Source organism: Corvus moneduloides, chromosome 9 (genome assembly GCF_009650955.1).
Source record: "Corvus moneduloides isolate bCorMon1 chromosome 9, bCorMon1.pri, whole genome shotgun sequence".
NCBI classification, from domain to species: Eukaryota; Metazoa; Chordata; class Aves; order Passeriformes; family Corvidae; genus Corvus; species Corvus moneduloides.
In genome coordinates this window covers 26,950,206-27,060,108 of record NC_045484.1, presented here as the reverse complement: position 1 = coordinate 27,060,108, position 109,903 = coordinate 26,950,206, and the positions used below count along the sequence as shown (strand labels likewise).

General features: G+C 40.9%; 5 protein-coding genes and 1 long non-coding RNA gene across 8 annotated transcripts; 2 read left to right on the top strand and 4 right to left on the bottom strand.

Annotated features, from left to right (window-relative positions):
* Positions 1-5,443: 5,443 nt before the first annotated feature.
* SCP2 (sterol carrier protein 2) lies at positions 5,444-24,485 on the bottom strand. 2 transcript variants are annotated; one of them, XM_032118694.1, is made up of 16 exons: positions 24,356-24,485; positions 22,107-22,161; positions 21,466-21,537; positions 20,844-20,975; positions 20,061-20,125; positions 18,918-19,044; positions 18,179-18,242; positions 17,816-17,902; positions 17,055-17,205; positions 16,137-16,284; positions 14,349-14,456; positions 12,362-12,515; positions 9,773-9,863; positions 9,050-9,179; positions 7,556-7,635; positions 5,444-6,337 (listed from the first exon to the last, which is right to left on the bottom strand). In XM_032118694.1, exons 1-16 carry the CDS (start codon positions 24,395-24,397, stop codon positions 6,242-6,244), a joined length of 1,602 nt encoding a protein of 533 aa, XP_031974585.1. In that variant the 5' UTR covers positions 24,398-24,485; the 3' UTR covers positions 5,444-6,241. The 2 variants fall into 2 exon arrangements, with proteins under 2 accessions (XP_031974585.1, XP_031974584.1); XM_032118693.1 differs by having other exon boundaries at positions 9,773-9,866; positions 24,356-24,484.
* Positions 24,486-25,621: 1,136 nt separating this feature from the next.
* ECHDC2 (enoyl-CoA hydratase domain containing 2) lies at positions 25,622-32,338 on the top strand. The gene is made up of 10 exons (XM_032118695.1): positions 25,622-25,710; positions 27,099-27,166; positions 27,781-27,868; positions 28,182-28,268; positions 29,421-29,513; positions 30,092-30,148; positions 30,536-30,723; positions 31,168-31,218; positions 31,567-31,614; positions 32,077-32,338. The coding sequence occupies exons 2-10, from the start codon at positions 27,116-27,118 to the stop codon at positions 32,152-32,154; spliced, it is 741 nt and encodes a 246-aa protein (XP_031974586.1). The 5' UTR covers positions 25,622-25,710; positions 27,099-27,115; the 3' UTR covers positions 32,155-32,338.
* A 1,169-nt stretch (positions 32,339-33,507) lies between these two features.
* On the bottom strand, positions 33,508-53,552 carry LOC116448391 (protein zyg-11 homolog B). 2 transcript variants are annotated; one of them, XM_032118692.1, is made up of 14 exons: positions 53,446-53,552; positions 47,613-47,778; positions 44,487-45,241; positions 42,349-42,489; positions 40,939-41,115; positions 40,708-40,772; positions 40,030-40,129; positions 39,899-39,949; positions 39,213-39,374; positions 39,058-39,105; positions 38,239-38,436; positions 38,093-38,145; positions 37,753-37,850; positions 33,508-35,518 (listed from the first exon to the last, which is right to left on the bottom strand). In XM_032118692.1, the coding sequence occupies exons 1-14, from the start codon at positions 53,446-53,448 to the stop codon at positions 35,328-35,330; spliced, it is 2,208 nt and encodes a 735-aa protein (XP_031974583.1). In that variant the 5' UTR covers positions 53,449-53,552; the 3' UTR covers positions 33,508-35,327. The 2 variants fall into 2 exon arrangements, with proteins under 2 accessions (XP_031974583.1, XP_031974582.1); XM_032118691.1 differs by lacking the exon at positions 53,446-53,552 and adding an exon at positions 52,598-52,639.
* A 2,875-nt stretch (positions 53,553-56,427) lies between these two features.
* On the top strand, positions 56,428-58,277 carry LOC116448394 (cytochrome c oxidase assembly factor 7). The gene is made up of 3 exons (XM_032118696.1): positions 56,428-56,617; positions 56,695-56,835; positions 57,679-58,277. The coding sequence occupies exons 1-3, from the start codon at positions 56,512-56,514 to the stop codon at positions 58,125-58,127; spliced, it is 696 nt and encodes a 231-aa protein (XP_031974587.1). The 5' UTR covers positions 56,428-56,511; the 3' UTR covers positions 58,128-58,277.
* A 9,683-nt stretch (positions 58,278-67,960) lies between these two features.
* On the bottom strand, positions 67,961-78,831 carry LOC116448325. The gene is made up of 3 exons (XR_004241888.1): positions 78,116-78,831; positions 70,072-70,206; positions 67,961-68,035 (listed from the first exon to the last, which is right to left on the bottom strand). It is a non-coding gene; the product is annotated as an uncharacterized LOC116448325 (long non-coding RNA).
* An 11,133-nt stretch (positions 78,832-89,964) lies between these two features.
* Positions 89,965-109,081, bottom strand: SHISAL2A (shisa like 2A). Its single transcript, XM_032118580.1, is given in 4 exon segments — positions 89,965-90,402; positions 90,404-90,473; positions 100,848-100,987; positions 108,809-109,081. Coding segments are annotated over 4 exon segments (420 nt in total). The 5' UTR covers positions 108,991-109,081; the 3' UTR covers positions 89,965-90,374.
* Between the last annotated feature and the right edge of the window lie 822 nt (positions 109,082-109,903).

The following is a 109,903-nucleotide window of genomic DNA, read 5'->3' as shown; positions in this document are numbered from 1 at the left end:
GGCATTATAAAAAGCAGGGCATTGAGCCTCCTTTAGTGGGGAAACAGAGGCACACAAGAGTCAGACATCAGATATCCCATGTGCAAAGGGATACACACCCTTACACTACGCTACAAATTACTTGTACAGGCTTTTTTTTCTTCCTCCAAGCTTTCACTTCTTCCACATCTTATCTCCTACATCAACATATCCCAGACTCCCCATCTCCCTTCTCCAAGCCCAGTGCTGCATTTCCATCATCCTCACAAATTCCCAGGAAAACCAGAGCTGGAGTCAAATCTATGTAAAGGTGTTCTGACACACCAGTAAGCCAAAGGCTATGCCCTGCCATGGTACATGGACTCAGCAGCCACTGTTTCTGTTCAGTGCAGCTTTCTGGAACTTTCAGAGCAAAGAATTTCCATTGCAAGACTCACAGCACAGAATTAGCTGCGGGAAACATTTCCAGTCAAACTTGAGTCTTCGTACTCTTGCATGTCCCCTGCTGCTGGGCCTGAGTGGTGGCTGTAGCCTGCATGAAGAAACATTTCCAGGTTTAAAAACTGAAGCTGAAGACTCTGTTTAAACTTTGGTATGATTATTTCTTCAGCCCACAGAGATGGCAGAGAACCAGGTCCTTGGGCAAACAGCTGCTGGGGCAGCTGTGACAGACAATGTGTCACAGCATTGCTTTGCCATGGGCCTGGCACACAGCACCCTGTGCAGGACACAACCTTCTGTGCTGCCCAGCAGTAAAAAGACCCGGTGGAGGTCCAGGACAGCCTTGGCTACCTTGAGCTCTTAGATTTCAAAGAAACTGTTGCAGACCCCAGCATGAGGCCATGTCCAGGGCCAAGCTGCACTATGCAGTATATTCCATGTGAAACCTGCTCAGCTCTGCAACTACTGACACTATCCTAAACAGGCTAAATCTAGTTGTGATATTATAAGCTCAAATAACAGACATGCCAGTCAAACAGCAACATGGCAGAGAACAAAAGGTATAAGCAGATCTACTGAAGCATGAGCTCCAAGAACAGTGGTTCTCCAGGCACCAGCTCACTTGTGATCTGCATGAAGTGAGGCATGAGGCATTCTGAAGGTTTTAGTTGTATCTTAAAAAGTAACAAAACGTTCTTTACTCTCACCTTTATTTATCTGATTCAGACTCTACAGAAATACTGGCATTCCTGAAGTGCTCACTGCTATGTGCTGGTATTGTGCCTTTATATGAAAGGAGATAAAAAAAAATCATTAAAATTCTTCTAAGTAACTTGCAGTCATTTTGCTTCAAAACATGAATAATCAAAACACAAGGAATAATAGGGGGTTTTGTCTCCAAAGCAGGAAGGGAAGTATTTTTCAAACCTAAGAATTCACAGCAGTGCCTGGCCATGAGCCTATTGGCATCTGTGTCTTGATCCGAATGAACTCCGAGATGTCTGTTCTCCCAGAGGACATGTACTGTTTAGAAAAAAAAAATTAAAATCCATGACTGCTTTTAATCTACCTGAAATATGGGATACAGACACAGCATATTTTGTACTTGTTTTATACTATCCATGTTCCTTTTAGCCTGCTGCAGCATTATTAGGAAGTTTCTGTTCCTGTATCACAGCATATAACTAACATTTCCCAGAAAACCCACCCAGGGCCATACAAAGCCGTCTGCTTTCAAGTTAGCAATGAATTCTTCTTACAGATACAGGGTACAGAACAGCTCCTACTGTCACTCCAACAAATTACACTGCTGTTTATTTAAGTAATAAAGGCATTTGTTCCAAACAGTTGGGGCTTTTTCCAGCATTTGTTCTCCACATGTGGTTTGCTTCCTCAAGTGTTGATTTTTCATAGTTAAGAGACTTTTCCCTGCCTTTTATCCGCCAGGCTAATTGCATTCTTACCCGTTTCTGCTTAACGAGAGCTGACATGCAGTGCTCTTGGTGCTCTGCAGAACAGGAAGCGATGGATTTCCTGTTCCAAGGAGGTAAGAGTTGAATCTGACCTCAGACGAATTGGACATATGGGAAATGGACAAAACCAGCCTTGACTATCTGTAGTTTTTTCTGTCCTGAGAGGGAAGATGTAGTCAAGGCCCTTTATCCCATCCTCCTGCATCCTGAAATGATCTTTTGCCCCAAAAAAACAGCTCTTTAACCCAGCTGCCACGAACTGTGCTCAGCTGTTCACAGCCTCCTCACTGTGCTGCTTTCCAGAGAGATTCCACACTGCCCTGTACCAGGACTTGCTGTAGACAGGCAAAGCCTCCATGATGCCACCTGCCAGACTGTGGAACATATATGCATTTTCAAAAGTAAGTGTATAGTTCTGCACTGAACCTATTTCTGATTAGGCAAAGCAGCAGAGCTGAAAACACAAAACTCAAGTAAAAGTTTAAAAATAAAAGCTGTCCTCCAAAACCAAAGCATTCACTCTTAACTCCTGCAAGCCACATCTGCTGAGTCAGGTATCAGCTCTGCTCTGGCTCCAACTGACAAATCATTTGCTTCTCTTGCTATTTTCATTGTAGTGAAAATTCCAATATGCAAGAATTGCATGTATTTTGCAAAAGAAAATAAAGGTAAGAGAAACCTGCCAACACCTTTGGCTGTCACATTTATTAGAGCTGGGAAAAGAACCCCAAACCAAGAGCTGGCAAGGGGTACTCACTAGAGTCCAAGAAGCAAGAACAACCCTCCCAAGTATTTTAATGTCTAAAGCTGAGATTTCCCCTCATGTGAGCCGGGAGTCTGAGAACACCAAACCCTCTGCCTAGCAGATTACAATTTATTTTTTTTCCTTTACACAAGGCCATTGAAACCAAAATTAAAGCACTGCTATGTTCAGTGACTGGACACCTTTTTGTACCTCTGTCTTCCTTTCTAATTCTGCCCCCAAGGAATCCAGTTAGCACAACGCAATTGCAGTAACACATAAACTTCATTGAAAACACTGATCTAGAGCTACAGGGGGTTTTAGCTGGAGAAGAGGAACTTAATGTTGCTTGGTCAACAGAGCATTAGGGAGTGAGAAAGAAAACTTTTGTAGCAAGATTTCTAAAATGGTACAAATGTAGGTAATGCTTTGAGTTATGCAAAAAATGAGTAACAGAACTTAATATTGTCAAAAACTGCTTTGTACCACAGAACTTTTCCTCATGAGAGTAAATTAATTCTATCCACTGTAACATTTATTTATTCAAAGTTGTCATATTCTAAGACTGCAGAATGTTCATGGAGGATTTGGGATTTCTAGAAAAGACACCCCCCCCCAACCTCACTCCCAGAAATATCAGAGGAAGTGTTATATGTAAAAATTACTCAGCAAGTTATAACATAAAGAAGGTGCTGAAAGTGAAGAAGCAATACAAGACAGATGTCTAAATAAGACATTAGCAGGTAGGTGGGCCAAATACACGACTTCGTCTTTTATTCCATCTCCTTAAATCCTGCAGGAGAAATACAAGCCTGACCGGTTCGCCTAGCTGCAGGCTGCGCCAGCCTCTGCACTACTCCCTCTACCTACTGCCGATGGGAATTGAAGGTTTAATCTGGGATTTCTATGTTATAACGACATTGTCTGTGCAGATGCTCAAGCCTGAAAGCCCCGGGCCTGTGCAAACCCAGATTTCTCTGAGGGTCAGGGCCTCAGCCTTGGATATTATTTCTCTTGGTAGCAAACAAACTCCAAAGTTATTTTTGCACTTTTTTCCCACTTCATATTCCTGTGCAGCTTTTCCCCCTTAAAAAACTTAATCTCACTCTGCAGTTGAGCACATCTTACTTGAACTATTATTGGGATGGACTACTAATTATATGGACTACTACATACTAATATCTATGTTATCTTGTTTACACTTCAAAATTCATTTGCTGCTTTAATTAAGCAGAGGCCAAAAGCATGTTTTATCTGTACTCAAAATTCTTGAAAAAGGCATGTTCTTAGCTTGCATAACAGACATCTACTCAAGAGTTCTTCTGGTAGTATCAGTAATTCAAGAGGAGGAACAAATTGTTTTCTGTACAGAATTACTGCTGCAATCCTGTAATTCCCCTTTGTTTTAACCCACAAGCCAAATGGCAAGAACTTAGGAAAAAGCAGTGGATACAATAGCAAGTGTTATTTTACAGAGAGTTAAACACTGCTTTCATTTGAAAGATATGACTCCTATCTATTCCAGTCCTTTAGATACGTCAATAAACAATAGACAGGAGGAAACCTGATTCTAATGACCAGATTTTACTTTAAAAAGTTTACAGTGGAGCATTGCCATATTTGTCCTAATTAACAGAAAACTAATGCCTTGGAAAAGATGGTGAACAGTGAGGTCACAAATGTTGATTCATCCAGATATTAAAGAGAAGGTCTGAACACTGAGTGCCTGGGCAGTAAAACACAGCTGAAATTCAGTACAAATGAACTGCTGCATATGGAACAGTAATTTAAAATATTTCAATTTCACAGTGCAGAAATAAGCACTGAGTTTGTATGAAAGAAATGAGCCCCCAGCTTTAAGAGATCTAAGAAAACATCATCTCAAAAGTAGGAGTGGTCAGAAAAGCAAGTGAGGAAAGAAAAATATAGGCAGAAAATGCTCTTGTATCTTGAAAACTTTTTAACAGGACAACAGGAAGGCAGCATACAGGAAGGATACCTGGATGGACAGAAGGTTACAAGGGTCTCTCCCCATGTGACACAGTTAAACAGTGAAGTCTGAAGGTGACAGGGCAAGACTATAAACACCAGGAGTGCTCTGAAGCTGTTCACTGTTCTTCAAGTAAAAAACAAAGCCCCCCCCCAGAAAGTCCCCAAAAAGAAAAAAAGCCGTCAAAAACCAGAGAGGTATAAAACTGGAATGTATAGGATAGAAAGGAGTAAGTTTAATTCTTTATGGGGTGTAGGTACAGAAACTCATGATCCATGCTAAAAAAGCTGTCCAAGGATTCCAAAAGGGACTGGATAAACTCATGAAAGACAATCCAGACATAACCACTTCTGGCTCAAATTGGTGAGCTGGGAAAAAAAATTACAACCAGTGGCAGTTAGGAAAGAAGTCTGAGGAAACAAATGATTGGGCCATCTTCATATTCCTTCCAAGATATGAACAGTGAGAAAATCCAGTGGGACAGAAAGATTTTTGGTCTGATGGAGTAGAGCCATTCTTACTGCTCAGCAATCTGTCGCCATTTACAATAGGAAGCAGAATGATTGGCTTGAATTTGCTCATTTTTGTTATTATTTTAGTTAAACCAGAGAAGTGAAAGTTTCAGTGTAAGTTCCTCAGCCATAGCCCACGTATGTGAGGATGTGAGATGTATCTGCTGGACTGAGATGAAGTTTATGGACCATCTACTAACAATGCCTGAGGAGGAAAAAGTGGATGTCTGCAGGTGTCCTGAATAAAACACTCCATTCGGTACATTAACATGAAATCCATGTTTATAATTTGACCAAGAGACACACAGAAGAACAGGAAAAGTATATTTAATTTTCTATTAAACTTCCAACCAGAATACATTTTCCCAAAACAGAACTTAAAGCTTTTACATTACTGACAAGAACGTCATCATGATCAACACCAGATTTTACCAGGAGAAAACAGGTAACATTTTGGTTGTACTCCCTCTCTGCTCTCCTGGGAAACCTCATCTGTTTTCAAGCTGAAGTATTATCAAATCCTGTGAACCTCACAGCAACATTCTAGTTCCTGCTTACTTCTGGGTATTTTATTTATTTTTTAATTCCAGAGTAGTAATAAGAAAAGTATCTTATAGCAAATTTCTAAAACCTATTCTAAAAAAATGTTGTTAGAGATCCCCTTTACAAGACCATTTTAATGTAAGCAGCAGCAAATTTTAGAGTGGAAGTCTGAAAGTATTCGTATGACCTGCTATTACAGCCTTTAAAAAATGCTACTCATTTCATTGATATGCCAAAACTATTTATAACTTTTCTCTCTTCCTTCCCAATTAACCTCAACAACAGTAAGCAGCCTAATTCAGCTCTAATTTTTACAAAATTGTCCATAGTGATTAGAACAAAAACTGTCACAAAGCCCCACCATGTATCATTTGTGTTAGTGCCTCAAGCTTAGCCATAGAGAAACTGATGGAAATTGTTAAGAGAATTAAGGTCTCTAACCACAGAATTTAGGTGAGAGAGGTCCAATCAAACCCAGCCTGTGCCATATTATTGATAATGTCTAGTTTCATTCTACTTTTTTGTCAAGAATATCAAGTACTGACTATTTACTCTACTGAGCTCAAAGTTTAGCTTTGCCTGGCTGAAGCTGTAGATTCTGAAGTTTCATTGCCATGCCCATGTTCCCAGAAATCTTCAATTTGCCTTGAAAGAATGCCTGAAAAGAAAGAAAGATTCTGTGAAATGCAATACAACATGTACTCCCAAATGCACCCTTCCAGATAGTTATGGGTTATTATGGATGAGCAGTTTGGTCATTCCAACAGTTCTGGCACACACCTCACATCCAGCACCAAATGCATTGTCCTACTGTAGAACAGTAAACCAAGGAAGTTGTATTTTTATTAATTTGTGATACCAGAGAGAATAAACTTGCTTGTTTATTGCTTGTTGTTCTGGAGCAGGCAGAACACCCCATGCTTTGGTGGCAACTGTTCATAGCAGACAAACTGATTATTTCAACTGCAAATAATAAAGCCACGGTGACAGTAGGTGCCACAACTGATTTCTTAGCTCAAATCCTCCTCAGCCTTAACTGGCTTTGTTCCTGATCAATTCAATTTTACATATCTTGTTTGTGAAGCAGACATGCAGAAAATTTGGATTTTTTCCTCCAGACCTTGTAAGAAGATGAACTGCATGCAGCAAAATATCCAAACTGTAGATGTAAAGCTGGCGTTGCTTCTGAATTTTCTACATGTATATTACAACATTTCTATAATGTGTTTTATCTTCAAATTTCTCCTAGACACATTTCAGTTTGCAAAATTTACCCCATGATTACTAGACTAAAATCTTGAAACAGTTACCCAGAGCATTCCAAATTTAGAAGCACAACACAGCAACTTGAAATTAACTTAAACGTCTGGTTTACTTGTACACTGTGACTGCTCTTGGCACACAGAGGAATAAAAAAAAAAAAGAAACCAATGAACCAAAAAACCCCCAAACCCCCCACCCAACAACAATAAATAATCACAGGCATTCAGTGCATGCTCACCTCAATTTCTACTTTTCAGCATCAAGATGACTCCTTACACTAATGTCAGCTATGAGGGTAAAGCCCTCAAAAGAGAGGACCACATTCCTTCTTTCTTATGGCATGTTGCAAAAACTGGACTGCCCCTCTTCTCTGCAAACCAAGCACTATTATATCTCCATCTGGGATATCACACAGGATACAGCCCTGCAGGATGTCTGAGATATGTCCCTGTCCTTCTTGATGAATCTCATTTTGGCTGATTTGTTCAGAGAACACCAAGAATTTTTCAGATCAGCCATCGCAGTTGGATGAAAACATTCAAATTATTTCAATTTAAACACATTCAAAACAAACCAGTCAGTCCCCTGATCATGTCATCTTTGCCCTACTTACTGTCTGAGGGTTCATTTTGCCAGTCATGAGTGCCAACAAATCAGTGTCAGCCATTGTGATTGTACAATCTGCCTTCTTATCTGCAAGACAGGAGTTGAATGAAGATTCAAACTGAGACCTGAAACAGTTATAGGAGCTACAACTACATGGAGCATCCCTTCATCCCACAGGTCAGCCAACGGTACCTGAAGTATGTACAAGTAAGAGACATTATAAAAATATCAGCAAGAGGCCACCCAAAGCCAATAGGCAGCTGGGCCACCTTGTAGCACAGACCACCCCAACACTGAAGAAAGATGGACCTTCCTGAAAAGTTAAGCAAATTAATTCCTTGAAAATAAATAATAATCTACTTGTAACCAGATAGAATGTTCATTGAAACACTGATAATCATCTTTGAGTTTTATCAAGCTTGTATTTACGAAGATCAGCTTGGAATAGATGAGTTTTCCCCTGTGACACTCTCTGAAGATATTCATTACTGACACTTCAGGCATTTCCTGCCCTCTCCTTCCATGGGAACAACATGTGCATTCTAAAAGCACTCATTTGAATTAATCCAAATACAAAAGTTTATAGGATCTTCTTACTAGAAATAAGCTGGAAAATTACTTTAATAAGCTCTGATATAAATACTGATGTGTGTACCAAAGGGCTAAAACCTGCACACATCTTTTCCTACACTCATCATTAAATTGAAATATTTGATAAATTGTTGTCCATGCAACAGAAGACTGTGGTTTTCTTTTTGTAATAACTTAGAACAATGAATTTCTGAACCAAATCCCCTGTCATGTTTTTAATTAAAAGGTCTGTGATGCAGGTTCATGGATATATGAGATTCTGAGGACTGACTCTTGTCTTTGGTTTTTTTTGGTTTTTTTTCATTACTAGGGTATGCGACTTCTGATTTGAGACAAGACATTTTCATGGCAAGGGTACAAATCCTGTGTTTTCAATATTTCTATGGGGTTCCCCAACACCACCCAGCCTGTATCTTATTTCTGCCTTTTTAAAAATGGAAGTTTATGCCAGCTGGTACAGCACTGAAACCAGTCAAGTTCTGTTGCTTAACTAGCTGCAGAGGAGAATTAACTTGACAAGGCAGACCAGTTTACTGCTTACCAGTGTCTCCAACAAAGCAACTGAAGAAACAGCTGCAAGTTACATTTCTGGCCAAAATTTTAAGAGGTGAGAACAAAAAAAGCCCAGAGGTTTAATTTTATTTTTTTTCCTTTCTGATTCCTGTGAAATCATGACAGATCTGCCTGTAGCCTCTAAAATACACAATTTTCTCTAGACAGATTCAGAGTAGATGATGTTTAGTTCTTGGTCTGAAACACCATGGATTAAAAGTGTCAATAATAAGAAAAGTTTAAAATTAAGATGCTCGACATCATTTTTGCTCAAGGTCACTACAGCTTAAACAGAATACGAGTCTATATTCATTAGTTTTATGTGTGTTCTGCAATGACATAATAAAAGAGCACTGACCTGAATTAACTGCCACAGAGCCTTTACCATTTTTCACATCTACTACCCAAGTTGCTTCTTTCCCACCAGGACCATCTTTTATTTTGAAGGCGAAGATTCCACCAATTTTCTTGACAAATTGCTCTCCTTCCTGTAATGACCATGGAATGAAAAAGTTAGTAATTTATTTCAACATAATTTTCTGATAGTATGGATTTAACAGAAGTAATTAAAAAACCTTCACCATTCCTACTAATATAAAAATATCTATTCCCCATTAGGCATCATTTAAACAGGCATCAAAAAATCTAAACAAACAAAAAACTCAAATTAAGATTGACTATCTATACTGAAATCTATTAAACTAAGAAAAAATACCACTGTCCTAATAGCCTTGTCCTGATACAAGTTTGACAAAATGGGATTTCTTCTTCTAATCACACTTTCAAAGCAAGCACCTAACACCAGACACAAGGTTTCCTTGGTTAGTTAGCAAGCTCCTTACATACAACCTAAACTTGCCTCCACTGAAATATCCTTATGCAGGTAGGAACTGTGTGGAAAAAAAGTAATTTAAAGTCATGTCACAGTGTAGAAAGTTTTCTGTCAAAATCCAAATCTACAACATTTGTTTCAATGAGCAGTGCTGAAGAAGTGATGGATGCCAATACATTCCCATCAGGTTTCACACACATTCTGTTATGAATTAAAATCCTGTTGTAGGTAAAAGAAGTAGTCAGGTACCTCTTGGAGCCTCTTTTCAATCTCTTTGAAGACCAGATGTGACTTAAATCCATCAACAGCTGCACTGACAGGCACAGCCACAATATGGCCGCTACTGAAATGAAAAACCCATTAATTTAAACACTTTAAATCACATTTTCAAATTATCAAATTTCAAATTATCAAAATATTTCAACATCTTCAAATTATCGTGAATAGGCCTAACACCAGCAAGAAACATTTTAGCAGTATAAAGCAACTCTGGTATCAGAGTGAAGTTTGGTCTCTTGACAGCTTGAATTACAATTGCTCCAGGTATCTGTGTATTCTGAGTGTATGAACTGAAGATTAATTTTATAATGAAAGTAAATCATTAATCTTATTCCTGATACTCTGGAGCAATCACCCTGCATGGCCTGATAGCAGCATGGAGACCAATTCTTCTTTTCTGCAGGGGCACACAGAGCTGAAGTACAGATAAATGCTCAAAGAAATGGCAATTCAAGCAGCAGGAGGAATAAGTTTACAGCTATTACCGTCTCTTGGCAGCAGAGTCCAACACTGTGGTCAGTGACAGAATTGCTCAAGAAGTGTTGCTGGAACTTACTGGGGTGGTATTGACACTGCTGTACAGATGTGTGACAGGGTAGCAAAAGTGGGCACTGTCTTGTCTGAAGGAGACAGATTCATCTTGCTAATAAACCAAGGCTGTACCAACAGGATGCAAAACCGTAAGGTTAAGAAAAAGCCACCAAACAAAAAGCAGAACTGTTTCAAAAACTAATGCAAAATGGATCAAGACCTGCTGCCTTGATGCACATTTTACCAGCTATTCCTGAAGCCACAGGCTTGATCTGGAACCAGTGATTAATTGTATGTACCTTGCTGTAGGAAACTGGTGTGAAGGACCTTCACAAACATGGAGTGTCACCACCTTTCCCTTAATTACACAATGCACATCATAATTCGGTTATGTAAGGGGTGTCTGAGCACATCAGCCACACTGTTCCATTCCCAAGTCTGACATACATTAGTGCAACTCTGTGCATCAGGGATCTCCCACACAGAGCCTCTGGGAGAACTAAAAGGTTTTAAGCTTCTCTAGTGTAAGATGAAATGAGTATTGCTAAGATTTCTCTGGGTTGAGTTGTACTTAAGAAAATATTTTAAAAATTCTAAGCACCAGTGAAGGTGAAATGAACCACAGTAAATTAGACTTAAGTTTCTTCAGGAGAAATATTATCTGTACATGAAAATCTCCCTGACAGGAAGGACTACTTCAGCAGCACCTCAAGGCTGATGATACAAAAATAGCATCAGTTTTTCTGTTCCACAAGGTGACAGTATTTTTAAAGACAAAGCTCAAAGCAATGCAAAAAGGTGTACACCCTGTAACAGTCTTTTCCACTCAGATTTAAAACTGTACCAACACCCACTGACAAGTTTTGTGAGCATGTTTGAAGAGAATCCATGAGAAGACATATTTTTCCTCTATCTTTTCTCGCACATAGTACAACTTCTTAGGGATTACAAAAGAGACAGAATTACCAGCCCTGACACTACAAAAAGTCACCACTGCAGCCCTTCAAAGTTTAGTGGCTTCTCTTACCACCTCTTCCACAGATTATATTGCCACCTCACAGGAATTGCATGGGTTCAGCTGACACAGATGTTAGAAATAGCTGAGCTGGGAGGGAGGGATATGTTTTTTCTGAAAGGCCAGTGTATGATAAATTCTGCTATTCACAGGTTTTCAGAGAAAAAAAAAAGTACTAGCACCGAGCTTTAAAAGCCATAATGCCCACAATAAGTAGGTCAATCTTTCTAAGGAAAGCTGAAAGTGAAAACCTAAAGGGAACTGTATTGTAAAAGTCTCTCCTGAAATACTAGTATAATACAAATGCTAAGTGTTTTCTCTCAATTCCTGTCCATTCCAGCAAAGAACTACAGCAGATGCAGCGACCTTCACAGCAGAGCTGACTCTGAAACAGGCTACAATTGCAAGTGCAAACTCTGTAGCCAGGACTGGGCAAGTAACACACCTGAATTTTAAGGAATTGCAGTATCACATGAAACAGGGCTGAAAGCAACCCTTCGTAGAGCTAAATTACTAACAATTTTAGCAGTGAAAGAAGTCGTTTCTCTGTTCCCATCGATGTCTTGCTGGTTTTGGCAAATCCCTAGTTTCAATTAATTAATTTTAATGCGGCCTGTTTTGTTCTTGGAATGGTTTTTGTTCGGTGGCTTTTTTCCTCTGAACATTACTCTTCCTTACAATCACATGAGCCATTTTTACAAGCCAGTTTGAGCTTTCCAATAACTCTCAGTGCACAATGTAACTCACAGCGTGTGAGTTACAACCTCGGTACAGACCTGTAGGTACCCAAGAGTTACAAGTGCCGGGTGTTTTAGTTTACAGCTCAATCTCTTCCTTGCGCAATAACCCTACAATAACTAAGTTTTGAGGACCCAAGGAGCAGGACAGCCAGGCTCAGCCAGCAGCGCTGTGTGCTGCGCGCAGCCCAGAGGAGCGCTCCGGAAGGCCTGGCGGCGCAGCCCGCGGACCCCCCCGTGCCGGAGCGCCGCCGGTGTGTCCCAGCCGCGGCTCACCTGCGCTCCCGCGGGAAGCCCATCCTGAGGAGCGTCACGACCACGGCGCCGCCGATGCCCAGGTTGTGCTGCAGCGCGACCTTCGCCCCCGGCACCTGCCGCCGCCCGGCCAGCCCGCGCAGCTGCCAGCAGAGCTCCGCGCACTGCGCCAGCCCTGAAACATCGAGCGCAGAGCGCGCCGTCAGCCGGGACACGCCGAGAGAGCACGGGAATGGGAGCTGAGAAATTTCTAGGGATCGGAGCTGCCAGGAATGCACTGTATTTCCTTGGGAAACCTAAAGGAAGGGAAACTCCTTTTCTTCGCAACCCTGACACTCCCTGATTATGTTTACCCTCGGTCTCCCCCCACTATGCCATCGCTTTTTCTGCAGTCAGGCTCCAGTCCCACCGCACACACAGAATCACAAAGTTAATTAAGTTGGAAAAGAGCTCCAAGATCATCGAGTCCAACCTATGACCAAGCACCAAGCTTGTCAACTACACCGTAGCACTGAGTGCCGTGGCCAGTCTTTCCTTCAGCACCGCACCATCTCCCCGGGCAGCCCACCCCGTATTTAATCAGCCTTTCTGTGTAGAAATTCCTCTTGATGTCCAGCCTAAACCTCCCCTAGCATGGCTTGAGGCTATGTCCTCTCATCCTGTCTCTAGGTGTCTGGGTTCCAACCCTTCTTCAGGAAGTTGTAGAGAGTGAGAAGGTCCCCCCCGAGCCTCCTTTCCTCCAGGCTGAGCCCCCCAGCTGCCTCAGCCACTCCTCACAGGATTTGTGCTCCAGACCTTTCCCCAGCTGCATTGCCCTTCTCTGGACATCCCTCACACATTTCTCGTTTCCCCCATTCCCTTCCTCTCCCTTCCCCTGGACAACTGCACAGGTCTTCGGAGAAGGCAGACAAGGAACCTGCATTTCATGCACCAAATTCTACACGTTGTCAGCTGAAACATTACAAAGAGGAGGAGTTAAGGAGTTTTAAAATTCCAGTCATAGATGAGCATGAACAGGTTTCATTCATATTCCCTCAGCCTCAAGGAGAGAGAGTGTGTACTGTGGTACAGCCTGGCCTGGAATGGTTTGCATATTTAAGAGGATTTATATGACCCTTGTTTAGCATATAACTGGCCTCAAGACTGTTTCCAAGGGAAATGAAGCTGACAGGCTGGAGAGCTGTAATTTTTTGCATTTTACTAACTCTTCCTCCATCCCATGGCAATGGAGAAGCAAGAATGCCAGTAACTACCTCTGCTTATATCACTGTGTAACTGACAAAAATTAACACAAACCTGGCAGTGCAATACTCCATCCTCTTACAGATACCCACAGTCTCATTTATCTGGAACCCTTTTTTCCCCAAAGTTTCCTAACACTTCCCCCTGCCCCTAACTGCATATTATAACTCACTGTTACAACTGTTTAGATTGAGATTTGGTATTTCACAAGGTTTCATCTTCTCCCGTTTTCTGACAACTTCTCATTTCCAAACGAGGAAGGTGAATTATCTTCACAAATCCAAACACATTTTATGCAAGAGCCAACTCATTTAGAAACAAACACAGCAGGTTAAAGGAAAAAAACCCAAAAAATCAAACAAAACAAGGGAAAACCTATGTTGCTTGGAAATGGTGACCAAGTGAGCTTCTGTTATAAACATCACATAAATATTTTGACATCCAAGACTTAAAAAATTGGCTTCTACTACAGCTAACAATGGTACAGGCTATTCAGAGGCAGTAAAAATCTCCAAAACCAGAATTTTAAAGGATGACATCATATTAGAATAGTTATTCAAATACTATTCAGAAGTTGTACTATTGAGCAATTTTTTAGAAAAGGTTAAGCTGTGCCAACCTGCCCCAACACTTGGATTATTTGGAAATAAAACTGGGAAGAAGCTTTGAGGCCCTCACATTTCAAGCCTGAGTGGGAAGCACCTGCATGCTCAAGAGCTGTATCTCCTATCTAATGGGTGTGAGTAAATGAAATGGTTTTGCATACCTGTGGCACCAAGAGGATGTCCCTTGGAAATCAAGCCACCACTGGGATTAATAACCCATTTTCCTCCATAAGTATTGTCTCCTCTGTCGATCAGGTCACATGCTCTTCCTATAAAACAGTATTTATGTAAGAAAAATGTTCTTTTTTTATTTGTGATTTTTCAACTCTGCAGTAACTTACCAGGGATGCTGTGTGTCAGTCAAACCCTAGGATTTTTTATTTATTAGTGATTTTTCAACTCTGCAGTAACTTACCAAAGATGCTGTGTGTCAGTCAAACCCTAGGAAATGTTACAGCTCATATTTTGCAAAGAGCAGACTGAAATTAGCCAAACTACATTAATGAGACTGGCTTATACCACTGGAGAAAGCATAACATGGAAGAGAAGCACTTGGTACAAAATTGTTTTTTAATTTGCAGTTCAATTGTTCTGTTGGTATATACAGCATTATGATATAATCAGTATAATGAAGCTATTTATATTTTGTTCATGAAACTACAGTGATAACTATGGTTTTTGTTAATTGTAATTTGTGACCCCCAGGACTTGAAGGTTGAACACCAAGTTGAACACAAGCCCTTGCCACAAAGGCAACTAATGGTAACTTGGGCTGTACATTAAGATAGTAAATAACACCACTCAGACTAAGGCTTAGAACTATTTAGCTTTCCAGACTACAGGCAGTTCTCCCTTTTAACCAGGTTCTGACTCATTTATTCTTGTACCAGCTTCTTCAGCCTACATTATGAACACTGAAGTCTAAAAGAGATCTGTCATGGTTCCATGGTGCCGTTAAATGAGAATACCAGTTAGTCTTGCACACCTAAACCCACAGTGGTTTATGTCATTTCATTAATCTTTATGCCTAATTAGTCTATCATTCCAAGATAAGTTTCATATACTATTAAGGCCAGACTGCCTAAGGATTGTGAGAACTGCACTATGAAATTACCAAGCACAAGACTAATTATTTAAATAGACAAGTAGCACCAGGATTATTCTGCATCAATTAAAGGAACAAAGCTAAAGAGCTTCATGTACCTGTTTAAATATGTCAAACATTTACCAGTTTTGCTGCAGATACCATAAAAACACAGCAAAAATGACAGTAGAAAGCAAACATTCAAAGGCAAATATCTGAAGACCTACAAACACGTAGGTAGTCTTCCTGGAGTTCCATCAATGTGTCTGTTTCAGTAAGAAAGCTCAGACTTAATACACCACCTAGTGCCAGAACATGGTATTTTCTCACATTAGTTAAAAACAAATCAGAGAAAAATTATATCAGATGATAAGCTATGCAAAGCAAGAATATATTTAGATTTTAAATATATCATGAAGTGAAAGAGCAGTTCAATGCATTATTTATTTGAAATCAATCAAAAAACTCTTCAGCAGAAAATTTCAATGGTTTGAGTTACATACACAGAGCTAAACTCCACTGCCATTTAACCTGTTGTAAATCCTGCAAATTCAATGACATTAAACTAATGTGGACAGATTGAGCATTGTTATACAGTTGTCTTTAGATGCACACTGACAATGTGCCAACAACTCTGAGGCAAAGATGTTTCAAAGATCAGTGACTTGCTAAGGCCCTCCACAGGCAATTCTTGTCCCATTTTTATCTCCTTAGAAGGAAATATATAAATGGAAGGAAATCCTGGGGTAGGTAAGAGTATAGGCCTAAAAAGGGGGAGTAATACTGAGATCACAGGAGTCCTTAATTTGGGTATTTTTAGTGCTTTCCATTTTAATATAATGATGGTTTCCATTGCTGCTATTACCTTCTGGACACAATCCCAGAGCTTCATAGGTGATGAGCTCATTGACTGAGAAGCAGTCATGAAGTTCGATCACATCAACATCTGTAGGTTTCAGACCTGCTTTTTCAAAACATTTTTGTGCAGCTCTTTTAGTCATATCATAGCCAACCTGAAAAAAAGAAATTCTACATTAAAATATCATTACAGAAATATAGCTCACAGTTTTATTTCTACACTTCATTTCAAATGTGTTTCTATAGATCCTGTCAGTGAAATTAACCTGTAGGAGATGGTATTCTGATTTATTTTAATGCATCACGTACCCGAGTTTGATATTCCTACAATAAAAATTATCTAGAAAGAAATAATACATTCTAAGGCTTATTGTTGGCAGGCAAAAGCTTTCTGGGAAATATCCTCTATTTCTTCAACCTTGCTCACAAGCCAAATTGTTCCTTTGCATGACTCAGACAACAGCCTTGAAACAAATCCTCAAAATGTCTTGTTACCTTTTTCTATGATCCACCTGATTGTTTTAAGTTTCATTACTATTATAAACAGAAAAATGAAAGACATTTTCTCTTGCTGTTCAAACTGTTTAAAAAATAGCCTGTAAATAATTTCTTGAAAACAAGATTTCTCATAGTCTGTTTATAATTTACTTACTGTCATTCCACAATCATACTCTTTGCTTATTCCATATCTGTCCAAATTAAATCAGTTTTATATTCACTACAAAGCATAATACATTTGTTCACTGACATGAAAATGTCTGCAGTATCATAAGGACTTACAGGTACTAAAAACAAACAAACAGACAAAACCTCCAAACCAAAAACAAACAAAAAACCCTCACAAAACACAACCTAAAATCATAAACAACAAAACTAAGAAAAACCACCCCAATGAGTACCAGGGAATACAGAATTGCAAACCTACCACCTTCATACAACTGTTATCTTCAAATGTGCTTGGATAATCAGTAACCATCACCTGGGCTACAATTTCCACAGCTTTTGGCTGCAACTTATGCCTTTTCACAAACTCCTCATTAGCCAAAATTGCAGCTGCAGCACCATTTGATGTTGGACTGATTGGAAGAAAAATAATGATGTTATTGTTCTAAATTAGTAATGTCAATCTTCATTAGATTGTTGATCTTCCATAGATTTATCTTCAAATACAAACCGAAAAAACAACGAAAAAAACCCACTTTCTTTGGCTGATACCACTGAAACTATAAGTTCCATCAGTGCTTACTGGACACTTTCAGTAATATTTATACCAGACATTTGAAAATCATGACATTGAAATAGAAATGTATCATTAAGGTTTTTCAATTTAGGAAAAATCAAAGCTTCTGCTTGGCTATAAACATATATAAACACATATACACCCTCCAAAAGCACATAGGAAAGGTTGAAGAGAAGAATTAACACTGAGCAACGGATGCACATTAGTAAAAGACACAGAATGACATAAGAACCCCAAGGCAAAAAACTTATTTCAGCTCACTGTATTACACTGAGAGCAATTATCTAGTGCTTGGGCATGACAGTTTCCACATTTGTTTTATTTATAAAAGGTTTTACTTAAAGCAACCTGTAAATTATAATTTACATACAAACAAACTTTTAGATGTCCTACCATATTGGTCTTAACATCAAGATCTATTTCACAATGCAAAGTCCTCTCCTTACCAGCACTGTAAGACAGTCAAGAAATCAAAAATTTTGCGAGAATGCAGAACTTCATCTAATGTGTACTCCTTTTGGAACTGGGAATACCTAAGGAAAACACAGAGATGCCATCTCAGATTGGGCAGTAGACATACTAACATCACACTGTTAGGCAGCTAGAGAGCTCTTTTTACAAAGTGTAAGACACTGGATAGAGATTTTATTTTTATATATTTATAGAATAATTTATTTATTTTCTCATTCCATAATAAAGAACATATGCTGAAAACATTCTGAACATATTCTAAAAATATTACTTTGTTGTGCATGAATTTTTTTTAACAACCAGGGATGTTCACTATAGAGGCAGGGTACATGACTCACGGGTTGTTGGTTGAATGGCTGTGGTTCTTCCACGCAATTCTCGCAAAGTATTCTGGATTTGTCCCTGATAAGGAGAAAGAAAGCTGTGTTGAAATACCTTGTTTACTCACACAGTGCTGACATAACAGTTTAAATATTGTGTCATAAGAATCTGACCTTTACAAGCATCTTTACAAAAGACACACACTGTTACAAAGGCTTTCCTTAGAACTCAATTGAAGTTTCATAATTAGATAAAGACTACTAAACATGGCTGAGTTTTAGCTGACAGAAGAGCCCAGTTGCACATTTAACACTTAAATAAAAACACAGAAAACCAAGTGCATTTTATTTGATGTATTATTATATTACTGAAACGTAAATACTCATTTTCCTATCAGTGCAAAACAGCTGCAGTGAAATACTAGAGTTTAAGTCTAAAATTTTTTCATATAATAGTCTAAAAGTTAGTGCAAATAAAAGATGCACACCAGGCCAGGCTGTTACCTTGGAGCCAATTCCCTTGCCTGGTGAGGGGTAGCAAACAGTAGCTGCCAAGTACTAGATATTAAATCAAATCACATACCCAACAGCTTTTGCCAAACAGTTCAGCCCCAAGCCCATCTACCTATCCTAAGGCACAGGGATAAAATGCAGGAAGTTATGCAACCTTAATGCTACCATTTTTTAAAAACAAAATCCCATTATTTTTAAATCACTTCATTAACAGAAAACAATGAAAAAAAAACATTTAACAGACCATATTTCTCCATATGTTCTTTGCCAGCGTTTGCAAACATCTGAGGTGCCACGGGAGCACTTGCTAGGCCGTATTTATTTATCATAATTTCCAAATGTTTGTCTATAGGATTAGTTCTGTCTGCAAACTGAAAACAGAAATACAAAGCAAGTGATCATTTCCTCTTCTTGCCAACATCACCACACAAGTGTCACAGATTTCAATCAGAGGTTTTTCCAATATTTTAACAATTCCCTGGGCAGTATGTTGCACTTCAGTGACATGTTTAGAAGTATTCCTACTTTTCCAGCTATAACAAGAGAATAAAGAAGCAGAAAATGCTTAACATTATACCTACCACACTGATTCATGGCAAGGATCACTGCTACATGATTTCTATCAGTCACTATTTTCAGCAGGGGACTTTTGGTATTTTTCACCTCACTTAAAATCCTACCGTTAATACAGTTTCAAATTACAAAATTAATACTGTATTAGTATTTTCAATTAAGCTTAGATGAAATACCATAATGCATGTGAAAAGATAACTCTTGCTCATTTTTATCACTTGCTAAATTTAACATTCTTCACCCAAACCTCTTGAATATATTATCAAATTTGGCAGTTCTGTAGTTAAATGACATACGGGCTCTAATATTGCTTGCCTTAAGGCAAAATACAAACAAACCCCCACACACTTCTCCAGTAAAAACAAATAAGAGTCAATAAACCCTTAGTTTCTGGGAGAGTGTGTTAACAGGTCACTTGAGTAAGCATCAGGCCAGAAGACCCAGATTCTTTCTTTGACTTGCTGCGTTGGTTGAGAAAAATGCTTCAACTACTCAAAGCTCCAATATTTTATCTGATACTTTCCTTTTTCCCCTTTTTTAACCCAGCCTTTAACATAATCTAGGCAAAATACAAAAAACATGACACACAAATTTTGCATGGAATGTTTTAGAATTGACTTTTGTAGTATGTCATAGCTGCCATCAGAATCACAAAACTCATTAAAAGATTCTGTGGATCAAAAGAATGGTTTTCTTTGTCATCATCTACAGTACCACAATACAGCAACTGGTATTATTAAGAATACATCTCAGAGAATGAGGAAGTGTCTCTCATCTACAAACACAAAACATACCAAGTGTTTCAGACACTTACACCTGAAGCAAGAGATCCTTTTGCCATCCTCTCAAAGCCGAGTGCCAGAACACAGTCTGCCAAACCTTAAAATAAAATTTGTGGCTATTTAAAGCACAATGTGATTATAAATGACTCTATGTACTAGCAACTTTCCAATACAAGATATGTACACAAGCACCTACCAGCTGCTCTTCCTTCCTTCTTCATTGTTGAAAGAGAGTCAAATTAAGATGGACAAGATATTGATACAAACATATTGATACTTAAGAATGATAGATCACTACAGGGTTGAGGTTTATTTTTAACTGTCTGACAGTAACTATCACAGACAACCAAGCATTTATGTCTCAGCTACAAATACTAGAACAATCATACACAGTGTTACTATAGTTCTCATAACAGAAACATCAGCATCTGAGTGCAAGAAAGTATCCTAGTCCACCAAGGAACTGCAAAAACAGAGGAAATACTCATCTGCCAGTTCAAAGCATAGTCTGTCAAGTCTGCTCTCTCCCCTCCTTTCCAAAAATGTATCAGTTAAACACTTGTATTAACTTCAAGTTTAAAAGAAAAGAAAAAAGCTTTCTAGCAGATTCTTCTATTCATCCTGCAGAATCTAGTGCCTGCAGTACTATAATGCAACTTGTTCTGCACTCCTCCAAACAATTATTCCAAACACTTAACTGGCAGTACTGACTAGGTTCATACAGCTTATGATACAGGAAAAGACATGTACATCCATATACACCATCCTGCTGTACCCCAGAAAATCTCTTAGGTGCACAGAGCAAAACAGCTCACCTCCTTCTACAAGCTGTCTGGCCATGAACAAAGCAGTGGATCCAGTAGCACAGTTGTTGTTAACATTAATGATGGGAATGCCAGTTAGACCCAGACCATGGTAGATTGCCCTCTGCCCACAGGTTGAGTCACCTTCAGATAAAAACACAACATTAAAATAAGGTACAAACTCACAAAAAGAAATCCTGCCATGTGTGTGCAGTGCTACCAATTAAACTGTAAACTTGAACTTCTGAACTGTCACCTTGAGTATGGCTCTCAGGCATCCAGAGTAAAGAACCTCAGAAACAAGATGAAACTCCTCAGATTTTAAAACCAGAAGTTGGTCCTGTCTCTGTTTCACAGGCTGTGAACCAAAGGGACATAACTGGACTGGACAGAGGGGTCTTAGAGGTGTGGCTTGGAAGCTGCTCTAGGTATCATAGCAGACTGACCCTACTTCAATTGCCACAATACAGTCATTAATAGAGAACCAGAAGGAAAGTAAATGGAAAACTCTCTTTGGAATGAAAATAGATTTCCCTTTAATAGAAAACTTATTGATGGCATTTCTCATGCTTTATCCACACAGATGTCTGCAACTGTCACAGAAGTCACATCCCAATCAAACAACATTACTCACCATAAACATAACCCACACACGCCTGCTTCACTGCTGAATAAGGAATCCCAGCATCAGCTAAAGCTGCCTGGCCTAAAAAAATGGTTTAAAAGTTGGAAAAAAAGTTTAAAATTGAAGGGGGGAAAAAAAGAGCAGCTCTCACAACCATAACATGCAAACCTTTAGTAGTATGTATGATTCCTGCATTCACAAATGAGTTGTAGAAATTCCTTATTATATGGTGCAAATGGTAACATACTCTTGTACCTCATAAGGACAATTTCATACTCATATGGACAATTTCACAGTATTTTGAGTTCTGAACAAGCTTCTTTATCAGAAAATTTCATTCAGTCAATTCTGTATTCATGTACCAAGGTTCTTCATCCCAGTGAGAGTATGCTTTGAATAATATAGGTAAGTATTAAATTATTTAAGTGCACAATCCAATTTTAAGCCATCCTGCTGACTTCAGGCTGGAAAGGCTGACCTGGACAGGTCAGTTATGGATTTTGTGACAGTAGTCTGAGTTTTAAATCTGCTTTTTATATGTATTGATTTACTGAACAGTAGTTTTTCCTTCATATTTGTAATAAAAATACTGGCTGTAACACCTAAAATAAGGATCAGCAATCAAACAAAATGCTTTATTACTAAATTACCTGCTTCCGTAGCCATGTCAGGATAATCAGGGCTCTTCTCACTAGGCTTTGAAAACTGGCATGAGAAAAGGAAGAAGAACAAGCCAAGAATAAATCACAGTGAGATTTAATTTATCTTTTCCTCAAATTGGTATATTTAAAAGCTTTCTATTTAATTTAGAAATCAGTTTTTAATAATGAAAATGATGTAATTTAATTAACCCAAAAGTGCATGCACAAAATCTTTACAATTCCCAAGTGCTGCTGCCAGACCCTGCGATGGCTAAAAAGAGAAGATTGTGTAACTTTATGGAGCTGAGGGCCATTTTTGGTCAGGGTTAAAGAAGATCCATGACTATGGAGATGGACAATAATCCTGTCCAAAGCCTGTGGGTGGAACAGAGACTAACTGTCATCTTCACTGATTCATCATAAAACATGACATAATATTCACTGAGGCTTTGATAAGTACTTCCTTGCCACTTTCTTTTGTTATACTTCTATTTATAACAAGAAATTGTTTGTTCTTTGTACAGAATTTATCATACCTTACTCCTCACAATTGGAGTAGAGGTGGCATTTCTATTTTCTTTGCAGTGTGACTCATTAGAGACCACCAGAAGTACATGTGGTTTGCATTTTACATCACTAACAGAAAGGGTCACTGCTAAAAGAAGTCCTCAAGCTAACTACTTATAATCCCACAAATTATTTGACGTCCCCTGTGAGTATATAAAAGTTAACTTGCTGCCTCCTTCTGCTTATCCCTCTGACTACAGTCATTTGCACAACTTAGCTGTACTTTCTGCAGTGCCTCCTTTTGTTAATTTAGACAGAGAACCTACACAGCAAAGGTCATAAGAAAAAAAACAGTTGGTGAGTTGATCATTGAAGTCTGTAAGAGTGATTGATACTGCTTTGGCTAACAGAGAGAAGAAGAGAATACTGACAATTCCACAAGTTATGCTCAACTGGTAACTGAGATGATCCACTTCTGAAAATGAGGAGCACTGTGGACCTGACAATTACACACACAGGAAACGTGGACTGTTGTTTTGAGAAGATTTAACAAATTTTAGCAGCCATTACATCATTAATATTAATCAAATAGAAGCAATACAGTCCTAAAAGATTTCACAGTAAAATACTTAAGATGCAATATGGTGTCTGAGAGGTTTTACTTGTCCCTTACATGAGGACATCACAAGTGAGCTTAATAACTTCTACAACTACATTCTGTGATCCAGTCCAATAAACACAATTAACAGAATTGTCTTTAACCTTTTAATTCCTCCCCTATCACATCACATGCTGGAGAAATACCCATGCAGCAACAAGACAAAAAGTTATTATTTAAAAGGTGGCCAGGGGGACGAGTTTCTGACTACTCTGGCAAATATCAAAGTTGTCTTTAGATTCATCTACCAAGACAAAAATGGGTCCTTTAGCTTATGTTCCTCTTTGAAAATCATAAAATCGTTTACGTTTGAAAAGACCTTTAAGATCAAGTCCAACTGCTACCCCAGCACTGCCAAATCCAGCATTAAATCACGCCCCTACGGGAACATCTTCGTGTCTTTTAAGTTCCCTCGGGGATGGTGATTCCACCACTGCCCTGGGCTGCCTGTTCGTGGGTTTGACAACTCTTTCGGTGAAGGAATTTTACTTAATTCAAATTCTAACTTTAAACATGCCTTGTGGAAACTTGAAGCCAATTCCTCTTGTCCCATCACTCGCTACCTGGGAGAAAAGCCCCACTCCCACCTGGCTACAGCCTGCTCCCGGGGAGCTGTGGAGGAGCTGAGCGGGGCGAACTGTGCGCTCACAACCCGAAGGCCAGGAACAGAAACGCCCAGGAGAGACCCTGCAGGGCCCCTGCCCTCCCTGAGCCCCGGGACGGGCGCTGGGCCAGCGGCTGCGGGGACACAGGGACACTGTGCCCGCTGCAGGGCTGGCGTATCGACCGGCTCTGTGGAGAACCACGTTCACCTTGGCCGGGGTCCGCCTCCCTCACACACCGAGTGAGGCTGAACTTTGCGCGGAGCCGCTCGCTGCCGCCCGGGCCGGAACCACACGGCTCTGCCAGTGCCCTCCTGAGGTGCCAGCGCGTCCCGTGAGGGGCTTCAGCCGCACCGGGGAGGGCGCAGGCGGCTCCCGCAGCACCTCCCCATCAGCGCCGACAGGGGACAGCCGGGGAGCGCCGCCGAGGCCGGGCCCGCGCGGGCCGCGTCCCCCCGCGCACACACGGGTGCCAGGGAGGGCAGCGGTACCTTGGTCATGCCGACGCCCACCACGAACACCCGGCTCTGCATGATGGCGATGAAAGCGGAACAGCCTCTCCTCTTGCTGCTGCCGCCGCGTTCCGCGAGCCCTCAGCGATGCCGGGGGCGGGGCCAGATTGGCGGGGCCGGAGCGAGCGGCCGGGGAGAGGCACAATCGCCCCGCCCCTTAAAGGCGCAGCGCCCCCCGTGCGACGCCGGCTGGGTTGTGCCTGTCCGTAGCACAGCCATGGCCAGTCCTACAAACATCCCTGCTTATCCCTCTGAATTCCCTCAGCCTGAGGATTATCAGACGTTTTTCCAAAGCGGAGGTGCAATGAACCTACTGTTTTCTCTTCGGGTCTAGAGAAGGGCAGCGAAGACGGGGAAGGGTCTGGAGCACAAGCCCTGTGAGGAGCTGCTGAGGGAGGTGGAGGGGCTCAGGCTGGAGAAAAGGACGCTCAGGGGGGACCTTCCCGCTCTCCACAACTCCCTGACAGGAGGGTGCAGCCGGGGGGGGTCGGGCTCTGCTCCCATGAAACAAGGGACAGGATGAGAGAAATGGCCTAAAGTCGCACCAGAGGAGATTTAGGTTGGACATTACGAAGAATATCTTCACCGAAAGGGTGATTAGATATTGGAATGGGCTACTCAGGGAGGTGGTGGAGTCACCGTCCCTGGAGGTGTTTAAATAAAGACTAGATGTGGCACTCAGTGCCATGGTCTAGGGGACAAGGTGGTGACCAGTCATAGGCTGGAGCTGATGATCTCAGAGGTCTTTTCCAACCTAATTGATCCTGTGATTCTGTAATTCTTTTCCTACAGAGACGTCTTCAGGACGGACACTCGACGAGATAATTCTCTTTTCCTGAAATGCTTCTTGTTACCTACAGATGGGTTTACAGTAAAAGCTGAACATCTGACCCTTCATCAACTCACGCTTCCAGGTGTCCATCCCCTTCCCTCACTCTGCCATCCTTGAGGATCTCCACGGCTCGAGCACAATGGAAATCACCTCCTGCCTTTCACAGATACCCCGGCGGCAGCCGGTGTCAACTTCAGCCAAGCTTCTGGCGGTGCTGTTTGTGACAGCGACCTTATTTCCCACCGCACGGCTCCGCACTTGTTAGCAACCCTGCCCCTGCAGGGGGGTGTGTGAGCGCTGCTGACTTCCCCCGTCGGCGGCCGTTCCCCCTCGGAGGCGGAGCCCGGCCCAGCCCGTCCCGGGCGGAGGGGGCCCGTTCGAGCAGCGGCCATGCTGCGGCTGTGGCGGGCGGTGCCCGCGGCGCTGAGCGGGGCGCGGGGCCGGGCGGGCGCGGCCGGGGCGCGGCGGAGCGCGGAGGTGCTGCTGAGCGCGGCCGGCGGCGGTGAGTGCCGGGACTCGGAGTGCGGCTCTGGTTCTGCCAGGTCCTCCTGGAAACAGCTCCGCGCCCGGCCTGGCGTGAGCGGGGCCGTGTGTTCCCAGCACGGCGCTGCCCGAGCCGGGGTGACAGCCCTGCAGAGCCCGGGGCGCTCACTGTTGTTTTGCTTTCAGTTGTGCCTTGATACTTATTTTCAAGAACGCTGCTGCCGAATGAATCTCTAGATACTTTTTTTAAAAAGTTATGTGTGCAGAAGAGCTCAACGCAAGAAGTTCCGGTTTGCATACTTTAGATTTTTCTAACAGCAATAACGTACAGTGATAAAGGTAGGACAGGACCTGGGCATGCCTGTGCACATTTATACATGAGAGCCACGAAGCAGTTTCAGGTTTGGTTCAGATGGCCAATGGATTTACTTTTTGTGTAACCCTTGCAAGAGTTTATAATCAGTTCTTGGTATTTTGCTGGTTACAAAGACATTAAGTAGTTACCAGCTGTGAATTCCTTTGTTGGTGCTCGCTGTCACTTGTGTCTCCGTTTCAATGTGACGTCTCTGGTTCAGCAGCTGGCCACTGACATAGGCACAGGGATAGACAAGAGACCTCCCAGCAGGGCACAAAGACCAAGCAAAGCCGGTGCCAGATACAGCTGTGCACCTATAGCCCAGCAACAGCATCTTCCAATGTTCACGCCTGGGAAGTGAGCAGAAGTCCAGCCAAGGAAATGGGAGATGTTTTTTCTCCCCAAAGCATACAGAAGGCATTAGATAATAATTTACAAATCACATGTGCAAAGGAGAAGCCGGTAGATGTTGTGGGTTTATTTTTCTGCTTGGACTTGGGAACTTGGAGTGGAGTCCTTTCTGCTGATGAGCTTATAATATTGAAATTAAATGGAGCTGCAATTTCAAAATGGTTCTGGAACATGAACTGAGGGTGGCTTGTCTGTGCTGTTCTCATGCAAACAGCAATCCCAAGAGGATGGTTTCCTTCATTAAGGAACGTACTTGAACACAGTAAAAAAACTAAATTAAGTAACATTCAAAAGAGAAACCTAAGATGGATCGTTTGGGTTTTGGTTTGTTGTTTGGGGTTTTTTCCCCACTTCTGCAGTGATTCTAAGTTACATGTTCTTGGATGTCCTACTCATTTTTTAAAAGACTGCTTACTCATAGTCTTCTACAGTGCTACTGTATTTTACAGTTGTTCTGCATAACTGGGTTTTGTAGACATGGTGTGCCACCTCTGCTTTTAAAATTACTGATTGTTTTAGAATATAACTTATATGCATTTTCAGGAAGGAGAAGATGCAGCATATGCAGATATTATTCCCAGTTAAATTACTGTGTCAGAGAACTAAATGAAGTATAACTGAAATTGTCTCCTATTACTAAGGTATTGCTGAAATCTTAATGAACCGACCCCACGCAAGAAATTCACTGGGAAAAGTATTTGTAAATGAAGTGAGTATGGGCCTTGCCTGTGAGTGTGTTTGGAACCATGATCAATAACTAACTGCAATGAGAATAGTTGTGGGAAATCTAAAAAAAAATCTTATCTCATGATGAAGGGCAGTGGGAGATGGCATTGGGGCAAGGCAGGTGAACCTGGAGAAAAACAGGATATAATAGCTACTGCAGTAACCTCAGATGTGGACAGAGATATTTGGGTTATTTAAGTTAGCTAATTTAAGTTAATTTATTGAAGTTAACTCAGATGCAAGTTAATGTCCTTACAACAAAAGCATACTCGTTGTCACACCATAGCAGGTGATCTGTTGAAGGATGACACATCCTGGAGAAAGTTTGGCTCATGGCTGGACAGGAAGGGAAGTTTTAGGTACAGCAAAAGTCCATCTCTGAGTGGAAGGAAAAAAGCGATGGGGAAATGTGTCATTCTGAGTTTGTCATGGAAAAACCTGCAGGTTCCACTTACATGATTTCCATGAATTTCCTGGAACCTTCAGGGAAAAAAACCCCCACTTCTATCATAGATTTGGAGCTTGCTATGATTTAGGTGTATATACACATCCATATGCCTAAAGCTGTTCTTCTCATCTGCACTCCCTCCCTCGTAGCTGTTCAGTGCCCTGGAACAGCTGCGCTTCGATGAGGAGGTGCGTGTGGTGGTGTTCAAGAGCGAGGTGAAAGGAGTGTTCTGTGCAGGTGAGTAGCAAAGACACTGCAAACTATTCTCAAAAAATGTGGTGGCTCTTAAGGCTGTGTGCTGATCAGATCATGCAGAAAAGCAGTTGGAAATGAGTGCTAAGAAAAATTAAAATAAATCTGTCAAAAGGGCACAGAGGAGCACCCCCATCAGTGCTGCAAGCCCAAATGTCCACACTCCAACTTCCACAGACGTTACTTAACTGGAGTGCTGTATTTCAAGACTTTTTAAATGGCTTGTTCTCTGAGAGGAACAGGAGGGAACAGTTCAGATGTCTTTTCCTGGATTCTGACTTTTTTCTCCTTTATTTAGGAGCAGACTTAAAGGAACGTGCAAAGATGGATGATGCAGAAGTTGGAGAGTTTGTTAGAAGACTGAGAAATCTCATGGATGAAATAGGTAAAGGATTATCTCAGTTGGAAAATTTATCCTAAACCACCTGTAGTGAAACATTTAGAAACACTCTAGGAGGGGATGACTAGCAGATATTCCACCTAGGAGTAGCTTTCCAAATGGCTTCAGCTTATGCCTAAAACAAATATCCAATTAGAATTAAATACCAACTCCAAGGGCAAGATGCATTTCAAATCCACAACAAAGCACGTACACACCTATGTAATAAATACCTGCTCTGAGAAAGCATTTGTTTATTCCACATTTCTGTGGAATCCTTGGCAGGCAGTGCTGTGTTGGTTGTCCCACCTCCAGTACATGCTCAGAAACACTCATAATACGGCAGGGACCTAATAACATGGATTTGAATCTATGAATGGATTTGCTAAATGGATCTGTGAAATGTCAGGGGGGTTTGTATCTACAGCACCCCCCACCTCCCATTTCTTTTTCTTTGCAAAAGGAATATGGACTTCTGCAATTAATTTTCTTCCCCTACTAATGAGTTATTCTGCTCTCACTAGAGAGAAATACCAAAGTGAAATCTGTCTAAAATACCAATCAGAATTGGAATTTCAAAAAAATAAAATTTTTTTTTGAAAAATCACAGGAGCAGTCAGAGGGGTGGTTACAGCAGAGAACTAGCTCAGGTCTGAAGTTTGCACCCAGCTGCTTGAGTATCTAAGAAAAGTATCAAGAGCTAATCTCCAGATACATCAAGTTCCTCACTATGAGGTAACATAGTTCAACAGTGTTTACTGTTCCTGTTTTCAGGAGCCTTGGATAACAAAAGCACCACAAAAACTCATCCTTGTGACAGGGCCTAGGGATGGTGTCTCTTCCTTGGCTGTTTAACTGCAACAGGTGAATATTCATGTCATAAATTTGCAAGGAGAGAATTCATCCTGTTTTGCATTGCAGTTACTTTGTGTTTGCAAGCTTCTTTGCATGGAAGAAGCATGTTCTGCATTCTTACAAAGAAGGGAGAAGTGCAAGAAGATCATTTTTACTGTTTCAAGACCAAAAGTTTGTGGCAGAAGAAAACGAGTTCTTGAGCAATTTTGAACTAAAAGCTTTAGAATTTCAGGTTTTAAATTCCAGAACCGTGTGAAACAGAACTTCTGGAACACAACTGTGCAATCTGTGCTCTCTCTGTAGCTGCCCTGCCTGTGCCCACGATTGCTGCAATTGATGGCTACGCCTTGGGTGGTGGATTAGAGCTGGCCCTGGCCTGTGACCTTCGAGTAGCAGGTTTGTGTTGCTCAGTGTAGCAATCTCCTGGTAATTGACCGTTTTTTAAAGAGAACTTACATAACAGTGGTTTGTTAATGGAATCCAGAAGCTTGAGAGGAACTTAAACAGTAGGCATTTGTCCAGAAATGGTGACATTCAGTTACTATTTGGAAAGTAGTTCCTATGCTTAAAAAGCAAAGGCTGTTTTTAGATAAGGTTAGGATTCCTTTAGAAAACTATTTAGAATTAAACAGTTACTGTAACTTAGTACTGTATCAGCACTTTGGCTAGATCTAACCTTCTTAACTTAAATCGTTTTGGGCTGGAAGACTTCCTTCTTCTGTTTCCACACTTCCATCCATTACATTTTATCTAGTAGGGACCAAAGGTTCATTTTTCTAGCTAAAATTGCTACATTGGGGTCAACTTGAAATGGACATTGATTAAGTACTGTAGTATTCAGACTTTCTGGCTATCTGGAGAAATGGAGTTACAGTTCAGCATTGGCAGTTTTATTGATCAGTTCAGTATGGAAAACTGAAAAAGTTGTTATACAAATCAAAATGTAGCAAACCCTACATTTATTTTTTTAATAGCTTCATCAGCTAAAATGGGCCTTATTGAGACCACACGAGGACTTCTGCCTGGAGCAGGTAACCTTCTTTACATCTTAACCTTCATTAAGCCTTCATAAATATTCATTAAATCTCACCTTCTCAGCTGTATTGTAAATATTTTTCCATTAGAGCACTTGAAGTGTTCTGAATGTAAATTAGAAGCAGCATCTTACAGTCACACAAGAGATTTATGAATCAGGAGTTCTGTTTCAGACTTGCTCTGAATTTAGTCCCTTTACACCTTTTTTATCAAAATACTGAAGCCTTTCAGAAGCCTCCAAAAGTGTTGATATATTCAGCCAGTAGTTATTAAAGAAACATATGATCCCCTTGCTTTTTAAGCCCCCTGGTTTTGTAAGGAGACAAAATATTACAGGGGCATTTGTCAGAAATAGAAGATGATGTTTTCCCTGTTGTCCTAAGGTGGAACCCAGCGCCTGCCCAGATGTGTTGGAATAGGTCTTGCAAAGGAACTCATTTTCACTGGTAGACAGATTGATGGAGAACAGGCCTTCTCCATGGGGTTGGTAAATCACTCAGTGCCACAGAACAGCGAGGGAGATGCAGCTTACCAGAGAGCTTTAACTTTGGCTAAAGAAATCCTGCCCCAGGTAAGTGCATTGTTCATGGGACCAATGTGTAGACGGTGTTTGTGCTTCCCTTAAGACAGAGCAAACAAACACCTGAAATTCCTTTCTCTGAAACACTGAAGTCTTGGTTCCTGGTCTTTAAGTCTCTTAAGTCTGTCCCTTATCGTGAATGCAGTTTCTGTAGGAACAAGCATTAACATCCAGTTCCTTAACCCACAGGACAGTTTCACCCCCCAGCTGCAGCCACGCAGACCCGCAGGACACGCTGAAACCTCACACTGTGTACATCTGTGAACTGCAGACAACACCAAATTGATTTTTTAAAATAGTTATTACCTTACTGCAAATTTCTGCAGACTAAAGTGTCATTTGGAGCTATGATAATAATACAATTCATCTATTATGAATTCATGTGAATTTTAATTATTTAAAATATTTGTTATCGGTTTTTTTTTTTTAATAAAGGCACCATTTGCTGTGAAAATGGGAAAACTGGCAATAAACAAAGGAATGGAGGTAATAATTCTTTTTTTTTAAATACTGAAGTGACTGAAAAGATGAGCAGCTCTTAAAAATTACTACAGTAAAAATGTTTAGAACAGATGAGTTATAAAAATCTTTCTATATATTTAGCATTTAAAACCATTTCAGAGATTTAAAAATTTTTCTTTAAAGATAAAATTAATATGGCAGGATTTTTTTTTTCTACAGATGCTAACACTGTAGTTCTAATGTTGGAGTGAAGATCACTTACTATGACTGACTGATTGACAGTGACTGAGTGCTCTCATTGATTTGAGAGCTATAAAGTAGCTTTGAGGGCTGTACTCCAGACAAATCTCACACCTTTCCTCTCCTTCCCAGGTTGACATTGCATCAGGGATGGCTATTGAGGGGATGTGTTATGCCCAGGTAAGTTGCCTACAGAATTAATTCCTGAAAGGAACAACTGTATGTTAGTTATAGAATGAGCTTTATAAGTGGTGTCAGTTCAATAAATTCAAAACAATTCCTTCTGTAGTTCTTTGCAGCAAATTTTGAGATCATGCACCTTCCTCAGCTAATGGAACAATACAGTGTATTACAGTATTACATATAATGGGTCTGTCAGTGCATTTTAAGATGGTGAAGTATGAAGATTATGGAAAACTGTTTTCCTATATAGTTTTATGGTCTTTGTCTTAGATGCTTTGCTTGTGAGTTACAGTACAACCTCTTTTTTCCTAATTGCAAAACATGGAACTTTGTATATCACTGAAAGAAAAGCAATCTTTGTCTTAGACTATTACTGCTAAATTACTCAGGACTTAAAAACACATGAGACTTGTAAATGGAAAACATACCTCTTTCTTTTCTTTTTTTTTTCTAATGCAGAATATTCCCACCAAAGATCGTCAGGAAGGGATGGCTGCCTTCAGAGAGAAGCGACCACCTCGGTTCACTGGCAAATAACACCTCCTTCTTCCCCTTGAAGCTTTGGAGATAAAGCAGGACTGAAGAGGATCCACTGATTCTTAGGATTATTTTTGACTCCATTCTGTGCACTTAACTCCTTGCCTTGGACTGCATTTCTAACTACTCCCCTGGATCACTTTTCCGTACAAACCTCCAAATAAAGATTTAACTTTGTACCTGATCTTTAAAGCATGTTCATCTGAAGTCAGTGGTTATGGCTCTCACACAGATGTCAAGTAAGGAATATGGAGAAGCTTTGGCTCAGCATAAGCAAATTTAAAAGGGCAGAAAACATACATCTAAACAGGAAAAACAAACACTGGAGAGAAATTCAATTTATAAAGATGTGTCAGTGCTCTTCCAACTGCTTTGACAGAACAAGCAGTACTAGCACAGAGCAGTGGCCCTTCAGCCCAGCTCTGCTGTGGGTAGTGCAGCACTGACTCACTGCAGCCACCTGAACTCACCTCCCTTTGGAACCAGTGCTTGAGAAAACACAGCACCTGTATGTGCACAGATACACAAGGCCATCACATCAGTCTATGCCAGACACCCTGGGCACATCATCCCTCTGTCACCTGTTTTCCTCTGCTGCCTGACTGGAAGTTGAGGTTATTTTCTCCCTCTGCTTTGAGTTTCTCCAGCACTAAAACATGCCACACACTTTAGCTCTGCAGCATCTTATTTCCCTAGACTGGGGCTTTCAAGCAAAAGTGAATTAGTCAGCAAATGTGGCTTTAGGAAATGCTTTATAGGTTATCAAAGTAAGACTCACAAAATGTGGCTTACCACATTGGAACTTCATGCTATGATATTATCAAAGCAAACCACAGTTTCACTTGTGCCAAAAGTGTGTGGGAACCTTACCAAATTATACACATACAAATTTTCTGTGTAAAGATCTGCAAAGGTAATGGAGAGTCAGGATCTTCAGCCTTTGCAAAAGATGGCAAATGCCACAGGTGGAACACAAAGTTTAAAAGTTGCTTCCAGAATTATTCTACCCTGGCAGAAACTCCTGAAGCTGCACAGGAATATGAAGAGACCTTTCTATAAGTGGCATGTACAAATAGGTGTAGTGGATTCATACCTTGTAGGCATGCAGAGTTTTCAGCTTTAAAGAATTCTGCTCACTAATTGCCTGAAGCATGGGGGAGCAAAAGAAAATGGGTATTTAGCACCTCTGTGCTTGCTGTTGCAGAACTTCGTGAAGTGACATGTCTCCCAGACACCTGGCCTGATGCCAGTATCATCACTGCATTTTGTGCTGCACAGAGGAGTAGATTATGGGGGGTTTTTTTAAGTTAAGTTGCTTCAGCAAGTTCTCCTGTTATTAGGAAAAGACAGCACTGTAAGGAGAGTTGTCATCTTTATTTTAAAATCTTGTAGCAATTGATTTATATTATTCTATTGACACCAATTTTGACAAGTTTTGTCTTCCATTTCATGTAATGGAAATTCCATAGAAGTCCCATAGCAGACATCTCAGAAGGGTGGTGGGTAAAAGCCTGTAGGGTGTTTTTAATTTTTAAACCACCTTCATAATTCAAAGCTACAGCCAGCTGAATTTCTGTTGGAATTGAGAAAACAGTATATAATCAGATTCACAGATGAAAATGATGCCAGCCAAATTATACTCTTATACAAAAAACAATTACACAACACTGATTAAATTACTGGATCAGTACCTTTTTGAAGTTGCTGAAATACATAATAATTAGGTTATTGAAGATTAGAGGTGGTGTTTTTATGTGAAGATGGGAGTTGGGAGGGAAAGGACTTAAAAATAGTAAAATATGGTCATCATGAAGAAGCCATCTCTGCTAGTAAGGTACCAAACATAAGTTTTCTTTTTAAATTCAATTATTCAATATTTACAGAAGTCTCTGAATATCAACCAGTTGCCCTGGAAATAGGGAGACTAAGCAGATAAACAAAAACAACACCTGAAATTAAATTCAATTTGAATGGACATGCAGTTTGCTTCCATCACTTGCATTGTATCAGGCATCTGTACACTGTGCAATATGTTTCATTCAACACATGGTTTGAAACCCAAAGGTAACCAAGAAAGAAAAAGTTGATACAATTAGCATCTTTATGTAAAATTTCACACTCCACAAAACAATGCAATTGACACAGGGCTTACATAGAACATTGGGTGATATTTTGTACTCACTGTGACGGCTTGGAAATATAATTCACTGCACAATACTGACAGAATATTTACAGAAAATGAGAGCAATCATTAGTTTCTTATAAATAAGGTGACCAAATATCCCAGCCTTCTATGAGTACATGCAACCCCCTCCATGATGAAGTCATGTCAGTTATTTTGCTCTAATGAGCTTTCTCCTATCCCCATCAGTATTCTAAAAACAAAAGAAAGATATCACACACAACCAAAAGTAGCCACACAACAACAAAACCCCATTCTTGGTTTAAAATGTAAATTTTCAAACATCCTTTTAGTACTGTCACATTATAGTTCTGTTTCTACTGCTTTACTTCAGTGGGTTTCCCCTTTCCCTGAATGTGATGCTGGTCCCCACCTTGACAGGAGCAGGGAGGACTCTGGAGAAATGTAAAAGGCATCGTTCCAGCAGTAAGGAAAACAAAAGAACATGGCTTGCAGGCAAAAGGAAAAGGAAGCTGAAGACCCCATTTGGGTCTAGAAGGGCTAAGAGACAATGGACATTTTGGTCGCCTTAGTTACAAGTCTCTGTCACCTGCATGCATGGACTTTTGTTTTAATCTGTAAGTGTTGATCTCACAACCACACACAGTTCTATTCAAACACCAAACTGGTGAACAGTGTTATGAACAGCAGTCACAGGGATGGAATAACCTTTTCGCCCAGAAGCCACAAAACAAGATACTCCTTGAAGTCTTTTTTTCAGCTGTGCATATCAATCTGTACAAGTTCCATCTCCTGGTAGCCAGCACTAGCCCTACAGGCATGACCAGCTCAAGCTGTGACCCTTTACAAGTTGTGTACGAGGTTGCCAGTAAAGGTGACGTTCAGCAAGGTTACCACACATGGTTTGGGTACCACAGTTACCAGCAAATCACTTTAATGGTGACCAATATATTATAAGTTACTCCAACTACACACATATCAGAGAGGATTATTACAGAGACAATACTTTACACTCCTCTACCTGCAGCTTTCAGTTTGGTTTGGTTTGTTGCTGTTTCCTACATGGTGGTGGTCTCCCATGGCGCATAATGTGTTTTTCTAAACTATCCAGGATGGCAATTGCAATCCTTTGGACATGGGGATCAGTGTGGACATTTTCCTTGATGTTGTACAAATGCTGCAAACCACCTTCTTCAATTAACATGCTGCAGTATCTGGCGGCTGTATAAAAAGGGAGTTAAAAACAGAATTATCTAGGGTAAAGGTAGCAGATACTGTAAACACTGATTCAAATTCACTTTTGTCTCCAGGCAGTATTTAAGACATTCCCTAAAGTGTCCACAGAAGTGCATCAATACTTCAACAAGTGACAACACAACAGAGTTATTTGGGCAGGATTCCAACTGTAATCAGGTCTCCCACCACGTCTGTGTCAGCTGACTGGAAAGTGCTCTGTAATATGTATTCTCTCTTCCCCCCACCTCCTCTGTGCACATTTAAAGTGCACATAAACCAGAAGAAATGGGAATCAAATGCACTATAGAGTCTGTGAGTATCCATGTAAATATCAGCACCTTTCCCAAAAACCTTGGTACAGAACAGTTACCAAAAAACGGTATGAGATACACTACATCACTTGCCCAGGCTTGGAGAGTGAATACAAACTAGTTCCTTCCAATAGCTTGCCAAATATATTGATGGTGGCCTCTAATTAGTTATAAGCTGCTATGAATGCCTTTCCAGGGATTTTTCCACTTACATTCTGGAATTCAATAAGTTGAAATCACATCTCCATCAGCTGCAGCATTATTAAGAGCAGGGAACAGCTATAAAAAGAGCTGTATGGTGAATGTAATGTGCAAGCTCCAGCAGTTGTTATGGAAAGGTCAGGATGACTGTAATGCAACCCACAGGGTGTTACCTCAGATGGGCCCAATTTCACCACTCATCTCAGTGATGCAACACCAGACTTGTTTAAATGCTGACACTGGGCATTTCACTGGGGATCACATTTACTGCAGTGCTACTTATATTTTAGTTAGGTTACCTCATTGAGTGACTATGACATAGACAACCAGAAGAAGGAGAAAAAATACACAAAAAATTTAAAACCAATTACTTCTAGACTATTTGACACTGTCATCTATAGGAGTGGATCAAAATAAAAAGCATCTCCTCTCCAGGATTACTAAAAGCTTTCTTGGTGCCAAGCACCAAAAGTTGAAGATTTTCCTTCCAAATACTTCATATTTCAGAATTAAACACATTTTCTCTCAGAGTAGGTTATTACATTTGCTACCAAACATTTGGTTTCTTTGCAACTTTGTCCAGAAGCCTCTGGCATCAATTACCATCAGAACTAAACTTCAGGAATTCTGCCTTGGCCTCAGATCAGGAGTAGGCCAATACAAACTGCAGTAGCATGTTAAAAGCTCAGAGGTGAGGGCAGACAAAATACCAAAAATAAATAGAACAAATAGGACAACACTAAGTTAACAGGACCGAGACACAAAGAGACATTAAAATCTGTTATCCAGAGTCTGACCAGTAAAACAACTTTGTCAGAACAGTCTGACTTCAATGTGAAAACCTTCACAGATTTCTGGACAGCACCCTGGGAACAGTGGCTCATTATATTTATGAGCTCTATGAAGAGCAGCAAAACAGTGTTGTGTGTGCATTTATATATTATGTCATGTTATTGGTTGGTCCTGAATAGATGCCTTATCCCTGCAGAAACAGTGATTTATGGGACAGAGATAAACAAGCCTAGATATGCTGCCATCAAGGAGATTGAAAACTGGCACAGAAAACACTTTCAATACTTCAGAAGAAATCTGCTTTATCTAGACATACGCATGCCAAAAATTTCTGTCAAAGAAATAAAAAAAAAAGTACTAAAAGCCAGGAAGGTTAGTCCCCTCCTACATTTAGTTATGGTTGGGGGATTTATTTCCTTTTCCAACACCTGTGCATTACTACTTCTCATTTTGCAGATAGGAAAGACAGGTTAAGAAAGTGACTTCTGTGTCACAGCAAGTTAGTGCAAAAAAGCAATTAGAGATGAGGACTAACTATAGCTTCTGTTCTACTAGTAAGACACTGCTACCTGCTATGGTCATTGTTCTTAATTTAAAGGGAATTTGTTGCCTATCATTAGTATCTGCATATTTTATTTGAATAAAAACACATGTGCAAGCAAAAAATGTACTTAAATCTTCACAAATCCACATTTTGGAATTAATACTATGCATCTAACAGTAAAATTGCAGTAAATAGAAGAGATGTAAAGAACTTTTACTACTCTCTTTCTGCCACATTTAGCCAAGCCCCAAATGTAGTTTCTCAGATGATTAGGAGTGAATACCCCAGAAATTCTTATTTTTCCCACTCCATGCTAGTGACTAACATACAAAACAAGAGAATTTTAAGGGTAATATTCTCTTAATACATACGATTTTTGCTGCAGACGTGCTGCATGGCCCACACTGCCCATAACTGGACACCAGGTGTCATGAAACAGCCAAGCAGCGGAAAAAACGGATTGAAAGACCTATTAAAAAAAAAGGAGAGAAACAGTTACTTGCTTTACTACTAAATATTATTACTTCAGAGGTCACATGTCTGTTCATTCAGCCATATGTTAACTGCAGGGGACATTGATAAACATTAAGAGGCTGGTCTGCTGCATCTAAAACTCGTTTAAGAGAATTGCTAGCAAAAATCAGATATTATAGATACGTGGTATGCTTTTTTTTTTGTTTTCCAAACTCTTGATTACAAGACAATACTTACCTGTAAGCCACCATCTCACATTCTGGGGTTGGCCAATTCAAAATGGCAGTATGCTGTAAAATACAGAACCAAGAACATTGATTGTTAAATACAAACATTGAAAAAAATATAAAAGACTATGATAAAATTCACCATCATTTCTGTACCAGCTGTTCAAGGAGAGATGTCCTCTGGCTGCGACTTAATGTCCAGGCCTGCTCTCCTCGAGATATCAGATGAGCAATAATCCCTGCTGCAAAGTAGCTGACTTCCACCTCCACACTGTGCAACAATTTACTGATGTGGTCTATGAAGTCCTTCCACATCAATTCAGAATGGAGCTCTTTAACTTCAGCTATGTTATTCTGGAATGGGGAAAATAATCATAAAGAAAGAGAAAACGTCAACAGAAAGATCACTGCGTGAGGGAGACAAACAAAAACTTGAACTATATTGTGTGAGTAGACACATATAAACACTCAGATGAGACCTCCATACATCCAGCTGACCACCACATGCCGAAATACTACTTTTGCTTTAGGAAACCTTTCCAGTCTAATGCAGGAATTTGCTTCAAAACAAAGAGGTTTTCTTGTAAGTGATTTTATGCCATTAACAGGTAGATTACACTAAATCAAAGGTTGTTTTTAACATTGTCAAGCACAATTTCAAAAAATTTCAGCAGTGCAAAATTCTGCATTCCACTGACTTTTAACCTACTTTTTGCATTTGGACTCATGTGAAGCCACACTCTCCTTTCTTAAAAGCTCTTTTTATTTACTGTAACCATCAACTTCAATATAACTCTTGAAGAAACATAGAAGAGTCCAAAAACAAATTCTGAATAATATACACTACAAGGATTAAAGAAGAACGTAAAAAATATTAGGGAATTTTTCAGATTAACATAGAGTAAAAAAAAACCCTTTCAAATTTAAATTTTAAAAGTACATATTTCAGACTTTTTTTTTCTTTTTTCATCTCACCAGAAGTCCAAGAACTTTCTGTTGGATGGATGATTCAGATGGAAAAGACTGTGGATAAAAGAAACGAACACCAGGTAAACGTTTATGATTATTATTGACACAGCTTTAATTATAAACTTGTGTTGATAATCCACCACCAAGCTCCCCCTCCTCACCTCTAAGACTCTCATGAAAAGTTCTAGCCCTTGATTTTCTATAAAGTGCCGACACGTCGTTGGAGATTCATCAGTGAGGTTCCAAAGTGCACTCAGTGTGAACTTGAGGGTGGTATCTACAAGATTCTGATTTGTTTTCTGTTTAACTATTTGTAGAAGTTGCTAGGGGGAAAAATATCAAAATATCAATGTATGTATTAGCTCCTCTGCTTCTTTCTGCACTAACTGGGCAATGCATAGCTGTCATTTATATGCAGAGTAAAGATCTATATGTTTAGAGTCAAACTATACAAAATTTAACAGCTATTAAACTTTTTACCTCCCCTCTGAACTGGCTGCCTGCTAAAGGAATTCCTTTGTTTTCACAGTAATTACATGTGTAGGGCTATTACAGATGGCACAAAGCCATCCACAGAACTCTGAACCTTTACAGCAGTATTTACTTCAAATATTCTCCTTCTGAGCATCTTTTACCTTCAACAACGAATTTCAAATCAAGATATGTCTTGCTATTTTACTTTGCGTTAATTGTGTAAATTTTTTCCACTCTTGCTTACATTCTAAACAATTTTCACATGGATACATGTTAATATGTTCTTAGAATTTTATCTCTTTCTGTTTACTTTGTATCTTCAGGAATACTGCCAGTATGAACAGCTGGGATGGCAGGAAAGTATCTGACTTACCCTAACAATGAAGAGTTCTGCACCAAGTTGAGCTGTTTGCTCTGTTGAAAGCTGGAAACAAACAAAACCAAATCAACAATTTTTTAGACTTGAGAAATGTTATCCTGTCATCCCAAAGCTTAACTCCATACCTTTGCAGCAAGAATGGAAATTATGGCTACAGCCATCCTTTGCATGTTTTGATCTTCATGATTACACAGCCACTGCATAACAAGTTTGGCTGCTTCAAACCTGGAGGTTAAAAATAAAATTAATTTTCATAAGTCTCGTAAGTCTTAGTAAAGGAAAGATGTACACAGACAACAGAAGTATGCTTCACACCATCAAAAGTAGAAAGATAGTGAAATTGGAGGTATTGTAGGAGCCTCTATCAGCTTTAAGATGTTGACTTAGAGTCTCTGACTTCTAATTATGTATCAGAGTGCACAGGAATTGCTTCCAAGAAAGGAAGAAAAATTTGGCACAATCTTCTGAAACATCAGATCATCACACTTCAAAGTATTTGGACAAAACATTTGAGTAGAAAAATGTCTGCAAAAAGCAACCCCAGAGAAATCCTGATTTCTGTTACATGCAATTGGTGACAGACCCGTCCAGGTGAAGTAAAAAAACCCTGTATAGCAAAGGATTTTTTCAGACCTATACTCAATGGTATATATTTGGGTCAACAGGCCTAAAACAATATAGGCCAGATAAATTCAGCACACTGGAATGATTTAAACTGAGCAAAACTGGGACCAGAAACAAAGCTTCTGAAGAAAAATATTCTGCAATGCTACAACTCATTTTAACTGACATCTAAAACTTGCCTGTTAAATGGGACATCCTGAAGGATTCTGTCACTGCATAGTGAAAGAAGGCAATTCTTTTGCAGCTGTGAGAAATGAAAAAGAATTGCTTCATCAGAAACACACATTTCAGAACACTTTCTTGCTATGAATCATTAAACATTTTTCCATGAGGTCTGGCACGTGGAGAAACCTTTTGTTAAGACCCACAAGACAGAATCCCAGAGAAAGCAGAGAAGTTTTGCCTTGTACCTGCTGATGATTTGGGAAGTGCTCCATGGCCTTGAGGAGCAGGTGAGTGACGTCTGCCAGGAGCCGCACGGGCATTCCGGCCGCCAGGTCCTGCTTGGTCAGGTTGAAGACGCAGGCGCTCGCTGCCAGCTGCACGGGCAGGTTCAGCGGGTGGTTCCTCATGCCAACCACCACCAGCTGCAACACAGCAGTTTGGCCCACGTTAGCTGCTCACACATTTGCACACAGACCTCAAGAACAATCTGCCTCCTGCTTGAGGCCACAACAATGACTCACAGCACCCAATTCCTGCCTCCCTTGTACTTGAGTGAGAAATCCATCTGGCGTAATTTTAATTCTCAAGGAATAACACTTCCTTCTGCTCAGTGATATAAAGCTGGCAGTTTCTACTGCTCCAAGTCCTTTTGCACAGCTTGTAGCAACCTCTCAAAGAAGAGGCTGCACAGATTGCAAGAAATTCCTAGAAAGACCCAGTCTGGGATGCAATCACCAAACCCTTTCAGAGGTGAATGAAGCAGGACAGAGTGTCTGCACTGCAATGACAGCGATGTAGTGGCTTGTTGTTTGGTGATGAGCCATTTCAAATCACATCCAGAGCTGCTAGGTCAGGATAGATCTTTTGCAGCTTCCTCCTGAATCACGTTTTTGTCTATGTATGTTGATTGTGATCTCACCTACTAATCACCTAATAATAATATTTTTCTTGTTGATTATTGACTGACAAAGTCTTTTTGATATTGATGCCAGCAAATTTAAGGCCACTTGTTCAAGATCAAAGAGGATAAGAAAAAGAAAAACCATGTGTCCTACTGGTGCCTCTTTTTAGGATCACGACAAAACAAACCATCACTGGTGTTCTAGACATGGAAAACCAATGCCTAGAATGGATTTCTAAGGAAGTTTCTAGGCTCCAGGTTACAGCCCCATACAGAACACTAACAATATCCATTCACTTGTTACCACACTGGAGGGTGATAGTAGAGACAACTGTCACTGAATTCTTTCCTTATTATTACTGTTTTGTGAGCATCAGCAGAAGGCACTGCTGTGTCTGGTGAATAGGACTGGACAGACCTTTGATCTGAACCCAAACAGATATGATCTAATGACAGAATTCAGCATCTGAAGAATATTTCATATCATTTTCAACGTTATGTGAAAAAATTAATTTACATGCTACTAAATTTAGATAATTTCCATTAGTACAGAACAATTTTGCCTAACATAAAACACTACAGGGCATCTTCTACATCACTCTTGTTTAAACAGTTCTTTATTTTTATTTAACATTACAATTTGAATCTTACAAAACACAACCAAAAACTTAAAAGCTTATAAACTAATTTATATCAGGGTTTTGGGAATGAGATCAGGAACAGCACAGGAGAATCATCAAAACTATTATTTTACCTTTAAAATTTCAGGCTTAGTTTTTTCCATTACATGTGTCAGGCTGAATAAATGGAAGAGTGCTTCTCTCACAAAGAAGGCCCGTTCACTGTAACGCTTCAGTGCTTCCGAAATCTGAGTTTCATTTGCTTCTCCTGACACCTGTGAACACAGAAATAATCTTTAGTTCAAGATGTCATCATTTTACTTTCCAAGTTTCATTCTCAAAAAATGCAAAGCTGCAGTTTCAAAGGCAGTGATTTGGCCAAGTCCTTTAGTAAGTAAATGATTGCCAGCCTGCTCTATTTTCCATTTATTATTTTCTCTGTTTATAACTGTAAGTTGTATAACCAAAGATGGTTTGTTCCTCAGTCCTACTATTTAATCAATCATTGCTGCAATCACTGTTTCTTAAAATTCTTAGGGCAGCATGCACAATTTGCTCTACTTAACATGGCACATACAAAAAAAGCAAAATGTTCATAGATTAAAGTGTCACATTCTGTGCATTCAGTATTGTATACAGGCATATTTCTTTGAAACTTGTGATATCAGGAATCTATTACAGCCTGAGCAAACTGATACCATCTTGGATTTTGTTTCATACTCTCCACTGATTAGAACAGGGCAACCCTGTTTACTGACATGTTGTGCAGCCAATTATACCCTACATGAAAAATTTCCACTTGGCTTAATGTTCTCAGCTATAATATCTGCCTAGTGTTCATAATCAAATTTCACAGGGCTGCTGTAAAGACAGTAATATTTTACCTCTGCTGTTTCCAAGAGTTCTGTGTCTTGTTTACTCTTAAACAGTATTTAGACTAAGCAGTTGAATATTTCAGTAGAGTTACTAATGAATTTAGGCCACCAAAAAAAAAAAAAAGAAATAATGCAAACTGCATTTTGCTAACCACACTGCCACAAGTCTATTGTGACTTTCACATTACTAGAACCTTCTTCCTTCCTGCCTTTTCATGGCACAGACAATTCGATGAAGCACGCATTCTGAACAGCAGGGATTACATTGTATTATTTTATACCAAACATGAGGTATAACCTCCTGATGCTGTACTTCATCACACCAAACGGGAACTTGCTTTCTCCAACTATGCATTTCAACATTCAGACACTTTGCTATCAGCTGTGACAACTAAGTACTCAAGAGACCTGGCTCTTAACAACTGTCAAATATTTCAGGGGAAAAAAAATACCAAATTGTGTAGCTGTGTTACTCCGCTTGCGTATAACAAGAGCATTTTGAATTTTAAAACTGAAGTGGAAAACTCAACTTGCACAGGAGACACACTAAACTATGGACACATTAGGCTCTCTTCCTCATTCCTTCTGCAGTTTCCAACATCTTCAAGGCACAGCAGGAAAGAAAACTCAGTGTCAAAGATGATATACCACTGACATGTCTAAAACGTATTTTTTTAAATTAATTCTAACCCACTCATTCTCCAATAACTGCATTTGGATTCTACAGAACAGGGAATGATGTCTTGTTGCCTGCCTCAAAAAGATAAATAAATGCACTTCAGAAAACATCATCTCATCGTAAGGGGCTAAGTAATTGAGGGTTTGTTGAAGAAGAGGAAGTCTTTCCTAAGTTATTGCTTCTTAGGTGTTGTATTCATCACCAGAAGACCTTTCAAGATGGGTAGAAATATCGTAAGAGGAAATAGCACTGGTGATGGAGCGTAACAGCAGCTGAGTTATTCAGCTTTATTGTATCTACCGTGTTAATCACGACCTGCTCAAAGCTCATGCAAATTCTACCTCCACCCCTTACACAAAGCTGACTTATGCCAGATACTGTCTGGAATCCAGAGAATATTATCCCAGTAAGTGAATTCAGACCAGACAAAGTTCAGCTCCCTTAGATATGCTAAATCAGGATCTAAGGTTCATTGAAAAGGCACAGAAAACAGATGCTTCTTACGAGTATATGTATATATACAGTATTACGTAACTTTAGCAGTTTGCATCAAAATTAAGTAGGAATTTCACCTAAATCCAGTAATTAAAATTAACAGTTTAAAAAAAATGAACCTACAGCCTCCTTCCAAAACACAGACACACAGTTGTTACAAATGATTAGTTCTATTTTCCCTACACATTGTATTTTTTCAGTGAAATTAATTCCCCCACTTAACCTTCAGGTTTCCTTCTCCTGTTAGGAACTCTGAGTAGCCGGCGTCAGTAGCTAGCAGTCCTACAAACTGCATTGTGGGCCGCTGCAGAATGAATGCTTGTACAGCTTTATCTGTGACATGTTTTCTTCCAGAAATGTCCAAAGACACAAGGTTAGGCAAGATATCTTTCTGTTCCAGTAAACGAAGAGCTATGTCCGATGTGAATTGTTTGTCATCCGAAATATCAAGATGATTCAGGTATTTTAGTTCTCTTATAACATCCAGAATCTGCGTTGTGGTCATTTTCAAGCATTTCAGGTGGTGCATGGTCAAAGACTTGAGCCGGTCTTTGCAGGTGAGGAGTGCTGTTATGTCAGTGACGGAGGTGTTGGATATATCCAGACTTTCCAACCTGGGAAGTGAAGCAACATCTGCCAAGTCCTCATTGTAGAACAGCACGTTGGTGATGCTCAACGCGCGGAGCCCGGACAGCTGACTGAAACACCTCTCGTAGGGGTCTTCCAGAGAAAGAGTCAGTGAGTTCAGCACCAGGCACTGCAGATTCTGCTGGATCCACTTATTGCTGCCCAGTCCACTGATAATGTCTGTGATTGTTATATCTGCATTTACCCCTGTAGCATCAAGCTCCACCAGCTTGTGATGGCAGAAGGCTTTCCTGAAAGCCACGGCTGAGATTTTGGCTTTGCGGATACAGGCTCGTTTCAAGCGCATCTGGTTGCCTCGGAAGATGCCCACGGTTCCATCATTCAGAAGCCCTGTTGGAAAACAGCATCAGTGCTTGGTTCCAGTGTTACACAACACCACTTCAACATTAAGAACCCAAAGGGTACCAAGTGTTAGCAGAGAAGATTAATTACAAAGTAGTTTGCCTTGGATCATTATGAAACCGATTCCAAAATCTTACATTAGAGATTCCACTTTGAAGACTATGACGCCATGTTTGGAAAATTCCAGGTTTAAGAATAGGACAGATAAATTAAGAAGCAGTAAATGCAAGTTACCTGTTTAGTTCAGAAAATGGTACACACTAAATAAATTATGGGTATGATTCAAAAACAACCAGACTGCTGCCCTCATTTGCTGTATTTTTCTCATTGAACTGGTTAGAAGTGTGCTAAAAACAGAATTTCAAAATTTCTCAGTGTGATTCTCCTTTGGCCACAGTTCCATTAACCTCAAGAATGCACCACCTATCAATGACCTATTCTCATCTTGCTTTAACTAAACAATCTAGCATTTGATTGAATTCATAAGTAGGATCAATACTAAATTAAGCTAATTAAGTCCTATATGAAGAAGGTAGGAGTGTTGCTCAGAAACAAGCTGAATGTGAGAAAGAAACCTAAGAAGTGATTCAAAGAATAGAAAGAGGAGGGCAAGGAAAGGGTGGGAAGGAGAAGAAGACAGCAGTGAAAAAAAGAAAAAGCAACAATCTTGTTTAGTATCTTTTTACTCTGTAGAAAGAAAGCCTAAGTAGCCTTTTCTTGCAAAACACTGGCAACATCCTAACTGAAACAATACATTGAGTTCCCTCCATGGAATTATCAAAAATGCATTGAATATACCAATATGAAATCTTAGTGTCTTATCAATAGAAGGATTACAAAAAGCCATGAGAAGGGTACAGTTGCACAAGCATCCACACAAAAGGAGTAGGAAGAACATGCCCTAATTTTGCTCTATAGGGTTATAAATGTCAACACTCCTGGCTTTTAATCTTGTATCTTCACGCATATTTAACAAAGAAAATTAAATAAAAATTCAATATATTTGAATAATAACATCATTGCCACTACAGTTTGGATTTAATTCATGGACTAGTAATTGCCTCTGTGACAAAGGCAAATTAATATTAAGATTTGCAGACCTTTCTAAGGAGCAAATGGTTCAGGCATTTCTGACCAAATAGTCAGGGGACTACTCTCCTCTTTTGTGGGGAAAGCAAAAATATGGCATGAAACAACTGGTATGCAGCAGAAAAAGTAAAAGCAATAAATACAATTATAGTTTAGTTAAAGTATCACTAAATTACTTCTTAATTTTTGCTTATCTCTTCATTTAAGGACCAAAGCTCTCTCCCTGGCCTACTTTAGCCACACCATGTTTTCCTGCCACGCACTTTTTTCCATCCTGCACCCTGTGTGTTTGTGACATTTTGGTGTCTGGAAGTGTCTTCACCATTGCCAGCACTGGTAGTAAGTTTCTGGTAATTCGGTTTCCTTGAATCTGATTTCTTGGGACTACTCTAAATAATTCCTTATCAGAAAGTAGTGTATACTAAAGAGTAATTTTTTTTTGAGCTTATCTTTTTTTAGGACCATTCCTTTGTTATTTCTGACCAGAACAACTTGAGAAAACCAGAACACCAGTACTTGCCCAGGAGGACCCAAATAAAATCTGCATGTATAGGACAGGGTATTTGGTCTGTTTACAGTAATTTTTCTAGTGTCATGTCTCATTTTTTAACAGAAGTCTCCAAGATTTCAAGGAACGGGTCTCTTACCTCTTCTCTAGCATACTCTGTACATTCATTTTTTCATGGTAAGACGTTTTATTATACAAATTTTATCATGCTTAAAGCAAGCAAACAAGAGGGCAGCCCTCTCCTCAGAGATGTGCTGACAGAGAACCAGTAAGCCAGTACACAAAATATAAGAATACCATAAGGTGTTTATACTGCTCTAAAACTGAGTGCTTTCAAACAAATAATTCCATTTCAATAAAAGTGTTAAAAGAGATGAGAAACTTTTAATGAATCACAAGGTTATTTTCTAGCTTAATTACAAGGGCACACAGTAAAAAACATTCAATTAAATGCTCTTCAAGAGATATTGTTGCTAGTAGAATCAATTTTTTTGTTGTTGAAGTGATTGAAAGAAGATTAAAGAATGTTAAATTAAAGGAACATTAAAATCATAAACCAAGACAAAGAGATTTCTATTTAGATTTTTGTGGCAATGCAAAGCTCAGCTGAAGCTGTGAAAAGCAAAAAGAACAAAAATTTTCTGTTAAGAGATTACAGAACAGTTTTAACAGCTGCAGCAGCATATTCTACTAGAAAATATAGCAGAACTGCACATTCTGGTGAAATATTTTCACCAATGACCCACAAATGATTGTTTTTACCATGAAATGCCATTGTCTGCAGCAGTCGATCAGCCACTTCTTGAGGGAACATTCCTGGCTCCTGCAAGCAAAACGTTCCATCTTGCCTTTCTGTGCAGAACTTCTCTAGGTTGGCAGTCAGGAAATTCAAACAGATATCAAGTAAAGAATACGGAGAAGCTTCCTCCTGTCATATGCAAAACACAATGAAACAAAGGAGATTTAGTCAAGTCATTCTTTCTATGAACCTTCCATTACTCTATAATGTCTTTTTTGTTAGTCTGGCAAATATTACAAGAGGAGATGTCTCCCTCAGAGGCACACAAAGTCAGGTCACACAATGAACAACTGGCCAAACTGATGGGAGCCTCCTTCCCCTGTCACCCCAGAACCACATCTAGTCACGTCTGCTGTGCTTGAGCCCTACTTGTGTTCCCAGAGGAAGAAAAGCAATTGCTGAAAAATAATTTTAATTTATGTCTACTGGGAATTAATCAATCAAAACAGACTGAAAGACAACTTAAAAATCAAATTTTACTTCTGGATTTAAAATATTTCTTTTAATCTTTCATTTAAGTTAACCCATATTAGAAATTTACTACCAACCTAGGTAAGAAATGCAGATACTGCGGCTAAATTGCAGATATGGGAGCAATTTCTGATACTGAAAGGGGCAGCTAGAGCTTCAGATCAAAAAAGGAAACCCAAAAAGAACTGGTTTAATTCCAAATTTTGTGCAGCAATAAACTAACATCTATTACAGTAATCCTCTTCCTCCTTCCAGGCGCTGTGCACCTGGGAATCATTTATAGCAGAAGTCTGGGTACAAAGGACAAGGCAGAATATAAACTTGATCTCTTCCCTCAGAGTTTGAGATTGTATACTGATACATGAAAATCCCAAAGGGTTTTTTTATTCCACGTCTAATAATAACCTACTGTTTTCAGCCACACAGATTAATCAACATAAAGAATGACTCTCAGCAGTGTGAATCATCCTCAGCACCACACAAAAGAAGGCCGAGTGACTGGTACATACTCCTCCAGACAATATTGAAAATAACAGCATCAACTGTTGTCAGATCTCATCTGTAGGAAAAATAGTAGCTTCCCTTTTATACTGAAAGTTCTGGATCATTTCACCTTTCTTTCCCAGCTCATTTAACTTCTGTTGCTTCGCTTGCCTAATATGCTGATCACAGGAGTACTGAAATATGTAAAAGGTTATACAGAAGAAGTATAAATAAGTTTACAGAGATACGTCTTCTAAAATACGGTGCACATATTTGAGGACTGGGAGGTACCACATTAGGGCAAAGATGGAATGGAGCCTATCTTTAATGAATCATGTACTGACAACAATTAGAGACTGCAGTTTAATAGCTCCTGAAGACTTAAGTACAGGCTTGGGAAAGAAATACTCCAAATTATTCAAATACAAGCTCTTTCTGCAGCTTTTGACATGCAACTTTCATTCCTTTAACTCAGTTTTGCTAAGTGCTTAAGTTTCATTATTTGTTTAAGCTTTATTATTACATTGTATTGATGCAAAAACAGGAGTTACTTTGTGACGCAACTTGCTCCCATACCAGAAACTTCAATTTTGGCTGCCTCCAATCTTAAGCTGATAAGAAAAGGAAGGACAGAATTTGGAATTGTGAATGTCTTTTGTTTCTTTGTAGTGTGCAACGATGCCTGATTATTTTAAAATAGTACATTTTTAATACGAAATGGGAATTTTATTTTTTTTAAACTTGATATCAATACATATACCCAGGGCTTATATGACAGCTGATGAGTCAAACAAAAATCAGAATCCTTATTCAAAGGTGTACGAAAATCATTCCCACTGAAGCAAAGACATCCACATTTCCCATGAGATCTTGTGTTTCTAATTTGATGCTCAAAGATGACAAAACCAATACTGGCTCTCTTCATTCCTCCTGGAACTGTTCCTTCCTTTCTGCCAGAAAGGCTGAAACACTTTTATGTATCAGTGAGCAAACTTCAATGAGAATTTTTAGCCCTGCAGATAGGCCACTGGCATATGACTCAGAAAACTATTTTTTCAACCAGTACCTCTGAGTGGCCAATCTGTCCTTTGGAAATGCCGGTTTAATTTTTATATAATCCCTTTGGAAGTTCATACAAGGTATCTCCATACAATCAAGGAACAAAAACCACAAGCAGGGATCAATTACACTTGCAAACAACACAGTTCCATTTTTATTAACTCCACTCATTCCAGTCATAGGAGACATTTGTAATATTTCTTCAACTTGCTGCCAAAAAACTGAGAAAACACCTCAAACAAAGGCTCCTGAGATAACCTGGGCAGACAAGCAAAATGTTTTTATCTGTATCTAATAAAGTCCAGTGACAAGCATCCTAAAAACAATTTCCTAGACTGTCTGCTACTGAAATAGAACAGCTCAAACGCAGTCTGGAAGCCTTTTATGTGAGCTGGAGGCATTCCTTTTCTCGCTTTTCTTTACTTAAAGACAATATTGCCCAGTTAAAGTTGTATTTAAGCTCTTAGAAGGTCAGAATTTAAGTGGTTCCTTTCTCTAGCTCTGCTTTTGAATGTCGGGTTGAAGACAAACCTGGCATTTGTTTTCAGATCACTTTCTGTCTAATGAGATACTACACGTGTGTCAACCATTGCACAGTGTTTAAATTTTAATTTTTTTTTTTTATTTAATAAACATCACTCAGCAGTTTTTGAGTGGAACTTTCATTATGGTAGTTTACTTTTTCATAGTCATCTTAATTATCTGATACTTCAATTAACCTCATAGTTTCTTTCATTCCATCAAATTAACTGAGTAGCCAGGAAACAAATACAAAAATTAATTCCCCAAAATACAGAATTATGCATTACAGGATGCAAGCTGGGGTGCCTTCATTAACTAAAACATATATTATGAGAATAATGTGACACATCTAAAACCTAGCTAGTTTATGGAATAGCATAAAAAGTAGAATAATTGCATTTAGATGGGCTTTTAAAGGCTTATTTAAATTAATTATTTTTTGAAAAAAACCTTTTTAAGCGCTCAGTATAATCAAGGCAAACCAAAAGTGTGCAGGGGAGTGGGGTAAACTGCCTGGCTACCAGCCTCTAACAGTAATCCAATACAGAGGTGAACTGAAATGCAAAACCTGCTTCAACTTGATGTTCCCAGTTCAGCTCGAGCTCACGCCAGGGCAGCTGGAAAGGTTCTCCCAAAGAACGCTATCCTCCACACTTTCTTTTGAGAACTCCATCAATCAGCTTTAAATACCACTAGAATATATTTAACACATATTTTAAAGTGCAGTCAAAAGGCAAAAAGAGCTTAAGGCAACATATTAAAGCACCGGGAATAAGTTAGAGATTCTTAAACCCAACATTACAAGCCTAGATTAACTAGCTGAGTGTGAGTATCAAAACAAAATCCTGTTCCTCTGGGGAAGCATCACCAGGCAAGCACCTGCTTATATAACAATACCTAAAAAGAAATAAGAAACAGTTGTTTCAGTTGTGACAGTTGCTGTTTTCTGTCAGTAATTACAATCTAGCTTTCCAAAAAAAAAAAAAAAATAAACAAACCTCCTAAATTCCACTGCCTTTTTCATTACAGGGGTTGTGATCCTACCAACTCCAGCCTGACAGATTCAGTTCCTACAGGCTCTGGCTCTCAGGCTCATTAAACACCAAATCTTTTTTTTTTTTTCCCCCATCAGTAGTGTTTTGTTTTGGTTGGTTCTTTTCACCCTCAGTAAGCCAGTATGTAACACTGGAAAACAGATACCAATTTTATCTCTAACAGAACCATGTCTATGATGTGCTCCCCAACTTTTACACCCAATTGCAAACTCAGTATGACAAACCCCAAACATGCAAAGTCTCTGTAAGCCAGACCCACCTGCTTTTCCCTCTCTGAATTCTCAAAGGAGGAGATGGGTACAGGGTTAGGGACTTTTCAATTTGTGGCAGTCATTTCTCTCAAAACATTAGCAGAAAAATAAGAGGTAATTTAGAGCCTCAGTCTCTGGTTTGGATGTACCATGTTTCCCAGCTGTTTTCCACCTCTCCACAGCCCCAAAACTTTACTAACTTTCTTAAAATGAACATTCTTAAAACAATTAAGAAATAGCAACTCAAGCAACAGCCATCAAAATTCTTCTGAGTGCTAATAACGGAAAGGCAGTGAAAAATAAACTGTTTCATGATTTATGCTACTAAGAAAGCTTTATGGTTATCCTATTTAAATTAAGTTAAATGGAATTAAACTGAAGTAGGTGATTTACTAGCCAGACTCAAGGAAGGATTATGCTCAAAACTCCAATTTAATATTAACTATTCTGGCACAAGAAGTGGGAACATACTGATTAAAGCTGCTACAGATACGAAGTCAGCAGCGATCACAAGAGGTCTAAAATTAAATAGTATCACATGAAAATGACATAGTAAGGCCACTTATTTCAAGATTAATATTAAGAACTTCAGATACGAGTTCATCAATTAGGAATGATAGAGAGTGGAATGAGAGTGGTGTGCTGAACCACAAGAAAACAAGGTGAAGCAGTGAAAGAAGATGCCAGGAGAAGCATAAAAAAAAAAAGTAAGGAACGATTATGTCACTTTCAAGACACTTGGGAGATCTCACAGGGGTACTTATGTTAAGAGATACCTTCATCATTTCAGTTTAAACATAACAGCTACTAGAATGCTCTGGGGAGGAAAAGCACGTTGGGAATAGGACATAAACCCAGCTTTTCTTAGCTAGAAGATCAAAAGGTGAGAGATACAAATGCTACCTATAAATAAATACAGCACAGCGAATATAAACTACAGACGGAAAAAAGCCGTTAAGGAGAAGTACACTGCGAGCATAGCAAAAAGGTACATAGAAATGCCATGGACTGGAAGTTTTGCCATAAATTTAGACACCAGTACACAGTTAAACAATGAAATTCTACCCTAGTTCACTGATTAGAACAGCCGGCACAAAATGTACCTACTTCAAAAATAATGATACATAACTTCATTAGGGGATTGACCGAAATGAGGCTTTTAATGACAATAGATGAGACTAGATCGCCCAGGAAGCTCCTGTTAGTCCTTGAAAAGCAAATATGCACACTCATGTCTGGAGCAGAGGAGCAATCCAAACAGCTCCCATATGTTCTGCTCCGGCCTGTCTAGAGCAGGGAAAGGCTGTTCTTTTGGCAGCTCCGTGCTGGAAGAGCTCAGCGAGGCCCACGCACCGTGCCTTGGCACGGCTTCCTCCAGACGGACCCTGGACAAAGCAATTCCCAGTGGGAAGGTGCTGCAGGGGGGCTGGAGGAGGCAGGAGGAGGCACAGGCGGCTGGGCTGTGCTGCGCCGCGGTGCCCTCACGCCGGCCGGCCGGCCGGGGGGCTCTGCCCCGCTCCGCCCTGGCGGCTGCCGGTGCTCGGCCCCGCACGGTGCTCTGAGGGGCCGGTCACGGCGGCGGGCCCGGGCCTGCCGTCATCGCTCTCCCGGCGCCCAGGGGACACCAGGGAGCACCGAGCAGGGACCGAGCCTCCCCCGCTGCCGTCCGCCGGGTCCCGAGCGCCCTTTTACATAACGGGCGGCAGCGCCGCGGTTACACAACGAACGGCGGGGCTGCCCCGGCCCGGCCGCGGTACCGGCGGCAGGGAGGGGAGGCCTGAGCCCCCAGCCGGGCTCGCGCCGCCGCCATGGCGGCCCCTTCCCCGGGGTCACCTCCGCTACCTGCGCCGGGTCCGGCACACCGGGGCTGCAGGCGGAAAGCTCCCCTTCCCTCCCTGCCTCCCTCCTTCCCTCCCTCCCTGTCCGCCGCCACCAGCCCCTCACCGCCCCCTCACCATCGCGGCGCTGGGTGCCGCCGGCGAGCGCCCAGCCAGCCGGTCCCGTCGCTGGGCTCCTTCTCTTTTCTTTTTTTTTCTTTCCCTCCCTCCCTTCCCCCGTGTTTACCCCCCGACCTGGAAGTGAATGCTGCCTCAGCCGGCCGGGAACCCGCCTCCCTTAAAGGGGCTGCGCCAGCACAGGTTCGTCTGGGCTGTGCGAGCGGAGCCTCAACGTCGGCGTTTAAGGCTCGAGGTGTGGGGAGAAGGGGCCATTGCGCAGCAGAGCGCATCGGCCTCACTTGTTACGGGTGTGTGGGATATTTCCTTCGGCCTGGTTGCTCCGGGAGGGGAGCCAGGACCCGGGAATATTGAGGCGCCGGTGAGCGCCCGGCTGGAGCAGGTGAGCAGTAGATCTGTGCCCCTGGGGACCTCGCACAGCCGTGAACTGGCGTCAGCTTCACGCTGCGTGCTCACAAGCCTCTGCAATTTAAGCGTTTCCTGCACAAACTGGTTTATTCTGGTAATATGAATAATAACCTACACCAGTACAATGGGTTTTGCCGCCTGCTTTGGGGGGGAGCTTTGCTATAAGCATAAACCATTCCATCCAAAGTCATTTCAGGTTTCAGATACAGTAGTAGTGAAGAAAACCTGTCTCCCAACCAATACATACAAGGTACTGTTGGTCAAAAGAATACAGTTATTTCTTGTTTCGGGATACAAATAAAGAATTATACAAATACCCTATCCAAATAAAATTATTTTTATATAGAGTTTACTCTAAAAGAGTTGCTGATTCTACATACAGAAGCTTTGAATAACTGTTGTTTGCAAACCAGCAAGACACATAAATATTAAGTAACAATTGCTAAAATTATTTATGTTTCTGTCATTACAAGATGGCAAAAGATTCTATAAATACCATGAAACACAGTTTTACCAGTTTGAGGACTACATAGCAAAGCTCAGTTGTAGTTCTAATTCTTTAGATAAGGCTGCTGACGTAGAGAAAATAAATTACGTGCTCAGGATCTGACAAGCACAGAATTAAGAATCTTTATGTTCTGAATTTAACCACTTTAAAACCTAATCTGCTTAGAAGAAACAACTTATATAATTATGGACACAGATATTATCTTAGATAAGGAAGCAGCTCATACTATTATTCTTAGTCCATTACGTGTTTCTTCCACTTCATAATGTCTTTGCAAGATTCCAGGCTGTTCTTTCAATATCTTTTAAATTCACTGATTCACTCCTACCTATCACCAGATGTCTCATCTCCCGAATTTATGATAGGAACTGGTCTCAGACAGTGAAAACTTTCAGTGACAGACTGACCCCCTGCTCCCAGTGCCTGTTCTTGGCCTGCCCCGCTGTACTCAGGAATCCTCTCCATTCCTGGTATGGAGCAGCCATATGGTTGAGTTGGCACAGGCTCAACATCAGCTTCAGAAACTGCAAAGACAAAATCCCAGCAAGAGCAGACTCTTCAAGGACTTTAACAAACTCAAGGAATTTCTACTGAGCCTGTGCAAACTGAAATGTTTTCAAAGCTGGATTTTAGAGAAACGGTATTGTCGGTACAAAAGCAGTTCATCTTCCAAAGGCCCCATCCAGAACGGAGATTCATACAAACATTCCCAGATTGCAGCCAGCATAGGCCAAACAATGTGTATGTTCTTCCTGCCGTCTCACACACGTGGCAGTGGGTTTTGGTCAATACATACTGAAAACAAGACTTTAGCTTCATATAGAAAATGTGTTTTAACTGCAAGCCAAATTTTGAACAGTCTGAAAAGTTTTAAGGAAATACTTTAGAAGTTGTAACTGGTGTTTCAGCCGTACACCTGGCAGGGTTTGCTGCCAGTCCAGCTGGAGATGGTTGGTCACAATTAGTTCTAGCCCTTAATAAACAATCAGGCTTCTTCCTATGGGAGACTCAGCACAGGATTTAACTGAGTTTTATTTATCCCAAAAACTTGACAAGCCACTGTTATCCTAGTGAAATAATTTGGGACAAAGCATTTGCAAATATTGCAAATATTCTTTGAAATTTATTTTAACTCAAACTCAGATTAATTATAAGCAATTCACACAGATTTCTAATGTGCTACTTTACTCACATAAAATTCAGTTTGTGCTCAGAACTGCTGGAATTGGATAGTGTGCCATGTTTTGTATAGGTATTCTGTTATCATGTTTGGGTTAAATTAACCCATAATGTTGTGGGTGCCCATCTGTGGAAGTGTTCAAGGCGAGGTTGGATGGGACTTTGAGCAACCTGCTCTAGTGGAAGGTGTCCCTGCCCATGGCAGGGGGATGGAACAAGAAGATATTTAAGGTCCCTTCCCACCCAAACCATTCTGTGATTTTCAGATCATCGGAGAACCAGGGCTCGTTGTGTGTGCTTACCAGTCTCTGGGTGTTTCCAGTGCCCCTGGCACTGCCTGCTCAGTGCAGGTTCCAGTACTTCAAAAATCAGCTGTGAGAGCTTTTGTGGTACCACAGAAAGGAGCAGTGGCTGGGAGCAGTCTCTCGCAGCAGCACCCCTGTTCTAAAACAGAGTTGGAAATTATTGAGCTGTTAATCCAGACAAAAGCGTGCAGGAGGCAGATTGAGGAATGGGGAAAGCAGCCCCGGCTCCAAGGCCATGCAGAGCGCAATTAATGTACTGTCATGTCTCAGTTTATGGGTTGTGCTGAATCAGACCTCCGGAATACGCATCCAGTGGTGCAAAACTCTGAAAGTAAAATACTAACAGCGTGTTAGCGCTTAAAACTGCTGAACTGTCAGAGTTCCCGGTCACCCCGGGACGGAGCGGTACTGCTGACGGCGCACCGGAGAAAGCGTCATGAGAACAGCTGAGCAGGAAGGTGCGCGAAGACAGTCTGGGGAAGAGCCGGGGGGAGTGGCCGGAGGAGCGGCCGGCAAAGGGGCGGGAGGAGCGGCTGGAGGGGCGGCCGGAGGACGGGCCGGGGAAGGGGCGGTCGGAGCGGGCGGGGAAGGGGCGGCCCCCGGGGGCGGGGCCGAATCGAACGCTCGGTGCTCGCGGGAGCCATCGCCCCGTGACCCAGCGCGGCCATGGCCGGGTTCATCAACTTCGCGGACGAGGAGGAGGTGCGGGCGTACCTAGAGAACCTGCACGTGGAGTACAGCTACCAGTGCTTCAGGGAGAAGGATCCGGACGGTAAGGGCCCCGCCGCCGCTCCCCGCCCATCCCCGCGGGGTCGGCGGGAGGCTCAGCCCCTGTCCCGTGCCGTGCAGGCTGTCAGCGCTTCGCCGATTACCTGGACGCCGTGAAGAAGGACTTCGTGGCGGCGGCGCGGGTGCTGCGCGACAACTGCGAGGCGCACGGGCACAGCGAGAGCTGCTACAAGCTGGGGGCCTACCAGGCCCTCGGCAAAGGTGGGCAGGGGGGCTCCTCGCCCTCGGGTCGCAGGTGACTCCACCGCCTCCCCGGGCAACCTATCCAATACCCGGCCAGCCTCACATCTGCCTCTCGTCCTGACCTTGAAGGAGCAATTATCGGTCCTGCCCCTTTCATGGTCACCTCATAAAAGTGGGGGGAGGATGGGAAATCTTAAGCTGCTTCCTTCTGAAAAATCAGCCGTATGTTAACTACGGTTTTTTTATTATTATTATTACATCCGTTTAACAGGTAAGTACAGCCAGTGCACAGTGTTACTGCTTATTCAATTCTTAACATCTCGTCTTGTCAGACTATTCTCAGTGAAAGAAAGTAAGAAATAAAGAAACTCACAGACTAGTTACATGCTTACGTAAGTAGTCCCCAAGTCTGCTCAAAAGGTATTTACTGGTACAGTAATGGAAAGCAGTTAAATTAGTGAGAGATGTTCCAAATGACAGTACTAGTAAGGAACAATATTTTACTGTAGTTCAAAACTAGTAACAATCTTGGTGTAGGTATACTGGCAAAATAATATTTGCCTAGTGTAAGATATTAAATCCATTAATGTAGTAATGGAAAGAGTGTTTTGTGGGTCTGGGTTGTTTTTTCGTTGCTGGTGCTTTTGTGATTACTTGTGAGCAGAGGAGTTTCCTAACTTAAATACATTGGTAAAGTGTTTGTTACTGGGACAACAGTAGTGTCTCTGAAGTCCTAAATGTTGACTGTAGTATCTAAAGTGATGGATGCTGTATTTCCAGTGGGAAGCATCCTGCAAAACAGAAAGCTCCCAGCTGTTCTAGCATGTCCTCACAGTAATGTTTTGTTTTCTTGGCTGACAGGTGGACTCGACCCAGATTTGAAAGCTGCCTACAAATCTTTTATGAAGTCATGTGGGAAAGGTGGGAGGAAGTCAGCAAATGCGTGTCACAGTGCTGGGCTGCTGGCCCAGGACGGAAGAGCCAACAATGATCTACCCGACCCTGTTGCTGCTAGAGACTATTACACAAAAGCCTGTGATGGCAATTTTGCTCCTAGCTGCTTCAACCTCAGTGTGCTGTACCTGCAGGGAGCACCTGGGGTGCCCAAGGACATGAGCCATGCCTTGAAGTACTCGCTGAAAGGCTGTGAACTGGGGCACGTATGGGCTTGTGCCAACGCCAGTCGCATGTACAAACTGGGAGATGGTGTTGAGAAGAATGATGCTAAGGCAGAGGATCTGAAAAACAGGGCTAAACAGTTGCATAAAGAACAGAAAGAAGCTGCAAGTTCTCTAACATTTGGGGTGTAAAACTGGCAGTTGCAGATATTAAGACTGTGGTTTTTAAATGGCAAGTGAACTTGTTATTTAAATTGTGAGCATACAGTTTTCACTTAAGTAAATGTCCTGTATTTGGATATGTAAATAAAATTATATTTTTGCAGATGCAACAAATGACTAGCTCTGCTGTGCCTTTCTATGTTTTTGAACACACAAGTTCATAAGTGTTTTGCTTAGATCCTTCTCTTCTTTTTAAGGAAGCCAAAAATTTGTGGTCTTTTGGGAGTTTGTCCCCTTGGATCTCTTTTGTGTCCAGTGCTTCAGTATCAAGTGCTCAGACCACTTCTAACACACAGAAGTCACAATTGCAGGTAATCCCATCTTGGGCAGTCAGAACTGTTCCATCTCTCTCACAAGCATTTGCAGAACTTAGGTAGCTGCACACTTGGGTGAGCTGCTCTAAGGTGTGGATATTCATCTGTAATTCTGTAGGTCTAGGCCTATTCCTAGCTCCCTTACTTCCTCCCATTGCCAACTGGTTTGTGACTGTGTATCTATCTGCCTGTCATATGTGCCTGAGTGCTTTAGGCTGCTCTCCCAACACACGTGATTGCCCCTTATTTGATCACACACAAATTGTTTTACTTTCCTGCCAGCTTCTGAAACATTATGTTCTATTTTTTCTAATAAAGATTTAGGGAACAATGTGCTAACTCATCAGATCTTGGACTCAAATCCATAACCTATATATATACAAACACAGATTCTGAAAGAGCTGTTTAAATAAGCAGGGCAGTGTGTGTAAATTGTATTCAGGCACTGACAGGATCCTTTACAATTTTGGTGTGTGTAAATATATGTGAAATTTGTAATGTGTGTGTATGTTTTCCTGTAAATTTACTACTCAGAAAATGAATCCTCTGGCTCTGGATTAAATAAAGATACAAACTTCACAATTGAAATAAGTGAAGTGGGATTAAAAGCAACATTAATTTGGCCGTAGCCACAATTGGAAGAGTTGTTGGAATCTTGCTGCATGTATGAATTAAAGCAGTTCTTCCAATTTAACAAGAGTTCTTGGGAAAGGTGTTTGCTGCTGGAATAGAAACCCCAGCAGCACAGCACAGTGGTGACACAGGCACCCTATAACAACAACAGATGGCAGTGTATGAAAACATTACTGCACGCTGGTATGGCTCTGGTATTCAGCAGCCTGGAAAAAAAAAGAGCAGTGGCAAAAGTCAGAGTAATTTTTCTGTTAACAGTTGCTATTTTTTGGCAGTTCAAAAAGGTAAAGCTCTTAGAGGAACACACTTTGCCTGATTTTTTTGCTAGGTACTATTCTGGGCATTTGTTTTCACTTGGGAAAGGTAAGTAAATGCTACCTCTGTGGAGTGTGTTACACTAGTAATAAAATAGCTTGGAATCCATGTGTTCAGAAGGAGGCAATTACAGGTGGGTCAAGGCACTGGAGAATTGGGTGGTATTTTAAGACTTGTAATGCTCACTGCCACAGAGTGCCTTGTGCAGATCCTCAGCCCAAGCAGCAGACCTGTTTCCTTCCAGCAGTACTAATGACTGTCAGTGATCCTCCCAGGAACTTCCAAACAACACAGCAAACAGGCACCAGAGAACATCCTCAGTGAAGTGACACACACTGCAGATAATTAAAGCCACATATAAAGTGCATGTTGTGGGGAGGTTTTTTTTTCATAGCACTTGAGAACTCACAGACTTGCAGAACTTAAATATTATAAACCAGACCATTTTCATAAAAGCTATCAAGTGTGTAAGATAAGTTCATGAAGTGTCATCCAATTTTGTACCACTGGTTGAAAAGGCAAACCCGGATTAAGGAAGGCTCTTGTGTTTTCAGGCTGTCTCTGAACAGTTTGCTGTCTGTTCTGGGCACACTTATACCTTTTTTACACAGATATTGATGATACTGTAACAGATGCATGAGATAGCTAAGGCCCTCTCCTATATGACTCGTTTCCCTCCAAAGTGACAAAGCATCCAAAAAAAAGGTCAGCCCGTCTCATTGCTGGGTATTACAAATTACATGTGGCTAATGTAGTCTGTAGCAGAGTATAGACTATGAGTAGCAGTCTATTCTCAACCTCAAGATTCTCTTCAGGAGACAAAATCTGTTAAGAGGTGAAAATTGTTCTGCAAATCTTGGCTTACAACCATCTTGCGCTGGTATTATGGGGGTATTACCAAAAGGCCAATATCTTTCTGTTCTCTCTTTTTACCTGATGTTACAAAGGCTAAATTTTATGTTCTCCTGGAAAGAAAACATCACACTTGCCTCTGAGGTCATGAAGAAAGAGTAATAGATAGGTGATCATAGCAAAATACTTGAAAACATGGAAGAACCTGTTGATCTCTTCAGGATCAGTGGGTTTTCTAAGAAATAAAGGAGTTTATTTCAGCTTCACAGCTCCTAAACCACTGTCTGCTTTCCCTTTCATTTGTTTGCATTGATCTAAGCTTGCAGCCAACCTCCATTAATAAAGCAGCAATGTACTTCAGAAGGAACCAACCCTAATTAATTACATAGACATGTGAATACATGGCTGTAAATGATGAAAGCATTCTCTGCAGGATGCTTCCTGCAGCTGTCAAAAGATCACCAGTGAAGGGCTGGTTTTGTACCAAGATTAAACACTGGCACCACATCATGTGTCATTAAGTGTCATTTGGATTAATTCTGGACAAAAGATGCTGTCAGGTAAAGAAGCCACATGATGTTGTAGAAATAGAGACTTGTTCTGGTGGTTCTGTTTCTGTGCTATATTGTAATAAAAGCAGTTTTGCAGCTTGCTGACCTTTTGTTCAGCCATCAGTAACAACTCCTCTCTGCAATGTATGTGTGAAGGGAGTTCTTGTGGCTGTACACACCCACCCAAAGGGATGGTCTGGGAGACTTTGTGTCATCATCATACCAAGAAACAAAAATAGCAGTGTTCCTTGTTATAGTGCAAACTTTTTGTTCAGTACAGAAAGAAATTCCCTCTGTTGGCAATTTTTCACTTCATCATGTGAGATAGAAGACTTCTCAAGTAGCTCTTCTTCTCCTTTGGTAGATGAGGAAGGAAGAATTCCTCCTTCCCTTATGCTTCCCAGCATCTCATCCACTAAACCTCAGAGCAACACAGTTCTGCTCAGGGTTGGCTTTCTTGTGGGGGGTGAAACAAGAAGAGAGAGGAAGGAAAAGGAGTCATGGTACAGCAAGAAACAGATCAGAAAATAAGCAATAAATCCAGTTGTATCATTACTGCAGTACTCTGTGCTGGGGTGACACCCAGGGGTTCAGTTCAGATCCTGACATTAGGCCATTTGTGTGCACCTGTAATGACATCCCTGATTCAGAGATCCACAGTCTGAGATTCAGCATTGTCCAAAGTCCTTAGCATACATTTCAGTACTAAACACTGGTACCCTGCTCTAATTTTCCAGACACTGTATCAGCAATACTGCCCAGAATCCACACAAAACAGATTTCCCCAAGAATCTTAAGACTATAAAGATCAGTTCTGTGCCAAATTTTTGATGTCTGATTTCACTTGCCAGATCTGTAGCCTCCCAGTGCTTTCATTTTTCAGTACCATACTTGAAGCAAGCACAATAACCAGTAATTACACTGATTTTAGACTATATCACGTATTTGTGATTTGTCGTTGTTGCCTCTCAACATTACTTACAAATTACCATTGCTATGTTTGTTCCAAATGTGTTTTATACTTCTTACAGACAAACTTTGGTTTTTGCAGTCTTGTTTGTAATACCATAATATGGTTTTGTAATATTTAAAAAAATATTTTTGTAATTCTTTTTTACCCTAATCAACTAGTCAGACATTTGTGTGCTATGGAATTATAAAATTTAGGCACTTTGGAGTGGTGATTTCAGATGGAGATTTGTGAACAGCATAATTGCAATGCATTCATGTGCTCCAATTCACGAGTGTGGTGGGAGTTCTCTGTAAGTTCTCATTCTGTCTATGCAAAACTGAAGTACAGTGCTTTAAAAAAACCCTGGAGAGTTTTTCTTAGCAACTGGTAAAAAAGAAGAAAGAAAGAAGATGAAAACCCTGCATGTTTATACAGCAGTTGTGACCCACAGCATTCTAGTGCACTTCCCTGAGTCCTTTGCAGCTCACAGAGAGACATTCCATACAGAGGTGGGACAAGAAAGCCATCAAAGAAAAATGTTAATTGTTTGGCTGTGATGTGATTTCATAACTTGAAGATGAGGCTAACCTGGATTTATTTTAAAAGCTCCTTATTCTGACAGTCCTCTTTTGACACATAATGGCCTGGTGTGAACATTTCATTTTCTCACCAAAAACACTGAAGAGAAGTGGGCTGGTTTCCTTCCAGCTCTCCTGCCACTGGAAGCACGCCATGTCCCTATAGAGCTTCCTGCCCAGGGAACTCTTGTTGCTTTGCAACAACCTTTTCTGCCAACTCCTGAGAAGGAAACCTGGATTATGTCTACAGCTCAGGAAAGGAGGACAAGGCACTGAACAGCTACTGACTCACTTCAGGTCACACGATGTCAGTAGGGGCCCAAACTGATTATTCTCCAAATGATATTTAGCAAGGCAAGCACTTGTCAATCCTTTACAAGCCAAGAAACACTACGATGGGAAACTGGCCTTTGAATGTTATTCTGATAATATTTATGCAGTATTATTCCAGACAGATGTGATAGCCACCTCAGCACAAGTGTTAGCAGTAACAGCTGAAGAGAAAATAAGAAGCTGTGACACTGTCAACACTGCAAGCAGCCTCCAGAGAAGTTGTTTTCTGTGCCTTTTTAAGTGAAATGTTTTCTCCACAGCATTGTTTTACTTCTTTGTTCTGCAGCTGACACAAAGGCAATATAAAGTATCTTACTTGTGAGGGAGGCTGAGATAGAGTGACATCAGCTGTCACAGGGACACAAACTTGCCTCAGACTGGCAGCTCACATGCTGTGGTATTCATGAACAGATAGTGGCCCTCAGAGAGATTATATATAATTGAGGTAAAATGCTTTAGATATTTTTGAAATCCTGAGCTTATTCTAAATTCTTTTCTGATGGGTTTTGTGAGTTTTATATGTTCCTCAGAACTCAGGGGTTGATAGCAGAAGATGCCAGGCACTGACATGGTTACAAAAGCCACAGAGTATGTGAACAAATTCAATACAAGTGAAGGTTTCTAGAGGAATAGCACAACGGTTTTGTTACAGCAAACAGTAAAAACTTCCCACACCCTTTAACACTTAACCAAAATATCTCTGCAGTGCACCTGGCTTGATAATTTCTGTTTTCTCTGTACTGCAGCATGAAATGCCCAAGTGTGATGTTTGCTGACTGTTCTGTTCATTGCTCCCACAGCAGGGTATGGACATTTCCAGATCACACTATCACACCATAGTGGCAGTGCTGATCCACTGATGGTTTAAACTGCAACACAAATTACCAGCTAGTTAATATAATTCTATAAATGACAGGAGATAGGTGATCTCTAGTGACTGGTTCTAATTCCCTATGAACTTTTTTCCTGATCTAATGCCATCCTGATACGTGTGTTAAACTAAAGCCTATGGTCAGAGAGTATTTTGTTATGCAGTACCTGTACCCTTTAGGTAAGAATTTAAAGCTTTCAGTCCTTTCAAATGAAGGATGATTTTGCTTTAGGTATTGCACTGTTACAAGTTGCAACCTAAGGCCATATTTACACATCAGAGCCCTGGAAATATTATATATATCCTATTTTCCCCATTATAGTCTTTGGGGAACAGTTTCAAGAAAGGGTTTTGTTCTGTGGTTTGGAGAAATAAGTAACCTCCACTTGATTTCACTGGCTATTTTCCCCCTGCGTTTTTCAGTACTGACCCAGAATACTTACTTGTCATCCCCTAGGCAGATATGTCACCACAGTCAATGAGAGTTTTGAGCCAAACTGGAAAAGTTTTATATCTTTGAAGCACCAGTCGAAATGTTGCCCTCTGGAGAGCCAAAGGCAAGGTCCTTGGCCAGGGTGAAATTCCAGCATCATGCACACAGCCTGGGAAAATGGCATCCAGAGGCAAGCCAGGACGCCTGGTGCTTGGGAGCCTGCTGTTCACACTGCTGAAAGGCTACAAGTCCAGGCTGCTCACACCTCACTTGGTGCTCTCAAAAGGCATTAATGCTGTTGGGGATGTACAGAGTCACAGAAAGAAAGATGGTAACATCTTTTGATGTGTAAGTATGAAAGAACAAAGTTTTTGATTCAGCTCCTGTTTGCTAGGCTGAACCAGAGATGTTGTGAGAGTGGGAAACAGATGCACCCTTGAAAACTAATTACTTTGAAGCTTAATGCTTGAAAATTTTCTTTCAGAAAGGTCCTCGTGCAATCTGAGATATGGGCTATTTCTCTGCTTTTGTCCTGCCACTGCAAATGGATTAGATGAATGTGTGGAGGGGAATCGATCGAGTACTGTCTGTGCTTGGAGGCTTGAACTAATAAGTGACAAACATAAATGCTGTTTCTTGTTAGAACCTGCTGTGTGCAATCCTGCTCAGCCTATGAATACAGTTAAAACCGAAGGGACTCTGCACATTTCCTGCAGCACATCAGGCATCAGCTTCCCCCACCTGGGACCTTTGTGATTGCTTTAGGGGGCTTGCTGGAGTGTAACTCAGCTTGGCCCAATCACTCCAAGAAGACAGTTCATAGCAGAGCTGGTGAAGAAAACCAGGATCTTTTAAAACAGAGTCTGAAAAGAAGGGCAGCTTCACAACAGAAATGATCAGGAATAAATTGCATAGGAGAGAAACTATTTCTAGCTAGAACCTACTTCTCCTTATACAAAATGAGATCATATGATTAATTAATTCAAAGTGAATTCTATTTTTTCTCATTGCTCAGGCAGTAAACCAAAAGGACAGGTAATTTAATTTGGCCACTGAAGCATCTTTTGTTGCCAGGAAAGGGTCATATCAAGCTGCTTTTTTCCCCTGATGTCTCCAGAGTGCAGAAAGAGGTACAGTTATACTGTGTGCAACAGGGAGCCTGGGAGGAGTCCTTAGAGATGCTGGACTACCTTGTTTAGCTCTGGAGATAAACAGATGATCATTTTTCCAGCTATGCATGTTCCTAAAGGAAATCATCTCAATCCTAATTTAATGAAGGAATCAGATCCAGATCATGGCATATTCAGATCATGTACTTTCTGGGATAGAATCCCAAATCAGATCAAATTAGCCCTCAGATATCTGCAAGGTGTCTGAACAAGCTGAAACAGAAATCTTTCACAATCCAAGATCTCCCCTGGTAATTAACCCTGCAATCTATATGGAGTGAAACTCCCAGCAGGAATATGACTCTATAGCACCAACACATTGGTGTTGATGGCATTTATTTAATAAGGGCGAGGCTTAAACTCCCTGTGGGGCAGAGGAGAGGAGGGCTGGGACAGAAATGTAGCCTTTTGTCATGGGCTTCTTCACTTCCCATCTGTAGCCAGGGCTCAACCAGGGGGTAGATGCACACACACACACCCACACACAAGTCTCGGGTTTGGAAACGGAGGAAGTTTTTGAGCTCAGACCCAGCTGTGCATTTGCTCGATGGGATTGCAATAGCTGTTTGAAGCTTTTTGAGAACCCATTAAAGGCTGAAGAGTACCCCAGCACTTTGGATTGCCGGCAGTCTGAGTGCTCTGAATGAATAAAAGATTAGAACTAGACATCTATATTAAAAAAGAAAAAGCCCTAACCCCACAACAAAACCCAAATGTTCTCAGGATCGGACGAGCCTTTTGTGCTCTGTCCTCTCTACGTGCTGCTCAGCTGTGCTTTTCTTATTTTCCTTTGGGAGGACTGTTCCCTTGGCTACCAGTGCTGCCCTCTAATAGTTGGCATTTGGACACAGGATGAAAACATCGCTCTGTTTTTCTTTCATTCCTGCAGGAGCAGCAGAAACACAACTGGACAGGTTTCTGGTAAGCAACAGCTCCAGGTGATACCACTGAACTGAGTTAGGTGATTTTGCCCTGCTGCAACCTTCCCTTCCAGATGCTGCTCGAGGGGATCTCTCTATTCCTGCTGGTCACTGCCTTGTCAGAGAAGTGCTAACAGGAGGTGAGGTCTGGGGCTTGTTTCTCTGCCCTCCTGCACAGGAGACAGCCAGGCCACCTTCAGCTGCTCCAGCCACAGGTATTTCCTATTAGCCACATGCAGCAGCAGTGCCTCATGAGGCACAACATGCACAGCCAGCCTCATGCGAACAGGAGGGCAGGTCGCTGCAGATACAGCTAATGCTTGCCAGCTGTAAGCAGCGTCTCTTAATCTTTCTGGCTTTCTATATTAAGGACATTGTTGCTTTTGCAGTACAGGAATTAGAATAATCTTGTCTCCTCTCCAGACCTCAAGGTCCTGCCTTCATTTGCTGTTACGCGCTCCATGATACTCTGTTTCATTAAAGCCTCCACACAGTGACCTTTGAACACGAACCTTCTCTCTGTAGTCCCCCCATAGCCTGAGGCTGCTCTCATTTAAATTATGCTTCTGTGGAGGGAATCAAATACATCTTTTTCTCTACTTAAATGCCTGGAGCAAACCAAGTCGTGAAATGCAACCAAGGGACCAAGATTGCAAGGGAAAGGTGAGGCTTGCAATTTCTGTGGAAACTGGAGACCAGTGTGATGAAAGGGGTAGAAGAGGGAAGCAAGAACACCAGTCCATCAGAGGAACAGAAACAATTGTATCTCAGACAGAAGCTGAGAAAATGAGGCAATTAATGTGAGTGGATGAAGAGTTGTACACTAGGTAGCTGGGAAACCTGGTAAGGACATGAGGTGACTTATAACACCATAGTAATAAGGACACCACTAACTAGTGTTGGGAGAAAAAGAGGAAAAGTCACAAATACAGAAAGGATCTCCTGCTTTTATTATTTTTCCCCCATGTTTTCTGTGGTGGCCGTACCAGATACAGGTATGACCAGATCTGAGAATTCAGGGACATGCCTGGTACACAGGCTGATCAATCCCATCTTTGTAAGCAGGACTGCTGGCTTTGCCCACCAGACAGGCTCAGAGGACAGAGAAGGCAGCTTGTGGAGGAGGAACATGGGAAGCAGTGGTGCAGGAGCTGCACTCAGGGTTTAGTTGTTGTACAGGAATTTGCAGTGTTCCTGCCTAGCTCAGGAACAGAGGGAAGGTGATTAGCAGGTTAGTTTGCTGAGCCTGTGTGACCTAAATTGAAACTGAGCTGTAAGGGGCCTTGCAGTTCTACAGTCTGTTTCTCCGTCTCAAGACGGAATTATCTGTATTTATTATACCTGAGAGCGATCTGCTTAACCTCTACCGGAGGCTTCAGCCACTGCATGCAATTTTTTCCTCTGTTTACTAAACTTTCCAGCACAGAACTTATGATTTCCTCAACCACCACAAATACAATGTAGTAAAAGAACAATATGCAAGCAAACAAGAACAACCCAGCAGCACAGAAGCAGGAGCCCTGGCACTCTAAGGCTTCCTTAGGCCCTCCAGTACTTACTTAGTTCAAGCTGACTGCAGTAGGGTATTGTTTACAACCAGGTGAAGAACAAGAGTCCTTTCAGCACTCTGGGAGGTACAGACAAGATATGATTCTTCAGCATCAGAAAAGATAACTAGCAAAGGGTAGGTGTAAAAATGCAGTTCATTGAAATGAGAGAGGCAGAATAAATGAGAGTAGCTTCTTGTACCAGTGATGAGGATTACCCCAGATTGATCTTTCAACTGTGTCAAAGTGTAACTGCTCTTCAGGTTTTACTGTTAGTGCTGTCATTTCAGGAATATGCTAGAAATGAACTGCTTTATTTATTGATAAGAGATTTACCTGCCATGAGATATGCTGCTATTTTCATGCCAGTACTAAGATTGGATCAGAAGTCCCAGCCAGAGGAATAGTACCTGGAATTAGAGGAAAGGCAAATAGTGGAAACCTGCTGCTCCCAGCTTCTGTCCTAGTAGAGGCGCTATAATGTGCACTAAATCCTGATTTTATTAAAAATACTTTTACTGAAAAATGGAAGCTCTCCAATGGCTGTGGTCCAGTTCCCCAGGAAAGAGAATCCAAGGCAGCCTGGCCATGGCTGGCACAGACAGCCCTGCTCTGTCACCTCCCTGGGAAGCAAAGCTAAAAAGCCAAAATTGTTGATCTGAATAAGCAGCCTGACATGGTTTTCCAGTCCTAATCTGGTAAATGTGCCTCTGAAGGTTTGTTTGATGAGAAGCAATATAGAAAGATACATTGTCCTTTGCAAAGGTTGGTCCACAGGTCATTATTTCAGCCAAAAATTCCCATTTCAGACAAAGGAAATCAGAGGAAACCCAGTGAAGACCATGTGAAAACAGAACTCACCCACCCACCCAGCTCAGTAAAAAGGCTCCTGGTTGACCCAAGGACTCAGCTCATATTCTTTCAAGCACCTCATTTAGCAGAAGGCCTCAAACCACTTTCTCTGAACAGTTCTCTTAGATTTGCATGGAATAAAACACCAGATCACATTTGCACAGTCTGCCATTTCCTTTTTGCATTAAAACTCTGAGCTGCCCTTATCAGGTCAGGACTGCCTTATCACCTTCCCCAGAAAGGCTTCAGTAGTATATGTAGCAGAATTAATATTCACTGCATCCCTCAAGTCTTGGAGCTCACAATTCCAAATTCCAACTGCTGGCTTGGTAGCTCCAGCGAACACTAGGAAGGATTGCCAGGATCTCTGTACCTCCTAACGCCCTTGGCATGGGCCTCCCAAGTACAGCAGTGCTTTTAGGGAGCATCTCTGACCATGAGCTGATCCCTGTGGATGTAAAAGACCAACAGCCCCAGTGGGAACATCAGTGGGTAACAGACCACTGTTGCCATTTAGCTCAAGGTTATGATTTATTGGTGCCGGTAACAAATGCGGCCTAATGAAAAGCAAAGCTTCAGAAACACATTTTAGCATTGACTCAAAAGAGTAATCAATATGTTCACATATATTAGAGGGAGCAATCTCCATTAAAAAGCAAATTGATGAGACAACAATATTCTTCATACTTGCTAGGATCCCACAGTTTTTTAATATGTTCTAGTCTCTGCCTTAAGCCTCTCTGTCAAAAACTGATGGGTTCATACAAGAGATCAGCCCAACCCACATACTTTTACTGACTCCTGGAAACTCACAGCCAATTACCAGGCCCTGCTGGGAAGGCACTTTTCCCAAAAGTACGTGGAGGTTTGCAAAAAAGAGAAAGGTTTAGAAAGGTTTTTTCCTGTGAATAACCAGAAGATGCAGCAAGGTTCAGTTTGCCCATACTGACAGAGTACACTTTGCATTTGCTTACTTAAGAAAACAAAATTGCATTGAGGAGGTTTGTGTTTCCTCTGCTTGCCAGGAGATTGAATGGGGCCTGTTTGGGTCAAATGAACAATTTGCAGTGCTTTTTGCAGGTGTCCTTGTTAAAATAAAATAATAATTTAAAAAAAAAAATCGAAAGAAACAGCCTGAGTCACTAGCAGCCTCTCTGTCTTGTAATCACTTGTGGTTTAATTTACCGAAATGAAAATTTATTGGGATGCCACTTGAAGTAATTTCACTGTTTTCCTTCAGGAAGCAAAAAGTTCAAAGAATTAAGCTGTTCAGAGCAAAAATTCTTTCAAAGGAGGCAACAGACATAACAGGAGTCACACACTACCCTGGCTCTACTAGGCCAGGGAGTGCACATTTGCATAGCTGCAGTCTGCCCCAAACAACTGCTCATCATAGAGTGGCAAAATCCACTAAAAGAAATTAACTGCAACATTTGCTGCAACAGCTACATGAGAACATGTTACATTTTGTTACTGAAGGAACTTTCCAGGTGGCTCTGGTCACACATTGCATTATGCACATTAAATGTCTGCAGCAGCAGGAGTACCAGACAGTAGGTGGAGTGAGGAACAAGAACTGAGAAAAAGCACTTACCTAATACGGGCAGCAAAACCACCAGCAGAGACTCACTGCCAAGTTCACAACAAGCTGGAAGCCACACCTCTACAAAGGTGTCAGCACAACCACTGCTTCTCACAGTATGTGGTCTATAAAGTACCTATGGCAGTCCTGAAGAGAAAAGCAGAAATGTGTTAACTAAGGAACACAAAGAAGATTTGAAGAAGTCAGCTCTACCTATGATGTCAAAGTACTACTTGTACATTTTCTGGTAGCTCAGAGAAAAGACTCTGGGGAGGAAAATCTTCTGTACTCAGGACGCTACTCCAATGAACCTGGAGTACAAACATGAATTGATGTTCGAAGCAGAGGGCAGGGTCCTCAGCATCACTTTCAGCTTTGGAAATTTTAAGTTACCTTATAGCTTGTGGTACTTTGGAAGAAAATCCTGAAAAACTTGTTAAAACCAAGCATAACTAACTAAAAAGTCTGTGCTTTGTTTTCTTTAGTGTGTCTTTAGCTCTGGTTTTGATAAACCACTGAAATGTTTAAGCCTATGCTTTGACAAAACACGCAGGCTCACCCCTACACAGGTGTGCTGACAAAGCATCTGGAGAGCTGCAAGCTGGGCGCTGCCTTGCTGTGCAAAGCCAGGACTCATCAAGTTTCTCTGGCCTCCTGTCCTGGCCTTTCTGTGCTGCAGTTTTGGCCCCAAGTGCTATTCACAAGCTAAGCCACAAAATGCTGCAGCACCCCCCTTCACACAATGAGGAGGCAAACTGATGTGGGGACATTCATACCTCAGCTTGCAGAGTAGCCATCCTGAAGGATACAAACACATTTTTCATTATATACTCTCTACATAAAGACATTGCATCTAACTGAACATGTTCTATCTAAAATTAATGTTTTCTCCCTCTCTGCAAACTCAATGGAAGTCAGAGTAAACCCATCTGTTTTAATTCCTGAGACTAACATTGCTTCCTCTGTTTCATTAACATGAGTTTATCCTGCTCTCCCTTGCATGGGAGAAGCAGCAACCCTGAAGTTTGATTAGCAGTAATCAGAAAACATCCACACCTGCATGGAGGCAGTGGGAGGCTTTTCAATTGGAAATGGATTTTGAGAACGTAATGTCTGTTTTGAAAGGACAAATGCATCTTTCAAGGAATACAAACAGTAAAAACCATTAATGCATTGTGTTTCTTCAAGGATAGTAATGCTATCATAGAATCAAGTGCCTTAATTGTTGAAGAGATTAATTTCTGCTCTTTGGAACTAAATATATTCAATGTTACTGAAGAAGTCCTGGAGAGCTTTTCATAAGCTGGATGATAGAACAGCCTGTGCTTATCATCTGTCCAAAACAAGGTGTCCTTTTTCTTGTCCATTTTAGGTTCAAGAGACAGGTGCAAGGACTGTGGTGTGGGGACCTGCAGTGACACAAAAGCAGCCCAGACATCACTGCAGCAGGGCAGGGCATGGAGGATTTATTACCGCTGGAGAAAGCAGCCTGGCAGGGAAGTGGTGCCAAACTGGGATAAGTGACTTTTATTCATTGTTTCCAAGTCTCTACTATCTTCAGTGACTGTTGAAATAAAATATTTGGAAGAAAAATCCTCCCTGATAGTGTAACTTTCTCATCTTTTGGTTACATTCTAAGGATGTTTCTGGTCCTCGTTTGTCAGGTTCCCAGGAAAGAGGGAGGAAGGCAAGATTTACTATTCCTATAACACCTTAATATAAGCTGTAATCAGATTTATAAACAACATCTACAGGTCTCTTTCATAAACTATAAAAAGCTTAGAAAAGTACATCTGTGCACTTCTGTTTCCTTTTCATAGTCTTTCACCTCTGCTTCTATTTCCCTAAATAGAAAGATAATAGTATTAATCTATTCCTGGGGGCTTTTGTGAAGATTCACAATTAATATTTATGCAGTAAAATGGAATGAATGTTGTATAAGTGCTGAGCAACATTATTGTTCTCTCTCTCTTCATTAGCACATCATGTGCATCCCAAGTAGAACAGATAAACACAGAAATTAGCTGTCCTCAAAGTCAGGCAAGTGAGAAAGGTAACATCACTGCTAGAGAGCCATTAATTTAAAATGTTTGCTGTGGGTGACATCTGCGGCAAACAAAACAAACCTTTGAGATTCAAAGAATTAAATGTATTTCTTTACTCATTTGAGCAAATTCTGTCTGCAGCAAAGAAGTTCTGGGAATATTTTCAGATTAAATATGCTGCATGTACTCATCCAACTGAGGCAGCAAGTAGGTTTTGCATTCTAAAACCTGGAAACCTCCCTCAGTGCTTCTTTCCAGACCTCATTTATTTCCTGTGCTTATTACTATATGTGTGTTTTCCAAAGCACAACTCATAAGGAACTGGTTCCTCCTTTGCAACTACTATAGTAGTCAATCCCCATTTCCACAGGTTTTTGATGCCGGAATTTGGATTAGTCCCAACACTATCACGATTTCTCATTTGTCCATCTCAGAGTGTTTCCATCTGATCTGTCTCCAAGCACAGCTGGTGGTTTTATTGCCACACCTGTCCAAAACACCTTGGTGTTTGCCTTTAGAACAGTTTGCCTTCACTTAGAAACTTTCCATGATGTGGCATGATTTTCTAGCTGAGGCTGCATGAGCAGTGCACAAGTACTTCAGCTGAAATAATCTTACAGAAATAGCCTTTTTGTACTGCATCACAGTCTGACATAGAAAATTGCTGCACTTCTCTTCAAAACGTTGCAGGGCCAGAATCACAGACACCGTCTGAATGATCTATCAGTGCTCAGCTGGGTTTGGGAGCAAAGGTGCAAAGGGAAAACGAGAATTTGCAGAGGTTCTTGTAATTGAAATCCTTAGTTTGGGATTGTTTTTCCCTAGTTTTGGAAGGCATGCATCAGACTAAAATTGAGTTGTGAAATCCAATTTGCTTTTCTTTTCCAGAAATAAGAACTTGATAATAACATTCTGCTGGACATGACCTTCAGTCAAGGAGAGGTGACTTTTTTCCTGCTTATGCAGGTGGGAGTTGAAGTGCCCTTCCATGGAAGTCCCACAGCCATTTAAGACTGGGTTTACTCAAGAGACTAATCCCTCCGTAACTACTGAGTAGCTCTTCCTGCATCCCTCTACATCACAACAGCCTCCTGTCTCACTCTTCCAACCTCCAGCTAAAGCTGCTTCCTCCCAGGATGACTCTGGTGGGTGACTTGCAAAATGGCAATTCTTGTCACTGAAGGATGCTAAAACATACCAGTTCAGCAGTGTTTTGTTGGTCAAGGAGCATTTTCCTAACAAACTGATTAAAAGTGTGCAACCAGGGAAGGAATAAATATTACGGAAGAAAAACAACTTCTCACATCACCTGGAATTTATAGATTTGGCCTTGCAGTTGGCCAGACAGAGGCCCTGTTTGACTAAGCTAGAGTATTTTACTTCCCACTGTAGTAAAGCCTAAGACTCCTCCTCATTCACCTTCAGCCTACAGTTTTGAGTATTTCAAGGTCTCAGTGAAGAGCTCATCCTGCATAAAACATTCGCTCTTTGGACATGCCAAGATGGGACATCTCAATGCTAAGGAAGGATGTGTCAGTGGGAGTATTCTTGAAATATAATGTGCCTGTACATGCACACACGGACTCTCCAGGAAGGCTTTAAATAATAGGCAGATTTAGATTAGATATTAGGAATAAATTCTTCCCTGTGAGGGTGGTGAGGCCCTGGCACAGGTTGCCCAGAGAAGCTGTGGCTGCCCCATCCCTGGAATGTCCAAGGCTGGGCAGGATGGGCCTTGGAGCAACCTGGGATAGCGGAAGGTGTCCCTGCCCATAGCAGGGGGTGGAATGAAATGATCCTTAAAGTCCTTTCCAACCTAAAGAATCTGTGATTCTATGATATGATTCCTTTCTCTGTTTTATCTCCTGTCCCACATGGAAAACATATCTTCTTCCCCCACAGTGAAGAAGAGAAGCTTGAGAAGGGCTGAGAACAGCCAAGGTGCCTTCCCAGGCCTGCTCTTGCTTGAGTCCCATGAGTGCTGCACTCCCTGTCTCAAATTGACAGCCCCTCTGCTCCCTCCTGCATGCAATTATGCTGTTATACAACACCAGGATTTCGGATTATGATGGAATTACATCATCTGAGAGGAAGAGATGCTGGCCTGCAGAGCTAAGGTGACCATGTTGTTCAGAGCAGCAAGGTTTTGCAGAGATAACCTGCCCCATCAGCTCAGATTTCATCGCAGCGTGATTACCCTTGTTCACGATGCTGCCTCTTTGAGATTAGGCTTTGTGCTAAACCCATGACCCATTTTCATCCTGGGCTTTAGAAAATAATTTGCTTGCTTCAAATCTTGAATTGTTCAAGACAAAGTGATAGTTTCAGTCAGGGTCCACAAACTATACAATGGATGCTGATCCCCCCACCTCATTCAAACCCAGTCTCTGACGTAAGGAATCTGGCTCACATTGTGCTTCAAGTCAGAATTCAGCCTTCAGAAAAGACAAACTCAATGCATTTTAAATGCAAGAATCAAATATGGCTGGGAAGGAAGCCCACATCAGCTACCAATTTTTTATTCTGTGATATTACTTGTCTTTGTCCTCCAAAATCCAAGCCAGATGTCTTTACTCAAAAATTTTCTCTCTAGGAATATATGGCTACCTGATGGAATCTAATTAACCCTGACACAGACAGCTATTTAAACAGTATTAAACCATTTCTTGTTCTCAGCATTTGCACTTCAGGAATATCCTAAAGGAAAAGAAGGAAGGATTCATGGTGAATGCCGTCCACTAATTTGCTCGATCTTTTCCTTTCAAGAGAAATAATTGCCAATGAGAAGCACTGAAAACTGCAAATGGTGTGTAAGAATAAGTGTAATATGCAGCTATAAATTAAAATGTCCATTTGCCATGGATAAGAGCTAGTAAAAGAAACCCAGTGAAGGAGGACAGCTTTGCTCTCATCAAACTCAGAGCAGAATCTCTGTCAGAAAACAAAATATTCCTTGTTCAAGCAGATCATTACACTACTTTTTACACACTCTTTGCATTTCCTAGCCACTCCTTAAAGCATCCTAAACTCCTGACATGTTCAAACCATTTCCAGATAAGAAGAGAGACACTTCACAGGAATAGGCAATCAAGCAAGTTTGTCTTTACTTTTCATGTTCTAAGAAAATTAGCTGGTTCTCTTATTTGTTGTTGGTTTTTTGGTTTTTTCCCCTATAGCATGTGTTTCAGAAATGAATAAATAGTTTAGTGCATTTCTTCCATTCAGACTAGTTTAATCAATGCAATGTCTGAATCAACTCCTCATCAATAGATTTTCATGAAAGATGAGCAGATGTTGCACTTAGGGACATGGTTTAGGGGTGGACTTGGCAGTGTTGGGTCAGTGGTTGGATTTGATGACCGTAAAGGTCTTTTCCAACCTAAATGGTTCTGTAATTCTATGCAGGGGTGCCATCCACAGCTCTGCTAGGATGTCACACCCTACTTATGACTAAATATTAAATGCCTCCACCCTGCTACTCTCAGTTAGAGATGGGCTCATGTACCAGACTCACCTCCATCCTGGTACTCTGCAAATGTTAGAGGATTTGTTGGAGAACTGTAGGAGCAAAGAGAGCATCCTGAGGCAAAGCTACCAGCAGCTTTCATAATGGGAAATTTTGGATCCTCTCTTACTTGTGTCAGTATCAATGAATATCTGCTTCTCTGTTTTCTGCTGAGGTAGGATAAATACAGTTTATTAATCAAACTATGAGTTATCTGCAGTTGATATTTTCCATGAACATTTGTGGAAACTGTGAGAGATGGACAAAACTCTTTAAGGATCTCTCTGCTTTTCACACAGTCTTGCCATTCGGGATCCCTCTCTCCTGCCTATAAATATCTGAAAGGCTGATCTCTACTCCAAGACAGCCAGCTGCATCCCTTCCAACAGCAAATAGCAGGAACATATGTTGCTGCAGGGTGGAACCTCTCTCCTGGGCCAGTAGGAATAGCCAGGTGCTGGTTGCTGTCTATTATTTCCACTGGCTACAGGAGAAGTGAGGAAAAATAGCTGAATTCAGTTAATATTTAGATTGCTAAAAAGTGAGGCAAATGTACCCTTTGCAGCTGTATCTGGTTTGCTTTGCTTTTAGAAGATCTGCTTGGTTTTACAAGACATATGCAAGAACTCTTGCTTTCAGGAAAAATCCAGGAAGATTAAAGAAACTTCCTTCCCCCATTCATTGGCACATGGTTATTCTTCCCTAGCCCTCTAGTACTGTTTTGTTTAGGCTTCTTTCTGCAAAGCACCTGGCAGTGGGCAGGCTGAGGTATCTGCTGGACTGAACTAAACCTTTGCATGGGTTCAGGATGGAAATTCAGCAATACTGAATTCAGCAGTCCTGATGTTTGAAATGGATACTGAACTATGCACAGGCATGCTGCCAAGAAGTTTACCTTTGTCCTTGCCCTTCCTCGATTACTAGTCTGAAAGAACATCTCCTGCTCCACCAGTCTACACTGCAGTATAAAACTCATGTTGGGCTGTTTTTTCTCTTGACTGGCTTTTGCTTTTAACAAGAGAAACAGACCAAACCCTACTCCTGTCCAGCGCTCTGCTCCTGTGACAATCCATAGCAATCCTTAACTAGAACTGCAGACTGCAGGACTATCAATTAACACCATTTCCACCAACTAGCAATGAAGGAGAAAAACACTACTCTTTTAAAATTGAGAGACTAATTGTAGCAGCAGTTGTTAACTGCAGTAGCCTTGCAGGACTCTCAGAGGAATCCTGAATGGAAAGCCATGTATTATAGTCCACACCTGATGCTGGGAGAAACACTGCCTTTTACACATATTTTCTGTCTTGTACCTATTTTGCTTGTACAGCAGGGTTTGGGTTAGGAGGAATGGACTGGGTGGGGGATTATGGCTGATGTAAACTGAAAACTAGCTTAGTTCATATTTAATTTTTTTAAATCTTGAACAGTGTATGATTCCACCTTATAGGAGCACAGGTGAGTGGTGCTAGAAGCCCATGGGCTGTGATGGGAGGGAGGGAGAGAAGATACGCTGCTTAAGTACCATGGCTGGTGCAAGCCTAATGTCAAAAGAAGGTGGTGAGACAAGGGGACCTGGAAGAGACTGGGACCAGAAATGTATAATGAAGTTACCACATGGACAGGATGAAATAACTAAAAGTCACAGAAATCATGCTAAGGAAACTGGAATAGTGAACTTGGATCCTAAGCTTCTTAATGTGTCCTTACCTATCCGAGTACCACTGATGCTCATTTGCATAAAAGGATGCTTTATTTTATAACAACAAAGGATTTGTCAGCTAGCCTCTGAATCTGCTCCCTGGTAATTTAGATTAATGGCATTTATGGCTTTTCTTTAAAGAAATTTTTGTTGCAGCTTTCCCATAATTCCAGAAGAAAGATGTCTATTGTTCTTCATGCTAATACTATCATTTTAAAAAGTCTAAGTTGTTTTTTGATTCACTTAAACTGGGAATATGAGTAGCAAAAGAGAATTAAATTTGCATCGCATAAAATGAAGATGAAAGCACTTTGGTGGAGTCTTGATATACACTTAGGAAGCATTTTTAAAATTCCCATATTCCCAAAATGTACGTATACACATTGAGGATCAGTAGCTTGTTCAAAGGATAATTTATTATAATTTATTATAATTTATACTGTTTGGCTACTGAAACGATATGCTTTCTTCTTCCAGTAAGACTCTGGTTTATCTGAAAGGATCAGTCAGATGTTCGTTCCAGTGGATGTAGTCATCCACCATCACAAGCCTTCTTGTGCCTCTGGATAAGAATGTTATGCCCAACATTACAAAAAAAGATGGTCCCATTTTGAGCATAACTTGCAACAGCTCTGTCTTTCCCTTTGGATGGTACTGGGCCAGTTCCATAGGAGGACTGCACATGGTCTGTACATAATCTGGCAGATCCATTAAAATCCTGTTAATTAGAGCTGCTTTTATAAATTCAGGAATAAAGTAGCCTACTCTCTGTCTCACTCTGAAATACCAGATACAGTAGCTTACCCATTATTTGTGTTTCAAGTTCTTTATTTCATCCTGATGATGAAGACTACAATGTTCATCAAAAATCCAAGCAAACATGGAGAATTTAGGTGCCAAGAGCCAGTGGCCCAGTGTATTGAGGGAGGCAACAGGAGAGCAGCTCTCTGTGGTCAGTGTGCATAAGGCAGTGGCAGTGCCCAGGCTGTACACTTGGATGCCTTCTCTTGTAATCCTCTGGCACATCAGAATAGGTCTTTCAGCTTTGTACTCAGTGGTAAAATAGACAGACAATCCAATTTTTTAATTGTCTGGGAAGAAGAATAAAACAACATTGTTACAATTTTGTTGAACAATATGGCTTTCATGATCTCCGTATCCATACTGCTGATTAATTCACATTTCCAGCTGCCCTTCACATTCCCCATGAATTTACCTCACTCTACAATAATTTTGTATCTCTTAAAATTTGATTTGACTGAAGCAATTTTTTTCTCTGCTAATTCTGATTGTTTCTAATTTGGAAGGCAAAGGCAGATATGGCTTAGCACATCATTAATATCCCTCAGCACTCTCCAGTTTTTATTTGGCCACTGGGGAATTCTTTAGTGGCTGAATGTCAGGTTTTAATGAAATGTCTTTTCTGGAAAAACTGTTTTAGTTCAGTTCTTTGCCCTTCTGAGCCACATAAATAAAGCTGGAAAACTGAACTGCTATTTGAAAACTGGGTATTGGAAGACAAGATGTGTACAATGGCAGTTCACATACTTTTTGCATCACTTAAAAATCACATGGTGTTCAAACTGGCAGCATTGTACTATCCCAAACACAGCCATTGGGACTATATATTCTGGAATTGTGCTGGGGGAATTATGATAAACTTTCCTTGATAATTGGTATGCATAATTAGGTTATATTTCATTTAAAGAAAGCACGTAGCAAGCAAAATTCTGATTCCAATCACATTAATTCACACTAAGCAAGATTCTTAATTACATCCAGGTATCTGGAGATAAAGCAAAGTGCTTAATTCACATGGTCTGATGGAGAAGTAGGCTACAATCTGTGTTATAAACCTTACTTGAACTTCTTGAAGACTAGTTCACCTTTCTTTTCTCTTCTCCTGCTCTCTCCTGAGCTCTCCCAGCCTGTGTTTCAGGCTGGCTGTGAGCTATACAGCCCAGTCCTGAAGCTGAGCAAATGCAGATATCAGCACAGACTCAGGGCTGTGGTAACGTGTTGTTTGGAGATGGTATTTTCGTAGCAAGCACAGAGTGAGATCACATCTGCTCATAAAAAAGTGTAGGCAGACCATAGGATTCAAGGTAACATCAATTATTCCTCCAAATTGCCAAAGCACACACGGAGTGAAGCAGAGATTAAAAGCAAATATGGCCTTAATGCGCTGTTATGAGTTGTGCTGCTCAGGGCTTGGCAAATGTTCCCATCAAGAAAACCCCCAGGGAATCTACTTATTCTGCCTATCAGGCCCAGGACCATAAATCATTACACTAGAAATAAGGAGCACTGGAAAATATCAACATTCTTTAACACTGTAGAGATCTGTCTCCAGAGAAAATAGAGTTGCTACAAGGATGAAATAAATCTTACGGATTTGGGATGTACTTTTGCCATGGCAAACTAAACCTGGGGGACCACATGTATACGGAAAATTTTAGTGAGCCCACTTAGTGGGAGCTTCCTTTCATTTTCCTTAGCCTGCTGTGCTGACTCCAGCCCTCAGCTATGGATTGTACTGCTCTGGAGTCCTTGGAGAACACTTCTAAACGTGGAAGATAGGTGGGAAACGGGGCATCGATTCTTATCGATCCTCCACTTCCACCTTCATCCTGGCCAGGCAAAATCCCCTGCTAATGTGCCCCTGGGTATTTTCCAGGGCTGGCCTTGCACTGAATAGCACAAACAGAGCAGAAGATGCCATCTTTCCAAGTAAAACCAAGGACTAAACATTTTTCAGTTTACTTATGTGAACAGCAGAGCACCTTGGTTATTAGTAGTTTGGGGGGTTCTCATTCTGACGGGTTTAATGAATATTAGTGATGTTGAGGAATGCTGCTTTGAATAGCAAACACCACTGGAGCTGTTTATCAACCAAAGTTTTTAACCTGGGTCAGGAACAGAGGATTAAAAAAGCCAAACCAGTTTGTGAAGTACTACTGGGTAAGAGGCATTGCTTAAAAAACAGAAGAAACACAGGGGAGAACAATTATACACATAATTAACTTACAGAATTTGATCTTTAGATATAATTTAATGCCTTTGTGAGGCATTCAATAACACTTTAGTACTGTTAATGCCACAGTATTTCATCAGTTTGCCTAGTAACAATCATATGTTAACACAGCAAACACATGCCCTGTGATGTTTTTTATCCTAATATCTTCTAAATCTATATTCACATAGATGCCTTCTTTAAAGTCCTTAGATAGAAAAGTAAGAACAACAATATGGATTATTTTAAGTGGAACCAAGTTGGTTCCAGCTTTTACTTTACTTCACTCCCTTTTCACAAGTATTTTATATTTTTGTCTACAGCAAGCTACCAATCACAATTAAAAGCAGTCCTAAGCCAGCCCTGATGAGGTGATTACATGAGATGCTTACAAAAGTAATGAGATTTTTAAGTATCTGTTTATATCCTTGGTGTTTGACTGTGGATAAGATCCCTAACCTGCAGATTTGCACACCCTCCCCATGAAAGAGCATGCAATATCTTTCCTTTTTTAATTTCCAGAAAAAATGTTTGTTATAAATCTAGGATTAAGGCCAGGTGTGGCCACAAACAAATTTGGGAAGGTGAAGTAATTGCTGTTTGCTGATAGTAATTGCTTCGTGTTACAATTACCATAGAAATTAATGTAATTCTCTACAATACTTTCGGGAATAATAAAGTCAGTGGAGAAGAACAGCAAACAAACACCTTTGTCTGCCCTGGAAAACAGATCAGTCCAAACCCTGCCTTTGTTATAAGGACAGCAGGAGAGCTGCATTGTCCTTAGCACTTCACTTTCTTGCTTTTAAATGCTTGGCTTAGTCAAAGTCATGAAAGACAATTAGGTTTTTGTCACTTAGCAACCATAACTGGGTTCAGGAGCAAAGCAATTTGGAACAGACAGTACTTGACTACTAAACGTTACCACCGCAGCACATCTACAGCCACTCACTCCTGGTTGAAACCGAGGAGTCTGGGCCACAGAAAAACAACCAAAGCAGCTTTGAAAAGAAGTGTTCACATTCTGTTTTTCAAGCTTCTAGAGGAACTTTATCTTCCCCTGATTTCCCATGATGAGTTTTTGAAGAAGTCCTTGAGGCAGGAAGGACGCAGGTAAGCACCTAAGGCTGTCTCAAGGCATCTCAGTGCTAATGCCACCCAAGTCAACTGCAGTGAAACACCTGCATACCGTGGATATCACAGCAGACCTCTCCTGCTGCATGTTCACTTAGGTGCTTTCAAGTTTCAACGAGGTACTTAGGATGTCCTTGGATGAATAGGAGGTTTTGAATGAAAATATGACACAATGAAAAAATGAAAAATGTAACTCTACATTCCCTGTAAATTATGGGACTTTGGGTCTGCAACAGTGGTAGACAAATCAAACATTGGTGACAAAAATACTATTCCTTTTTATAAAAGTACTTCAAGTAACTCTGTTTTCCCTCTCCCCAAAAAATCTTAGCTCAGTGGATTTGTAAAAAACCTACAGACCTTTCTCTGTCTACTCAAAGAGCTGGAAAAAGAAGTGTGGGGAAAGTGGCTATGTAGGACCAAGCACAACAGAGTAAACATTCTGGCCCAAACTTTGATGCATACCCACAGTGCATGCTACAATTTATTTGAGAAAATAAAGCACACAAGACAGAAAACTGACTAATTTAGAAGGACCACAATATGTAGTTAAGACTCAAGACCTAATTCTGATATTGGCTGGAGCCATTCACACCAGGGGCTCTGAAAGACTCAATTTCATCAGTGTGTGCGAGGGCAGCATCAGGCACCTTTTGCTTTTAGCTCTGACCTGATAAAAGCTCTCTTGACTCACACAGCATCGTCCAGGGGTGAGTCAAGTGTGTACTTTCCAAGGAGTTTAAACACAGTCTTGAAAAATGTTTGATGGATATTACAGGAGGTCCCAATGGAAGCAGAAGCCCACTGTGGCTGGTCTCAGAGCACGGATGGATGAAGAGACTTTTACTCTGATATCCCAGCATCCAGCTAAACCATTCAGTTCTGGAAGACTGAATAGATGTGGTTGAAAATCACAGTAGACAAGAATTTCTCATTACTTTTTGCTGCTGAAAATGCTATGGAAAAGGGAGGAAATTACTTTGGCTGGGGCATGCAATGCTTGCCTGGAAGTCCTTAAGTATTTTGTTCAGCCCCAGTACACAGAAAATAAAAATGTCTGAACAAATTTATTGAGGGTTTAGTTCTCTCCTTCTCACGCTTGACAGCAAATCTGTGACTGGCTGGAGATGGGTGCTGCTGTGTGGGGAAGAGCAGCTCTCTCTTGTCACACCACCCTGCCTAATGCACTGGTGACTTGCTTATTGATCTTTCCTGAGAGATCCAGCTTTATAGATAGCATCTGCAGGGATGCAGCAGAAAGGGAATCAACAGAGGAAAAGTGGAACCTGCAGCTACAGGGCCTTGGCTGCTGAAGAGCAACTGCCTCCCCTCAAAGCAGCACCTGTGACAGCAGTGTCACAAAAGTCTATATTCACATGAAATTAGTACAATATCCAACAACATTCTTGGTATATTAGATACGTATTAATTATGTTCTATTGAGAAATAAAATTACATTTAAATTGTCTCTAATAATGTAACTGCACCATGAAACTACTGTATTTCCTTGTGCTTAAATAAGCAACAAAGATTGTGATGATATTTTTGCTTCATTAAGAAATACTGGGGGTTTTTTAACTTATGTTTCTCATTAGCACAAAATAAGGGGTAACCACGGATCTAATTGTCAGGCTCAATTTATGCTTAATGATATGTGAAGTCTGCTCCTTAACTGCCAGAGAAATGTGGGCTTCTGGGTGTTTCCTTCCATTTCTTTCTTAAGCATGTGTAGCATTCCTGCCTCCTAAAGATTTATTCTATAAAAGGCTGTCATGTGTCTTTAATACTGGAGGATTCTACTTTTCCTAGTCCTTAGACTGGAAAGGCTATGTGTTACACAAACTTTTGTTAAAATATTTATATTCCAAACCTGTTTCAAGACATACCTTATAAATATTCAGATGATCTTAGATTCTGAAAGTTACCAGGGTTTAGTCTAATATTTTCCAGCCAAACCCCAGAGTTTTAGGTACTGAACTGAACACAGTGTTCCTGAAAGAGAAGAACAAATTGGAACAGTGCAAATGTTAGGGGACGTAGGACCCAGAAGCCAAAACTTCAAATACTTTTCCCTGAATCATCTTACACTGTGAGACTTGAAACCTGCACAAACACCGTTTTCTCCTGAGGCAGGAACAAGAAGAATTTGAAATCTGGAAGGCTGAAAATAACTTTCCCAAAAATCTTTCTCTCACATCTCTGCTGACACTAGAAAAAGTACAGGAGTGTGTAAAGGTCTGGATGTGAGCACCTGCCAGTGTCATGCTCCTGGGTGACCTACCATTCCAGAGAGTCACAGGGTGACTGTTCTGCAGCACTGCTGAGCAGGGCAGCCTGAATTCTGGCAGCTGCAGAAGAAAACATGAAAACAACATCACTGAATTCTTTGCTACAGCAGCATATCTGCATCCCCTCTGGATCAGTAAGCCCTGGGTGGAGAATGGCTTTGTCTTACCTGGTCCTTCCTTTCCTCTTTCTTTGTGGGCTTTTCAAACAACACAGGAAAACAGTCTATCCTTGGCATTGCACCTCACAGTTTTGCCCAAACAAGCCTGAGCCACAGACTTTTTGCAGGTTGTGATGAAGCTGGACATTGCTGTCTATTGCCCAGTGTCCTTGACAGGACATAGCCAGACAAATTCAAACATTTTATCTGTAGTGTAAATGACCAGACAGAACAACGCCTTCTACAGGCCTTCTGTTCTCCGAGTCCTTTCTAACTCCATCTTTTGCTACTGTTCATGCTTGTTGCTCCCGTCTATTTCCATTTCCCTGTATGTTATCATGTGGGATAAGTAATGCATGCTGAGTACTGCTCAGATACAGCCCAGTGATCTGCCAGTAAATTCCTTCTGTGGGTGTTTGAATTCCCCAAGAGCAACTTAGAGATTTAATTTAGTCCCGTTATATCACTGAAACAGAATTTGCACTTTCATTTTTCTCTGTCCTGGGATATCTTATGCTTCCTTATGCTATTCCCAAAAGCAGCTGCACAGGACATCATGTTTTGTGATGGTTTCATTTTTGGCTGGCTCATAATTAACAGTTAACTGGTGAGTTAAAGTATTATTTCACATCCCTTGTCTAACACTACGGACTGACTGCTCGGTGCTTTACAACTTATTTTTTATTATTATTATTTAAGATATTGTGATATTCTGAATAACTTAGAAAATTACTTTATTTGATTTTATTACATGCTACCACTGAGTATTCTTCAGGATCCTCACATCACCTGCTGTTGCCAAGCTGATAGATATGAAACACTGCCTGTTGATAACCTGCAAGGAATATTATTTTCCTCAAGTGGAACAAGCTCTCCAGTTGTGACGTATTAGAGGCATCTTGACGCCAACTGTGACCCATTAAAATGCTAATCAGCAGCAAAGGGAATAGGCAGAGCCAAAACCACAAACCCAAACACTCATCAAAGCTTGAAGGAAGCCACAGTTTTACCACAGTGGTGTTGTACCAGCTGTACCAGCAGCTTGGGCTCAGGCTCAGTATGTTCATCCTCAGGGGCAGAGGGGAGGACCTGCAGGACAAGTTACCACTTCACAATTTTTTTATCCAAAAGATTTAACCAGTCCTCATGACCTTTGCTTTCCCAGCTGCTGCCTTCCTGTGGCAATGGAGAAAATAAAAAATACAAAATGTTCACAAATTACAGGCTGTAATAACTTGTACCTTAGAAGAAACGTATTACTCAGAGGTGATCTGTACACTTAGTCATGAGAGCCAACAACTACAGCACTTGCTTTCCCAGCTGTAGCTCAAACTGTTATTATTTTTTAAAAAACATGTATTGCATGAATGCATAATCTATTTCTTGGAGTTACCTGTTAGTTGTGGAGAGATTCTGAATGTGTTGCCTTCATCATGAATAAAGCCATGTTTCACTTGCAATTTCTGGCTTTTCATGCCATATGAAACAGATACAATCTCATGTGACATTGAAGTCACTGCACCATATCTCTCAACATCATTAAAATAAGGAATCATCTCTGCTTAAAAATGCAAAGAAAAATTTCCCAGCTGCATTATTTTCTCCTCTGGAGAAAGGATTTTGGGATCTTTTTTTAAAATGACAAAACGAAAACCAACACTGGACTGAAAGAACAACAAATTCCTTTACCTTTTTAAAAAATGCACAAATACTGATTCTTCCACTATTTTGCCTCACTTCTTTACAGCTAAAACATCTCTTTAGCAAAACCAGTAACTGAAGGGTGCAGCCAGTCTATAAAGCTCAGATGGGGTGCAAAACTGAGTTTTGAAACTTTGCAAACAAGTTGCTCTGAGCCAATTTTCCCACGGCTGAATCTTGGCCTTGTTTGTTCTCATTTCCCACAGGTAGTTATGGCATTGGCAATTTGAAATAACTTGCTGATATTCGGCATGTTGTTTTATTTCCTCTCCTATAACTGAGTTGTGCTGCTTTGACATTTTGATTCAGCACTGTAAAAAAAGCAGATCCAATTTACTGAAATTTCTGCGGTTGATTCAAAAGTTCTGATTCAATTTCTCAGTACATTCATTAAGGGAAACATCCTCAACCTTACGTTTGTTTGCAGAAACAAGTAGTCATTCACCAGGAACAAGAGGAACTCTCTCCCTGGAGTAAGTCACAGCTCTGGGCAGGGATGGATCTGACCTGAGCCTTGGTTTCCACAAGGTTTTTCTGTTTTCCCAGACAGAGTATGGTCCCATGAAAGTCATTGCAGAGCCACTTCAGTACTCTCTTGACTCTGCATCAACACCTGAAGGGTTTCCACCTGCTACACACTGTGAGAGAAGAGGGAAAACAAAGGCAGCAATAATGGCAAAGGACCAGGTCAATGCAAGGTGTTAATTGTGAAATCCAGATTATAGTAAACATGAGAATTGACAACATAACATATTCATAAACCAGCTGCTCACACTCCTCTATTTATGGGGACAAACTCTGGCTCGTGCTTCTGCACACCCTTTTGGAACAGATACAGATTTTGCCTGGATGAGGGCTCAGGAGGCCCAGGATGCTGCCCCACCAACTCCTTGTCCCTCTGCAGAAGTTCATTCACAGCCAAACAAAGCCTGAACAACCCATTTTCCCTCAAAATCTCTAGGTCACACTGCATGACCCAGCTGGTAAAATGCTCAGCACTGCTGATGGAGGAAAGAAAAAAAATCATGGTCCTTAATACCCTCTTGCCACCACCTTCTTTTTAACCTGGAGGAAAGGGAAGGTGTGGTTTCCTAAGATACTCTTCAGCTTTAGTATCCTGAAACATCAGATGCAAAAAAGGTGCTTATATGCATCTCTTTGTACTTACGCTCTTTCCACTAATCAATTTCACCACTCTGTTTTGCTACTGCCATCAAAATGTACTCTCAGCATATAAAGCAAGGCTCTTCAACAGTTTTTCTAAAGGATGTGGGTTGGAAAAAGCATAGGAATAATGGAGGGGACTAAAACAATGTTTTCAAGTAGCTGGTTTATAATACATGTGAAATCTAAATTTCAGTATATTGGTCATAGACTTAGGGATTTCAGAGATGCCTAGGTAGATTCTTCCCATACAAAGGTATCTTATACACACTCTACACACATATCTGAATCAATTATCTCTACCTGTAGACAACACCCAGGAACTACAGAATGACAGGAAAGGGATGCTAAGTGCAATAATCACACTGAGTACTAGAAACCAGCACCTGTTCCGAAGATCCAGAAATAAATGGTACTGGGATCTTGGAGAGATCCTCATGGTGGTTGTTCAGATGAGGTTTTCCACTTTTTCAATTTCTCTCTGCAGCAGAGATCTCTTTTTTTGAACTGGAAACAGCCTCATATGGTTCAGAGTTGATTCTCCAAAAGGTGGTCCATTGCAGAATTCTCTCATCCACTCCATTAGTGGATCTCTACCTCACTATTCAGTATCTGTTAAAATATGTACTTTTTTCTTAAATTCCTAAACTTCCAAACAAATGACTATGAAAAGAACAAGATCACTTCTAAATCTATTGGACAAATTTTTAAATTCCTCCCTTCGTATTCAAAGATAGGGTTCCTGTGAGCTTCAGGCTAACAGAACAGAAGTCAAGCTTCTCATTTTTATTCCTGGGAAGTAGCTGAATCTTTATGCTTTTTCTGTCTCGATTTTTCCAAAACTTGAAGGATGTAATAGTTGTGAGAATCTCCAGCATTTGTCATGTTAGGAAAATAATTAAAACAGGCATTATTTTCATTCAGTAAAACTGTGAGTTTTCTTTGGTCTTTCTTCCCTTATTTAAAAATTGTGAAGGATAAAGCCTTCAGAAATTATACTTAGAAGAGATTCATTATGAAAGTCATTACATACTTGATTGATTGTGTGGCAGCATTGATTAGGTATTTTCTACTCCAAGTCAGATTAAGTAACACAAGTGAACAGGCAGTTATTAATACTGCAGGATCTAGAGAATGGTAGGGATGACAAAAGCAGATCACTTTGGAGTGAGCTGCCACTTCTACCAGTGTGACTCCAAACGAAGGAGCAGCCAGGCCCAGAACTGCCAGCCGGAATGAGCCAGCCTGGTCACACTGAGATCCATCAGGGGCTGCTGCTCATGCTGCTCTGCTGGAGTCTGTGTGGGCACAGACACAAACACACTTACTACATCCCACAGTCTGAGAGGCCTATTTAACACAATTTTTATCTTGACCCTATGATTAGAAAAACTCCTCAACTCTGAAAAACAATAAAAATGCTCACAGCAGCTCCTGTGAGTTTTAGTAGCTTCTGTACGGCTGATGGCACAACAGACCTGAGTTTGCTTTATGTGGTAATTTAAGCAATTTAAGCTTAAAATGTTCCCAGGGCAAAAATTAGGGCTATGTCTAACAAGTACATTAAGGCTTATTATGCCTATTAAGCACAGGGAGTCACCCTTGTTGTGACTGCACATTATATTTGAACGCTGTTCTGGGCAGTGTGCTGATTCCCTAATCAAACCTGTGTGGGAGGTACTTTTTGGTGACATTTAGAAACCTTCAATTACAAAGCAACTAGCTAAAAGGGCAAAGAAATGGGTTTTTCTAAACACACTGACAGAAAACAAAAACAGACATTGGACATAGGCAAAGAACTGGAACCATTCTTTTTGCATTCTGTTTTTTACTTTTATTCTGTTACTTTGGTATCTTAAGAGACTCAAAATGAATAAAAGCCCAGTATCTGAAGGGAAAATAACCTTGTCATTTGAGGAATCAAAGATTTTGAAACTGCCCAAGAGACAGAAATCAAAGATATTTTGATCTTGCAACATTCAAAATATCGAGTACATCTTGTTACTTTTAAGTATCTTTAGAATTTAAAAATTAAAAGTGCTGACACAAATTTGTATGAAGTTAAAATAACTTAAACCATCTTCTTTTTTTTTCATCTTCCATAAATCTTTTATTGGTCGTTCAAAATGAAGCATATGCTTCCAGAACATGTATCTCATGGTTGGTATTCTCCAAGGAAACCAGATGGCAAAACTCATAAATCCTTTTCCCTTCTGCTCTTTGACAGTCCCAATCAAGAAAGTTATGAGGCCAGAAGATCAGGTTTATATCCTGTTGTTATAAAAACATTTCCTTTGTGCATCCAATGTGGTTTCAATTTTCTCAAAGCCCATAGTGGCAAATAGCAGTTTAGTGAGATATTACATGCAGAAAGCTATTGGAAGAACATACACCACATTCCCTACTTCATTGGGAGGCACTGGTGTATTATTTCACACCAGAGCAGATGAGATCAGAAGCACTTTGGGGTTTTGATGCACAGTACCAGACAGCTACGGAGTTTAAATTTCATCACTATCAAACAAAAAGATGTCACTCCCAAACAGTAGACAAGGATTTTGTCTTAACAAGTTGAAGTATAACCACAGACAAAACTGACATGGTAGGTAAATATTTTAGGCCTCTTCTGCAAATGGAAGGTATAATCTGTCTGCTGCCTTAATATCAACAGCATGGTTAAAGAGTTTTGAAATTCTTTTGATCACTCATCTTAAAGAACCCTCACAAGATGAAAAGAAATCATTATCATTAATGTTCATGATTTCAAGACTGAAAGCTTGAAAGAACTGACAACCTGAATATGACAGTTATGATTGTGTTGGTTGTTCTTAAGACTTCTGGGGAAATAAAATGTGCAATTAGAGCTCTTTGATTACCTGAAGGAAGTTCAACACTTCACAATTTAGTGCTCCCAACTGAAATACTACTGGAAAATTTTAGTTTGCTTCACAAGAAATATTCCAACATGTTTTGATGAAGAATCTGCAAAACAATTGTGGATGTTTATTTCAATTCATTTCAGTGTACAACGTTCCCAGTGAAAACAGCTGTTAAAATCTGAACTTCCCTACAAAAATTCACTTTTAATTATTAACTTCACCTTTTATTAGAAAATTCTCCCCTCAAAATAATTTCAGGATTCACAAGAATCTTCTGAGGAAGCAAAGGTGGGGGGAAATGATAAATTAAGAAAAATACAACACAAATGTCAGATTTTATTGAGGTACTGCATTCACATTGGTTTGTGCACTGAACAGTCACATTTGGCTAAACACAACCATGTTCATGACATGAAGACACCACACTGAGATGGCATGTGGGGAAAGCTTAAAATAAAGCTTGGTCAACATGGTGTGCCAAATTCTGCTCTGCTTGACAACTGAGTTATCTCACTGGAATTGCACAGGCTAGAGACAACAACTTGCATGAAAATGATTGACAGCAGTAGCTGATATGTGCAAATCAAAACACACAACTTCTCAGTACAGCAACCATAAACAAATACATCCTGGCACAGCTTCAGATTGGCCTCTGGTTATCAACAGTGGTTGTAAGAGCCAGGAAAACACCTCTGGAAGAGTGAGTCAGGTTCTTGTGGCTCACAGTCACAGGCCATCCTTGTGCCTTAGGAAATCTTTTGAAGCCACTTGGCTCTGTCAACAGCTTGTTTTGGTGGGGGCTCTGTGAAGGATGCAGCTCTGTATCTGCAAAATACCAATAATAGTTAAGAATTAGACTGAACAGGGAAGATTTTTTTCCTACAAAAAAATCCAGAACAAACCACACAGCTCAATCCATTTCACTGGCATTACTTCTTTCCAAGTATCTCATTATATTCCTAGCCTTTATCAGGTGAAGAACTGCACCTCTAAAGGGCATTATTACAGCTATGAAACACTAAGTGCCTCCTCTGGGAGTGTTTGTGGATGGGTAGCTCTTCTGCTGCTCCTCTATTGTGCAAGTGAGGATTTCCCCTTGCATGTGATAAAGGCCCAAGGCACAGGGGTGTTAAAACAAAACAAAAAAGATTTTGTAGATAAAGACAGTCATTCATCTAACATTTCTATGCAGTGCCTCCTGGAAAATGCACCACTCATACCTGCATTAAACCAGGCATTGAATTTCTTCTGAATGATAGACATACGATGTGTGCCTTTAACCTTGAAAGACACCAGAATATATTCCAAACTACACTTGAGGAATTTTGATACAAATAAATTGCTCTACTGCTCATTAAAGCAGGATTGATTCCGAGGTAAAGCACAACAGCTGTTGTTACAGATGGGTTTAGAAGCAAATGCTTGTCTGTATATGCAAAAAAATGGACATGCACTGAAGTCCGGCTGGATAATTTCAACTAACTCAGCTACTGACAGAAGTTCTAAAGCATGAAATCTTGGATTCAAGGCAGATGGCAACTAGCAGCAAAAGCATCCTAACTAGCAAAGAACATCACCTCAGTACTGGTTCACTGAGAGGAATGACGCTCATCTGAATTATCAGTGATATTTTTTGTAGATTCTAAATTATTTTCCACTGAAGGCTCTGAGGATGGTTACTCATTCCCGATGAACTTCAATTAAAACCTGAGACATAGATGTAAACTTACATTTGTACCCTCCACCAGCACTGCCATCAGGCTGACAGCAGTGTGCCCTGGCAAACTGAGGAGGCAAACCCCACCCTGGGGTGTGTCAAACACCAAAACCAGCCAGTCAGAAGAGGGGATTATCCTGCTGTATTGAGGCTTGGTGCATCCTCACCGTGAATGCAGTGTGCAATTCTGGGCTCGGCAATTTAAGAAGGATGTTAAGGTACTCGAAAGCATCCAGAGGAGACTAAAAAAGCTGGAGAAAGGGCTGGAAGGACAGCTGGATAGAGTGTCCCATAAGTAGTGGCTAAGGACTTTGAGATTGTCTAGTTCAGGTACAAGGAGGCTGCAGGGTGACCTCACTGCTCTGTTCAGCTTCCTGAGGAGGGGAATGTGGAGAGAATGGTGAGGTGCTGGCACAGGTTGCCCAGAGAAGCTGTGGATGCCACATTGCTGGAAGTGTTCAAGGCCAGGTGGGATGGAGCTCTGAGCAGCCCAGTCTGGTGGAAAGTGTCCCTGCCTGTGACAGCAGGATTGGAAATAGATGATCCTGAAGGTCCCTTCCAACCCAAACCATTCTGTGATTCTCTGATCTCTTCTCCCTGGTATCCAGTGATAGGACGCATAGGAATGATTCAAAGCTCCATCCAGGGGAGGTTTAGACTGGACATTAGGAAGCATTTCTTTACTACTTAGTCAGCTATTCTTCTTTAGTTTTACTTGAGGATTTGGTTTCTCCTTTTTAACTACAGTACTTTGATTTTTCTTGTATTTCACTTTTTTTTATTATTTCAGAACATTTCTCGAGGGCACTGAGATAATCCTGAAAGGTAGTTTTAGCCCCAGAGTCTTGCAACCCTTCTCAGAGTGGTGTCATTCACAAATTTTATTCATGAGCTCTTTAGTCTTTCAGACAAGCTCTTACTACTCATCTGGGATAATGTACCAGACACTATCCAAGACATCCCTCTTCCCTCCAAAAATGCACTTAAAAATGAGTCACTGAAAACTTCTCTTTGACTGCATTTTCATTAAGATTTGTAATCACAGCCACTTGTTCCCACTCATCTGATTGGCAAAACTACCTTGACAAAGAGAGAAATTAGATTGGTTTGTCATGATCTGTCTTCAGATCTGAATCTGTATCAGATTTTTCTTGTGCATAGCTCAACTATTTAATAATTTAATATATTATCACTCTAAGTTAGAAGCAATGCCTCCAGCTGCCTAGTTCCTCTCCTTTTCCTTTTAAAAGCTAAGAGCTGTGTTTGCCCTTTTGCTGGAAAAGAGCACGCAAACAAGCTTGAATTGTATGCTGAACTACACCAGGCGTAAGGGGTCCTGCTCCTAATTAAAACTCAGTGAATTTGGCAGAGGAAATATGCCTGCTAAAGGAAATCCAATTGGCACCTGTAGCTTTCTCACAGCAGAAATTTGTAGCCACTGATGGACTCTCTGGCTTAATGCTGCACTGTGAAGTGGCTCCCCTTGACAGGTGTGGGTATGAAATCTGCAACAAACACATGTGAAAAGCAGGGGACAAAAAACTATTAGAGACCTGGAATTTCTACCAACACTTAGCCATATTTGTGTTGAAGTTCAGAAAAGATCCTTGCCTCCCTTTCCATTTTCGCAGAAAGTTCCCAGCTTTTCCATTCTGAGTTGGGAAGTGAAAAGGCTCACAGGCTAAGGACATAGTTTTCCTGCATTTAGCTCCAAATGAGGTCTCAAGTATTTTGAGTCTTCACTACAATGCCAGGCTCATTTTGCCTACAAAAAGAGTTGGGTAATTAATCCACAAAAAAAGCTTCCAAATTTTTTGGTCTTTATATAATGCATGCATTCAAACCCTACACAAGTCCTTTGCAGCTGCCTCTCAGTTCTCTCCCTGTAAGCAATAGTGATTAGCAGGCACCCTATAAACATCAGCTCCTCCACCACGACAGAAAAGCAGGCAAACAAAAGCATGAGGAAACAAGAGGCTCATGGCTTTCAGAAAGCAATGCCACATACACAGACCTCAGCTCATCTCAGTACTTGGCGCCTGCCTCAGATATTTTTGGATTTTCTCACTACAGACGGCTTTCTGACTGCAGGATCCGTTTTAGTCTTCCCATGGCATTTTTCTCCCACAAGCCTTTTCATTTGCAACAGCAGAAAAAAAAAAAAAAACGTGTGGAGGTGGTTAGGAGTTCTGAAATGAGTTTTGTTACACTTCAGTAATTTTATAAGGACAAGGAGCCAAAATCAAGTTGTTATGCCGATAAAGAGCTCTGAGAAAGATGCATTTGCACTTGAGATGCACAGGGTGGCTTTTTTTAAGGGTACAAGAGAAAATAGATGAAACAGGAAACTCTTGACTCATTTACTTTCCTGCTCATCTGAAAACAACTGCTGAGCAAACAGGACCACTTATTTTTCTTGTGACAGACATTGCTGATCTGCAGCTATTCTCACATTCTGTGGCTGTTCAGCCATGAGCTTTCACCCCCTGCAGAAAGTAAAATGCATGTTTCATGCCATCTGAAGTCCTTTGCTTTATTCATAAATTCCTCTTAAGTCTGAAGTGCAACTCATCTCTATGTATCGGGGTACACTTTAAACACTATTTTGCATGGTCTGTGCCATAGGCAGTTCAACCTTCACACATGATTTCAGCATAAAAATCTGGTTTCTTGCAAGATAGCCCTCTGCAATTTTGTATCAGAATTGACCTGGCACTCATTCCTGCATCCCCAGGAAGCAATGTAAGACTAAACTGCCCACCAGAAACTTCACTGCTTTCACCCTTTGTCACACAGGAGCCTTTCTGGCAATTCATCACTGAAGAAACTCTTTTGAATAAGTTACAGTGTCTGCCTCCTTAGTAAGCTCTGGTGCACCCAGGACAGCTCAGGGAAAGGACAGTAACAGCATAAGGGGATTGTAATCTTCTCTGGCACATAACCATGATGGAGTATTCATGTACCAGTAAATCTAGAAGAGATTTGTCTGGGGAAGGACTCTGTCCAAGTCTCTGCAGATACATCCCTACAGCATCAGGGCAGTGTATAAACAAATCAGAGACAGTTTGCTAGTGCTTTTAAGAAAGTTAAAAACCCACATAAAGAATCATTTTATAAAATCCATGTAAAACAGAGTAGAGAGTATACAAATACAACAGAATGAGATGAAAATAAATGTTCTCATGGTACCTCTTTTCTTCACAGCATTGGTGGAATCCATTCAGTGCTTCTGTTTTTTAACATATTGAACTCCCTCTGGCCTCACTGTCTGTAAAACAAAGGCATTTTTAGAAGAACTAAGAGCATTATTCTTCCATAAGTTGCAAATAGTAATACATAGATATGCCCACTGCACTAGAAAAACCACAGTTACTGGAACCTTCTACAATTTTTAGAGGATGAGACAGATCAAAACCATTTCACTTCGCATTCCTGGGCCTCCGGGAGGCTGCAATTATTAATTTACTTGTGTTAAAAAGGAATAAACATCAAAGTGAAGAGCAGTTTAAGGTAGCAGCACTGTGGTATAAGTTGGACCTGTAGCAGGAAATCAGTCTCCTGAAAGAAATTGCATAAAATAATTCCCATATTCAAGAAAATAGACCAGAAATCTCAAACTTTCATCCCTCTCCAAACATAATCAGGCACTGTTGCTTTCAGTGCACCTTCATCCAGTGACCCCAAAGCTCTTTCTGTGTGTGTGGAGGCTCACAATACTTCTTTGATGCAAAGAAGTTTACCCACATTTTATAGAAAGATTAAAGTGATGACAGGAGCACATTAAAATATTTTTAGTTAAGCATTTTGCCAGTTTCCCACAAAATCTTTAGTTCTGCACATCTCCCATCTTTTGAGCCTTTGGTTTTAAAGCTTAGTAGCACTTGAACATTGTTTGTCAGAGCACAGCTTCATAGTTTAATGTAAGTAATAGTTAAAATTCCACCAGCTAACTGATACAGACACCTGCTTGGAGCAGAAGGGCAGGAAGTTTTGAATCAGTTTGCCCAACTGATCAGAGTAACTAAAGCAAAGGCAGCCTGCAGTGGATCACTGCAGGAAGGGAGGAGAGAGATACTCTGCCAGTTTCCACTGATCCCTGCTGAAAGCTGAGAAAACAAAGCTCTAGAAGAAAAGACTTTCCTAACCACACTTTCAACTTAATTAATTTTCTTTCTTACCTGATATTCATTCTTTCATTCCCTTCCTACTTTCCTCATTCTGTTTCCAGTCCTTATTTTCTGCTACTATGCTTCCCATGCTAGTCCCCATATCCATGAACAGCAGGTCATACTTGGAGTCTCTCCTCCCTTTTCTCTGCCCTAAATCTCAACCCTGCACATGATTCCCCATCTGCCAGACTCCCTCTCCATCCCTCTGCCCAAGCACCAGGCTTCTGCTCCCCAGCCCACCCACAGCCACAGCTCTGCTTCCTGGCCCCCAGGACTTTCTCCATCCCCTCCAGCGTTGCTGCCTCCCTGCTCTGCTGCTCTCAACTCCATCAGTCCCATCCCTCTTCCACATGCTCCCAGCAGCATTCAGCTCCTTGCAGTTTTCTCCTTTATCTACCAGCCCCAAAACCTCTCCCTGCTTTATCCTGTCATCTAATTCTCTTTATGGAGCTCATCAATCTTCCTCCCTGGCCTCCCTGTATTTCACATTACCCTCTAGTTCAACACTGGCTTTGACCTCATTTTCCACTTTCCCAAGCATGGGCCAACACAAAGAGTACAGAAAAGATGAACTTCACTGGGCAGGGTACTTTTCTCCAAGAAAGTGTGTGGGGAAGGGACTGAAAAACAGGTTCCCTATATCCAAAAGGGATGAAAAGTTGAGAATGCTAATATTTTAATTTAATAAGAAACTGAAACAAAGCAGATTGGGAAATGGAATTATTTGTTATTGAGGTGTTTTGAAAGCTGCATTCTATTTTGTTTGAATTGAAAAAGCTGAAGTTTGGTTTCAAAAATGCAAAAATAGGATTTGATAGTTTGACATTTTAAAAAATCTGTACAATGATATTTAAGCTAAGAACTTAGTTGAAAACAACTGAGTTATTTCAGCTGTGATAAAAAACAAACTCAAAAAGAAGGAAAAAAAAATCCTTATCAGTTACAGAGGAAGACACTTTAGTTTTGAAGCCTACAGCAGCTATGGGTATATTTGTAGTAAAAAACCTGACTCCTAATGAGCTGCAAAAATCTCACTGCTACAAGAAAGTCCGGGAAATTTAAAAGCTAAGGAGTTCAGTAAAGACATTTCAAAATGTAATCATTCCTAGTGAGGTACTCTTCCACTAAATTTGAATTCCCAGCTCCAAAATGGAAATATTCTTCATTTCCTAAACAGGAAAAAAAAAATAGTCTTTTTTTTTTAAACAGTTGAGGCCATTTGGCTGATATTTCCCCATACAGCAATCTGAAGTAGATGACTGACAAAGATAAAACTAGCCTAACTGGGGAAAATTTAAAGGCAGCTACAAGAACACCACGCAGTTGAAATTACTCCTAAACCTAAAAGGCAAAGTTATCAAGGCACACTCCAAAAGCCAAGCAGTGCATCTGAATTCACACAGCAGCTATCTGCTTTCACAACCAATAGTCAGATAATTGTACTGAGCTAAGAAGGACAATGTGTGAGAGTTTTGTGCTTTTTCATCAAAATACCTAAATATCTCATATATTTGAATCATGCCCCATGAGGAATCTTTAATTAAGGAGAGAAATAGAGACAGGAAAGTCATCTGGCTATTTTTCAAGCTGCGTTTTTCCTTATTATGAAATGAAACCATGAACTTTTGCATATTATGTCGTCACCGCTTTGCAAGAACAAGGAATTAATAACTTTTATTAAAGCACATTTTCCCCAGCACTTATGATTAATTTACAAGGCCACAGTTCTTTCACACTCCAACCCAAAGGTCCCTGCTATCTGACTCTGAATGCAGAGGTCTTCCTGTGCTAAATTTTAAGGGAAAAATATTAGTTATTATCATAAAATGTAATTTGCTATTCATGCTTTGCAGTGGCATAGAACACCTCATCTCAAAGGTCTTTCCAGACCTGGCAGAAATACAGGGGCAACTCAGAAAATGTGTTTAAAAACTGTTTGGGTCACCAAGGTCAAGAGTCTCTCTCTACCTTTTATATCTCTGATGGCAAAGCCTGGTCTCAGGGGCCAGCAGAAGATGATCCCTCCTGTCCCATCAGCTGCCTGGTCAAGGCAAGTGTATGTGCACCTTTCCCAGAGTCAGGAAGATGTACCTCTGGATTTCCCCTTTTCTGACTGTTTACCACTCCTATCCTGACAATTATGCAGTATTTGCTCAGTCCTCCCTATCTCTAGCACTAGGGGGATATTCCAGCATTATTCACTCAGCCTTAACAAAACACTTGCAGTTGTGACTTCCTAGTTCCCCATATTTTGAAGGGGATAAACCTTTGGCACAAAGAGAAGCTTTTTATTAGAAGAAGCACAAAGCACATGACCGAATTCCCTTTCACCTTGAATAAATATATAATGTTTGCATATTCAGGCCTTGGATTTCTTTGAGGCCTTTTTTTACCACTGTTACAGTTCTCCAGCCCTCAAATGGGAGAAACAAAAACATGTACTATGAGTTAAATGAAAAATACTTTTCTCTTAGAAAGAGCTTAACAAGCAACTGAAATGAAGGATCTTCTTGTTTGTCTGTATCTACTGTGGATCAACTCTGCACTCTACACTAGGATACTACAACTAGAAATGTCTAACTCCAGGAACATTTAAGTAGTTCTTCCTTGTCTATGCCAGTGACTGAGCTCATTTCTCCTGAAATTCAGTGCTCAGATTAAAATGTAAATTTTTGCTAGGGCTAGAACATCCTTAGCTAACTCAGGAACCCAACCTGTAATATTGGATGCTGATGCTATGAAAGACCATTTGTTAAAGGCTAAACAGAGGCAAATTCCAGTTGAAACGCCTTTTGTAGAATCAGAAACCTTAATAAAGGGCTTCATATTCACTTTATTGTTAGATTTATCATCGATCTTTAAATTATTTCTGTAAAAATTCAACCATTCCACTTCTGTATTTAGGAGATCTTAGATAAGCCCACAGAACAATGACCAACTTCTACTATTATGTGAGGTAGGAAAGGCATAAAATAATCAATTTTATGTTTAATGAGATACAAAACTCCAACTGAGCTGATGTATTATGGGTGAAATTGAATATAATAAAAAATATTGCTTTCAAAAATGAGTGCTGTGTGAGTGCTCCAGGGAAACAGATGTTGCACAGCACCTGAAGGTGCCTTAGCCTTCATCTAAAGGCAAAATTGTGCTAGTTCAGAAAAAGCTTTGTTGAACTGAGTTCACAGTTAAAACTCAGTCCTCAGGCCTGCAGTTTTCTGAAGCATTTAAAAACTAATTTAATTTTTTAATTTGTTTTCATTGCCTATATACGGTTATTCTGAACTCTCAGAAGAACTGAAAGATGAGGAGAGAGGCTGCTTTTATTTTCCCCAGGCATGCAAGCAGCTAACCAGCCATCTCATCAGACACTCAGCCCTTGCATGACTTCCACGCAAAAGAAACCCAAGTATGACGAAGGCAAGCACTCAGGCTTGTCAGTGAAATCCTAAAACATTTCCAAAGATCTCTCAACCTTGGCAAAGCAACTGGCTTTCAATTTCCAGCAACCCACCTCACCAACAGCCAAAGCTATCAGAATTTAGATGTGAAATAATTGTCATTCGAAACAGACAAAGAAACAGAATAATAAAAGTGGAAAACACAGGATGAGAGCAAAGTCAAAGCTCTGTTTAAATACAAAGGAATTTGTCCAAGCAAAGCTCCAAACTACACAGGAAATGGCTGGGAAAAAGCAAAGATCCCTCAGCTTCCCAGCCTTGTAAGGTTGGAATTGTGACTTGGAATGCCTACATGAATGCTGGGTCATGAGTGGGGGAACTTGGGATGCTGTTCACCTCATGATAGGAAGCAAGGAACAACATTTACTGCCCAAGCAGGATGTGGGTTTGCAGCAGGGTTCGAATCCGTACAGAAAGATGGAATTGCTTGGTAGCATTGGTGCAGTAGCACCTGCCTCCTTCCCAGCTCCCCACATGCAAAACATGTCTGGCACAAAAATAAAAGGCATGAGAAATACAGCACTGCTGTCCTGGCAATGGATTAGGAGCTGATGCCATAGCAGGAAAGCCTGAGGGAAGAAGTTAAACAGCAACACATTCAAAAACATAATGCCAGTTTATAATAAAACACAACCATCTTGTAGAAGAGCACGAGAGCATTTTGTTCATTCCACCCAAGAGTTTATTTAAGCTGTTCTAGGTAGCAGGTCTTAATTCCACTCTCTCTCCAGGACAAGTGTGAAGTTTTCAATTTGCAGATTAGTAGCAGTTTGCTGAATGTGTGACTTCAGCAGCTTGCTCATCTCATACAGCTACACACGGAGGCTTTGCAGTTCTGACAGCTCTATGAACCACTTTTAAACCAAAGCCTGCATTCTCCAGAGAACAAAATTAGACACAGGAAGCTTGGTACGAAGTGGATTGTGTTAACTAGACACTCAGGAGGGGGCCTACTGCCCTAAAATAGGCTATAATTACAGTAACTCACTGGTCATTTACTGCCATGCAGGTATAGAAGCATTTTAAACTAACAAGTAAAAAGAAAATTTGAGCTGAGGGGACTTTTGTCCAAGAATTCTTCCCCTTTTTCAACCTGTTGAACTTTCAATGCCTAAAAAAGTACAACATTCCTTTTATTTCCTATGACTTTACTGGTTGAACTGCTGAAGAGGTTCATTTAAATATGTAGGAAGTCCAAGACAAAGGGTGAAACTTATCACACCCCATCTTGCAAATGAGACTTGCAGTCAGATTTCACAAATGTAGTGAACTGGAGCAGCAGCAGCAGTTTTCCCATGTGAGTGGGTTAGTGCTGACTACATGCACTATTCCTGCAGGCATTTGCCAACATAGTCTAGGCACAAAGATATAGACTACTGGTACTGGAACAAAGAGTCTTAGACTTCAAAGACTGGATCCTATGCCAGGAAGAAAGCAAAAAAGAAGAATGACCTCTCTCTGCCATAAGAAAATACACTTAAAATCTCTCCTGAGATTCTTATCCCTAGAATGAATCACTACTATATGTTTATGTACTCTTGACAGGAAATCCAGAGCAACTAAGTCAGTAAGTCTCTTTCTGATAAAGGGGCTTATTTTTTGCACCTTAACTCAGTATTGCAAACTTTTACACTCTTCCTACTACTAAATAAATACACTGAGCTTGTGCTAAATGTTTTGAGTTTGGTACAGATTTCACAGAGCAGGTAAAACAGCAGGATAGCTTGATTACATTTTGACATCCCCGTCAGAAAGAAAATACACACTGTTGGATCCCTCCACATCCATTTAAAGACAGAGTAAGGCTTTTCCTCTGCAGGTGATAATGCACATCAATAACAACTGGTCTTACCTGCCATCTGTAAGCTTAAACCAGTATCCAGTTTGCTGCGTGGCTTGGTGCTGATAAACAAATAACAGAGAACACACACAGTGATGATAAAAGCAAAGAGGACCACTGCTGCTATTGACAGGCCCACGAGTGCTCCAACACTAAAAGAGAAAAACAAAGAAATTAAGTGTACAAACAGCCTGGGGTATCCATTAAAACAATGGTCAAGATGATGTCTGGAGTTTATTTGTAGTCAGGCATGGGAGTAACTGTGTATTTTACTGTAAACAGAAGTTTAGAGCTCAATACTTCAATTGCATAAACCACAGTTATTTCACTGCCCTCAGAAGGGTCAGTGTCATTACACAGTAGTTGAATATCTGGCCTTCAATGACATTTCCTGCATACTACTCCCGAGTCTGATTTAAAGCATATTTATGAAAATCAGAAATAACTTCATGCAGTAACTGACATCAGTGAGATCAAAAAGTTCTTCAGTGCAATACATAATCCTAGATAAACAAAATATCAAATGCACACACAGAGGGTGATTCTAGAGCTCCAGGAAACTCAAGCAACATGACTATTAAAGCTGTATTTTCAGTCTGAAATGCCATTTTTATAGTATACAAAACATGCAAGCCATGTTATTGAATTCTGTTAGCGGCTCTTCAGAGCAGGGTGGAGTACTGTGATCACTGTTGTGCCTTTCTGTTAATGCAATAAATCTCCCATCAGGACTGGAGAAATTCTCCCATGATCTTTGCCACAGTAAAAGGAAAACTAAAGCTGAATTAGTTTACTCACAATATCAAAGGCATCAAAGAGGCAGGAATTAATTACTCTGGAGGCCTAAAATACAGTACTATTTGTAGATTTTATCAAGGTACTACTCCTGCAGGATAAAAGCTACTTTACACATCTCCCATAGGCATACAGTGAGGCAGTATACGTATATACAGAAATCTCTCCTGATTTCCAACCCTTATTTTCAAGTCTTTCCTAATATAAAAGTCTCATGATGAAATAAAGGACCCAATACAATACAGTCTAGCTATCATTTCCTACACTCTCCCGGGCCATTTAATGCCTTCCATGTTCCAGTCCTCTATTCTACAGTCCATGCCAAAGATCCTGACTTCTGGTGAAATTAAACAGCAGCCTTTTGGTCACAGATGAGGAGTCTGAGGACTGAGAATCCCTATATTACTGCTCTGGTATATTTGCAATTTTGACAGACGTCAAAAGGTCAGAAGAGAGATGAATGTCTTGAATTCTACACGCTCCATCCTTCAGTCATAAAAATGCCTTTATATATCACTGCTATCAGGGAGAAGTCAACTCTACTGTGGCCTTGCAGGGAGATGAGAAGAACTGTGCCTTGGGATGTTTTTATGAATTTTACATTCAAGCTCCTGCAAAGCTTTTCTACAAGCTCCCACAGCACCAGCACACAGATACGTCCACAGGAGAAGCTCTTAAAAGCAGCAGGATGAGAACAGCAGATATCATTATGACTTTCACATGCAGTTTTCATTAGTTACTGGTCTGATCCAGTAATGAAGTTTGGGCAACATTTAGCTCCATGCACGGCTAAAATGATTTGTTATCAGCAAAATGGTTCTGGAAAGAAGAGTTTTACCCTTCTGAAGATTTTTCCTGGTATTTATCATCCTCATCGAATAGGATGTCCTTATGTATTCGTGCATATATGCACATATTAAGCAAATTTTTCCTTATTGTTTTTTGGCCCAAACAAAACTTGCAAGCAAGCAATATTCTGCTTACTGTGGAATCTGAATATGACCTACAGTCAGAGATCTCACCTGTGTTCTGGCTTGATTTTTGCATTTTTACTTGGAACACCATGATCCAAATAGACGAAACAGAAGAAATACACAGGAGGCTGAATAGCCATAGAACCAAGTGATACAAACAAGATTCTTCAGAAACAATTATTTGTGCTTTTTTGTCATGGCAGTACAAAACAGCCCTATTGTAAGATTCCATTTAAATTCCAGTGCGGGGTGCAGGACTAAGGAGGTTGTTCACCATTATCCAAACACTGAGCAGTCAGCTGCCCTAAAGCCAAATAGATCAAGTATATATCAAAGATTATACATTTTTCTGTTCAGGAATGTGTTACTTCTTGGTTGTAGCTCTCCTTCATGCAGTTGTAGATGATGATATGAACAATACAGTTGTGTATTGCACAGCACAATGCATCTTCAGTATCACTACACAACTTGTGTAAGATGCTTTGTGAGTTACAAAAGGCAAAGATAAGAAAAACCTGAGGAACCCTCCAGGTCAAAAACTCATCATAGGTTATGTGCTACAAGAAATGTTTCTCATGCTGCAGCAGCAACATGAGAAGATCTCACCACCATCACAAAACCAAATAGATACTCTGATTGCACTTCCTGAATGAATCAGAAATCAGGACAATTTGTACTTACTCTTTTTAAACACACAATGTTTCGATACCAGATTGTTTTCGAAGTGCTGAAGCCATCAACCCACAGAGAAGGTATAATTACGTTCTATAAGATTAATTTTGAGTTAAAGTTTGGGGATGGAGGGTTGTGTCTTAATTTATCTTATTCAGAGAAATTTAATATGTCTTCCACAGCTCTGAATACTGATGTTTCTTAACCAGAACACAATCTTTTCTGTCTTTTTTACTAGTTAAAGCTGTCAGAAACAAAATACCAAATAACTATAATTGCTGACCACTTTAACAATTACACTCCTCTGAAACTAAAGACAACCTTACAGCATATCCTCTAGATTCTACAGCAATTATTGTGGTGCTGCATATCTGCTTTAAAAAGCCCTTGCTAAAAGCATTTTGCGACCTTCCATTCTTTACCTTAAACACTGTCTGCAGGCCACCCAGCAGTTACATGGTAACAGTCTAAAGGTCTCAGAGTCTCTGTCTTCAAGATCAGTCTTCTGACAGCAGAGACATTAAACAAGCAAACTAAAAAGTCCCTCTCGCCCACAGCTGTGACCTCATTAGTGAGCAAAACCGTTTTGCATTAACAACCCACTCAACCCCAAAGTGATGATCTGGTATAAAGATGGCAAAGAAGGCCTGGTAACCCTGACATGAGCAATGTTAAATGTGGTGGGAGATCCAAACAGAACTCTCCCAAGTTACTTTCCACATAAAGTAGGAGCCATACCACACATGCTGTTACACTGAGTGCCACATCCAGGCCTGCAGCAGAGCCAAAGGCTTCACTCAGCAGAGAGGCTCCACTCTGCCAGCAGCCTGCCCAGGGCTCCCCAGGCTGTGTCCAGAGAGCTGCTGAGTGGGTCATCAACTTGTCTGTCAGTGGATGTTCAGCATCACACACATACAGTTATTTTTAGTCCATAAAATTAGTCTATCCACACCAGTAACAGCCAGGAAAATTTAAATATTGGCTGAGCAGAGGCAGTATTGCCCACAGATAGACTAAAAGGAAGCTCATGAGTCACCCGGATCCGAGTAAATCAAATGTTCCCAATGCCATTGTTGCAGTGACGTGTTGTTCATAGTATTTGCAAAGCACACAGATAAATATTCTCAAGAAACTGGAAGAATGGGCATAGAGAAACAAAAGACTTGCTATTTTGGAAAGCCAAAACAGATGCCTGGAGGTCGGTACAGCCAAGCAAAGCTTGGCCTCAGTATTAGGCCACCAGTATTAGCTCTACGGGTATTAATTAAGAAAGCGTTCTGAGTAAAATCTATACTTGGCTTGACAGAATTTGAATCAAATATGTATTATTACACACAACTTAAAAGATACAGCTTTGGAATGGATATTATAATTCTATTTGATACTGAAAGATGCCATTAAATTTGCAAAATAAAACTTCACAGAAGAGTGACAAAAATGAACCTAAAATATTTTAAAACAAAGAGAAACCAAAAGGCTGACTGAACATAACTGCTGCAGTTCAGTACAAATATCACATGTTCAGCATTTCTCCCCTTCCATTCAGCTTGGGAGGTAAAGCAGATGTGCATGCACAGCACACTGCTCTGGAGGCTGAGCTGCTCAGTGTTCTGCTTGCTGGTGTTTTATAGCATCTGTGTTTTGTGGATTCAAAAGCTGAATAACCTTCTGATAAATTCTGCCTTTTCCTAGTGCTGCCTTCCCTGTTCCATGGGCTCCTGGCAGCTCTAAAAGACAGCAAAATGCATCCTTCCCTCTTCTTTGTGGAAATAAGTCCTTCAAGATCTATGATCTAACAAAAAAACCCAAACCAAACCAAAGAAAACCAAAATAAAAAAACCCCAAATCAACAAACAAAAAATCCAAAACAAAACAAAAAAAAAGGAACTATATTATTTGATTTTAAATAACAGAAAAAAAATTTAAAAGAAAGGATAACTCATATATTAATAATACTATTAATTGCATACAGAAATTAATAATAGTATTAATTACATATAATAAATTCTGGGGGAAATATGAAATGTATCAGAGTTGCTCAATGGTCTATTATCTATGTAAGCCCAGCAGCTCCCAGTACAGCAGGCGTTAGGATGTTGTCAAATATTGCGGTTTTTGCAGAAGTGGGAGGGGGAAAGAGGGTTCCATGTTGCTAAGGGATAGGGCAGTGTCTGGTTCTAAACACAGTACAGGCAGTAGAGATTTGGCAAGAAAAAAGAAGAGGATAGGCCTGCAAGAGACTATTGCTTCAGGTTGCTAAGGCTGCTGGCTTCTCCATGAACTGCTTGCATCAGAGCTGGATGCCATGCCCCTCCCACAGCAGGAAAAACACAAGTGAAATGTGCAACAGTTTCCTGAAATTCTACCTGATGTGCTACCAAACTGAAGTAATCCCTGAGGTATCACCAACCAGTTGTGGTGCAGTCACTCACTGCTTTCAAATATCTGGGGGGAGGCAAGCAAATGAAGATTTAGGAAAATAAACCTAAAGCTCTGGAGTACAGCAAAACCTGAAACAATTCCCCCATCAGAGCTTCCAACTTCTTTCCCTTCCTCAATACATTCCACCTCCAGACTTACCTTGGCTGATTTGCCTAACTCTTGTTTAATTTTAAGTCTTAAGGGTTTCAAGTCTTAAAAGTGTGTCCTCAAGGGCTGAAGGAAGCATTTTAAGGATTATTTTAACATATGGTTGTTACCAACCAATACAAGTAACAGTCTAGTGATCACCAAAACATTCTGGGAGGCCAGAAAATGTTATTTTTATGTTCTACTTAAACTTCTAATTGAACTGTCATGTGAAAATGTATACAGTTTTCAAAATAATGAATATTAATATGTTTTCAGTGTGTTAATAACTAAAAATTACTCTATTTGTTACTGAAAACACTTACAGGAAGTGGTTCAATTCTAACCACTCAGTAACTTTGCTTGGAGAGGTAAATTGTATTTATTCACCTATTTTCTACAATGAATATAGTCAGTTATGGCAGAAGTTAAGCACAACCAAAACTCCACAAATTGCAATTTCCTTAAGTCCTTTTAACAGCTTAGGGCTACTGTAGAAAGAAGAAAAAAAAAATCCTTAATTTTCAAAGTTTGGGTCCAAATTTCTGACTTAGGTAAAAGCTAAGCAGTTACTTCTCACACCCTACAAAATCTTTTTAAAGGAAAAACCTTCAGAGTGGTGCTTCATTAAAGCCTCTCCTGGGATTCAGTTCTTGGAAGTAGTTTCTTAAAAGATCAAGCTTTAAGAGTCTTCACTACAACATCCAGATGAGAGGTTGTTATGCCATGTTAACTTATTCCTTCAGTTCTTCTGCCATTTTGAGCAAGTTTACTGTGATTGAAACAGTCAAAGACTATGCAAAAATATAACATTAAAACAGTATGAGTATTTCATAGCAAAAGTGTAAAAAAGGACACTTGGACACGTCTTCTCACATCAGAGAAGCCAAATAATTCTGTGTCAGTCACAGCGGAAGATGCCTGGGAGATCCCCACAATCAACCCACTCTTTGCACCAGACAAAGTAGATTTTAAATAATAATACATTAAATATTAGACCAGATAAATTAAACTAGTAAGTCCACAGTACTGGATAGCATTAACTCACGAGCCCTGAAGGAATTCACATGTGGAACTGCAGGGCTGCTGGCCGAGGTGCTGAGTGTGTCTGGTTGCACAGTGCTGAAGCGGAGCCTGGCTATGATCCCCAAGCCACGATGCCCCTGCTCACCTTCCCCGAATATGAGAGACAGGTCCTTTGATGGTAAAGCCTCCACCCCCAACCATCTCGTTACTATGCTCTACCCACAGGAAGCTGAAGGCACTTGCCTTTCTTTCTTTAATGAAAGGATCAGCATTAGGATGAGGGGAAAACACTACCTTGTTAACCTGCTGAAGTCTATGAAGTGTCAATAGGCAGATGGATAAAGGAACCCAGAAGACAGTCAGATGTCTCAAAAAGCCTTTGGACAAAGCCCTGCACTGAATGTGGGGTTAAAAAGACTGAACTAATACAGGATTAGGGAAAGGTTTTGCCACAAATTTAAGGCTGCTTAAAAGCATAAGGAGCAAAGTGCAAGGCTAAGTGGTCTCTTTTCAGTGTAAAGAAAAGTCACTGAGACTGATTTTTATTCATATCTTCATCTATGACCTGGTGAAGAAGGAAATCTGAGTTCCTGATAATCCTAAGCCCCTACAAGCAATCAAATGCTGAGGACAAGGAATGCTAGAAGACTTGCAGAAAACTGAGTGAACAGGCAAAAGTGATGTACCTGAGTTTCAGTGTACATAATGTAATGCATAAAGAACAAAACCAAGCTTACATAGCAATAAACTCAGAACAGACAGTTCTGAACTCGAGAAAAGTTTTAGAATCTTCAGTGACAGCTCACTGAAATCATGGAGCCAATGTGAACTGGCAGCCAAAGACATCAGCAGTACTTTGGCCACCAACAGGAAGGATTTTGTGAGCAAGACTGGAGGCAATATTTGGCCACTCTGTAGAACCCTGCCACACCCACGTCTTGGGCATGCAGCTCCAGATTATGCACCTCTAAGATCAGCCCTGTGGAGTGAAAAACAGTATGGATGAGATGCAACTGAAATAATTGGTGTGACATAGCATCTGCCTCAATGATAGTCCAGAAGCTGTTTGGTTTGGAAAGGCGAAAGCTGAGAATAGATGTACCAAATGCTCACAACATTTTAAACACTGGGCATAAACTGAACCTGCAATTGCTGCTCACCAAATCTCACAATCCTAATACTAGAGGGCACTCAGGAAAACTGGTAGGAAACAGTATAAAACAGATAAAATTACCTATCTTCAAACAGCAGGTAGCGACTGCTGCCACCAGGGCTGCAGAAGCAGACGGTATAAGCCAGCCCAGAAAGAGATTTGACAAAATAAGAATAACAAGTCCGTAAGAAACATAGCGGAAGCCCCATGCAGAGGTGTACTAACATGCTGACACGGCCAGTGTGGATGCTGTGGAGCCTGAGGAGAATCAGGCACAGAAAGCAGCCGGGCTGGCTGAGTGCAACTCTTCCTGCCGCTGCTGGAGATCCAGCCAGAGCCAGGCAAATACCTGCACTATCCCGGGAGAGTACCAGGCTCATCATCTGCGTCTTCCCAGTGGAAAGTTACGTAGTACTTTATCTTACATGGAAAAGTAGCTCAAGTCACTGGGAACTTTATGCGCGCAGCATCTTAGGCGCTCAGGCCCCGAGATAGCCGCTCCGCTCACACCCAAAGGGCGGGAGACGCTCCGGATGCTCTGCCTGAGGCACCGAGCGTTTCCCAGAGCTTCCTTACGAAGACCACGAGTTATTTCCTTCAGAAACTACCCTGGCAAGAGCAAAAGTCTCTCTGGGCTGAAGATGCAGCTCTACTCTCGGCGGGACAAAGGCAGCCTTCAAGTGCCCGGCTACAAGTACCTCACAAACACACATCCGAGCGAGCTCGGGCGAACACGGGTCTCCCGCCCAGAGCCCCTACCGCGGAAGGCACCGCCGCTCCCCTACCTGAGCCACCACATGTAGCTGTGCTCGTAGGGGAAGAAGCTGTGGGGGTCATCGCAGCAGTACTTGACGTCCTGGAAGCCGCAGCAGAACACGGCGCGGGCGTCGCCGCCCGCCCGCGGGCAGCTGAACCCGCTCACTAGCACCTTGTCGGCGTTGAGGTAACTGCTGCACTCGGCGCTCATGGCGCGGCCGGCCGCCCGCTGCCCGCCCGGCGCCTCGGCTCGGCAGCACCCGGGCGGGAGAGAGGGCGAGGCGAGGCGAGGCGAGGCGAGGCGGCGGTGGCGGGCGGGGCCGGGCGGGCAGGGGCTGCGCCGGCGGCAGGGACCGCCGCGCCCACTGGCCCCGGGGCCGCCACAGGGCGGGAGCGGCGGGAGCCGCCCGCGCCCTCAGCGCGGGCAGGGGAGGGCGGGAGACCGCCGTGAGGGGCCGGCCACCCCCGGGCTGCGACCTCAAAGGCTGGCTCTTGGCTGTCCCTCAGCGCTGGGTCCCATGTTGAGGGGGGCTTTCGGGGGCTCGTCCTCACCCATATCCTGGGTGGGGTCTCAGGACAGGCAAAAGAAGGAGAGCATGAGGAGGGATCACACTTCTGTAGGACTCAGCCCCTCTTGTCTTGATGAGGGGGGAAAAGCTCCAGCTCAAAAACAGGCTCAACACTTAAAGATGCACTGCACAAAGTGAGAGGATGAATGACAGCGATGTGGCTGGTGCAAAGACTCTGGAAATGGGGAGATCAGGAGAAATCAATGAGTGCTGAATATCAACAAAGAAAAAGGCTAGATAACGATGAGATTTTGTGACAGTTGTGACTTCATCACTTGAGTTGTTCCGATGAAATCAGATATAATCAGATCAATGATAAAATTGAGGATTGACTTCTTTGAAATGTATATGGCAAAACGATCTACCAAAGACCGGAAGGCAGCCTTTTCCCCTCGGTTATGTCAATTGTGCCAGTATGTGCTAGGATTTGATTGTGGCTCTTGTGTTATTTGAGATTAAGAGACAATCTCCTGGTCATTTGGTTCACAAAGACATGGGGACTGTTTTTCTGTGATTGAGGAAAGTCTCTAATGAGGAAAGGATGGGCGAATCTTA

Excerpts from the sequence above, each read along its gene's own strand:
- LOC116448391 (XM_032118691.1), bottom strand. The coding sequence starts at position 52,624 with ATGAAGTTATGTATCATTATTTTTGAA. Across the intron at positions 38,437-39,057 it reads AGAAAGTTCTTGGACTTCTG|AATAACATAGCTGAAGTTAA; the intron begins GTGAGATGAAAA and ends TCCCCATTCCAG. Across the intron at positions 37,851-38,092 it reads TGTGAGATGGTGGCTTACAG|GTCTTTCAATCCGTTTTTTC; the intron begins GTAAGTATTGTC and ends TTTTTTTAATAG.
- LOC116448394 (XM_032118696.1), top strand. The coding sequence starts at position 56,512 with ATGGCCGGGTTCATCAACTTCGCGGACGAGGAGGAGGTGCGGGCGTAC. Across the intron at positions 56,618-56,694 it reads CAGGGAGAAGGATCCGGACG|GCTGTCAGCGCTTCGCCGAT; the intron begins GTAAGGGCCCCG and ends CGTGCCGTGCAG. Across the intron at positions 56,836-57,678 it reads CTACCAGGCCCTCGGCAAAG|GTGGACTCGACCCAGATTTG; the intron begins GTGGGCAGGGGG and ends CTTGGCTGACAG.
- ECHDC2 (XM_032118695.1), top strand. The coding sequence starts at position 27,116 with ATGAACCGACCCCACGCAAGAAATTCACTGGGAAAAGTATTTGTAAAT. Across the intron at positions 30,149-30,535 it reads AGGACTTCTGCCTGGAGCAG|GTGGAACCCAGCGCCTGCCC; the intron begins GTAACCTTCTTT and ends TGTTGTCCTAAG. Across the intron at positions 31,615-32,076 it reads AGGGGATGTGTTATGCCCAG|AATATTCCCACCAAAGATCG; the intron begins GTAAGTTGCCTA and ends TTTCTAATGCAG.
- SCP2 (XM_032118693.1), bottom strand. The coding sequence starts at position 24,397 with ATGCAGAGCCGGGTGTTCGTGGTGGGCGTCGGCATGACCAAG. Across the intron at positions 22,162-24,355 it reads TGGGCGTCGGCATGACCAAG|TTTTCAAAGCCTAGTGAGAA; the intron begins GTACCGCTGCCC and ends TTCTCATGCCAG. Across the intron at positions 7,636-9,049 it reads CTCTGTGGCAGTTAATTCAG|ATAAGAAGGCAGATTGTACA; the intron begins GTCAGTGCTCTT and ends CCTGTCTTGCAG.